We start from the raw sequence: 132,848 nt of genomic DNA, 5'->3' as shown, positions 1-132,848 counted from the left end.
CAAATTTTGCTCAAGTATATGGAGAATCATTATTTGAAGCACGAGACAGATTCAAGAGTCTATAAAGACAGTGCCCTCATCATGGTTTGGAAAAATGACTGACCCTGCACATATTTTATAGGGGAATTTCTTTCTCAGATAAGTGTTTGTCAAATTCATCAGCTGGAGGTTCTTTTATGGACAAGAGTGTAGATGAAGCATATACATTAATTGATCAAGTAATATTGAACCTCCATGAATGGTCGAACAAAAGTTGGATGGAATACCTCTAAAAAATTCGAGAAGTGCAAGCCATAAATACAAGAGAGCCTGCCAAACAAAATGCAGTTCGACCATCCAAAAATGTTGAAATTCACAAGTCACAGAATGAGGAGTTCAAACATTTGGGGGAAAAGATTAATAGCATAGTTTCAAAATGGTTCAAAGAAGACCTTCCTCCTACACCGACAAGATCTAGTGTAAATGATAATGATACTAAGTTGAGAAGTGGCAAGAATTATGAAGAACTTCTGAAAAAGGACTTGTACAGAATTGAGGAGATGAATAGTAGAAGACCACAAGAACTCAGTTTCATTACTCTGGGAAGTTCCCAAAGGCCACAAGTACCTTTCCCTCAACGGTTGATCACATCAACACTAGATAAGCAAGTTGGACCTCCTCCGTAAGCTAAAAGGGAATATGGAAAAAAGGAAGTACCTTTCCCAAGACCTTCACTAATGGTTCCTTTTCCACAAAGGCTAGTGAGGGTCAATGAAAACGAATACTTTGGCAAATTCTATGACAGTAATATGATTGAGTGTAGATTTCTGGATGTGTATGAAGATGAGGACTCTTCATATGAGGATTGTGATGATAATGCAGTGGATAATAAGTTTTCAGATTTACCTTCTGGGTTTACAGGGTGTTATGATGAAATTAAATTTTCAGATGATGAATGTGATGTTGGTTGGTCCTAGGAAGATCGTACCGGTTCGACTGTACAAAAATTTTGTACAAGTCCTGAACCTTTCCTAACAACCTATTGTGTTCTTTAGAATTAAATTTAGAATCGTAAACGGAACTTAACATTATTGATTCCAAATTTAACTTATCTATTCTTAATGGTTTAGACTTGGATCGCAAACGATGCTTAACATTATTGATCCAAATCCACCTATGTTATAAATTCAATTAAATATTAATTTCTAAAATTGGCTTCCAGGACTGCATGGCGAGGTACTAGGCCTTCTTGGGTATGAGATCATCCACCACCGTTTAGACAAAGCCTTTTAAAGAAATATAATATTTAATTTCTTTATATAACTCTAGGTTTAACCAAAAGGAACAATCGAATCACAAATTTAAAAAAACAAAACAAAAGAAACACAACTTCGAATATCTAATCCGAAAATCTAGAATCACTAGCCTCTTGTGTTTGGAATTCATACAAAGAAAACTAGTATGATGCGGAAAATAATTACTAGTTATACCTTTCTTTGTAAACAATAACCTTTTAATCTTCTACGTATTCCTCTTCTTATCTCGGACGTTGTGTGTGTTAGAATGTATACTAAAACCCTAGCTTTTGGTATAAAATATTTATCTAGAAATAAGAATCACATTGGTCAAATGTCTACATTTGTGATAAATGTAGTTGTTTAATTAATTTATACTGTAGATAACATAGTATGTGGTGCCACATGCAGAAGATGATATTATCAGTACCTTATAAATTATAAACAGTAGCTCACGACCAAAATGGAAAGGAACAAACCATTAGAAGGTCGTAGTGTAATTAGGTATCAGTTTATCTTGACTGTATAATTACACTAGTACACTTAAAGTGTATTGAGTAGGACCATTTGAGGTCATTTCTTTTATACTGACTTTATAAAGAAACAAAGACCTCGGTTATTATGGAAGTGTGTGCTCTTAATCCTAATATAATAACAAGCACATATATTTGATATTTATTTCTTTAATTTATCAATGGGTGAGATTTAGTTCGATGAATCAATAAGCTCGATAAGTTGGGAAATGACATCACTTATAGTGTGTGTTGTTGATTATAGAAGGAAACTGTGTCCTAGAGATACTAGGTTGATAATGTCCTCAAGAGGAGCTCATAAGGATTGTCATGTTAAACCCTGCAGGTGGACTTAGTCCGACATGATGATAAGGTTGAGTGGTACTACTCTTGGACTAAGATATTAATTAAATGAGTTGTCAGTAACTCACTTAATTAGTGGACATTCGATATCTTAAACACAGGGAGACTAACACACTCATAATAAGAAGGAGCCCAAAAATGTAATTTGGGATTGGTGCGGTAGTTCAATAATAGTTCTCTAGTGAAATGAATTATTATTGATAAAATTAAGTTGTGTGTTCGGGGCGAACACGGGATGCTTAATTTTATCGGGAGACCAAAACCAATTCCTCCTCTCGGTCCCTATCGTAGCCTCTTATTTATAGAGTACTATACCCACCTATACCCACCTTCTATACCCACCTAAAGGGGGTCGGCCAAGCTAGCTTGGGAACCAAGCTAGGGCCGGCCTAGGTATAAATTGGGGTGGTCGGCCCTAGCTTGAACCCAAGCTAGAGGGGCCGGCCAAATTAAATTAAAAAAGGATTTTAATTTTAATTTTTATTATGTGGAAGATATAATTTATTAAAGAGAATTAAAATTAAAATATCTCTCTTGTAAAAGATCTACAAAAGATTAAAGAAAGAGATCTCTTTCCTTATTTGTAAATTGGTGAGATATTTTATTTTCTCTTTAAAAATTATTCACATGTTGTAAAATTAAAATTATGGAAATTTCTTTTTATCAACCATAAAGATATTTTGAAGAGAAATTTTAATTTTAAAATTTCCGGAAACAAATTAGGAAGTTTTAATTGTTGATTGAAACTTATCTAATTTGATTTCATGATGTGGCCGGCCATTAGAATTTAATTGGGGAAATTTTATTTTATTTTTCTCAATTAAATCATGTCAAGGAAATTTTATTGTAATTAAATTTCCTAATTTGCTTAGGCCAAGGAATATAAAAGAAGGGGTGAGGGTGCCTTCATGAGAGATAACCTCTATTATTTCTCTCCCTCTTTTGTTCCTTGGTGTGGCCGGCCATCATCCTCTCCCTCTTTTCCTCTTGTGGTGGCCGGATACTACTTGGAGAAGAAGAAGAAGGAGGAGAGAAAGCTAGCATCTCTTGGAGCTTGGTTGGTGTTTTGATCTTCTTCCTTGGTGAAGCTTCCTTATTGTTGGCCGAACCTAGCTAGGAGGAGAAGAAGGTGGTTGGTGGTTTCTCATCTCGGAAGATCGTTGCCCACACAACGTCCGAGGTTAGAAGAGGAATACGGTAGAAGATCAAGAGGTCTTTCTAGAAGGTATAACTAGTAATTTTTCTTTTCCGCATCATGCTAGTTATTTATGGAAATAATATCAAATACAAGAGGCTTACGTTCTAGTATTTCGAATATGTTTTTCGAAGTTGTGTTCTTTTATTTTTTTTTCCCTTGTGATTTGATTGTTCTTTTTGGTTAACCTAAAGTTATTTTAAGAAATTAAATATTAGATTTCTATAAAAGGTTTTGTCTAGTCGGTGGTGGTTGCTTCCATATCCAAGAAGGTCATGTGTCTCGCCACGTCAGTACTGGGAACCAATTATGGACATTAATATTTAATGGAATTAATAACTTAAGGTGACTTGGGTCGAACGTGTTAAGTTCCGCAGGAGATCCAAGTCAAAACCTAAAAGAACAAATAGATTAAGTTTTGGATCAAACGTGTTAAGTTCCGCAGACGATCCAAAATTTAATTTAAAAGAACACATGGTAGCTAGGAAAAGGTTCAGACCTTTGTACAAAATTTTTGTACAGTGGAACGTCTAGGTTTTCCGAGTAGCAACCAACAGTGTGGACAACAATCTACCGAGATGAGAACCACCAACACCTTCCTTCTTGCAAGATTCGGCCACCAACCTTCAAGCTCCAAGGGATGCAAGAGCAAAGCCTCTTTTCTCTCCTTCTTCTCCTAGCTAGAACCGGCCACCAAGGACTCCTCTTATGCTGATGCCGCCCGCCACCAAGGAGGAAGAGAAAAGGAGAAGAGCAAGGACTAGTGTCGGCCACCACCAAGGAAGAGAGGGAGGAAAATAGAATAGAGTTGTCTCTCATGAAGGCACATCCTCCTTCTCTTTTATAATCCTTGGTCTTGGAAAATAAGAAAAATTTAAATAAAAAACTTCCTTATTTTCTTTGCCATGAAAAGGAAAATTTAATTAATTAAAACCAATTTCCTTTTCTTAAATCATCATGGTCGACCACCTCATAGCTCCAAGCAAGGAAAGTTTTAATAACACAAGAATTAAAACTTCCTAATTTGCTTCCGAAGTTTCTAATAAAAATTTCTCTAATAATTTTTCCTTTTATGGTTTCTTATAAAAGAAAATTTTATAAATTAAAATCTCTCTATTAAAATATGTGGATGATTTCCAAAAAGGAAAGTTTCCTTTAAAATGAAAATCTTCCTTTCGATCTACAAATAAGGAAAGATATCAAATCTTTTCTTAATCTTTTGTAGAAACTTATAAAAGAAAATATTTAATTTTAAAACTCTCTTTTAAATCATGAACATGGTTACAAAGAAGGAAAGTTTTATAAAAAATTAAAATCTTCCTTTTAACTATAATTAAGGAAAGATATCAAATCTTTCACTTAATCTTTTGTAGAAAGCTATAAAAGGAAATATTTAAATTTTAAACTCTCTCTTTTAATACCATGATATCCACATAAGAAAAAATTTTAAAATAAAATCCTTTTAATTTTATTAGGGCTAGCCACAACAAGCTTGGGCTCCAAGCTATGGCCGACCCCCTCAACTTGACTCAACCCTTGGCTTGGCCAGCCCAAGCTTGGACTCTAAGCTTGCTTGGTCGGCCACTTAAGGGTGGGTAGGAAATGGGTATGCGGTGGGTATAATTCTCTATATACAAGAGGCTACGATAGGGGCCGAGAGGAGGAATTGGTTTTGGTCTCCCAATGAAATTAAGCTTCCCGTGTTCGCCCCGAACACCCAACTTAATTTCATCAATAATAATTCATACCACTAAAGAATTATTATTGAACTACCGCACCAATCCCAAATTATATTTTGGGCTCCTTCTTATTATGAGTGTGTTATGTTGGACCCCGTTGGTGTTTTGATGTGATCAACCAAGTTGGTTAGGTTCTGCGTTTTGTCTGATCCCTGTGTCTGAGTATGCAGCAGTTTAGGAGCACAGGAAGTCGAGCGGAAGACGCAGCTAGCGAGAAGGACGACACGGGAAGGGAGCCGACGGGCTCAGTGTATCCGAAGGACGAGAGAGCTGCGGAAGAGTACTCCGGTGGAGCGAGAAGAACGTGCGCGGCGTTCGAGGGATGAGAAGCCAGACGGAAGCCTGCTCGAGGAAGGCCAGAAATTGGGTTCGGGTGAGCCCTATTTCGGTTGGCCGGAATCACCCAAAAGACCGGAACTACGGAAGACGACGGAAGACGAAGCAAAGAAGCAAAGGAGCTGAAAAGGCAGCTCAAGGCATCTTCATCATGCTTGAAGGCGCCTTCAAGGCTTGTTTAAGGCATCTTGAGTCTGGTCAAATCGACCGTTTGACTTCGGATAGAGTTCTATCCGAACACTTGCTTGGTGGCGCCTTGGACCATTGTTGGAGGTGCCTTGGAGCTTCGGGATAGACTTTCCATGGGCTATAAAAGGACCCCTAGACCTAGGAATTCATTCATTGATTCAAGCTTTCAATTCCTAGCAACTTGTGAGTTCATTAAGTGTGTAAAAAGGCTTCTCCGCCTACAGTGAAGGAGACTCTGCTAGTGCGATTTTCGATTGTCCTGGATTAACAACCTCCTTGGTTGTAACCAGGTTAAACCTCGGTCTCTCGTTTTATTTCTGTCTTTAATTTTATATGGTTGCTAGTTATTTTTACTGCTGATTTTATTTTTGAGTTGGAATCCGAGGATGGTATAGTTTATTTCTTGATTTGAGCAATTCACCCCCTCTTGCCGGCCTCCGCTGCACCTACAAGTGGTATCAGAGCTTGATCGCCTCAGAAGGACTAACCGCCAACTGAAGCACTACGATCAAGACGATGGCCGGAGTGAACATCCATCCCCTGAAGTTCGACAGAGACTTCGTCACATGGAAGCGCAAAATGGAGGTATTTTTTAAAATGGATTTGATATTCTTATTACAATGAAATATGGTTTTGCAGCGCCGAAAAACAAAGAAGAAAACACATGAAGCAAGAAGGAGCAAGCCGATTTCGTCGCCAACGGAAAGACAGAGTTCCACCTTCTCAGTGTGCTGCCACCACAAGAGGTAAGTCGAATCGGAAGCTACGACTCCGCAAAAGATCTCTGGGAGAAATTCCTGGAGCTTCACGAATGTACCTCCGAAGCAAAGCTGGCGCGACGCGATATCCTCCGGACCCAGTTGACGAACCTCCGGATGAACCAAAGCGAGAAGGTAGCGCAACTCCAAGCGAGGATCAAAGAGATGCTCACTCAACTCACCAACCTTGGAGAAGAAGTAACGAACCGGGACTCAATTCGATACGCGCTCAACGCCTTCCCGAGAACTCCCGAGTGGGCCTCCTTAGTAGATGCTTACTACATCTCTAAGGATCTCGAGGTAAGTACATTGGAACAATTGTTTTCAACCTTCGAACTGCATGAATCTCGACTTGCATAAAATCTAGTAGAGAAGTCGAACCTCAACATTGCCCTACGAGCCGAAAAGGACGATCCTGACTCCGAAGCGACAATCGACGAAAGCGAAGCTGCATTAATGGTAAGACGTTTTAATAAGTTTTTTAAATCTAACAAATTTAGATCGCAGTCAAAGTAAACATCGTCAAAAGAGAAGGACAGTCCGTTGCTACAACCACAACGAAGAAGGGCACATTAAGGAGGATTGCCCAAAATTGAAGAGCAAACAGAAGGATAAGGAAAGGAGCAAGAAGCCAGCTCGAACCAAACACAACCTAAAGGCCACGTGGGATGATTCATCATCCTCCGAATCGGAAGTCGAAGAATTCTCGAGACTAGCACTGATGGCCAATCATCAGCTAGAAGAAACGTCCAGCTCAGAAATGAGCATCGACGAAGGGGGAGGAACGTCAGAAGAGAAAAGCTGCAGTGAAGGGGGAGCATCACCGAGTCAGGTAAGTAAGGTACGTAATCTAACCCCGATTCAGTCCTTTAAATTTATAAAAGCACTTGCTAAAGAGTTAGATAAATTTGAAAAGGAAAATGAAAATTTGAAATTAGAAAATACAAAATTAAAAAATGATATTGAAAATTTGAAAAATGATGCATGCTTAAAGAAGTTTCCAAATTCGAAAATTAGAATTTATGGTAAATTAAATTGGTACATTAGAAATCATCAGGGTCAACTTAGAAAAGTACCAAGAAATTATGTACCCCCTAAATTTTTGAATAACCCTGTAGGAAGGAACCTCTATTGGGTTCCAAAATCTGTGCTAAATTAATATTTTTTTTAAGGCTTTAAGAAAGAAAATTAAACATTGAAATTCTTTATGGAAGCTTTGTCTAAAGAAGTGGTTGTTGCTCCAATAACTAAGAAGGCCTAGTGCCTCGCCACGACCTAGAAGCTAAAATATTGAAAGAAAATGTTTAATTAACTTTCTGAAAAAGCATTAAAAACAAGAATTAAATAATGTTTTGAAAGTTTATCAAATATTTTTTTTTAAAAAAAACTATTCTTGAAAATTCTAACTTAGAAATTTTTTTTAGTTCGAATTTTTTTTTGAGAAATTCTAAATAACTTCATTTGACTTAAACATTTTTTTTTGGGAAACATTCAAACAGTTTACTTAGGTTTTTTTTTACTTAGAATTTTTTTAAAAAAAATTCAGTTTAAACTTAGATTTTTTTTTGTAAAATTCTAAAAATTCATTTTTGCTTATAATTTTTTTTTTAAAATTAATTTAACTTAGAAATTTTTTTAAAAAAATTCACTTTTGCTCAGAATTTGTTCTACCTTAATAATTTGTTTAATATTCTCTTATTAGTACCCCATTTTTTTTGTGATCAAAGGGGGAGAGAAAGGTACAAGTTTAAGGGGAGTATGAAAATTAAAAATTTTAATATTTTTTCTAAACTGTGTTGCAATTTTATTTATTTGCAAATTTATGCTTAAATATGTTAGTTTAGTAATTTCCTTTAAAATTACTATTTATGTCTATTTATCCTAACTTGAACTTGGGTTGATGCACATCAAAAAGGGGGAGATTGTTGGACCCCGTGGGTGTTTTGATGTGATCAACCAAGTTGGTTAGGTCCTGCGTTTTGTCTGATCCCTGTGTTTGAGTATGCAGGAGCTTAGGAGCATAGGAAGTCGAGCAGAAGACGTAGCTAGCGAGAAGGATGGCACGGGAAGGGAACCGACGGGCTCGGTGCGTCCGAAGGACGAGAGAGCTGCGGAAGAGTACTCCGGTGGAGCGAGAAGAACGTGCGCGGCGTTCGAGGGACGAGAAGCTGGACGAAAGCTTGCTCGAGGAAGGCTGGAAATTGGGTTCGGGTGAGCCTTATTTCGGTTGGCCGGAATCACCCAAAAGATCGGAACTACAGAAGACGAAGCAAAGAAGCAAAAGAGCTGAAAAGGCAGCTTAAGGCGCCTTCATCATGCTTGAAGGCGCCTTCAAGGCTTGTTTAAGGCGCCTTGAGTATGGTCAAATCGACCGTTTGGCTTCGGATAGAGTTCTATCCGAACACTTGCTTGGAGGCGCCTTGGACCATTGTTGTAGGCACCTTGGAGCTTCGGGATAGACTTTCCAGGGGCTATAAAAGGACCCCTGGACCTAGGAATTCATTCATTGATTCAAGCTTTCAATTCCTAGTAACTTGTGAGTTTATTAAGTGTGTAAAAAGGCTTCTCCGCCTACAGTGAAGGAGACTTTGCTAGTGCGATCTTCGATTGTCTTGGATTAACAACCTCCTTGGTTGTAACCAGGTTAAACCTCGGTCTCCCGTTTTATTTCTGTCTTTAATTTTATATAGTTGCTAGTTATTTTTACTACTGATTGTATTTATGAGTTGGAATCCGAGGAGGGTATAGTTTATTTCTTGATTTGAGCAATTCACCCTCCTCTTGCCGGCCTCCGCTGCACCTACAAGTTAGTCTCCCTTTGTTTAAGATTTTGAATGTCCACTAATTAAATGAGTTACTGACAACTCTCTTTAATTAATATCTTAGTCCAAGAGTAGTACCACTCAACCTTATTGTCATGTCGGACTAAGTCCACCTGCAGGGTTTTGTTAGAGTGTATACTAAAAGCCTAACTTTTGTAAACATATATTTTTGAAATAAAATAATTATATTGGTCAAATGTCTATATTTTATTTGTTAAGCGTAGTTGTTCAATTAATTTATATTATAGATAACATGGTGTATGATGTCATACACAGAAGATCATGTTATCAGTTCTTTATAAATTATAAATAGTTGCTCATGACTATGATGGAAAGGAACAAACCATTGGAATAGTTGTAGTGTAATTAAATATTAGTTTATCTTGACTAATAAATTACACTAGTACACTCTAAGTGTATTGAGTAGGACCATTTTAGATAAGTTCTTTTTATACTGACTTAATAAAAAAACTAGACCTTAGTTATTATGGAAGTGTATGCTCTTAATCCTAATATAATAACAAGCATATATATTTAGTATTTATTTCTTTAACTTATCAAAGGGTGAGATTTAGCTTGATAAATTAATAGGTCCGATAAGTTGGGAAATGAAAATGCGTCCTAGTAATCTAGGTTGAGAATGTCCCTAAGAGGAGCTCATAAGGATTGTCATGTTAAACCCTGCAGGTGGACTTAATCCGACATGACGATGAGGTTGAGTGGTACTACTCTTGGACTTAGATATTAATTAAGTGAGTTGTCAGTAACTTACTTAATTAGTGGACATTCGTTATCTTAAACACAGGGAGACTAATACACTCATGATAAGAAGGAGCCCATAATGTAATTTGGAATTGGTGCAATAGTCAATAATAACTCTCTAGTGGAATGAGCTATTATTGATGAACTTGAGTTGTGTGTTCGGGGTGAACACGGGATACTCAAGCTCATCGGAAGACCAAAACCAATTTCTCCTCTAGGTCCTTGTCGTAGCCTCATTAAAGCCTCAAGTATATCCAAATAAAAGTCCTTCTTGGTGTCCAAGAGAGGGCCGGCCCAAGGCTTGGTGACCAAGCCAAGGGCCGACCACCATCTTCTCTTAAGGGGTCGACCCCTTGCTTGGTGTCCAAGCAAGAAGGGGCCAACCATATTAATTAAAAAATGAAGGGGTATTTTGAATTTTTAAAATTTTATCTTTGTAAAAAAACTATAAGTTTTAAAAGAGAAATTTTTAAAATGAAAAACTTTCCTTATTTGAATTATGTCACGTGGTTTAATAGAGAGTTTTAAAAATTTTAAAACTTTTATTTTTTAACCATCCTCATGATTTTAGAAAAAAGGAAGAGAAGTTTTAAAATTTAATTTTTTTATTTTTGTAAACATGTTATAAAAGAAAATTTTTAAAAGAGAAGTTTTAAATTTTAAAACATGATTTTAATTTTAAATAAAAGCAATAAATATGGAAAATAATTATATATATATATATATATATATATATATATATATATATATATATATATATATATATATATATATATATATATATATATATATATAAAACAAAAAATATATATATATAATGATTTAAATTAATCAATTAAAATTTTAATCAAATTCTAATGTTCTAAACTCATGTCGATTCTGTCGATTTTATAAGATTCCATTGATTTTATTCCGACTCGACTACAAAATTAATTCTCAACCGACCCAGGTCAATTTTCTACCTTTGGATCATGATTTTACAAGCGTGAATCTACATAAGAAGTGGAGCAACTACATTGAGTTGGTACCCGAATGGAGACCGTTTGATACTTACGTCGACCTTGGTGTTGGTGTTCCACGTCAACTCGGCTATACTATAGGACGACCTTCCATGAAACTTGAGACATCTAGTATAGGGCTTGGTTGATTTTGATTAACTATTTGCATCACAGAACAATTACATATTTGATCATTTCTTGCCTCAATTATGATTTTACCTCTGGGACTATGGTGTAATGGTAAAGCATTCAAGACATCATTTATGATAAACTTATAAAAAATTTTTCTCGACGAGTATTTTTTAATTTATCTTTAGTGATTAGTGAAAAAAAATCATGACTTGTTGGATTTATTTACTTTTTTTTAATTTTTCGCCTGTGCCGAACTCACATATTCCATCAGTCTACCCCCATTCTCGTCTTGGGCAAGGGTTCCCGCTCCCTTCGTGGTACCTTCTCAAGTTTGCTTCCCGTCCAGGACGCTAAATCCCGTCCAGGTCGAATTCCTTTTTAAACCCGTCCTGGACGCTAAATCCCAACATTTCTGTAATTTCCCGTTCCTTGCTTCGCTTGACGCTACTGCCGCCGCGAGGAGAAGGACAAGCGGCTAGAACCGCCGGCGAGGAGGGATCTCAACTACTCTTTCTGCCTTCGCCTACAACCGGTAGAGTCGCCTTCCTTCCTTCCTACGACACCTTATCCTCCTCCATACAGCAGATCTGTGAAACTGCTAACGTATAGTCTTTAAGAGAATTTGGCCCTTTTTATTCTATAAAAGAGGATCTTCACCCCTCGTGACATCTTATTGGCTTTATTAAAGTTTTTCGCCTTATCAGATTTTTTGTTGTAGAATTTTTTTCCTCTGTTATATCATCACGTTATTATTATTATTATTTTTTGTTGTCTCTGATTAGGATTTACCTACAGGTTGAAGAAATTCAGAATGAGGCTGTTGAAGGTAGCAACATGTAATCTAAACCAATGGGCCATGGATTTTGATACCAATCTGCGGAATATCAAAGAATCAATCTCCAGGGCTAAAGAAGCAGGAGCTGTTATCAGGATTGGCCCAGAGCTCGAAATTACTGGTTATGGTTGTGAAGATCATTTTCTAGAACAGGACACAGTGACCCATGCGTGAGTCCTCTATATTTGTAGGATCGTAGTTCTTGGTTACAATTTAATTGCATTTGGGCAGCGTTATTTTTAATAATAACCATTTGATAAAACAATTCTGTTCTCGACATCCTAGGAAATTCCCTCTCAAAATTGAGAAGAGTTTTTTGTTTGGCTACATTATGATGGCTGAACTGATATTTTATTATAGGTACAATAAATCCAAGTACTAATATCATTGATTAGGACCTCGTGATTACTTTGACCAATTGAGTTTATTACTTTGATATGTGTAAAAAGGATTTTGACTCACTTTTGTAATATACATATAGTCTTTTTCATCTTCAAGAATGAACCGTTTCTTAGTATAAAATAGAGTGAAACTTATGAAAATGTCAGAAAATTTTTAAATAAAAATTGATAATAACCTATGCTAATGTTTGATTTCAGTTATCAAGTTTGGAATAAATAGATCTTTCAATGTCATACAGTTGTATGAATAACTAAAAGAATAGAACATGTGAATTTTAATGAGACATTGATTTGTAATATTGAACTAAGTGAAATGGTGGATAGCATTGTAGAGCCTTTACAATTTCATAAAACATGATACCTAATTGAATGTTGAGAACATGTTAGTAATAATGACTAAAGATGATTAAAATTAAAACGGTCTCTCACTCTCTCTACTTTCTACGAAGAATTGTTGTTGGGAAACTTATATGGTGAATGGTAATTTAAGCTTTCTGCCTTCTTTAGATGGAACCTAATTCCAAATTAATTGGGCTTTTCTTCTTGTAGGAGTTTCCAAAGTGGTACACCCAACTAGTAGGTCAATCGTTCTAGTGACTATTCAAGTTAGCTTGATAAAAAATTTTGAATTACTATATACCAGTCAGCTAACCAAGTATTTTTGAAGTCGTGCTAACATAAAATGACTTAATCAACACTGTTTGTGACTATGAAAAGCTATTCAAGTTCCCACGGGCCCAGTTGGCTAGAGGGTAGCATATTTGCTACAATGTGGCAGGGATCTTGGCGGTTGCATGCCTTCGGGGAAAAACTCCTCCTATCCCCTAGCCACTTGGTGGTCGGTTATAAGCCGACCCTGCGATTTACCTCCTTCACGTAACTTAGGGAATGACTGTGAGGGGCGTCTAGGGTGAGTGTAATCACCTTTGCTACAATGAAAAGCTATTCAAGAATTTTTGTACCTCACTGCATGAGTGAAACATTAAGTAGTTTACATAGTTATTTAGTTAACATAAAATGACTTAATCAACACTGTTTGTGACTATGAAAAGCTATTCAAGATTTTTTTGTACCTCACTACATGAGTGAATGTTAAGTAGCTTACATATTTATTTAGTTAATAATTGATAAAATAAATGATCAGAAATTGTTTTAGAGACGATTGGTTTTACTGGGCATAATTGCATAGTGGATGTACCGTGCTTATAAATCTTCTTTTTAACTAATCAAATTTATACAATTGTCTGCAGATGGGAATGCTTAAAAGATATTCTTCTGGGGGATTGGACTGAAAACATATTGTGTAGCATAGGTATGCCAATTATTCACGGTGGTGTTAGATACAATTGCCAAGTTTTCTGCTTGAACCGAAGAATACTAATGATCCGACCAAAGATGTGCCTTGCAAATGATGGAAATTACAGGGAATTTCGTTGGTTCTCAGCTTGGACTCCTAAGGACAAGCTAATTGAGTTCCAAATCCCCATAGATATTTCTGAGTCCCTATCACAACAGTCGGTGCCATTTGGCTATGGCTATATTCAACTTTTAGATGTGTAAGTAGCTTGTGGATGATTCTTAATCAAGTAGCATGATGTTTATCTTTTTACTGTGTTTTCCTTTTTACTGCATTTTCCTTGATTATACGTGTAGTTGTTATTTTATAATGTAACATCTACTTGCTAAATGATAGGTTATAGTAAAACATATTTTATTTCTGCAATTTTTCTGTGTTATTTCTAACACCCTCTCCTGGTTTTATACACTTTAAAAGTTGTATTTTTTATGCTGTCACTCCTTTGTAAATACTTGGCTTATCTATGATCAATACTTAACTGGAACTATTGGGTATTTATTATAATTCTACATGTCTAGCCATTGCTTGGTTCAATTTGGGGATTGTTTGTCCAAAAGATGTTTTTCTTTATATCATTACAGTTTGACATTCCTTGATGGGAGAAGTATATATTTTAATGGTAGAAAGCTGAGTTTCCTGATTAAAACCATAGAAATGATGCTAAAATATGCTTCAACTGTCATGAATCGATGATGACAATATAAATGAGCATAGGAATGATCTAAATATAATCTGATATAATCTGATAATAAAATAATATATAGGTAGAAGGGACTAGCTGAGGGGTAGCCCTAAGAATTAATCCCTAATCAATGTTGTCTAGGAGCAGCCAATTCCTAGGATCTCCCATGCATCATCTTCCCCATTGCAGTTTGTACTGTGCGCTGTGCTCGAGCCATGGTTTCTTTCTGTTGGTCTTCAGATCTGGGCCATCTGGCCACCACCTATTCCTGTTATTGATTTAACTGCAGTGAGGCTTCTTAATTGCAGCAACTACTAGCAATGTACTAGATCCAGTGTTGTAGATTGCATGGTAACTTGTGGCTTTGGCCAATCCAGCTTGGTCTAGAGCTGTCCTCACATCTGATTTCTACTGTGGCTAATTTCTATTGTTGATTGATCAAGTAGAACTGAAAGGGAGGTCATGATGATATGGCAGTTCTACTTTTTTGAGAAGTACTTCAAGAAGCCTTAACAGCAGCTATATGGGGCTGTCTCTACCCCACTTTTTAATATAGGAAATTATAATGCCGTTGGCACAATAATCTACTCTCATCTTTTCCATTCTGAGCAGCAGTCCGACTCATGGAAAGAAAGCCTAGGCGTGTTGCATCTTCTTTTGCATCAGCTGTCAAGATCACATGTAGATTTTTTAAGAATATTGCTTCCTTCCATTCAAAAAATGGATTTGACTACTTCAGCTTTCTTATCCAAAACTCCTATGACTTTTTTAATAGTAAGCCTTTTAGTAGTAAATGCATTGTTTCTATAATGCTTACTTCAATCCTAAGCTTCTCAAAATTACTTGTCTCAATCCATGACACCCTTAGTAGCAAAGAGATTTTAGCACCTGTGTGACGATTGACTCTGAGTTAAATACCACCAATATTTTGTCTTATCAATATCTCTTTTGCATATATCACTAATCGGTAAAGGGAATTGATCAGGTCACTCCTTTTTGTGTCTACTACACCTTAGCAAACTAAGGAATTGTTTCCATTTAGGGTGGCAGCCAATCAAGTTGACTTTATTTCCATTTAGGGACAACAACGGGTCAAGTACCAACATATTGTCATATTTAGATTTTACCCAAACCTGTATCTGTTTAAACATTCACTATCTGTTCCGGCTAGCATGTGTTTCATATGATAAAGGGGTACCAAACCTGTTGGTACCCAACATAAGTGGCTTGAAGATAAGGGCACTTATGTGTACCTGACTTAAATGAGAAAAATATGTGGGTGCCTATGGATACCGGGTGCCTACAATTTTAAGTGTACCTGAAGATCTGAATCCAATTACAAGTATAATCGGATACCTAAATTGACATAAATAAGTTGGGTGCTGGATATATGATTATTGGCGATTACTGGGTGTTCATTGCCATCCTTATTTCCAGTTAAGAGTTACTAAACATGCTTTTTTGCATTGTTTTCTTTGGTCCAATATGTTATTTTAGGTTACTAGTCATATGATACCAGATTTTGACCGCCAGATTTTGGTTTGGTGTGTATTTGTTGTAGAAAATACCATTATTTAATTAAATTTTATGTTGTCGAGCTTGTTAGTGGGAATTAATTCTTTTCTCAGACTACAATCTGGATTGACTTTTTTGACTTTAAATATTCTCTGTCAAACTGATCGTTTGAGCCTATATCTCATTATGGTCTCATATGCTAGTGTTTTTTAGATGAAATCAGTAGTAATGAAACCATTTTGGTCATACCAAATATAATGTCAGACAACTGCTTATTGCTAAACTGTTTAGTTTCTGTCATGGCTTTTTATCAGATCTATTGCTGCTGAAACATGCGAAGAGCTTTTTACAGCTAATGGTCCTCGAATTGCATTAGCATTGAATGGTGTTGAAATTTTTACTAATGCTAGTGGAAGCCACCATCAACTAAGAAAGCTTAATCTCCGAATGGATGCAATTAGAAATGCAACACGTTTTTGTGGAGGTGTTTACGTGTACAGTAATCACCAAGGATGTGATGGTGGTCGCCTTTATTATGGTGTGTGATCTATCTTCTTGAACATTAATCTCTAATTTCTCTATTCCTGTTTTTCATGGTGATGTTGTTTGTTAAAATTACTTAATAAAAATATTTTGGCATCTGCTTTTACTATTTCCTAAACTGGATCTATGTAAAGTTTGACATCCTTCAGCATTTTTCTGATGGATGCAGAATGCTAACGTTCTAGTGGTTGACAAAGGAGAAAAAAAGGAAGGTAAGAACAACAAAGTAAACTAAAATATTAACCAGGAATGGTCAAGGAAATGAAGAACAACAATGTAATCTAAAATATTGACTAGAAATGGTCTTATCTCCTATTCTCATCGATAACAGTTAATCAATGTCAATGTCATTAACTTAGGAATACTTGAACTACTAACTGCAAAGAAAATCTCTATATGATGAAGATTTGAAACTTGGTAAGGTTGTATTCATAGATTTATTTATCAGCTTGGACATGATAGGTGGGGCTAGAGTTGGTTACTAATTTTGACCATGCTATCTATTGACCTACTATAAGTTGACTACTTAACTACAAGATACTTTGATTTTCTATCTATGGCCTCTCTTCCGTCAGATCACATGGATGACTATCTGTTTATTTCACGAAGGCAGAAACAATGGTGGTTGAAGACACTGATTGTGTTGATTTTCTTCTAATTGAGTACCATATTTGTCATAACTTTTTCCAGTGTCAAGCTTGTAAGGAACTCTCCTGCTTGTAAGGGAAGGCGTGGTTCTCCAAATAATTGCACTATGATATATGGACCAATTTGCTTGCGGATTGCTATGTATCTTATAGTTCCTTAAACATTATTTTTCTACTTGCTGCTATATTAAATGACCTTATCAAGCAATAACTGAGAAAAAGATTAGATGGTTTTACCAGAGGTTTGTGCTTACCTTTTTCCCATTTAGCTTATTAGTTTATTTATATTTCAGGGAGGAATGCCACTCTCTAAAGCAGTATATATTTTTCTTATACTTAGATAAAATAGTTTGCCTACTCACTCACACAATTTCTCCATCTTTTAATATTTCATGTTCTGTCTACACATCGTTGCAGATTGTAGTTTGATTTGATCAATTTTTTCTTGCAATTTGATTGTTGTTGTTGCTTTTTTTTGTACAGAACTTTTTGCTCTACAACAGTGAATTACACTCGATCCTTTTTTTTATTTAGCATCTTCTTCTAACAGATGGATGTTCTTGCATTGCTATAAATGGTGACATTGTTGCACAAGGGTCTCAATTTTCCTTGAAAGATGTTGAGGTTTCAACTGCCATTGTTGATCTAGATGCCGTAAGTTGTTCTTTCCAGTAAATATTATTGTCTTTCTTTCTAGCAGATTAGCTATTGGAACATTGTTGTCAATCTTTGTTGTAGACTTGTAGGAGAAAAAACTGTCAAGATAATCAACAACATAGATTCCCTTTGGTTACCAACTTTGATTTTAACTAATTTGAAATACCTTCAGTGGTGTCAAGAAAGACATTGTTGACGCCCCCGAGGCTATGGTGTAGCGGCAGGACATCCAAGTTGTCACCCAGGCACCTGTGGTTTGATCCCTAACTATGACGCATTTGCAGAAATTTTTCCTCAAATAGGGCACGCAACCAAGAGATGTTAGGCTTTTGGGCTGTCTGCAGCGAGCGCTTCCCGATTTACCTGGGTGGCCGGTGGGAAAATTCCGTGGGGTCGGGCCGGTCACCTCAGGGCTACTTGGGTTTAACATTTTTTCAAGAAAGACATTGTTGATACTTCAAGTATTGTTAGAATGCAAGGCTGTCATGTCATCTTAGTCTAGTCCCACCTTGGATCAGATGAACTTCTCAAGTTGTCTAGGACATCATAATAGAATTGAAATTAGAAATAAAAAAAGAATGCTATGTAGAAAAGTATGAGAGATGTAATGAGAAAGAGGATATGAGGTGCTACATTTATCAGTTAACTTTCTTTGGAAATAGGGAGGTCATGGTCTGGGGAAGAATCTAGGACCATGAAAGATATTGGAAGAGAAACCGAGCCCTGAGGGATGATTGTGACTTCGCTCTTTTGTCCTACTATTGGTCTTAGTGGTTGTGACTCTGGTCTTGTTGCATATGTAGTAGGAGATGGACAATGTGGAATAGTTAAGAATGGTGGTGTGGCTGAAAAGAAAAGGAGTTGATTCAAAAGAAGTCACATTTGCAGAGATGAGGACATATTGCAATTCAAGAGAGTAACATTGACACTCCTTCATGTGGTAACTAAGAAAATTATATTTGATAAACCTAACATGCCAAAGAGATGAATAAAGTTGGATACTCAGGCATATATGGTGCCAGTATAGTGCATCACAAGGAAAAGAAGGGTGAACATGATTTGACAATATAGAAGTAAAGATAACATACAATTTATAAGATAACATGCATACAGTGCAATGAGTATGACATTTTTTCAAAACTTGTGAGCAACTCTCATTTAACCAATAGTGTCTGAATTGTCTCAACTAAATGTTAACTTTCAGCAACATTATCCTTTTAGTGTGCAAGAAGATAAATGAAGGATGCCCTACCCTAATAGAAACGAGCAAAATGTATGTGAAAATGCTCCTTGACATTGCCACTTCTTAGAGTCTTAATTGACACACCAAATAAATATCTTATCTAAATACGAAAGGAATAGAAAATGGAAAATATTTTGGAAAATTCTCTAAATAAGAAAATTTATGTCATTTGCAAAGCATCTAAAATTAAGTTGTAATCATATTTGACTTGGACTCAAGTATCAGAGTGCACCAAGCAAACAAAATCAGAAACATGTTTGTGGATACTGTTTTTTACCTAATTAGCAACATCATGCCCCAGTGGGTTGCTGCGACAATAGGCATGGTATGATACCCAGGACAACCATGCTACAATTTGTCTCAACACTTGCTAAGTCAACCAACCACGCAAAAACGACATGGTTTTTCAGAAAGATTACTTCTAAAATTCTTTATTGTATGAAACTATAACAAAGAAAATCAACTTACTAACTACCAAATGAAAGTCTTTATACTGCTAGTGATAAGTAAATGTAACACAAACAATAAAATATATACAGGTAACGAGAAATAAATGATACTAAAAAAAATGTTTGAAATCCTCAAAAAAAGATCGTGAAATATCCTGAGAGCTTCCACATAGATGTTGTTACATCTTACCTACCTGAACCTAAGTTTCTGCTTGTGACTGTAGAGTAGCAAGGATAAAACAGTCAGTAGAGAAAATTGAGCAAGTCAAGCATCATGATGGATGACAATAATGTAAACAACAAAGTGAATATCGTGCAATGAACTGCAAGTTAAATAACTACTTCATGCAGAAAAGAAAATAACTACACAAAAAATGCAAGCTACAAAGTACCAATCGATGTGTGTATTTTGGTGTGAACCCTTGCATTTTCTTTCTGTGATAATGAGTGGTGCCTCCAACACATACATTACTACCGAATTAGCCTGAGCGTGCTGCATCCAACATCATTCTCACCAGCAAGCCAAGCACAGTTGAGGTGGAAAGAAGCCAGTACAAATTGCTAATGTTTCACCATCATCTTAGTGGGACAAAGCACCCATCTACATATAATTCAGCAGCCACTAAAACAATTTGCATTTGCAAGAAAGTTGTCCAATTGTAATTTTTTGCCTTTGGCTTACCATGTTCTAACCTAAATTGCATCACTTAACAACAACAAAAATAAGCATGCATTATACATCTAAGATACAACAGTAATATAACAATCAGAACATGTGTTGCATATAAATAATCAACATTAATAACAAGTTATGAATTTGTCTAACATGATGCTTATGTTCAACAACAGTAAATTGAGTTCAACAAGAATTATACAAGCGATTCATGCAGCCAAATAATAAGGTAACATCGGGACTTCCTGTAAGGATAGATATATAGTATGACACCACTCTTTTATGAGTTCTCTTGATTTGACGAATGAGGAAAAAGGGAATCTATCTTTAATATACCTTGATTTACATAGTATGATGCCACTCTTTTATGAGTCCTCTTGATTCGATGAATGAGGAAAAATGGAATCTATCTTTAATACACCTTGATTTACCATGGATAACTAGAAGTAAGCTACTATGGTTGGATGAGTGCACTCTTCTGTTGTTGAACACTCAATAAATTCTAGATGGAAAATAACAAATAATAAAACTTCCAATCATTATAATGCATACAGACCCAAAATCACATCAAGGGCTAGTTTATGTTGCTCTCTCAAGGAAAACGAAAAGGGATGAAGAGGCCACTACTTTGAGGAGAGGAGGGTCTATCGACATTTGCTAAAAGGTCAGCCAGCTAGAGGTCAAATGGTGGCACATGATGGAGCAACAACTACTCAAACATTGGGCGACTACCAACCAACTTCAAGCGACGACAACGTCGTCAAGGTTGGCCAAACAAGATCAGACAAAGGGAGCGGGAGAGCTTGAAGGTGCTATTGATGGTTGGTGGGGTATCCTGTATGAATGATGACAGACACAATACAATGAGTAAACAATAACAGTCAGAACATTGACAGTGACTATGTGTGGTGGTGTGCAGTGATGACAACAAGCGGGCGCTTTGGGGTCTTGTACTAAGCAAGAGAAGAGGGACTTGCACTAAGTTTAGCAGGAGAGGAAGAAGGGGTGGTTTTACCCGCCAACTTAACCAGTCCTTGAGTAGAGGGGGGCATGGAGTGGCGCCAAATAGGGGAAGAGGGAGGAGTTACGTGCAACTTGTGGATAAGGGAGAGTGGATGGCTATTAAATAACACAAGACCCTAATTCAAAAGCTCAATTAGTGGAACCTATTAAACTTGGTTCACCACCGGCTCAACCATAAATTTTCGATTTGAAATCCATCTGACCCTAAGTTCAAACTGAGATTAAGTCAATTCTCACCCAACCACGATATACATCCAATCCCTAAAACTAAAATAATACCAACAAAACAACTCTTAGAATATTTGGTTCAGCAGGAAAATTCTTATTTAATCTGAATAAAAAAATCTGATCCTCCCCAATTAGATTGATTTAAATCTTATTTAATGTTCTAGAATACAGGTAAGACTCTCACTCTAGGCTCTGAAGACTAGAAAAACTGTAGAACATCTTTTGTATATTTTGTAGGCTAACTTAATTGATTGTAAATCAGGAGCGAAGAATCTACTAGTAGATAGACTAATTGTATTGCCATGCTAATTGATATAAGTGAATTGTAGTAATATCTCTCATGCTGATTGAAATCAAGAAGGTATCAAGTGATACCGACCTTATCTCATCTAGTATGAACTAAACAAAGAGGAGAGCACCAAAGAGGAAGATATTTATATTTTGGCAAGCAACAAAGAGGAACAACAAGAAGTTGAGGAAATGAAGGTGGTGACACAGGTAGGTAGTCCTTTTATTTTTCCCAACCACACGGGATTGGTAGTTGTGACTTTTCCAGAGTTGTGAGAGGACAAGGGATCGTGTATAACATGGATGGCACAATGAAGGGGAGCTATGTATGGTAAGGTTGGTCTAGGTTAGTTTTTTAACTTATTATCAATATTAGTAAGTTCATGTTAGCTTATCTTATACCATTATGACTTATAATATAGATTTTAGGTAATAAGTTTTATTAATTAACACTGACTTATTAAGTAGTAATGGATAATTTTATAATTTATTTATAAACTTATGGTAATTAAGGTATCAGTTATAAGTTATGCCTATAAGTTTATATAAGTATAATTATATTAATTAAGTTATAAATTATAACTAAATTATATATATAATTATATTAATTTTAAGTGGATTAGTATCAATATATTGATTTATTAAGTATGCTTTTAATATTAAATAAAATTAATATTAGAAACATCTTTACCTGTTCGACTTCTATAATATCTAGATATTGTAATCATCATATCTATAAGTATTAGCAAGTTATATTGTTGCAATTTATAAATTTATATCAATTAAATGGATTAAATATTTATAATATTATAAATTTTATATCAATTAGATGAATTAGTATTGATAATAAACTATATATTGAGATAACAAATGAAGTATCACGGGTTATAGTTAGTTCTGGATACGGAGATTGTTTGACAATATGTTAGAATTAAATATTTGGTTTTAATGACATGTTGCTACAAATGGTTTATAAGTATAACACAAATTCTTGATTGGCAACGTGCAACATGATCGGGACTATCTTAGTGCTAGGATCATATTTTTGAAGAAAAGAAACAAATAGGAAGGGTATAAAGGCACAAAGTCATCATAATTCATCTCGGATGTTTTGATGAAATCACATCATTTTGTCTAGTAAGTGAAATTCCAGAGTACTCTCACCCTGGACAAAGGCAGGGAAGGAGCCATAGCTGTCGTCCATCATTGGGAAGTCAAAGCTAGAAACTGTGAAAGTAACAGGGCTCGTAATGGTTTTTGACTTAGCAATTGACAACTTGACATGGATAACTTAGATGACTTTCCATAATGACAAGTCCTGAACCTTTCCTAACAACCTATTGTGTTCTTTAGAAATTAAATTTGGAATCGCAAACAGAACTAAACATTATTGATTCCAAATTCAATTTTTCTGTTCTTAAAGGTTTAGATTTGGATCGTAAACGATGCTTAACATTATTGATCCAAATCCACCCATGTTACAAATTCGATTAAATATTTATTTTAGAGATCGACTTCCAGGTTAAACATGACGAGGCACTAGGCCTTCTTGGGTATGAGATCATCCACCACTTCTAGATAAAGCCTTTCAACGAAATTCAATATTCAATCTCCTTATAGTAACCCTAGGTTTCACCAAAAAGAACAATCGAATCACAAGATCGAAAAACAAAAGAAACACAAATCGAATCACAAATCCGAAAACCTAGAATCACTAGCCTCTTGTGTTTGGTATTTCAAGACCTAAACAAAAGGATGAACTAGTTATGATGCGGAAACTAATAACTAGTTATACCTTTTATAGCTTATAGACCTCACGATCTTCTATCGTATTCCTCTTCTTATCTCGGACGTCGTGTGGGCGACGATCTACCGAGACGAGAATCCACCCAAGCTTCCTTCTTCTCCAAGCAAGTTTCGGCCACCAACAATCTTCAAGTGATGAAGAACTTTCGGCCACCAACCAAGCTCCAAGGGATGCTAAGAAACAAAGCCTCTTATCTCTCCTTCTTCCTCTAGCAAGATCCGGCCACCACCAAGCTCCTTGAGATGAAGACGTCGCCGACCACACAAGGAAGAAGAATAAGAGAAGAAGAGGAAGAGAGGGCCGGCCACCACCAAGGAAGAAAAGAGAGGAATACTAGATGATATGTTATGAGGTGAGGCACCTTTACCCTTTCTTTTATATTCCTTGGTCTTGGCAAATAAGGAAAGTTTTATAAATAAAATGTCCTTATATTCCTTGCCAATGTTTAAGGAGGAAAATTTAATTAAAAATTTCCTTATAAACCTTTCAATGGTCGACCACCTCATTGTCCTCTAAACAAGGAAAGTTTAAAACAAAAATTAAAACTTCCTAATTTGTTTCCGGAAATTTTTAAAATAAAAATTTCTCTTTTAAAATTCCCTTCATGGTTGGTTATAAAAGGAAAGTTTTATAAATTAAAATCTCTCTTTTAAAACATGTGGATGATTACAAAAAGGAAAGTTTTATCAAAAATTAAAATCCCTTTTAATTTTATTGTGGCCGGCCACCTAAGCTTGGGATCCAAGCTAGGCCGGCCACACCTTGGTCCATCCAAACCTTATCTTGGCCGACCCTTGATTGGGCTCCAAGCTTGGCTTGGCCGACCACCTAGGGATGGGTAAGAAGGTGGGTTTAGGTGAGTATAAAACTTTATAAATAAGAGGCTACGACAGAGACCGAGAGGAGGAATTGGTTTTGGTCTCCCGATGAACTTGAGCTTCCCGTGTTTGCCCCGAACACCCAACTCGAGTTCATCAATAATAACTCATACCACTAAAGAGTTATTATTGAACTACCGCACCAATCCCATATTACTATATGAGCTCCTTATCATGAGTGTGTTAATCTCCCTGTGTTTAAGATATCGAATGCCCACTAATTAAATGAGTTACTGACAACTCACTTAATTAATATCTAGCTCTAGGAGTAGTATCACTCAACCTTATTGTCATCTCGGACTAAGTCCATCTGCAGAGTTTACATGACAATCCTTATGAGCTCCTCTTGGGGACATCATCAACATAGATTCCTAGGACACAGTTTCCTTCTATAATCAACAACACACACTATAAATAATATTATTTCCCAACTTATCGGGCCTATTGATTTATCGAACTAAATCACACCCTTAGATAAATTAAAGAAATAAATATTAAGTATATGTGTTTGATTAAGAGCACACACTTCCATAATAACTAAGGTCTTATTCTTTTATTTAGTCAGTATAAAAAGAAACTACCTCAAATGGTCCTGCTTAATACATTCAGAGTGTACTTGTAATTTTATAGTCAAGATAAACTAATACCAAATTACACTACGACTATTCCAATGGTTTGTTCCTATCCATCTTAGTCGTGAGCTACTGTTTATAATTTATAAGGAACTGATAATATGATCTTCTGTGTGTGACACCACACATCATGTTATCTACAATATAAATTAATTGAACAACTACACTTAGCACATAAATGTAGACATTTGACCAATGTGATTCTTTATTTCAAAAATAAATGTTTAAAAAAAGCTAGGCTTTTAGTATACACTCTAACAATATTGTTGTAATTTATAAATTTATATCAATTAAATGGATTAAATATTTATAATATTATAAATTTTATATCAATTAGATGAATTAGTATTAGTAATAAACTATATATTGAGATAACAAATGAAGTATCACGGGTTATAGTTAGTTCTGGATATGGAGATTGTTTGACAATATGTTAGAATTAAATATTTGGTTTTAATGACATGTTGCTACAAATGGTTTATAAGTATAACACAAATTCTTGATTGGCAACGGGCAACATGATCGGGACTATCTTAGTGCTAGGATAATATTTTTGAAGTAAAGAAACAAATAGGAAGGGTATAAAGGCACAAAGTCATCATAATTCATCTCGGATGCTTTGATGAAATCACATCATTTTGTCTAGTAAGTGAAATTCCAGAGTACTCTCACCCTGAACAAAGGCAGGGAAGGAGCCATAGCTGTCGTCCATCATTGGGAAGTCAAAGCTAGAAACTGTCAAAGTAACAGGGCTCGTAATGGGTTTTGACTTGGCAATTGACAACTTGACATGGATAACTTAGATGACTTTCCATAATGACATGGCATAGTTAACAGTTGATGAATGAAAAATTAATAGATGATGAACTTCTTATTAATTTTGAAAGTATATGATAGTTTTGATAAAATTAAAATTACATGATAAATTTGTTAAAATGTGAATAGCATGTGATATATTTAATAATTAACCTTATTTTTAGTATGAAGTAGGTAAAAGGTAAGATGAAATGATGAATGTAGTTCCTATCCAATGTGAAAGTTACATAAGTTCTGGTCCCACTAACAAATTATTATGATAATTCTTCAAATTATCAATGCTATCTATTTTCAAATAATTTCTAAACAAATAAGATTACAGAGTATTTCAAGAATCAGTCAAGATATGGATATCGTAAGTTGCACTCCACATTGTTAATTTTTTAGTGTGTAGGTAAAAGTTAAGATGAAATGATGAATGCAGTTGGTATCAGATGCGAAAATTACATAATTTCTGGTCCCACTAACAAATTATTATGATAATCCATCAGATTATCAATGCTAATTATTGCAAATAATTTATAAACAAATAGGATTACAAAGTATTGCAAGAATTAGGTGAATATACTGTCATAGCTAGTTGCACTCCACATTGTTTATACATGTTAAATAAACCACCCTTTGCACTTATAAGCGCTTATCATTATATAATAGTATGAATGAATACCTAATGCGAATATGTATTACTTGTGTCACATGGTCTCGTTTATATGTTTCTCTTTCTCGATGTTAATGTGAATCTGGATAACATTTTTCTTCTCAGTTTTTCTGTTTCTGTTATCTTGAAAGAGTAACTATATCCACCGGGTTTGATACTACACAAGAGATACACTTGTCATCATCCATTCATTAGTACTTCAAATTCATTGACATTTTGCCATAAGCAGGTATCTAGTTACCGGGGATCAATAAGTAGCTTCAGGGAGCAAGCAAGTCATCAAGAAGAGGTTCCTTCAATTAAGGCACAATATAGACTTTGTCATTCATTTAATCTAGGATTTGTTCCTAGTATGCCAATAGAGGTCAGCTCTTGACTTAAATCACTTGCAAATCAATGCAATTTTCTTTCTTTCTTTCTTTCTTTCTTTTTTCTTAGTATTTTAACTTCCTCCATTGAATACTGGTTTGGTGAAAATAGTGTATGACTGCTAGTTGTCTTTTGTTACCTATTTTTAATTTTTTACACTATAATTTGTTTGTTAATGGTATGTATTGAGTACTTCAATTGTAGTTTTACATTAGAAAATTTTTTGATAAACATATTTTAAGCACCTTCACGTTTTATTTTCTTTTAATGACATCAGGCTTTCTTCTGATATCCTTTAATCAGATCATTTGCTATAGAATAGTCTAGCATAATGATGAAACTTTTATTTGTTGTCCTCATGATAAGATCCTCTTGCATACTTCTGATCAGTAAACTTTGACATGGTAAGATTGCTCCTCTGAGTTGCGGGTGGAAAAGGGAGTCACTTTGTAACGGTTGCAGCAATGCAAAATTTCAATTAACCACTAGGTGGCCACCTGATCAAAATACTCTTGATGATTACTAACATCACGTTAATCATTTGGGCACAGGTGTATACTTATCAATTTTTGACTGCAGACTTGAGTACTAGTTGGGATTTTTTATAGTTTTTTTAATAACCATCAGCACTTTTATGCGGTTGAACCAAAAATTCTAATGTAGTATGTCTGTTCTACTTATGAACCAGCTTGAATTAGTTGGATGATAACGTATACAGGTGTTATTAGTCAACTCACTGCATAGCACATATGCAGTGTGAGAGGGCATATGTGGGACTATATAATCAGAATTTAGATATTATATTTATATTAATATGTGATCAACCCAGTGCAGAACACATGTAGTGTGAGAGCATATGCTGGGCTTTATGATTGTCTGAATTAAATATTAAATATTTATATTGATATCTATAATATTTCTCACTTGCAAGACAAGTGTATAACTTAACACTTACAAGTTACAATAATAACAACAACAACCGAGACTTATCTCATTAGGTGGGATCACTTATATGGATCATCTTAAGCCATTACACTTCTACTATATTATAATCATCTATATTTAAATAACTTTTATCTTGTATTATCATTGCTAACCAAGTTTTCTTTAGTCTTCCTTTTCTTTGTTTAACGTGTATATTTATCATAGTTTCAAATTACCTAATTACAATATTTATCGATTGTCTAAGTACATATTTATATCATCTTAAATGCGTCCATCAGAGTTTTCCCTTAATAGGTGCAATCCGAGTTTCTCTAATATTTTCATTTCTTATTTTGTTCTTCGAATGTTTGTACATTCAACTTAACATCCTCATCTCTCCGACTCTCAACTCCATATAATATAGTAGGTCTGTTCGCTATTTTATAAAACTTCTCTTTAAGTTTTAGAGGTACTTAATGATGATAAAAAACATTTGCCGCTTTCCTCCACAACCATCATTCTATATAAAACATCTCTCAACCCCTCCTCCCTTCTGCAAAAACGAACCTAAATACTTAAAGCTCTCTCCGGTACAGGTGACTTGTCATCTTTTATATTAACAATTACCTTACTATGTCTAATATTGTCAAACTTAAATTTCATATATTGTCTTTACTCTACTAAGTCTTCTTTCACTTTTAGTGTTTCCCACCAAGATTCGAGTTTGACATTTACTTTTTCACATATCTCATCTACCAAACAATTTGATCCGCAAACAATATGCACTATAGTAACGTGTCTTGGATGTGTCTACTGAGTTCATCCATTAATATAAAAAGATAGGGATTTAGAGTTGATCTGCAATGTAACCCCATCTTTATAGAAAATGTTTTAGTTAATCTACCCAGAGTCTTCACTTTTGTCATTATATTCTCATATATATCTTTAATTATTTCAATATACGTTACATTAATACTGTTTAATATAATTCTCCATATAATTGTCCTCGGACTCTGTCATAAGTCTGTTCTAGGTCGACAAATGCCACATATAAGTCTTGCTTCTGTTCCCAATACTTTTTAATTAGTTACTTAAGAAGATGCATAACTTCTATTCTAGGCATGAATCCAAATTGATTTTGGGTCACTGTGGTTTCTTTTCTGTCTTTTTTTATTATTTTTCAAAGTTTCATGGTATGACTTATTAGCTTAATACTCTAATTCTATCATTTATCATTTCTCACCTAAGGCACCTGTTTGTTCTCCATAACAACTCTTGCAACCTGTTGTGTACGCTTTTGGAAGGTAGCTGTTTTGAAGTATGAACTATCTCATTGAGGTGTATTCATACAAAATTTTGTTATCAATATGTATGTACATTTTACTGCAGGTATTTTTTTTTCGAATAAGTTATATGACTCCTGTTGGTTTAGTAATTTCCTTATTTTAATATATAAATTTCAAATGTTTGTCTTGACAGGTGAGGTATCATTGTCCAGAGGAGGAGATTGCTTTAGGTCCTAGTTGCTGGTTATGGGATTACTTACGAAGAAGTGGAGCATCCGGTTTCTTACTTCCTCTTTCTGGTGGAGCAGATAGTTCAAGTGTTGCTGCCATTGTTGGTTGTATGTCCCAGCTTGTAATAAAAGGTGTGTTCTATGTTCATGTTAATGCTATTTCAGGATTTTTCATGTTGGTGTTTTTACTGGAAGATGCTGTTTATGAAAACAATTGCAATTTACTACATAGTTGAATTGTCTGCTTGATAGGGGCACAAGTTGACCTGTGAGTTCAATCAGCTTGGTCAGCCTCTCGATCAAGTACTGACCTATTCTTGCCCTCCATTTCCCCACTCCACAAGTGGGGTATTGCCATTTTGTAACATTCTTACGACCTCTCCACCCTCAAGAGGGAAGATGCCCTCAGGGACATGGTCACCTCTAGGAACAAGTTTGTGCTCCATGCATTGAGCATCTCATAGAACCACCAGTTTGATATGTTTTTCAATATCTCCCTTGAAAGAAACTGATCCACCTGGCCATCAATGAGCATCACTGTCACTACCAGACATATAATTTCACTTAGTAATTTCCCATCCGTCAATCTGTCTACAATTTACCAAAGAGTTGGTCTGAAGCATCTTATTAGGAGCTGATTAACAGTTCTTTAAATGTTGTAATTTGCTGAACTTTTAGTCAAACTCATTAGCAACATATAACAACACCTTTGCTAGATCATGATTTTACATTTTCCCAGGTTGTTTGAATTATATCGTGCTTATAATATTCTAATAGTCTTTATTATGACAATAGGACAAGCAGGTTGTTGACACAGCTGTTAGCTTTGGAGTGTTTCAACATGTATAACATGTTTACACTATAGGGAAAATGGAAATATGAAAACTAGTTAAAGTTTTTTTCCTCTGTTCAATTGGAAGTATGACGGAAATTATAGCGAAGGGATATATGGTGTCTTCTTTTCCTCCAAAAGTACTTAAAAATGGAGAGAAAATAAAAGAGAAGAAAAAATTGTCAAACTCTATGTAGTAAACAATAGGAAAAAAAAACAAATTTAAGTACTTCATCTTTATGAGTATATGATGTGAATTATTTAGTGGTCTTCTGTATATGGGCCTTGTCAAAAGCTTTTTTTCCTCTCTCTTGCCCATCCTTTCAAATGAACAGAGTCATTGAAGCTTAATGTTCTTAGATATTACTGATGCCATTCATGCCAACCAATATTAGAATATGACTTATTCCAGCATGTTGAGCTTTGTCAAAGATTGGATTGGCTTGCTCTGTGGAGTATCAGATAGGAAAAGTAAGATTGGCAAAACTCTGGGGTTTAAAGTGTCAGTTCTCGAATTGATATTGCTTGTGGCTTCTAGGTTGCATCAACCAATCAGGAGATTGATTTGATAGTCCATTCCAGGATAGTGAGATTGTCTATCCACCTTCTGTTTCATGAGCAAGACAATGTTGAATTGTTGTTGTAACTTCTCTCCCAAACATGTGTTGGTGCAGCGGAGGCCGGCAAGAGGGGGGTGAATTGCCTGCACAAATTAAAACTATCCTCCTCAGATTTTTCAACTCGAAAGTACAAGCAATAGCAATAATAATAAAAGAATTAAAATAATAAAGCAAAACAGAAAGACAGAGAAGACAAGGAGTTAACCTGGTTACAACCAAGAAGGTTGTTAATCCAGGACGATAAAAAGCGCGCACTAGAAAAATCTCCTTCTCTGAAGGCGGAGAAGCCTTTTACACTCTAACAGCTCAGAACTATTGCTAGGAATTGATTACAGAGTTGATGGAACAGTTGATTCTGACTTCCTAGCTCCAGGGGGCTTTAAATAGCCTCTGGAAATCTGATCTCGAGGGTCCAAGGCGCCTCCATCGAGTGGGCGGATAAAACTTTATCCGCAGCGCAAACGGTCACTTTTGACCAGTTGAAGGCGCCTTCATCAAATCTGAAGGTGCCTTCAAGCTTGAGGCGCCTCCAAGGCAGATTGAGGCGCCTCCAAGGTGGAGGCGCCTCCAATACTGGCTTGAGGCGCCTTAAGTTCTATTTCCAACATCCTTTCGCCTTGCTTTGACTTCCGTAGCTCCATGCGATTGGGTGATTTCGGCCAACCGAAATAGAGCTCACCCAAATCCAATTTTCGGCCTTCCTCGAGCAGCCTTCCTCCTTGACTTAACGTCCCTCGAACGCCGCGCATGTTCTTCTTGCTCACTGGTGTACTCTTCCGCAGCTCTCTCGTCCTTCGGACGCACCGAGCCTGTCGACTCCCTTCCCATGCCGTCCTTCTCGCTGTCTGCGTCTTCCGCTCAACTTCCTGTGCTCCTAAGCTCCTGCACACTCAGACACAGGGGTCAAACACAAAGCAGGACCTAACCAACTTGGTTGATCACATCAAAACACCCGCGGGGTCCAACAATCTCCCTCTTTTTGATGTGCATCAACCCAAGTTCAAGTTAGGGTAAAAAATAGACAAATAGTAATTTTAAAGAGAATTACTAAACTAACATTTTAAGCATAAATTTGCAATAAGTAAAATTGCAACTAAATAAAAGTTTAAGAACAAAAATTTTGAAAAAAATTATCTCCCAAGAGAGAAAAAAAATTTTGAAAAAATTATCTCCCTCTAGACTTGTACTAATCTCTCCCCCTTTGATCACAGCAAAATGAGGTAAGAGTATGATATTTAAAAATATTTAGCAGATTTTTAAGTTAGAAGAATTTTGAGTAAGATGAATTTTCCAAAATTTTCTAAACAGAATGGAATAATTTCTAAGTCAAAATTAATTTTTAGAATTTTAAAAAAATTTCTAAGTAAACTGAATTTTTTAGAATTTTTCAAAAATGTTAAAAAAACTTTAAAAGCATTATTTAATTCTAGTTTAATGTTTTTTTAGAAAGTTAATTAAACATTTTATTTCAATATTTCAGCTTCCAGGTCGTGGCGAGGCACTAGGTCTTCTTGGTTATTGGAGCAACAACCACTTCCTTAGACAAAGCTTCATAAACAAATTATTTGTTTAATTTTCTCTCTTGAAAGCCTTAATTAAATAAATTAATTTAGCACATATTTCGGAACCCAATAGAGGTTCCTTCCTACAGGATTATTAAAAAATTTAGGGGGTACATATTTCTTGGGCACTCTTCTAAGTTGACCCTGATGGTTTCTAATGTACCAATTCAGTTTTCCATAAATTCTAATTTTTGATTTTGAAAATTTATTTAAACATGTATTATTTTTTAATTTTTCAACTTCAATTTTTAATTTTTAATTTTCTGATTTTATATTATCGTACATCTCAAGTGGACATGCTTTTGCTAATTTCATTTTTAATTCAGTATTTTCTTTTTTTAATTTAAACAAATCTTTAGAAAGAGATTTGATAAATTTAAACGACTGAGTAGGGGTTAGGGCGCGTACCTTACTTACCTGACTTGGTGATGCTCTCCCTTCACTGCAGCTTTCCTCTTCTGATGTTCCTTCCCCTTCATCTATGCTCATTTCTGAGGTTGACTCTTCTTCTGATGGGTTGCCATTAGTGCTAACCTCGAGAATTCTTCGAGGTCTGATTCGGAGGATGACGAATCTGAAAAAGTGACCTTCAGGTTCTTGTGCTTGGATGATTCTGGTTTCTTGTACTTTGTCTTTACCTTCTCTTTCTCCTTTTTCTTTAACTTTGGGCAGTCATCCTTGATGTGCCCTTCTTCGTTGCAATTGTAGCAACGGACTGTCCTTGTCTTTTGATGACGTTTACTTGACTGCGATATAAATTTGTTAGATTTAAAAAACTTATTAAAACGTCTTACCATTAACGCAGCTTCGTTTTCGTCAATCGATGCGTCAGAGTTAGAAGCGTTTGTTTTTGCCTTTAAGGCGATGTTTTGACTAGTCTTCTCTACTCCATTGGGCTCTGCAACTCGAGATTCGTGAAGTTCAAAAGTAGAAAACAAATTTTCTAAAGTACTTACCTTGAAGTCCTTAGAAATGTAGTACGCATCTACTAAGGAGGCCCACTCTGGAGTTCTGGGGAAGGCGTTGAGCGCGTACCGGATTGAGTCCTGGTTCGTTACTTCTTCTCCAAGGTTGGTTAGTTGAGTTATTAACTCCTTGATTCTTGCTTGGAGTTGCGCTACCTTCTCGTCGTTGTTCATCCGAAGGTTCGTTAACTGGGTCCGGAGGATGTTGCGCCTCGCTAGCTTAGCTTTCGAGGTACCTTCATTAAGCTCCAGGAATTTTTCCCAAAGGTCTTTCGCGGAGTCATAGCTTCCGGTTCGACTTACCTCTTGTGGTGGCAGCACGCTCAGCAGGTGGAATTCTGCCTTTCCGTTGGCGACAAACTCAGCCTGCTCCTTGCTCCACTGATGCTCTTCTTTGTCTTTCAGAACTTCAAAATCATATTTCATAGTTAGTAAAATATCGAAGTCGGTTTTAAAAAATACCTCCGTTCGGCGTTTCCACGTCGCGAAGTCTCCGTCGAGCTTGGGGGGATGAATATTCGCTCCGGCCATCGTCTTGATCGTTGTGCTTCAGTCGGCGGTTAGTCCTTCTGAGGCGGTCTTGCTCTAATACCACTTGTTGGTGCAGCGGAGGCCGGCAAGAGGGGGGTGAATTGCCTGCACAAATTAAAACTACCCTCCTTGGATTTTTCAACTCGAAAGTACAAGCAATAGCAATAATAATAAAAGAATTAAAATAATAAAGCAAAACAGAAAGACAGAGAAGACAGAGAGTTAACCTGGTTACAACCAAAAAGGTTGTTAATCCAGGACGATGAAAAGCGCGCACTAGAAAAATCTCCTTATCTGAAGGCGGAAAAGCCTTTTACACTCTAACAGCTCAGAACTATTGCTAGGAATTGATTACAGAGTTGATGGAACAGTTGATTCTGACTTCCTAACTCCAGGGGCCTTTAAATAGCCTCTGGAAATCTGATCTCAAGGGTCCAAGGCGCCTCCATCGAGTGGGCGGATAAAACTTTATCCGCAGCGCAAACGGTCACTTTTGACCAGTTGAAGGCGCCTTCATCAAGTCTGAAGGCGCCTTCAAGCTTGAGGCGCCTCCAAGGCAGATTGAGGCGCCTCCAAGGTGGAGGTGCCTCCAGTACTGGCTTGAGGCGCCTTAAGTTCTATTTCCAGCATCCTTTCGCCTTGCTTTGACTTCCGTAGCTCCATGCGATTGGGTGATTTCGGCCAACCGAAATAGGGCTCACCCGAATTCAATTTCCGGCCTTCCTCGAGCAGCCTTCCTCCTTGGCTCAACGTCCCTCGAACGCCGCGTACGTTCTTCTCGCCCACTGGTGTACTCTTCCGTAGCTCTCTCGTCCTTCGGACGCACCGAGCCCGTCGGCTCCCTTCCCGTGCCGTCCTTCTCGCTAGCTGCGTCTTCCGCTCGACTTCCTGTGCTCCTAAGCTTCTGCACACTTAGACACAGGGGTCAAACACAAAGCAGGACCTAACCAACTTGGTTGATCATATCAAAACACCCGCGGGATCCAACAACATGTGTTTTCTCAAAATATCTAATTTTCTGAAATGCAAGCATATTAGCAAGTTTGAGAAGCTTACCTGCAACCTTGATCAATACTATTCAGAATTTTGGTTACTGGATAACCCAATTTTGCAGATATTCAAGAGGATGGAGATGAACAGGTAAAAGCTGATGCATTAAGGATTGGCCTTTATAAGAATGGTGAGATTCCAACGGACAGCAAAGAGTTTGCAAAGAGGATATTTTACACTGTTTATATGGGTTCTGAAAACAGGTACTCTTGCAAAAATCACAAACCCTCTTATTAGTATAAAGAATTCTGAATTCTTTGTTGATACATAATTGTACTATTAGTTCTTAGTCTTGCCTTTAATTTCTCAAGTTGGATAACTGTCAACATGAATTTCGACTTTCAGTTTTAATTTTCTGAGGATGAGTTTATCTTTTGATTTTGTGACTTATTGTAGCTGCTGGAATTTTGTTTTGAACTACTTTGCAGTTCTGAAGTAACCAGGTCTCGTGCTAAGATACTGGCAGATGAGATTGGCTCTTGGCATCTAAATGTAGATATCGATGGTGTTATTTCTGCATTACTCTCTTTGTTCCAAACTCTGACAGGGAAGTGTCTGCGTTACAAGGTAATTGTTATCAAGTTAGTTCTCCAATCATTCACTTATTTACATTATCATTTTGTTTACCATTGTCAAATTGGAGTAACCTTCATGTGGCTGACTCTTATGATGTACTATTTACTTAAGAGAACTTGGAATTCTCAATGACTACAAACTTTGTACTTTTTGGTGTGTAGGTTGATGGAGGATCTAATACAGAGAACCTAGCACTGCAAAATATTCAAGCTCGAGTTAGAATGGTGCTTGCATTTATGCTAGCTTCTCTTATGCCATGGGTTCATAGTAAACCTGGGTTTTTTCTTGTATTAGGCAGCTCAAATGTGGATGAAGGATTACGTGGCTATTTGACCAAGGTAAAAAAACTTTTCTTGTTAAAGGCCAACTTGTTCTTGTCTCAGTAAACTTGGTGGAAGATAACTTAAGTATTAAGAACCATGAGAGGCCATACTAAAAGTTGAATAAGTTCAAAAATCTGGAGGACCCTTTGTTGTAAATTTTATGAAGATTTAATGCAACATGATCAACATTCAACAAATTTTCCTGATGTGAAAAGGAGTCGTATACTCTAGCTATTTGGGTTTGTTCACATGTCAGGAGATTGAGATGTCACGAATTTCCTGTGGGACTTATTTGCCTCTCCTTTAATTTTCTAATTAGGCTCGTTGAACTCATGATTTTTTATTGGAGAATGGTATGATTAATACTAGCAATATTTTTGTAGTATGATTGCAGTTCTGCAGACATAAATCCCATTGGGAGTGTAAGCAAGCAGGATCTCCGGTCTTTTCTACGTTGGGCTTCCATACATCTTCACTATACTTCTTTGGCAGAGGTTGAAGCAGCACCTCCAACTGCAGAGCTTGAGCCAATTAGGTCTGACTACAACCAGGTATAAATTTATATCCATTGACTGATCTATTAGTTTATTTCTATTTGCCATTCAGTCTGTATAAGTACCTGTTTTTTCTAAAAGAACTTTGCTCCTTATTCTTGTTCTTTGTTAGTTTTGACTTTGCAGTATTTTTTTTTTCTATTAGTGTCAAATGATTGAAGTGCCTGCGTAGTAGATATTAACATATATTTTAGTATTAGCCAAGCCACAACTGTCAGGTTCTTTTTTTCTGATGGAAAAATTAGCATGCATATAGACATTTCTAATCCCATATTATTTTATGTGATTCTTCGGATATCCTATTTAGTCTGTGGAAAGTTGCCAACCATTAAGGGTTTGGCTGGCAAGGTGCTATGAAGGCCAAAGAGCCTTGAGTTCAAATCCATAATTTCTGGTCCTCTCCTGGTTCCTTGTGCAATTTGCATGTCGGATCGTAGCCGGAATCCAGCCAAAATGGGCTACGATCCCCCTTGGGTTCACCTTCCCACCCAGGTTGTAGTTTGGATCGAGGCAGGCGGCCAGAGGCTGTCGGCGGTGGACGGATTGTATGACATTGAGCAGGGGGCGGCCCGCCCACCACCGGCAACCTTCGACCGCCTGCCTCGGCCCAAATTACAACTTAGGTGAGAAGGTGAACCCATAGGAGATCGCATCCAATTTTGGCCGGATTTCGGCCGCGATCCGACTGCAAATTGTGGAAATGACCAGGAGGGGACCAGAGATTGCGGACCAGGAGGACAAACATATTATTTTATGAAATGCTTTCTTCCAAGAAGCACATGCCCAAACATATCATTTGACTCTAGCACTTTAATAATTAGCAAAGTAGCTCTTAAATAAATTTTAAAAATTAATTCCAACTAATACAAAAAATCATGAATATTAACTAAATAATTATTAATATTAAATATTACAGTGACAAATATATAATTTGTACTATCTTATGAAATATAATAATTTTTTTAAAATTTTGTATGAAATCAGTATTCATTAAAAAAACAAATTACAGCTTATAAACTACTATTTATGCATCGATAATTGATCAATTATATTCTATGAACAATTTTTTTTTTAGATATATTATAAAATGTGTTTTTGTTCATTAAAATCAAGTTATACAATATAACATATCATTTATTGCTAAAAATATGTAAAGGATACTAATTAAATAAAAATATTTTAAATAGATTAATAATCTAATCAAAATATTATGTATTTATTAGTACAATATAATTATCAAAATATTATTTTAAATAATTAAATTACTTCAATCATTCAATTAGACTAAATAATGGAGTAAAATTAAACCTAGGTTTCTTCATTTAATTTAATATTTAATAACAAAATTACTAATTATAGTAACATAAAATTATTTATATATTGATTAAAATTAAATTGATTAAATTATTAAAATATTATAAAATGATTATTTCATTCAACAATCAATGTTATTTTGATGTAATGAAATTATTCATGTATTTATATAAATAATTATACTAGAATCATTATAATTTTTTAAATTATATTATCACTATCCAATAAGTTATTTGTTGCATTTAGGTATTATATAGGTCATTATATGGATTTATAAATAACATAGAAATAATAAAATATCACTATGGGTATTTATATCCTAAAATATTTATGACACAAAAATTATATCATATTTCATACTCATAAAAGTACTATTTGAACTGTAATTATATAATTTTATTTGTACAATAATTGTAATATTTACTGAAATGAAATCATAATGCATTGTATTTCAATTATACTTTCATCGAACACTATAAGGTAGAAAATTAATTTGCAAAGCAATTTCAAAATGTAGGTTGCCAAAAACTAAGAACTTATATAGAATGCACTTTGGAACAGTGCATTTTCTAAATGCACATTTCAAATACAAATCCAATTCCAAACCCAACTTTTACAAGTTTAGTTGGAACAGTTAATTAGTGAATCAAACGAGTTAGATTAACAACTTAGCTAGATTTGGGAATTCACTCATTAACTCATCATAGGGTAGATAGGAAACTCATCCATTAACTTATTTGGTGTAACCACTAGCCCCAAATAGTCGATTCTAGTCAATAATAAGTTCAGTTATCTAACTTTATAAATGCCCTTAATATTGTTATCTCCAATTAAACTAGAGCTTTAAATTTCTAATGTATACATTGGAGAATGAATTTATTTAGGTAGTTTTAAGGCTTTTTTATTTGTCATAACATATTTGCTGAGATGAGTATTGTCCAATTCTACCATGACTTCCGTTTATCTTCTATTTTACATATTTTGCTATTAATGCATTAATATTCTATCTAGGCCTTTTTCTGAAGATTTTTTGTAAAAAATATTATACTCGCTAAGATTTTGTATCTATGTGACTAGCTGGATGAAGTTGATATGGGAATGACCTATGAAGAATTATCAATTTATGGGAGACTAAGGAAAATTTTCCGTTGTGGTCCTGTGTCAATGTTTCAGGTGATTTTATAAAAAGCTTCTTTAATTGCTATTTAACTTGAACACCATCATCTGCAATATATATAAAATGTTCTGCGATGAAGATGATGCTGGTCATTTTGAAATCAATCTTTATTCAAATGTGTTACTATGCTTTGAAATAGATTATTCAAGTTGCTAGAGTCAAATGATTATAACTGCAAAGGCTTTGTGGTTGACTTATTCCTTCCAGTTTTAGCTGTGGGTGAGTGCAAGAGGAATACAAAGGAAGCTTCAGATCAGTAGCTGTAGATAATAGCAGTAGAGCTGAACAGGCAAGCTATAGTGAATTGGCCTGCCATCACTTTTCCTAGGTAGATACGACTTATTGCACCACCTCTCATGATCATAGGAGACAAAGATATGGTGACAAAGATATTATGCCTAACCCACCAAACCCTGATGAAACATTCACTATTTGCATTCTACCAATGGTCACATAGAATCATAATTTTACATCATATAAAGCTCGAAAATGAAGATCAGGGCAATGAATACAATGTTAACCCTTTAGATGACTAAGAGAGATGGAAATGAGGAAAAGTTACGATGATATTATGCAATGAATTTCAATTCTCCCACACTAATCAGTAAATGATTGTAAGGTTATTATAGATGGTAAATGCTACACAATTGTAATCTCGATCAAACTCGCCATTTACATTTCACTCTTGAGCCACAATCAAATAACTACAAAGTTGCTCAGATGCATTGGATCTCTTTATCAATCATAATGTAAGTGGTGCATATCTCAATGATGCCTAATGAGAGCAAACAATGTATATTGAAAAAGAAAACATAAGTTGGCATAAGGCCAACCTAACAGATCAGACTGACTCCTTAAGTTTGACTTGCAATGAACATTTGTATTAACACAGTTGACTCTTAGTCAAGGGTCATCTTGATCAAAGTTATAGAAACTGAACCAACCCAAACTCGAAAATACTGGAACCAAGTTTCTTTTTGAATTGGTTTGGCTAAAAAATTGGATAAGTAAAGGTGGCCTTAAAAACAGGCCAGTCATGTTTTGTTTTTTGAAAATCAGAAAAACTAGGCTAATTTTTTGAAATCATTCCAGGCTTGTGAGTCCAAAATGCACCCCCAGTATAAAAACAATGATATCAGGGGTATGTCAGTTCAACTAGAATTAATGGATTAATATGACAACCCTTTCTTTTTTCTTATATCAAAAACATCCTTCTCCTTTTCTTCAAATCTTTCATAATGGTCACCAATCGTGTTAAAATCTAGTACTCAAAATTTTCATCTGCTTGCCATTCAACTCTACCATGCCCTTTCAAATTTTTTTTTTCAAATATTTTGTAATGACCACCCTTTGTGTTAAAATGTAACACTCATTTATGTTTCATACATTCATCGTCTTACGTGACATCCAGTGACATTACATTTTTTTCTTTTTAAAATCTATCGTAATGACCATTATTTGTGCTAACATCTAACACAAAATTTTCATCCAACCGTCATTCAGATCTACTTCATTATTTTGTTTTTTTTCCAAATCTTTCATAACGGCCACCATTCATATTAAAATTTAGTAGTCATTAATTTTTCATCCATTTGTCATCAAAACGCTTACATGAAATCCATGTGACTTTATGTAAAAATTTAGTACTTGTTCAATCATTGTGGAAGAAGATGGCTGCGTTGCTGCGTGTCTATGATCGGTCATCTGCAAATGACAATGTGATTGCTGCAATTGAATTATTTGATCTATGCTAACATATTACCATGTGGATACTACACCAATCTTTTAACGACGGATGAGTGAAACATTAATGGATGCTAGAGTTTAACATGAGCTATGGACATTATGCTAAATTTGAAAAAAAAAATGTGCCAGATATGAGAAATTATGTCAAGATTGTGCTATGTTAATCTAATAACTCTAAATTAGTTTTTTTTAATATTTTATTTTGATGGAATGAAACCGTAAAAATATCATATTGCGTCACATCTTAAATTTATGTTATTATTTCTTCATACTTGGATCCTTCAATTATGCCACTGATTGTTGTTGCCCTTTGTAACCTAGCCTTAATGCTTCAAATCAAGTTGCTTTGATCAATTAAATTATTTAAATGTATAATTTATGAGTAGAATTAATACGTTTGCAGCTTATCCAATTAACTTGCTTTACCATTGGACTTGACCAAGTTACTGCCAAATTATAAAGTTTAATCCTTCCAATTCTAATCAAACCAAAATAAATCCCCTAGAAACAAATATCTATACTGTCATGAAGACAAACCCCTCATAGAGATAGCAGTTGGGACTTGGGAGCCTGTATTTCCTTTGAGTAACCCTTCTTTATTAAAGAACCTTTAAATGAGTTTTGAGACTTCAAATCCAGGAGAGCTACCCAAGCCCTTTCTCCTTTGAGAGGCATTGGACGTGCTACTGATCTCAGCCTAGGCCTATACCTATCAAATCCTTCCTACTACCTTGTGGACTCGGAAGAATAAAATATATTCAGATACATAGCACAAACACATCAGGTAAAATGCATAGCTACAACTCTGGTTTATAATTAGTGTTAGGAAAAAGCTTTTTTTAGTTTTGAACAGCTCGGACATTTTATGTTAATGAACACTTGTGGCCTCATGTTGTACAGTTGTTCATTCATCAAAAATGGCTTGGGAAAATTCAGATATCAGTATCTAGATATACCTTCAACTGAATAACTAGTCAAAGCAGAAGATTAGAATGTGTGGGGGAAGTATTTGGAGAAGCTGGCTAGATGGGTAGCGGAGATTATTTACAAAGTAAAGACGAATGAAGATGATGATATAACCTTTTTGTACTTTGCTATATAATATGAGCTTAAAGTTGATACATATCTGGATATCTGTGTTGTTAAACAGAAAGGTGGACAGAAGCGTGTGTGAAGTATTTGAATCAATATTTATATGATCTATCTCATTTCTGTATAATTTTCTCATGTTGCAGAATCTGTGTCACAAGTGGTGTGGTAGATTAACTCCATCCGAGGTGGCAGAGAAAGTGAAACACTTTTTCAAGTATTACTCAATTAATCGCCATAAGATGACTGTGTTGACACCTTCTTACCATGCCGAGGTGATTTTACTCTGGGAGTTTTTATTTTTCAATCTCACCTCAGCTATCATAGATTTTAATCATAAGTCAATGTTGTAGAGCTACTCTCCTGAAGACAATAGGTTTGATCTTCGCCAATTCTTGTACAACTCAAGATGGCCTTATCAATTTCGGAAGATTGATGAACTTGTACAAGAAGTGTCTGATCAAAGAACAGCTAGATTCCCTGAAGGACTAGAAGATTTGGATACTGACTCAGCTAGTGGTAGTGGTACAGGAGTAGTGGCAGCGGGGTCTAGCAATCCAAATGCTGGCATTTAGGAAAAGAAATATGATCAATAATAGTAATAAGCTTTTATGCTGATCATTTGTGTTTAAGGTTTACATTTGCTTTTTATAGATCACAGGGATTTGAAAAAAAAAGAAGTATTTTGGTCCCTTAATAATCTTATAGTGAAGTTGTAAGTGTATCAATTGCTACCTGAACATTCAACATTTGGTTGTGTTCCTGGAAATCAATAAATAAATGGCTAGGTGCTGATTCTGCTTTCTGAAGAAAGCCGGAATACATATTCTTCAATAGTCCATGTTAAATTTAAAGTGGTTCTCATCCTCGCCAGAGTCGATAAGTGGTATGGTAATTGGCCGTCATGTGAAGGTCATAACTGTTGGTGATCTTTGTTGGTTTCTAGTTTCTTCATTGTGATGATCTTGACTGCCTTTTGGTCTGTTAAGCAATTGTATGATGTGTGCAGAATTTTCATTATCATTGTTCATGTAAATAGATCATGACTCGATCTCAAGCAGACAAAGGGGTGACTACTATATATGGCTATGTTCATATAACTATCTACTTATATGTTAATAATTTAGTTTTATGTTCTATGTTTAGTAATTTAGCTAATTTTCTCCAAGTGAGTTTGTAGTCGTTAAAATAATACCAATAATTGTTTGGTCTATTGGTAAGCAAGCTACACTAAAAGTCTAAAATAATTTAATCTTGTTTCTTCTGTCCAAATGAGAAATAACCTCATCTTCTGACCAAGAACAAGAAAAAGAGCATCTCACATTCCAAGTATTATTGGTAAAATTTAATTATAATTATGATGAATATGATATACACATTTAGGAAATTAGGTGACACTAATAAAATAAATCTAAATTATAAAAATGATTTGGTAAAATTATAATGCATATTTTTCTCAACAATCTAATACATGTAAAATCTATATGATTTTTTAAAAGTTGAATAAGTTGCATCTAATATATTCTAATTTTTTATTTTACAATTTCTAATTCTAAATTTCATAATATTTAATTATAATATTACAAAAAATTATATTTAATTTAAAATAACAGTTATACATATAATTTTAAAATACTAGAATAATTTCTTAAACTTTTCTTCCACAACTTTTAATAACCTCATGGAATAAATATGAAGGTAATTTATAATAGCTTTTATTCTAAAACCTTGGTTATACAAATATGTTTATATATATATATATATATATATATATATATATAACTGAAATTCGTTTGTACAAGAATATATATATTTTTAAAGGTTACATGGGTTTTCAGCATTAATCTATCATTATTTTTCTAATTGATTAACAATAAACTTATCAACCAAAAAAATATTTAAGTAGTATGGCTGATTTAATTATAAGGTATATTAGTATATATATAATTTATTTATATTTCTTTAAAAAAATTAGGTAAAAACAAAAAGAATGTCTTTCTTTTTTTTTAAAAAAAATATTATTATTATTTTTCAATATTATTGTAGTAATCATAGTACAACGTATAATAGTTACATCATAATTATTATAATGTGTTAAAATAAATTATTATTTTCAACTTAGTAAAAAACATTATATATAGAATATTTTTGTATAAAAAGGTTATTTATTAAATTTAATCATCATCAATTAAAAAAATAATAAAATTAGCCACCATTTTTGTTGGCTCAGGAAGACAGTTATCCTGAGATAGCTCAGTTATTTTTTTTTTTTAGCAGAATCTGAAGCAACGAGGAAAGATATGCTGTCTTATCATTCTTTATCTGAAAAAAAATCATTTTTTCTACATGTTTAAGGAATTCTTTTCCCCTTAGAATTTTCGACTAATGGGATTCAGACAGTGCTTCTTACACTATATGATAAGTGGTTCCAGTAGAGGTTAGATTAGTTTCTTGAATTGCATTAATGATTGTATAACATATTTCTAATGTTATTACCCAGCTTTACCATGCATGCTACTTGATCATATAAATTTATTTTGACGTATTACTTAGTTGAGATTGATTCTTTTTTTACATTGCATAGACCTTTTTAACTTTTCATTAGAGGAGATGCACATTACGATCCATTTTCATATTACTCAGTGTTTCTTCATTTTCATATCAGTGTTAGCTCCATTGTTATCGGACCTTGTTTCCATTTGATCTTGCATATATAATTTCCAGAAATCTCAAGTGTGATAAAAAAAAAAATCCCTTGTGTCAAAATTTCTTATTTTTCTTTAACTATTTCTAATCAACAAATTGCAGCTTGTTGAAAATCTGAAAGAAGCTGTTGGTTTGCTATCAAAAGTTTCAAGTTAGCTTATCACATATTAAACCTTCTGTTGGTAATTAATGTCTCAGGGCAATGTTTTTTGCCCCATAATAGTTTGCAGGTTATCTATCGTATGTTAGGTTATCATAGTTTGCAATGTTTCTGTTGGTAATGTCTCAAGGCCATGGAGGGGTATCCCACAGTGTTATTATTTTTATTTTCATGTTTTATTTTTGCCACAGATTGTCTCATTTACCTTTCTCCATTCATGTTGGCATTATAAATGAATCTAACTAGTGCTTTTACTTAACAATGTGTATACTTTTGCTTCACAGAGCTGCACATGAAGCAGGTGCACCTTTTACTTATCAAAATTTTGGAAATGGTATCAAGGGAATAAGTCCAGTGCCCAAATGGCCAGTAACATCAAGCGAAATTCTAATGAGTCTTTTGGCTGAGGAACTTCTCAAGTGGAAATCAAATTGTTCCAGCAAATGCTCAAGGAGAGAGAGGGGGGTACCAACACCACCTCTCATCCAATCCTCCTACAATACAAGATCAAATTAGAGTGAGGAAAATGACTTTCGTATGACATTCATCAATCCAAGCTCGAGGAGTCGTCTGCCTTACAGATACTCCTTGAGGGATAAGCTTGCCATTGGTGGCTCTATGCCGCTACCCGATGACGAGCCATCTTTTATATGTTCCAAAGCAAGAGCAATATGAGATTGGATGTCGTTATTTCCAAATACCCCCTCATCGTCCAACCCCTCCGACTCTTTTGAATTTTGAACTTGTGATTTCGCCAATCGTAAAACCTCATCATCACCTTTCAGTAGTTTCAGCACCTACAATACAAGAAGAATAACATATCAGAAACTAAAATTTGAGCTATTACCAAATGCGAGAATGTTTGGGATATAATGATGATGAGTCTTACAAATGTTATATGAGGCCGAGATCGAGAGGCACGCTTAATACAGAGGGAGATGGCTAGGATGATACACTCCAGTTGGGCCTCATTGTAACTAGTTCTTAAACGTGGATCGAGAAGCTCCTTAACTTCTCCACCTTGGAGGATTGGCATTGCCTGTTATCAGGAACAAACTGTTGTTTACAAACAATAGAATCTTAATAAAGAAAATTCAACACAATACATCGCCGATTCTAAATAAAAATCTTACATGGATAAACAAAATTTTCAGATAAGGACATACCCACAAAACCAAACTCTCTTGGCCCTTGGGGCAACTTGTGCTGACAGGTTTCCTTCCTGAGAGAAGCTCCAGAAGTACCACACCAAATGCGTAGACGTCAATTTTTTCATTCACCTTTCCATACATGAAATATTCTGGAGCCAAATATCTACAATAGGAACAAGACTTGTCACATGTAAGCAAAATCAATACTTAACTAGTTCACTCAACATCTCAGGATGATTAACAAACAATGCGCTGCTCACCCGAAAGTTCCTGCTACATCACTACATATCAGTTGTGATGTTGAAAGTGATGCCCATTTAGCAAGTCCAAAATCAGCCAACTTAAGCATAACAAAATCAAAGTATAAGCAATTGGTGATACAAAATGGAGAAAAAAATTGTTTTTTTAAAAACTTTGTCATGTACCAGAGGTTCAAAATCTTCTGACAAAAGAATGTTGGAGGACTTTACGTCTCTATGGATAACAGGTTGAGCATTGCTGGCTCCATGCAGATAATTCAATGCCTCAGCGATGCCCACTGCCACCTTGTACCTCTCAGACCAGCCAAGATAATTTTTGCTCAATCTATCACCTGACACCAAAGAGAATTTACAAGCCTGATAATTGAGTTGAAGCACATGAAAAACGAGTATTTCCATAAATTCAGATGCACCCACCATGAAGGTTGTCCTCTAAACTACCTCTTGGTAAGAAATTATAGACTAACATGAGATTCCCCTCTTCAATGCAAAATCCAACCAAAGAAACAATGTTCTTATGATGCAAGGATGTCATGATCTCTATTTCTGTTACAAATTCATTCATCACATCCACGGAGGGTTTTAGGATTTTCACAGCCAATTCCTTGCCATCTGAAAGACACCCTTTATAAACATGACTGCTACCTCCTTTGCCAATCAGTTTATCTACATATTTTCACAGCACATAAGCATCAGGTATAGACCACAAATATCAAAATCAGAGTTTTTCTAATGTTGATTATCCAATCAAATCTACAGGGGCGATAAAAGATGGAAGAAAGTAGAGAACCTGGTGAGAAGCCAGAAGTCATATGAGCGAGTTCATTGTAGCTGAACAATCTACAAACTGATGAGCACCTGTCTCGGAGATGTTCCAATTCCTTGGGAAATTCCCTTTCTTCTTCTACAAAATGTGAGTGCATGGGCTTGGAGTCAGGATGAACTGTGGATGCTGCTGAGAATCGACTTGGCAGACGCATCGCCCATTGAAGCACCGAGTTCTTCGATCCATCAGCTGGAACAGCTCGGGTGTCAGGTGACACTAATTTTCTGAGGAGAGGCCAACCAGGACTGTCTTCCTCATGAACAAGCAATGAAATGGAGCTTGAAGAAGCAGATGCAGGCTCAGGTTTCCTCTCCAAAGACGGATCCTTGTCAGACATCACAAACCGCTGCTCCTTTGCCTCCACTGTGAGAATTCCTTGAGTTGCCGAGCCATCACATCTCTCTATGATCTCACAGAAAACAGAGCTGCTTTTGTTCAGATTAGAGGGTCTTGTTCTTGCATTCCGGAGCTTTGAGTAGCTCCCATACAAGGTTTGCCCACCTGCATATGCTGTTGTGATGATCTTAGCTTCGTTGTGGGTTTTCTTATCCTCTGTCATCAATTGAATCATAGTCAAATCAGAAGTGTATCAGTGGATGAACACCAAATCATCAACCAATCCAGAAAACAATAAACAGGCCAACAACCTACGAGCCGAGAAACCGCCGAGGCTTCTCTCTTGAACACGGTCTTGCCGTTGCTCACCGCGTAAACAGAGCAATCTTGAGGTAGCTTCCTCGCACAGTACTTGGCGACCGAGTTGAATGAACACCTAGACGAAATCAATAGGTTTTGAATCACCCAAAACAGCGATCAGGGGAAGAATTTGTAGAAAATTACATCAAATCGAATCAACTCACCCGATGCCACGATCGTTCTTGGAGACGCCTACGACAAGCTTGCCGGCTCGGTAGGAGATGGCTTCGCGGACCAAAACTTTACGGACGGAGAGCCCTCGGGCTATCTTCATCTTTAACTCAACCTATCAAGGGATCCTTATTTGTCAGAAATTCAATTAGCGTGGCAAAAGAGAGCAGTGGAGAAGCCTCAGAAGACCACCTTTTTTAGGTTGCAGAATCCCTCGTAGACTGCGAGCATAGCGTCGAACTCTTTGATGAGAGACAAGAGAGGTCGATAGGAGCAGCTGAGGCCGTCCTCCGACGCGTCTACCGGCGAGAAGAAGAGGAATTAGATGGCCAGAAAAAGAAAGAAATAAAAAGAAGAAGATGAACAATTAATCAACGGAGAAAAAGTACCGGGTGGGGTTAAGGGGAGGATGTGCAGGGCGACGACGCGATCGCCGGCGTCGGCGTGTTTGACGAGGGCCCAGGTGAGGAGTTCCCGGCTATCGGCTTCCATCTTGAATCCCACCACCAGGGTCTTCCCGCCGCCTCCGCCTGCATCGTTCGGCTGCGTCTTCTCCTGCGACTCTTTTAGGCCAGCCGGTTGCAGCTCCTGCGCCGGCATCTTCGATGAGCTGCTGCTTTTCTTCTTCTTCGTTGTCGTCGTCGTCGTCTCCTCCTCCTCCTCGAGCACTTGGATCTTCATCGATGTTGCATATCTGCTCTGCTTCTTCTAGTGGAAGAGAGGGATGGAGCTTGCAGAGTTGACGGAGAGCGGAGTGTTGAGCGTGCCTTAAGTTGGAGGGGATCCAGCCGCCCATCGGCTGCGGGTCAGAGTGAGGATGCCCTGCAATTGTTGTTTTAACTGGAATTGATGTTGTGCATCGTTTGCCGTTAGATTCATTCATTCTGAGTAATATTAGAATTTCATAAATTAATGATAATTCAATTTTTTAAAAACAAAGAAAAAAAACAAAACAAAATGAATAAAAGTAGAAATGGTATATTTTTTTTGTTTTGTTTTTTCCTTGTTTTTGGTAGGGTTGCACATGGACTTGTGGGAAACCGGCTTATGGTCTCCAACCACAAGTTCAAAAAGTTAGCGAGCCATCACTGTTTTGTGTGGGGATGGGTGAGGCATGACTCATGAGTATCTATTTTTAGGTTCGATTCGATTCTTTTTTTTTTAATCAATTTTGCTATGCTATAGTTTTTTTTTAATTCAACTTTAATTTATTACCTAAATTAATTTAATTGTATTAATAGAATACACAAAGGGAGTATTTAGTTGATAAGTTTGGGAATAAGGGAATGGAATGATAGTAAAAGATAGTATTTAGATTGTGGGTTTGAGAATAATATTTTGGAAATGATTACTAGATTTATGGAAATCAACCAAACTCATATAACTTGATGGGTTTCATTTCCATTCCTATTTCCATTCCATCATACTATCAAATCCATATCCATAGTCATTCCCATTATTTAACCAAACACCTCCTAAATATTTAACTAAACTATATAAGAATAAAAAAACATAAAAATAGAAAAGAAAAATACTTTATTAACTAAAAATTTGATATTTACATGGTTACAACATCACATCTTTATTTTTTTAATACCATATCAATGTTATCTGTTACATTTATTCATATGTTTGTACAAGAATATTAGGGTTAGAATTTGGAGGAGAATATTAGGGTTAGAATTTGGAGGGGAAAGAGGGGAGATACTTATATATGTATTTCAAATTTGACCTTTTTATTGTTACTTATTTATTTATTTATTTATTTAATCAATTGAAAGAATAAGAAAAGAACCGTTATGAGGTTTGGAAGGTTGGATTTACTTAGATCTGAAATGACAATCAATTGAGAGTAAGATCAATCGATTGAGAACCCTAATCCACGGGATATGATGACGTTCAAAAATTCAAATCAACACATCTTCTTCTCTACTCTTCATCGTCAGTCCTTGAAGCTTCTTGAAGACAAGTGCTACTACACTATCCAAGTATCAAGAGACAATCCACATCGACAAGAGATCAAGAGCATAGATCATTTATTGTTGTGTTTATTTCCTTGTTCTTGTTGCATTTCGTATTGTATTTCTCGTATTTGCTTATACGAGACTTTTCCGCCTCCTAAAAGGAGGTTTTCATAGTGGACCCTTAGATTAGTCACCTCAAGGAGATAGATATCAAGTAAAATCAAGTGTAGTATCATTGCTTCAAGTTTTCAGTTGCAAATCATCATGAACGAAACGATTAGAGCTAATCATCTCCCTTCTAGCTTTTAAAATGTCCTAACAATTATTATAGATATTTGTTTTTGAATTAAAGAATTCAATAACTTCCGCTACTTCAACTAACCTTTAAATTGGTCATCTTGTGAACTAATGTAATATTTTTTAGGTTGAATACGATTATTATTATTGTGTTAATAGAAATCTTATACTATTTTATTTTATGATATGAAAGTATAAATATTATTGAGTGCTACTGTACTATAATGATAATTTATTTAATAGTTAATTTAAATTTGTAGATGTAATATTATCATATGTTGTGTGAAGTGTGGAAGGTTGTATATATATATAAAATTATTAATCTATTTATATATAAATAATTTTCTTAGATATTTTTTTTAATTATTAATTATATACCATAAAATTTTAAGAATTTTAGATAGAATCATATGATTTTAAGATTTAATCCTGAATCTTAAGATTCAATCCCGGTCGATCCAAACTAAACCTAAATTGATCATGATTGTACAAACTATAATCTCTATAAAACATTTTAAAATCTTAGGCATTGAGAGTGATGAATAAACAAATCTAAGTACACTAAATTTCTTTTTATAAATTATTATAACTTCATCTTGTATATACAAAGTTACAAGGTGTTGTTAACGAAAACGTACGCAAAGCATGATACCATTATAATTTTGTTTTAAACTAACATTGTACAATCATTTTTATTTGTTGTATTTGCGGTGCAACGAAACAATACTAAGTTGTTAGCTAGGTACTTACAATTTAATCTCCAACTATGATATATTTATAAGGTTTTTTTTTTTAAATTAGATGCGCAGTCACAAGATGCTGAGATTCTTGATGAACATTTTCTGATTTATCTTAGTAATCAATGAAAAATTTTTATGAGGTCAAATTGATCATCATAAGTTTGATATTATCTGATTTAATATTTTTTTTAACTCTCGGAGGTATAATTCAGTAGTAAATACTTGGGATAAAGCTACAGTGTGGTCAAACCTGAGAGTCCTGGAAACTGCTAATGGGGAGCTTAAATAATTTTTTTTTATTATTTCAATCATTATTTGTTCATTATCAAATGCAAACGAAAATTTCTTTTTCACGTTCGCCATGCATGAAAAGATAAAATGAATAACCTGAAAAAAAAAGGGTGGGAATAGCATGGTAAAGATGAAAAAAAAAAAAAATTAAAATCTTTAAAATTAATTATTCATTTTTGGATATGTCAATCATTGTCTATATATCAATCTATTCAATATGCAGTGCAAAATATATATATATATATATATATATATATATATATATATATATATATATATATATATATATATATATATGACTTTAGTTAAGAAGTTAGAGTTATTCTATATTTATGAGGTGCAAAATCATTAGTTAAAATTTCTTTTGCCTCATTACATATTTTTGGAGTGAATTTATTATTGGAAAAAATAATCAGCCGAACATATTTAGAAATTTATCAAATTTAAATTACATAAAATTAAATTCAATTTATCTATAGATATGACCTGAGTTGATAATCTCAGGCTGTCAACAGGGGTTGGTTTATGCTAACTAATTGCTGAGTGCAGACTGAGCTTTGAGTTCAAGCAACAAAGTCTGAGCGGACTGATGGGTCGGGTGGGCAAGCAATAGATTGGTTGATCGGGAAGAGTGCAAAGCGTTTGACCGGCCAGTTAGGCCGAGCAGATGATCGACCAACCCTGCGCCCGAGTCGCATAGCAGAGAGGCCGACTGAGTAGTAAGGTTGAGCAAGTTTGATCAGACAGAGCAGCCGATCGAGCGAGAGGTTAGTCAGGCGAGCAAACAAGCCGAGTGAGTGGTCGATCCGGCGAAGCAACCGAGTGGCCGATCGGGCAGAGCAGCAGAGCGACCGAATGAGCAAAAGGGTGGTCGAACGAACGGGCGATAGGGCAAGTGTGTGACCAGTCGGGTAAAAGCCGAGCAACCGGGCGAACAAGCGACCGATCGAACTAGGTGAGCGGCCGAGTGAACTGAACGAGTGGCTGAGTGAGAAGCCAACCGGGCGAGCTTGAGGCCGACCGGGCAGAGAGGTCGAGCGAGCTTTTGTCGGACGAGCTGGGCAGAGAGGTCGAGTGAGCTTCTGCTAGACGAACGAAACAACCGGGCGGGAGAAGCAGAAAACTTGGCTGGGCGAGCACACTGAAAGAGCGGTCGCATGAGCACACTAAGCGAACTGAGGCCTACGATGAACGCAATTTCCTTGAAATAGATTTGCCCCACATCCGGCTGTGCTTCTAGGCTTTCTCGAGTCGTCTGTGTCCCATGATACAACGGTGAACCATGATTCCCACCAAACATTAATGTCACGGCGAACTGAGAGCTACCCGATTGCTATCACGGGTTCTCTGCCGAGCAAGAGAAGCACGACAAAGGAGAAGGGGAGCGTAGGTGGAGAGCTTTAGCTTTTTGAGTGTGTAACCTTTTGCCTGTGATCGCAACCTCCTTATATAGGAGCTCAAACCAATGGGGAGCGCTAATGATTATTACTCGCCGAGCTGTGAAATGCCAGCGTTCACTCGGCCATTTTGATTCTGCATTAATTTTACTTTAATGCATCTGTTACATAAGCAGCAAAAAGTTTACGTGACAAAATATTGGTTGTTTTACTTGGGCAAATTTTGCCCTGACTGGTTCGACATTCAGACGCACGCAGGTCGTGCTTGCACACGAGCCAACATGGTTCAGTGCAATCTGTGTCCTAGATTTGCACCCCCTGCGAACTCACGCGTAAGAAAGAATCTCTCCCTATGCATATGTTCATATCATCAATGCATGTAAATCAATATAAACTAACCAATATGCCTTTAAACTTCTAATGTGAGACTAAAATCTCATTCACAATGAAACTTCATGCTCCTTCTACCTCTTCTCTATTCATATATATTCAACAATTATTCCAATGAAGAATGGAGGATGAGATTATAGATACATTTATAGGGAAGTTTTAGAGTTTTTTTTAGGTTAATTTAGTATATTTAGACTTAATTTGACTAAAATATTCTTAGCTCATCCTAGAAGATGGATACTTGTCATCTAATCCAACTCGATCTTCTAGTCAAGCCTAACATGACACAAACTAGACTATGTCGGGCATGACCTAGCACAACTCATACTATGTTGTATGTATATATAATTTACATTAGGCTCGTGAATAAGAAAAGATATTAAGCAATACAAAGCTTAATTGTTATAGAACATGAATGATTAATAATGGTTAGTTTGATTATAGTTAAGATATGGAATTCAAAAGTTTATTATCTCCTCACGTCTAGAATAATTATGCTTGCCGTCTTGGGAACGCACCTAAAGTTACAAAAAAAAAAAAAAAAAATCACAGAGCACATCAGGCACTTAATTATATAATTAGCTAGGTGCGCATCTAAATAAGTGATCTTTCTTGGATACGTTAGTATTCAAACTGTCCCTCGATTCAAACAGTCACTCAATCGACGATTAAAAGTGATCTTAGTCGACTGAAAGTCCTCAATTGATGGTCATGATTTGACAAAACTTCTATAGTCATCAAATACTTTATCATCGTAGAATCAAATCGAATTTAATTATGTTCAAACTTATTTATTTACGTATTGAGTTGTTCGAACTTACGCATGTTTGAGAACATTGTTCAAAATTTTAATTGAGCTTAACTATCAAGAACATTATTATTAAAAAAAATATGTTAAATATTTATCTACTCATGAAATTTATACTATTTCTTTGTTTTTTTAATATTATGATTAGTAGATTTAGAAAAAAAATATATCTACAAAATTATTAACGAACATTTTTCATATATACTATTTTTGGCAATTAGATTTTATATAAGTTAATAAATAAGTTTATTTGTAAATTATTCATAAATGTTGGAAATTGTTGGTGCAATCATCTTCGGAGCAAGGTTGATTAGTTTAACTAAACTTGAGTGGGTTCGAGTTTGAGTTTCTATATTTGGACAATATGTGGGACAATACGTGAGAAGAGGTCAAATAGGTCAAGGTTGACCGGATATTTGAGATATGTGAGACAGGAGTCAAGTAGATCATGAAGAACTTGATACTTATTGGAAAGTCTTAACTCGAGAGTTAGGTAAGAGCAAAGTATAACGGGAGGTTAGACAATGCAAAGTCCTAACTGCGGTTAGATAAAGAAAAGTCCAAGTGGGTCAAGGAGGATCGCACGTTGGCAAAGGAAAATCCAAGTGAGACAAGGAGGACTGCACGACGGCAAAGGAAAGTCCAAGTGGGTCAAGAAGGACTACATGTTGGCAAAGAAAAATCCTAACTGTAGTTAGACTAAGAAAAATCCAAGTGTGTCAAGGAGGGCCTCACACTGACAAAGAGAAGTCCTAACTGTGGTTAGACAAAAAGAAAATCCAAGTAGGTCAAGGAGGACTATACTTGATGATCGAAAGTCCAACGAGAAGTTGACACAAGATATAAAGTCCAAGTGAGTCAAAGGTTGACCGGACACTTTGTGATGAAGTCCCAACAGGTCACGATTGACCAGATGTTGAGCAAAGGAACCCTAGACTTGGATCAAGCAAGTTAGGTTTAGGCAATCAATTAAGATAATCAATTGGACCGAGCCTAATCGATTAGGATGGATTGATAATCGATTAGGAGTTTCGCGAAGAGAAATCGTAAAAATAATGGCGAAATTGATTGGCCTAATCCATTTAGCCATTGCTAATCGATTGAATCAATCAATTAGGCAGTGTTTATTGGTGTGGTTAGCATTGACGGTCTAACTCAGGTTTTGATGAATGACAAAATAGGTTAAGTTAGTTTTGTTGTGATCTAACATGCAGCCTGATTGGAGTTTATACAATGATGAAGGTCGATCGAGAAGAAATTGACGCACACTAGTTCAGTCAATCGCACTGCAACCTCCTTCGACTAGACTTGAAAGGGAGGCTTGTGATGCGGTGATAAGGGAGGAAGGCCCCACCCCGTTGCCATGGTGGAGGTCAGTGTCATGTGGGGGCCAATCAAGGCGGTCAAACGCCCCTAGACCACTGGTCGATCAGGTAGCACGCTCGCCCGATCGGGATAAGGAAGACCCGATCCGAAATCATAACAGTTCGACGAGGTTTCGAGCTTCCGACGCTCAGAAAGACTGCTAGGTATCTGCAAGAGCACGCCGAGCGGCTTCCCCGCTCGGCCTTATATAGAGCTACAAGAACGTAGCGGATTTACGACTGAGCTATGCAGAAATAGAAGGACGGCCGAGTGGCTTTCTCAGGACAACAGAAGCGTCGGTCGAGCGGCCTCCCGGCTCGGCCAGATAACACACCCATCCGAGCCGAGCGTCTATCTCGTTCGGCTCAGTAAAAGACACTGCTAGCTGGATATTATCTTTTTGGGAGCATGTGCCACTGACAAGTGGCATGGTCGGCAGCTGGTTCAGACAGAAGATTGTATGGCAGAAGCTTCCACTGTCACTTCAGAGATATGCTCGGCTCGTTAAGGTATTGTGTCAGGGACATTTTACTGATACATCTTTTCAGGAGAAGCTTCGAGAAGCGTGTACGTCTTGGAAAGTGTGCGCGCCTTGGGAAGCGTGCACACGCGCTACAGGAGCTCTATATAAAGGAGGGGTCCAAGCTTCAACGGAGGTTGCGATAATCTACTGTTGTTGCTACTATTCGCTACTTTGCTCTATTCCACACATCGCCGATGACTGACTTGAGCGTCAGAAGGTCATCGTCGGGGATCCCTTCCCTAACTCGACACTGACGCAGCTATGGTTGCAGGGTCTCGAGGAGTCAACACATGATCAACCGGACCGCCACATCCTCAGCTTCCGTCACCTCGACTATCGGACAGTATCATCTATTATTATCATACAATAGTGAAAATAACAAAGATTCAAATTAAAAGCTCACTCTATCTTAACTTAGTTAGGCGTCTATAAAATTAAAGGAGTCATAATTTTTTTACGCTTCAATTCAAGATTTCAAAGAATATACACAAATTTCATTTCATCTATCCAGCAAGTCATGAATTTACTATTACTTTTGGGAAAAAAAATATTCTAAACTAATAATAAAAAAATAAGAGAAGAAGAAATCAAACCTTCCAACTATTAAAAAAATGATTCTATTATCAACGTATCTGAAAAGAGAAAGTAGAGAAAAAAGAATTCCATTTGCGAAAAGGATTAGAATGCGAGGAATTATATTGGGTCAATTTATATTATTATATAATAATTTTTTTTTTTCAAAATTATGGATCCCTAAGGAAAAATAAGACTGAGACGAATAACTCTTTGATCCTCTTAGTAGGCACGGAGGCTATAAATAGACCAACAATAGCCCTTAATGATTGGAAAAACAAAATTTAAGTATGATATTTCACTAAGTTTTTTTTTTTCTATTTCATACCCTAATGTGCCTTGTCCTGTTATATTATTATACAGACACATACTCGCCAGACCACGCTACGCGTCACACCGCACTGGCTTGGAATGAATAATGAATAATGAATAATGAATAATGAATAATTTCAGCGACGAGTTACGCAGACACGAAGCACGCAAAAGTGTTTGTTAAAATGCCAGACGCAGAGAAACATTAGGCATCTCCAACGCTTTGGGCAAGTAGGATTTTTGGTGGCCCCACTACAAAAGGAATAGAGATAATTAAGAAGCTGGGTTCAAAATCGAATTCAGCTTCTTAATTTTCGTTGACATGTAGGAAAGAGAAATATAAAATACCTCACAAAAAGTTCCGTCAAGGTGCAGAAAAGGTCACGTTCAAAATAATAAGGACAAACGAAAATATATATATATATATAAATCTTCAAAGGAAGATATTCTTAAGCACACAAGTATATCTTCAATGAAAAATATTCGAATGAGATATTTTTTTAAATATCCTCCCTTTTAAGTATCTCTCCTTGTGTGGGATATTTGAGGGATTAATAGAAATTATCGGGCACAGATGTGTGCCTGATGATTTCCTCATATGGGGCCTATAAAAAATGAATTGTCATTATTTTTTATTTTTTAATTGAATATGATGGATCCTATCATATTTGATTGGTGGGATATTTCATTGTGAAAGTTGAGATATTTAAATAGTGAAATATTTGAAAGATAATGTGAAAGTGGGGTTCACAAATACTTGAGAGAAATATCCCAAGTTATTATGGATGCTCTAATACATATGGTAGAGTGAATGCATGGCAAGGTTGTTTCCGATCGGAATGTTCCCAAAGATGGTGTATAAGCATGGCGGGAATGTTCCGATCGAGGATACTCCTGGAGGTAGCATATGAACATAGTGAGGATGTTCTCAATCAACAATGTTCTCATAGAGAGTGTATAGATGATACTAGAGATATTCCTTGTCAGGATGTTCTCAGAGGTCGTTTGAGTCATAATAGGAATATTAACTAGATGATGTAACTGCCGCATCAAATCCAGTTGGCTCTTCTGCTGAGTTGGTTGGGACGTCCGTGTTTCACAATTCACAAACAATAAAGAGGAATGTTGTTGACAAAAGATGCACATTGGCACTAAGAATGATCAGTTGTCTTAGATTTTTAATGCTAAGTGTGACTAGAACCATGAAGCTCGCTTGTGGTGTTATTCCCGTGAAAGGGAAGTCGCAAAAGGACCATGTATCATCTAGATGCATCCCCAAAAAACAGGTAAGATCTAGGACCTCATAATCAAGAAGCAATTAGTTTGTCATAAATGAGGAGGAGAGATCTCATGCCCTTTGTTCTTTCCGTCACTGCCATCGCGTGATCCATGCATGCGTCAGTCACTGCACGAGCAGCTGTCCTTACACAACACAATTTTCAGAATTTCTATAACCACCAATTGAATTGCATATCTGAGGTAGTTTGTGGTATAACAAGCGGGGTAGCAATTACAGCAAGGTGATAACCTTCGCCCCAAGGACCTTCCAAGACCGTCTCATGCGATCTGGAAGAGAGGTATATTAAGAAAAACTTTACCTGCAGGGATCAGATGCCCGATGCATTTCACTGAAGTCAAGAGACAATATATGGTTGGTACCATATAGTTGTAGACTCAATCACATGTGGTGGCCTTATTTTTATTTTTCAAATTTTTAATAATAAATTTTTCTCATTGAAAATAATTGTTATTAAGATTAAGAACATTTTTCTTTTTTATTTTAAATTATTTTTATATAGTAAAAAATAACAATTAAGTACCTCCACAAGCTTTTTTTTCTTCTTCTAGGTGGAATAAAAAAATTAGACTTGATATCTCATTTGAAGAAAAAATCCCTATAAATACACCGTAGATAGAAATCGAATCTCAAATATCTGGATGACAACTTGACGCTCTTCTGCTACACTATAGCCACGGGGGCTATAATGTTATTTTGATGATTAAATGGATAATGAAGATGAAACTATAATTTCAAGTAATGATTCGTTCGATTTCATTGATTTCAAATGGCACGATACATTTTATCTTTTTTATTATAGTATTATTTGCCATTTAAAATCTAACAATACTAGGAAGGGCTAGATGTTAGAGAGCTAGGAAGGCCAAGCAATATAGATGGGCCCAACGTTCAAGCATCTTTGGCAAACCAATTGATTTTAGTGAGCCAAATTGTCTTGGTGCATTAGGTCGATAGAATGTGTGATCATATTCACCCAGGTTGCCCTAGAATATAGTTGAATTGATACCCAAATAGTAGACTTCCATCAATGAGCCATAAATCATATTCACCCAGGTTGCCCTAGAATATAGTTGAATTGATACCCAAATAGTAGACTTCCATCAATGGGCTATGGCTCAAATCACGGTTGTGATGAATAACCCTCCCACTTAGAAAGCCGCTCAATACTTAATTTGCACACCTTTATCTCATCGTGGCACCAGCGATGAGGGACGCTTTTCGTGAGCGTTATCAATATTCACCCAAGCTACTTAGTTTCATTTGTCCAATCTACTCGACCCACTTGGCATACATAACTCACGTGGTTTGCCAAAGTAGGACCGATTGGGTCATGTAGATTGAACTGGTTAGATAACCCACATGAGTTGAGCGAGGTGACGAACAAGACCAGGCAATGACCAAAGTTATGGATCAAATGAACTGGGTGGATCAAGCAAATCAAGATGATTGAGTAGATCACACCATATGGGTTGGATGGGCAAGATGAATTAATGGATACAACAAATCAAACAAGTGAAACCAGTTGAGTGGATCTGAGTGTTCTACTTGTCATAACACCTTGTAGCATATGGGGTTTTAATAGAATATGGATTAGTTGAATACCAAACTCACCAAAGTGTTAACATATTTCCCCATAGCTGGAATTTGTAGCTCTCTTGAACATACCCTAATTTCAGCTGCTAAACAAATATCAATCCTGTACACTTCCATGTTTCTTTGTCTCGTCCCTAACCAGTAAACAATTATGTGTTAGAATCTTTGTTGAACAAACTCAGTACTGATGCTGAAACAATGCTTTTCAGACTGTAACGACAGAATCTTATTTTCGATTGAACCAGCCCAACATCTAATTTAACCAAAATGTCTGCACTTTGAGTTGAGAGTTCACCATCGAATTTCGTACCTGAGAAAGCAGACGACAGGCAACAACCGAGCTGTGGATTCTTGATGTCAGAGTTCTGGAAGCCGGCCATTTTGAGTAGTTGCACTGCAATAATTCACTGTTAGAATGTACTGAACCTGCAGACATGAACATGTTTGAGTTATAATCGACATTCCTCGTCACTCAGAAAATTTTACCTGTTCTGTTAATGAACACAATATTGTTGAAGTAGACGCCTGCTTGCCTGCTGAGATGCGACGAGAAGTAGAAAAAAAAAATTATTAGTTTCTGTCAGGAGAGCTATTAGCCAGAGGACCTAGGCATGGCTGATAGCTTCCTGTTCCACCTTCAAAGCACCACTTAAGGAATTATGTGACTTGCACCCATGGTCCTACCAATAATACAGTTGACTATTACTATACCTCCGTTATCCATCTCGATCATGGTAGGCAATTATTGAGAATATAAATATATAAAATTGGGCTATTCTGTCAAATGACTAGTCAATCAACTTTAACAATTATCTTACTAACAAAAGTTGATAGGGCAAAATTTTAAATGATCAATCGCCAAGTAAGGGCTGGTGCAATATAATATTGTTCCTAAATTTGATCAAAAGTTAAGTATTCCTAAACAATGGTTGTTCAACCCAATAACATTTTCTCTTTTACTTTCGCCACACAAAAAGCAAATCCTAAGAATAAGTGGAACATTGCAAGTGATATAAATTTTGAGCAATGGTGATCCACAAGACTTGAATGTGAAAAATTGTTGAGGAAATGAAATTAATGACATCAAACAGATAATACCATAATGAAGTATCGTCACAAGTTTGCTGTAGTGCGAAATTATATAATCCTTTCACACTTCAAGTATGTACACAGAGAGATAATATTACAAAATAGCCAAATAAAATATAAAAAACTTATGGAGATGAAGCTTTAAGGAAAACTCATCACTGCACAGTGATATTGGTTATAAGGATAAAAAACAAAGTAGAGAAAATATATATATATATATAATCTAACTACTTAAAAATTGTTGAGGAAATGAAATTGATGGCATCAAACAGATAATACCACAATGAAATATTATCACAAGTTTGTCATAGTGCGAAATTATATAATCCTTTCACACTTCAAGTATGTACACAGAGAGATAATATTACAAAATAGCCAAAGAAGCTTAATATAAAAAACTTATGGAGATGGAGCTTTAAGGAGAACTCATCACTGCACAGTGATATTGGTTATAAGTCTAAAAAACAAAGTAGAGAAAAAAATATATATATACAATCTAACAACTCTATACAATCTATCATTTTCCTTATGAAAACTCTATATAAGTTCTTTTAGAAGATTCTGTAAGAAAATATAACCTTGCACCATTATTGAAGCCCTAAAATCGCTTCCATTTATTCCACATTATGCATATTATTGTAGCATGCACAATTTATCTGATCCATTTGACCTTTAATAGTGTTGGTTCCCTAGTACCTTCTGAACAAGTCTCTTATGTGAAGAAAGCACCATGTTCTGAGAAGTGTTTTGTACTTCCTCCAACCTTGGAAGTACTTCCCAATTACCTTTTTGAAGCTTGGCCTCCGCTTAACCATGTTATAATAAGCTGATACATTGGGCCTGCAAGTGATGTATTCCTCTTTAAGATCCAGTAGAACTATTCGTGCCAAAACAGGAATAAACATGGAGTCAGCCATGGTATAATCTTCTCCAGCAAGATACTTTGTAATGCCCAACTGTATTTCTGCATCATCAAGAAGATGACAGAGTTTTTCCTCACTTTGTTTCAGATTTTCAGCGTTCTTCAACTTCTCATCTGTATCATAGGCTTCTCGAAGTTTTAAGTGGTAAACACTAGCTAGATCTGGAGCTTGGACCATCCGAGCAATCACTACACGGCGAACAAATTTGGAAACAAATAGTCGATACTTTTCTGGGACATGAGCCAGAGTGAATATTTTGGGACTCCATAGATCAATTCTCTCCACCCATTCTGTGACCTTTGTGTTAATGGGATTGTCCTCACCATTCAGAGACACAGAGAGCTTCTCTATGTACCTTATGTCAATCAGGTGTTGCTATATGAGAATTTATTTCCATTAATAATGATATAAAGTAAATAAAACATCTTTAAGTATCAAGACATGAAACTTACTGGATAATATCAATGGCTTGGAAAATGATATGGGAACCATTTTGGAAGACAGGAAGTTTTGCAGATTGATTCATGCGAAAGAACAAGACATCCATGTTCTTCCCAGTTAAAGGATTAACATGATAAGATGTGTAATCAATCCCTTTCTCTTCCAGTGCTAACCTCACTTTCTGACTGTCCATTGAGTAAGGATGATGATAGAGCTGCATGAATAGACCTAAACAAATCCAATCAATTTTACTGAGTAGTTTAATTGATGTGTCACACAAAACAAGCTAGCTATTGTATCACTACTCAATGACAAATCTAAAATCTATTAGATTCAAAAATTATGATCAGCTTGTATACTGAAGTGAAATATAGACAGAAGAGATGGTGCAAAATACTGTCCCTTCAGTGATGTAAATGCTTTAGGACAAAGTTACAAAGTTTTGTGCAAATTCAATTATAAGCTACAACAGTTTAGGTCATATTACCTACCTCCGCCAGGAAACTAACGAGTAACACCTCTTTTTCAAGCCAATGAACTACTTAGAATACACAGTCCTATGTTTGAATCTCTAGTATAAGTATTTCAAATAAAGCATAGCCCTAGTTAAGTCAGTTCAAATATGGGATTGAGTCGGTCTGCTCCAATTTTCTTATTTCAATGCACAACAACAACAACAACCAAGTCTTATCCCACTAGGTGAGGTCGGCTATATGGATCCTTTTACGCCATTGAGCTCTATCTCCTACTATATCATCATCTATACTTAAATAAATTTTATCTTGTTTATTGTTGTTAATCAAGTCTTTTTTGGTTTTCCTCTTCCTCGTTTGATATGCGTGTTTAACATAGTTTCACATCGCCTAATTGGAACATTTATTGGTCGTCTAAGTACATGTCCATACCATTTTAAACATGTCTCTCGAAGTTTTTCGTCAATAGATGCAACTCCGATTTTCTTTCTAATACTCTCATTTCTTATCATGTCCGTCCTCGTATGTCCACACATCCATCTTAACAGTCTCATCTCTACAACTCTCATCTTCTGCTCATGTGCTCGAGTCATAGCCCAACATTCAGTTTCATATAACATAGCAGGTCAAATTGCAGTTTTGTAGAATTTTCCTTTAAGTTTTAGAGATACTTTACGGTCACATAAAACACTCGACACTCTCCTCCATTTCAACCATCCTACTTGTATTCTATGTAAGACATCTCTCTCAATCCCTCCATCGTTTTGCAAAAATGATCCTAAATATTTAAAACTCTCGGTTCTGGGCAATTCGTCATCTCTTATTTGAACAATTGTCTCATTACGTCTAATATTGCTAAAACTTAAATTCCATATATTTTGTCTTTATTCTACTAAGCCTAAAGCATTTCTCTTCTAGTGTTTCCCACCGAGATTCTAGTTTAGCATTTCAATGGTTGATGCAGAATATCAAAAAATAGATTAACTTCTTCCATGGCAGATCATGCTTGTCGGGATTAGTCATTTAATCATATTTAACAATCATAAGTGGTAAGCTGTCTTAGTTTCAGAAAGGAGGAACATGATGGATAAGATTCATGCATACAACCTCAAATAGTTGGGACAAATCAACTTCTTAAAGAGGATGGAATGATTATATGCATTAAACTCTAAGTGTGTTTAACAAAGACGGGAAAAATTAGGGTTCTGAAATTCCATTGAACAAGGCCACCTCACAGTGCCTAGGTGTTAAGGGATATATATGGAAGGCTATTTGTATCTATGTGCTAATGTATGCCACTAAGTCTTTTTCCCATTATACATTTGTTGAGGTTGAATTTATGATATTGTTTGCCATGTAGAGAATAATTTGGTGATAACACCAAATAAACAATAAATGTTATTTAGAAGTCTAATTGTTTTCAATATAACAAGAACTTCCTCAACCAGCCAACTTGCCCTAGGGCCTCATCATAAGAGATAAAGGACCTCCCCAAGTCCTCCCCTTTAGTTCATTAGCCATTGCTTCCCCAAATGACATTCAAAAATAAACCACCTGAGAACTATAACTTCGAAGAATAAACCAACACCCTAATAATTTAGTTTAATGGTTTATTAGTTTGGTTTCTACAAATTAGGTAAAATTATCGGTTTCGATTTGGTTTCAGTTTGAGATTATACAAATTGTTATCCATTAAGGTTTTTATAATATATATGTATGTATCATTAGATAAATTAGTATGTTAATTAGTATCTGTTTTTATTTTTATTTACTTGTTCCCTTCAGTAATCAATATAATTCATAAATAAGAATAAGTTTTATTGCTATTCCAATAGAAATCTAGCTTGAAAACTAGTTGTTGATTAATAAATATTTATTTATCAATTTACAATTTGAAACCAAACTGAAATCAAATTAAACATGTCAATTCAGTTTGAAACAGAATCAAAACCCTTTTAAGTTCAGGCTTGAATTAGATTTTTTGAACTTTGTTTTCACTTTCACAAAACCGATAAAATAAATCATGCCCATCCCTACAAACCACTAGTGCCACTTGGCCTCCCTTCTTCAGACAGCATTCATGAAGTGCCCAATTTACCAATTTTATGCATATATATTTGCAGTTGGCTGTAAAATAAAAATAGATAATACTGATACTGATGCAGACTAGATGTTCAGAAGGGAATCTACCTATAACTATCAAACTCCATGCGACTAACCTCCTCCCAAACAATACTCACCAGTTTTGCTTCCCCCAAGTATGGAGAGGTGCAATCTTTTGAGAAAAAAAATAGCTCTCTCTCAACATTCTTCCATCCTGGAACTTATTCAGGAAAAGCATCCAACCATTATGCAGTTTGGTGATACCAGGAAAGAGCGCGCAGGTCAGAAGGTGAAGAAAAGTGAAACGAAAAGCACTTGATTTATTAGAACAAGGAGTACAAAGAAGTTAAAGCTTAGAAACCTAGAAACCCTCAAGTAAAGCTCAAGTGGATGCTTGATGCCTTGCAAGAGGAGATCACCTTCTTTCTTATAGCAAACGTCGGGTGCTCTTTGGGGCCCCATCGTCACGTTTGGTGATAAGAAGATAAGAAGGAATCTTGTTTTACATCACATCTATGCTACTTTACAACACACTTGATAGCACACCTATGCTACTTTACAGCACACTTGATTCTGCAAAGTTGCCGGAATCTTCTTTATTAAAGCTGAGTAGTCGTTTCATGGGTCCATTATGCTCGCTGCTTTAGACCTTAAAATTCTTCATCCTGGATACGCAATCTTGAAGGAGATATGCTGCCTGTGATAATTGTTCGTCGTTTTGTTTGACAGCAGATACTAGTCATTCCACCAGTTGTCCTTTCCTCTTCTTTTATTGCACTCTTGTTTCTTTAATGAGTGGATGATTCGAAGTTGCTGTAGTGCGTAGACGGTTTGGATTGCGGCTTTCTATTCAAGCATGTGTAATTCTTCTAAGAATTGATTGTACTTGTCTAGTGGGATTGGGTAGGAGTTATGTATTTCACTAAGCTTCCGTTGGTACTGCTCAGCGACGTTGAGAGTATCTGCAGCATCCTGTTCAGCGTTGCTTGTGCTTCTGGGTTGGGCTGATTCTCTACCTCCTTGAGTGCTGGAACCACCAAGGCTAGTTGGCCTAGCTCTGGTTCCGGCCATTCTGCCAAAATTAAACTGATGGGCCTGCTCCAGTGATATAATCAATAAAAGAAATCCACCGTTCTCTAGAGGGCTTGTGATTAGCGGTTTTGTCGAAAAAATTGATGATGGCCTGACAATCGGTTCTAATGAGTAGTTCCGATTTATCAAGGAAATAGATTTTGAGAGCTTCCATTGTATTCATCACCGCATAAATTTCAGCATCAATTGTTAATTTCGGAGGATTAAACTTTCCGCTAGAATAAGCACATATTTGAGGAAACTGGGTCAAATTTCCTTTTCTTCCACTTGCACACGCCTCCCCATCCATCCATACACCCATCAACCTCTAGAATTATATAGCAATTTGGAGGGGGTATTTCTAGGTCTGGGAGCTGCTTCACCTTCTCTTTAACTTGATGAATTAAATCCCAGTCTTGCTGATTTAGTCTCTTTTCTCCGTTAGGAGATGTTTTTGCATAAAGGGGTCCTAGGAGCTTTCCCAGGTTTGGGATGTAATTTCTTGCATAATTTAATAATCCTAGCCATGATCGCATACCTTTGGTAGTCTTGAGCTCATTATCTTTGAAGTCTGAGATCTTGGATATAACATGAGGCTGTAGTTTGATTCTGCAATTTCCTATAATGGCCCTAAGAAATTCAATTTCTGGTACACCAATTTTCATTTTAGTTGGGCTTAGAACTAGCTCATTTGCTTGACAGATTTGGAGCATTCTCTGAAGGTGTTGTTCATGGCTCTTTTCATCTGGTGAAAATACCAGTATATCATCGATGTATACAGCTATGAAGTCTTCTGTTCCCTTGAAGCATAAGTCCATTTTTCTCTGAAATACCGCAGGTGTATTTTTTAACCGAAATGGCATTACCAGCCATTCATATAATCCGTCAGGAACCAGAAGGTCGTCCGCTCAATAGAGACAGGTGCATTGCAACTTGATGAAACCCACTCTTTAGATCAAATTTTGAAAAAATGCAGCTATTACTGACCTTTTTAAGAATAGTGTTGATGCCAGACAGGCTATATTGATCTTTGTGAGTTATATCATTAAGGCGTTTGTAATTGAATACCAGCATTTCTTTGCCTTTCTTTTCTTTCTTGGTAATTGGATCAACTATCGTCCCGGAATTTACGATGATTGAAGTTGTCCGGTGCCTGCTCTTGCTGGGTCTAATAATTCCTAAATCCAGTAATGCTTTCACATGCTTTGTAAAGGCCTCCTTTTGGGTTGGAGTAAGATGCTTTAGAGGTCTATCCTCAATGGTGAATTCTGGATTTTTGATGTCTAGCTGACAAACAATTTTATTCTTCTGCAAGTGCTGCAAGGGATTCTCTCCAATAATTCCTTGTTCCTTGAGTTTTTATAAGAGTGGTTTGAATTTTTGTTCAAAAGTCTGACTTATCCTTCCTACAGAAATGTGAACCATCTCCTTAATCTGGATATACTCTTCTTCATCTAATTCCAATTCTTCTATTGCTGCATGGACAGATGGTAACGTATTAATAGTAGTCAGATTTTTATAGAATGTTATCGTATTTCCCTCGATTCTGAGTCCTCCATGCATAGCTCTTATAAAATTACATCCAATAATAAATTAGATGTTGTCGCCTAATACCATCGGAAAACTGTAAGTGTAGGGAATCCGGAAAATATTATCTACGATCATCATTCTTCCATTCCTTAGCTTCATATTAGCAGTTTGTTGTGAATTTATACCGCTGAAATTCACCACAAAGCTGTTCTGTTCTAATGCTTCTTTCGGGATTGATCTTTGGTCCACACAACAAGTAGTTGCTCCTGTATCAAGAATCGCCTTTAGTTTAAATATTGGGATTCCTGGAATTTCTTGGGCTCTGTGCAGCAGCTACTGTCTCTTCAATAAGCATGTGAGCTGCTTCTTCATCTTCTAAATCTTCAAAGTCTTTTTGCAAATCTCTTTCTAATTGCAGAGCTTCATAGTGAGATTTGTAATAATCGACTTCCTCTTTTAACCTCTTGATTTCTTCTTCGCACCATATAATATAATTTCTTTGCTCCTGTATAAGATTCATTGGATAAAATGGTGTTGATGGAGCAGGAGTAACAGGTACCTCTTTGTTGAAATAATATGGTCCGCATAAGTTGCAGACAGTCAGGAAGCAGTCAGGGCAGTGTATTCTTGCTCGTTGTATGGTTGCCCTTTTACAACAGATGCAGATATGTGATTGGGGGGCAAAAATACGTTCATTATGCTTCCATTTATGAAGACAGCTGGATTGGGCTTCAGTTAATCTTACTTGCTGTCTGTAACCTCCATCTTCTAATCCAAGCATATATATTGTATTTAACCATTTATGAAGACAGCTGGATTGGGCTTCAGTTAATCTTACTTGCTGTCTGTAACCTCCATCTTCTAATCCAAGCATATATATTGTATTTAACTGTAATGTTTGGATAGATTTTTGTACCTCATATATATCTTCCTCTCCTTCTGATATGCTAAAGATAGCGTCACTTTGGGCTTCTCCTTCTTGGACGAAGAAAATGTCACAATCTTCTGGTAGCTCTAGTTGCTCAAAAATAGCAACTCTTTTTATATTTCTTCTTTCGTTGGGGCAATCTTTGGCAAAATGTCCTTCTTGACCACAGAGATAACATTTGCATTTTTTGTTACGAAGTAAATGTTTTCTTTTCTCGATTCGAGCATGTGAATCGTGAGGTTTACCTTTGTAAGTCTTTGATTGTCTTACCCTAATTTTCCTTGGTCCAAATTTTTGATAATACCCTGGTATGGGAATTTGGCTACAGAAAGACAAATCCTTTAAAGATCGTTTAAAGGCTGCATCATTGCATTCTTGCTCAAGAAATTTATGGGCAAAGATAATTCTTGGAAATACTCCCACTGTCAATCCTGGGTGTCTTGCTTCAAATGCTGCTTTTATCCGGTTTCCAAGATCTCCGGGCATTTTAAGCCAAAAATTTTCGAATAATTATGGTCTTGCATAGAGTCATCCTGTTTTTGCTGCTAGCCTCATATAATCAGATTATATGATATACTGGATAATATTCTTCACATTATCACATGATAACTTCTCCAGATCTCTATATGCAGCATTTTGTATTTCTGTAGAGCCTTGAGTAGGATCTTCTGCAGAGAAAACCCGCCTCATTTGAGATAAAATGATTTGGGTTCCCTCCCTTCCTTCACTGATAGATATAAGGACATCATATTCAGTGGCATAGGTCATCCTTCATTGGACCCATGTTATTTTTTCAATTTCCCCCAATAGATTTTCTTTGAACTCAATTTTTTCTTTAGAATTTGTAAATGCTTGTGATGTCACAAAATTCTTGGTTATGGATTCCCACTGAGAAAAGGCGTCATCAAAGAGATTTAATTGTTCTGGTATCACAAATAATGCCCCACTTTGCTGTTGTGCAGAGGGTAGAGTTCATAGTTTATTATTCATTCCTCCCTTAAACTTTGCCCTTGGAGGTTGTTGCTCATAGATTGGTTGGAAGGCTGGAGGATTTGCCATATTATTTGCATGCGGATACCCTGGCGGTCCCACTGTAGTGTCTGTAGGGGGTCGGTATGGAGATATCATCGTACTTGTGGAATAAATTTGTTCTGATGCTGGTATTATTTCATCAACTAGGCGTCTTAAGCTTGGGTATTCCATTTCACAATTTGCTGCGATAAGCTCACTTTCCCCATGGAATACCCAAGCTTAAGACGGCTAGTTGACGAAATAATACCAGCATCAGAACAAATTTATTCCACAAGTACGGTGATATCTCCATACCGACCCCCTACAGACACTGCAATGGGACCGCCAGGGTATCCGCCAGCAAATAATACGGCAAATCCTCCAGCCTTCCAACCAATCTATGAGCAACAACCTCCAAGGGCAAAGTTTAAGGGAGGAATGAATAATGAACTATGGACTCTACCCTCTGCACAACAGCAAAGTGGGGCATTATTTGTGATACAAGAACAATTAAATCTCTTTGATGACGCCTTTTCTTGGTGGGAATCCATAACCAAGAATTTTGTGGCATCACAAGCATTTACAGATTCCAAAGAAAAAATTGAGTTCATAGAAAATCTATTGGGGGAAATTGAAAAAATAACATGGAGGATGACCTATCCCACTGAATATGATGCCCTTATATCTATCAGTGAAGGAAGGGAGGGAACCCAAAACATTTTATCTCGAATGAGGCGGGTTTTCTCTGCAGAAGATCCTACTCAAGGCTCTACAGAAATACAAAATGTTGCATATAGAGATCTGGAGAAGTTATCCTGTGATAATGTGAAGAATATTATCCCGTATATCAATGATTATATGAGGCTAGCAGCAAAAACAGGACGACTCTATGCAGGACCAGAATTATCCGAAAAATTTTGGCTTAAAATGCTTGGAGATCTTGGAAACCGGATAAAAGCAGCATTTGAAGCAAGACACCCAGGATTGACAGTGGGAGTATTTCCAAGAATCATCTTTGCCCATAAATTCCTTGTGCAAGAATGCAAAGATGCAACCTTTAAGCGATCTCTAAAGGATTTGTCTTTCTGTAGCCAAATTCCCATACCAGGGTATTATCAAAAATCTAGACCAAGGAAAATTGGGGTAAGACAATCAAAGACTTACAAAGGTAAACCTCATGATTCACATGCTCGAATCGAGAAAAGAAAACATTTACTTCGTAACAAAAAATGCAAATGTTATCTCTGTGGTCAAGGACATTTTGCCAAAGATTGCCCCAATGAAAGAAGAAATATAAAAAGAGTTACTATTTTTGATCAACTAGAGCTACTAAAAGACTGTGACATTCTCTCCGTCCAAGAAGGAGAAGCCTAAAGTGACGCTATCTTTAGCATATCAAAAGGAGAGGAAGATATATATGAGGTACAAAAATCTATCCAAACATTACAGTTAAATACAATATATATGCTTGGATTAGAAGATGGAGGTTACAGACAGCAAGTAAGATTAACTGAAGCCCAATCCAGCTGTCTTCATAAATGGAAGCATAATGAATGTATTTTTGCCCCCCAATCACATATCTGCATCTGTTGTAAAAGGGCAACCATACAACGAGCAAGAATACACTACCCTGGCTGCTTCCTGACTGTCTGCAACTTATGCGGACCATATTATTTCAACAAAGAGGTACATGTTACTCCTGCTCCATCAACACCATTTTATCCAATGAATCTTATACAGGAGCAAAGAAATTATATTATATGGTGCGAAGAAGAAATCAAGAGGTTAAAAGAGGAAGTCGATTATTACAAATCTCACTATGAAGCTCTGCCATTAGAAAGAGATTTGCAAAAAGACTTTGAAGATTTAGAAGATGAAGAAGCAGCTCACATGCTTATTGAAGAGACAGAGCCCAAGGTTAGTAAAAACTATGTTGTATAACTTACCAGTGGAAATTGAAATTCCAGGAATCCCAAGATTTAAACTAAAGGTGATTCTTGATACGGGAGCAACTACTTGTTGTGTGGACCAAAGATCAATCCCGAAAGAAGCATTAGAACAGAATAGCTTTGTGGTGAATTTCAGCGGTATAAATTCACAACAAACCGCTAATATGAAGCTAAGGAATGGAAGAATGATGATCGGAGATAATATTTTCTGGATTCCCTACACTTACAGTTTTCCGATGGTATTAGGCGACAACACCAATTTATTATTGGATGTAATTTTATAAGAGCTATGCATGGACTCAGAATCAAGGGAAATACGGTAACATTCTATAAAAATCTGACTACTATTAATACGTTACCATCTGTCCATGCAGCAATAGAAGAATTGGAATTAGATGAAGAAGAGTATATCCAGATTAAGGAGATGGTCCACATTTCTGTAGGAAGGATAAGTCAGACTTGAACAAAAATTCAAACCACTCTTACAAAAACTCAAGGAACAAGGAATTATTGGAGAGAATCCCTTGCAGCACTGGCAGAAGAATAAAATTGTTTGTCAGCTAGACATCAAAAATCCAGAATTCACCATTGAGGATAGGCCTCTAAAGCATCTTACTCCAGCCCAAAAGGAGGCCTTTACAAAGCATGTGAAAGCATTATTGGATTTAGGAATTATTAGACCCAGCAAGAGCAGGCACCGGACAACTTCAATCATCGTAAATTCTGGGACGATAGTTAATCCAATTACCAAGAAAGAAAAGAAAGGCAAAGAAAGGCTGGTATTCAATTACAAACGCCTTAATGATATAACTCACAAAGATCAATATAACATGTCTGGCATCAACACTATTCTTAAAAAGGTCAGTAATAGCTGCATTTTTTCAAAATTTGATTTAAAGAGTGGGTTTCATCAGGTTGCAATGCACCTGACTCTATTGAGCGGACGGCCTTCTGGGTTCCTGACGGATTATATGAATGGCTGGTAATGTCATTTGGGTTAAAAAATGCACCTGCGGTATTTCAGAGAAAAATGGACTTATGCTTCAAGGGAACAGAAGACTTCATAGTTGTATACATCGATGATATACTAGTATTTTCACCAGATGAAAAGAGCCATGAACAACACCTTCAGAGAATGCTCCAAATCTGTCAAGCAAATGGGCTAGTTCTAAGCCCAACTAAAATGAAAATTGTTGTACCAAAAATTGAATTTCTTGGGGCCATTATAGGAAATTGCAGAATCAAACTACAGCTTCATGTTATATCCAAGATCGCAGACTTCAAAGATAATGACCTCAAGACTACCAAAGGTATGCGATATGGTTGGGATTATTGAATTATGCAAGAAATTACATCCCAAACTTGGGAAAGCTCCTAGGACCCCTTTATGCAAAAACATCTCCTAACGGAGAAAAGAGACTAAATCAGCAAGACTGGGATTTAATTCATAAAGTTAAAGAGAAGGTGAAGCAGCTCCCAGATCTAGAAATACCCCCTCCAAATTGCTATATAATTCTAGAGGTTGATGGGTGTATGGATGGATGGGGAGGCGTGTGCTAGTGGAAGAAAAGGAAATTTAACCCAGTTTCCTCTGAAAAAATATGCGCTTATTCTAGCGGAAAGTTTAATCCTCCGAAATCAACAATTGATGCTGAAATTTATGCGGTGATGAATACAATGGAAGCTCTCAAAATCTATTTCCTTGATAAATCGGAACTACTCATTAGAACCGATTGTCAAGCCATCATCAGTTTTTTCGGCAAAACCGCTAATCACAAGTCCTCTAGAGTACGGTGGATTTCTTTTACTGATTATATCACTGGAGCCGGCCATCAGTTCAATTTGAATATATTGATGGAAAAAATAATCAGGTAGCGGATTCTTTATCTCGATTAATATCTGTGTTAATTTTGGCAGAATGGTCGGAACCGGAGCTAGGCCAACTAGCCTTGGTGGTACCAGCACTCAAGGAGGTAGAGAATCAGCCCAACCCAGAAGCACAAGCAACGCTGAACAGGATGCTGCAGATACTCTCAACCTCGCTGAGCAGTACCAACCGAAGCTTAGTGAAATACATAACTCCTACCCAATCCCACTAGACAAGTACAATCAATTCTCAGAAGAATTACACATGCTTGAATAGAAAGCCGCAATCCAAACCGTCTACGCACTACGGCAACTTCGAATCATCCACTCATTAAAGAAACAAGAGTGCAATAAAAGAAGAGGAAAGGACAACTGGTGGAATGACTAGTATCTGCTGTCAAACAAAACGACGAGCAATTATCACAGGCAGCATATCTCCTTCAAGATTGTGTATCCAGGATGAAGAATTTTAAGGTCTAAAGCAGCGAGCATAATGGACCCATGAAACGACTACTCAACTTTAATAAAGAAGATTCTGGCAACTATGCAGAATCAAGTGTGCTGTAAAGTAACATAGGTGTGCTATCAAGTGTGCTGTAAAGTAGCATAGATGTGCTGTAAAACAAGATTCCTTCTTATCTTCTTATCACCAAACGTGACGATGGGCCCCAAAGAGCACCCGACGTTTGCTATAAGAAAGAAGGTGATCTCCTCTTGCAAGGCATCAAGCATCCACTTGAGCTTTACTTGAGGGTTTCTAGGTTTCTAAGCTTTAACTTCTTTATACTCCTTGTTCTAATAAATCAAGTGCTTTTCGTTTCACTTTGCTTCACCTTCAGACCTGCGCACGCTTTCCTGGTATCAGAGCTTGTTCTTGTTTCGGCTTGTTGGTATTATGCAACTCGAAGAAGCAAAAGGATAGATCCTAACTTGGCGAGAAAGGCAGGAGGCCTAAGAAAGTCCAAGGGCACATCTATATGAGATTCTCCAGGAAGGAACTGCCCTCGTCCGGACTCCAGGAGTCCCTGTAAATCCTGATAAATTTTATGAGCACTTTATATTACAAGAAATACTACCTCATACAGAGAAGCAATTTCTTCAACTGATCCTATAGAAACCCCTTCTATTGGCTTTGCTAAACCAAGCGACTACCAAGGTATTACACCTGGAATCGCTGCAATCATCAAACCAAATAACACCCAAATCCAATTACTAGTCCAAATAGCTGAAACCTTAAAGGAAATCCAATCTGATCTTCGAAAACAGCATTCGCCTCCTTTCCCACAAGACCTTATTTCCAAATTACAAAATCTATCTCTTGGTCCCCCTAAACCAAAGGAAAAAGTAGGAGAACTCCGAGTATTCAAAGACCCTTACAAAATTCTGAAGGAGGAACAAGAAAAGCTAAAGGGAGTATGGCCACCACCAGAACAGAACAGCAAGCAGCCACAACTCCATTATTTGAAGATCAAATAAGAAGCTACCGAAGAACTCAACGAAGGCTCCACAACGCTCAACAAGTAGCACGAAGAATTGGGCGGCAACTCACTGGAGGAGCAGCTACAGGATATACGCTGGAACAACAAATTGAACCCGAAGCTCAATTACAATTATCAATGCAAGAACTTGCTTCCATAGTACCAGCTGAGGTACTTTATCATTCAAGATGAGGTGATGCACATCACAGAGTCTATGTGCACAGATCTGAAGAGGCTATGCTAGTTACTGACAACCATCAAGTTGATAGAAGCTTTATTCAAGAAGAAAGTTTTAATCAATTAAGAAGAAGCCGAATGCAATACATTCACCTGGGCGTTCTCCAGGTACGTGTCCAAATATTACATCGATAACGTGAAGGGACGATGGCTTTTATTGTATTCAGGGACCACCGATGGCAAGGAGACCAAGCAATATTGGCAACCATGGAAGTAGATTTAACATCTGGAAGCCAAATGATTTATGTCATCCCATAAATAATGATGACTATCGGAGACTTCTACCGAAACATTCAAATCTCTATTCTTACAAGAGGATATAAAGTCTGGCAAAACAGTGAAGCCAACCTCTTAATCACAAGAGAACTTGTAGGTAGACTTTCTAACACTCCTAATGTAGGCTTTGCTTATGAAATACAGGGGGTGGTAGACTATTTAACCTCCCATGGAGTTAATGCCTTACCTGGACGAAGTTTCTCAACAAGAAGCCTACAAGGTCTTAATTGGGTAATTAATCCTACCCAAATATCAATCCCAGTACAACCATCAGAAGTCAACAGTCAAACAATGATGGATGGACGAATCTCACTCAGCTTTAGCAATTATGCTACTGCATAGCCATCAGAACAACCAGTATACAATAACAAAGACGAAGAAATCCAAGAAATTCTGGCAGTTCTTATAGAAATAAAGCCAAGAGTCTTTACAAATTTTGAAGGAACAGCTGACGAGTATTATGAGGAATATGGAGATATTGATGACTATATTGAAAAAGGAAAGCAGATTATCGATCAAGATGAAAGGTACTCTTCAACACCTGAACCCCATATTCTTGTTAATAAAATTTCTCAGCATGCAACTTTACCACAAAGACAAACGGAGGGATCAGCAGGACTTGATGTTTCTGCAAGTCATGCTGCTGTAATTGAACCATATGATCGGGATTTAGTTCATACAGGGCTACGAATTGAAATTCTCTATGGCTATTATGGGCGATTAGCCTCACGATCAAGTTTCGCATGGAAAATGGAGTAGAAGTCGGAGCTGGAGTTATCGACTCCGATTATCGAGGTGAAGTCAAAGTACTTCTATTTAATAGAACTAATATTCTAGTTTATATTTCTCCGCAGCAAAAAAATTGCACAATTAATACCGGAGAAAATAGCTTTCCTAGAAGTTTATGAAGTACCTCACCTCAGTTACTCTGAACGAGGTGAAAAAGGATTTGGTTCTACAGATAAACCAAACACTATTCCTGAACCAGCTCAAAATAACGCCTCCACCTCACAACGACCTCGTCATTTTACAACCAACGACATTTTCTCTCTCCTAATGCCTCGAGAGACAGCTGCAGTCCTAGTACAAGATGATTCAATCCAAAATAATTCCGAGCAAGACCAGGCAGCGACTACAAGCCCATGGGCCTCTGTACCGCGGTCCCTGGACCCTACTCCTAATTATGAGGATATCGATGATTCTTATCTGGACTATATTGCATATTTGGCATCCCTTTCAACTTCTACACAACCAATTTGGGATGATTATCCTGAATTAGACACTGAATGGATAAACCCGTTCACTAGCAAAGGTGGTGGGGAAAGTGAGCTTATCGCAGCAAATTGTGAAATGGAATACCCAAACTTAAGACGGCTAGTTGATGAAATAATACCAGCATCAGAACAAATTTATTCCACAAGTACGGTGATATCTCCATACCGACCTGCGCGCTCTTTGAACTGAGGGCTACATTTAAGTAGTCCTGCCACTAAGTGTGGGAATCACTCGCACACCCAAGACACACATAATTCAGGAAAAGAACAAAATTTCTATTGCCAAGGAATTGTCTTTCTTAGGTTACAGTTTCTATAGAGGAAAAGAAGATAGTCTAAGGTTCATAAAACAAAGAAATGAACTTGGATTAAACTAGGTAGTTGAAACAAAATACTTGCTTCTAAGAGGAAAAATGCCTTTTGACTTGTGAGTGGCCAACCACCTCTCCCTATGTGTCCTCGATTTTGCTTCTTTCACCCACTTTATCTCTCAATTAAGGTTTCATCATGGAATGTGGGCTTTTCGGGTGATCCAAGCAAAATCAGTCTAACTTGAGTTGGCATTAATTTGCCTATTTAGTTCCTACCCTCCAAGAGAACAAGCAGATGGAAAATATTTCCCTTTTTCTATGAGTTTTTTCTATGGTAGATTTTCCTCATGTTCTCCTACCAGGCATGGCTCCAATTTTTATTTGGAAATAATTCACCGGTAATAAATAATAATGAATTATCACCTTCAACCGTTTCTCAGACATAAGAAATATACTAAATAGCATTAGTAAAGTTGATTTTAAGACTAAATATACTAAATATTCTAAGGGCCTATGACACTATGCCCCTCAAATATGATTTGACCATTTGAATCAAAAGGAAATCTGAAAAATCCTAAAGAAATTACTTATGGTATAGGTATAACTAAAAGACACAGGCTTGAGGGAGATTTGAGTGGAAGTGTAGGAATAACTTATCAGTAATATAAAGGGGAACATTGGGATTTGGCAACATAATTAAGTTGCCTTTGTGTTTCTATGTATATTTGTAGTTATATGATGACATTTTAATGAAATGAGATGGCATATTTTATGGTTGAAAGGCTTGAAGAATCTAAGAATAAAATAAAATTTTCTGTGATTTATGATTTTGTTTCCTTCTCTCTTCTCATTATTCTATATCATTTTTTTTCATTAACCAATATAATTCAGGAATGTTCAATGTGAAAGTTAATTGAGTAAATCCTAGAAGTGAGGATAGTTTGTTTGGAACAAAATCCATAGTAGTTTTAGCTGATTCATTTGATAATATATATTTCCTAAAATATGAGATATTGAATGCACAACGACCAAAGTCAAAAAAAATATAAATCATGTAGTAACAATATCTACAAGGTCATCTAGAAGATTTTGGCAGTGAGGATGGAAGGAGTTATAGGCAACATACTAGACCCAGCCAAGACAACATTTGTTGAGGGGAGGTCTATTACAAATAACATTCATCTCGCTGCTAAGGAAGTATGCCAGAGAGCGAATCTAAACGCGGTGTGTTCTCAAGGTAAATCTCCAAAAGGCTTTTGACATAATGGACTAGCACTTTCACAAGGCAGAACTGTATTGGAGAATTTTAGCTTCCTTAAACTCAGCATAGATTGGATCATTGAGTATGTCACCACTACCTCATGTTCAATGGCCATTAATGGAGAGATACATGAATATTTCCATGGAGTGAGTCTTAAGACAGGGTGATCCACTATCGTCGTTCCTTTTTGGTATCTATCTTGAGATATTGTCCGAGCTATTGTAACAAGTATCCATGCAGGCAAGAGTTCACCTACATCATATGTGCGCAGGGACTAGAGTCACACATCTAGCATATGTTGATGATCTACTAGTTTTTGGACACAAAGATGAGTCCACTGTCGCCCACATAAAAAAACTGCCTATGAATATTTGGGAATTCAACAGGCCTGAAAAGTTGCAGAAGTCCAGCATCTATATGGCAAGGGTTAATGAACTCACCAAAGACAAATTATTAGAGATGTCATGCTTCCAACTTGGGGCATTCCCCTTTAGATACTTAGGCATACCTCTGGCGGCAGAGCGGTTGCATACAATGGACTATGCGATGGTTGGACGTCTCACTTCTCGGCCGAGACACAGCTTGTCCTATGTTGGAAAGCTAGGCCGGTAAGGCGTTGAGTGTTTTTGGCTTTCCATCATGTTGATCCCCAATGGCATATTGGTCAAGGTATATTCTATCTGCATATCCTTTGTTTGGACATTGAAACATCATCCTATCTCACAGGTTGCTATGTGCCTTCCAAAGAAGGAAGGGGATATGGCTTGAGGGATCTTCGGGCATAGAACTCAGCACTGCTTTCACATGTCTTGTGGAACATCCAACAAAAGAAAGACATCCTTTGGGTACAATGGTGTGCGGCAAGAGATGGACACGGCAAGAAGAATGTTATGAGTTTTCAAGAGAGAGTTTAGGGGCAATATATGGTCACTAAGGCAAGGGTGTTAGCTATGTCTTGTATGGTGTATCTCATATGGTTCACTAGAAATCCATGTAATTTTGAGGGTGGTTGTCAAAATCTTACTCGGATGCTCATTAAGATCCGAACGCGTGTATTTAGATTTATGGTATCCTAACTAGTAGTACATTTCTTCTAATGCATTAATACATTTTACTTATAAAAAATATATATCTTTATATTGAATGACAAGTTTAGGGTTTAGGGTTTAGGGCTTAGTTGTTATTGTTGTTGTATTGAATGACGGATTGTTCTACAAAAACAAGATTGAAGCTCTAAATGGGAATCACAGTAATGAATGATCTTCCCTTATGTTTGTTGACAGTATTAAAAAAAAATAGAATTTCCCAGGATCATTCATCAGTAGCATAGTTCTTTCCTCCAATTTTGATAGAGTTCAGTTTTCACTTAAGTTATCTCAGCGTATATCCTGTTGATAAATGTTGTTTTAGCCTCCAAGGTTTATTTTATTTGCCTTTTCAAAATGTCTCCTAAGGTTTTAAAATTGTTAAAATGCCTGTCTTGTTATTTCAATCCCGCCTACTAACACCGTTAAGTGACTTAATAGAATGATGGCATAGAAGCTAGTGAAATGAATCCACATGTTCATCACACCGTCATTTCGATAAGTAACTTCACGGAGTCAGTGATTGAGATATAAATCATAAGTTTTCAACCTCGAAGGGTGTTTTGATAATATAAAAACTTTTGGAGGGGGTGACGGGGCATTTTGAAAAAGCAAAGTAAAACCCTGAAGATAATGAAATTGCCCCTCAGATTTTTGAGGAGATTCCTAAATCAGTATTGATGATAAAGTCTATAGCTTTAATATATATCAAATGAGAAAACCGAAGAACCGATGAAACCCATGCAACAAGCGTTTTGTTCTTCCTTAAACCACACTAAATTAAATTAAATCAGAGAAACAGAGGCGCACAGTAACCTCTTCTCTTCTCAAAAACCCCCGCAACTTGACAACTTTCACTCCATAAAGCGAGAAAACGGATATGTAACAAACAGATAAAATTTCTATCCAGCAGAAGAACGCCTTAATAAACTACAAGATGATAACAAACAAACAAACAAACAAAAAATCAAGGGGTTAGGAGAAACAAAATCCTAAATCTACTAAGCATTAGAAACAGAAACAGCAGTTAGAACAGAAAAAACGTGAAAAAGGGAGAACAGGATAGAGAAGGAGCGGACCTTGAAGGCGAGGAGGATCGGAAGAAGAGAAAGTAGCGTGCGAACTAATGAAGAAGAATCGGCCGGCGGAATCGCCTTTTGAGTGTTGAACTGAGAATAAATTTATTTATAGTTGGAAGGTTTTTCTTTATCTTCTTCTTCTTCTTCCGATCGCTTTCGGTTACCCTTTCTCGCCACTTTCCGGTCTGCGGGCGTGGCAGCGATTTGACCTCGTGATTTTACTTAAATGACCCTAAAATTTGAAAGATTCACGGAAAACATACTCACCGAAATTAATAAAATTGCAGATATGCATATTGCCCTGAAAAAAATATCAAATTTCCTTATGGTTTCATTTGAACAAAAATAAGGCTAGAAATAAAATAAAAATAAAGCATTCTTTATTTTCAACATGGTCTAATATTGGAGGAAAAAACAAAATGGAGCTGTCATCCCTTCTCATGATTAACCCAATTTTATAAAAAAGTTTCATCGAAAATAAATTGAGAAGTACTCACTTAGTTAGTTGTGAATCTTATTTAAAGAAAAATCTCTGTAAATATATCATAATTAGGAATCGAATAATACATATCTGAATGATAACTGATCACTTTTCCAGTGCATCATAACCTGAGGCAACTGTCATCCCCTGATCACATTATCGGAGAGAAGATAAATTATCTATTCCAAGTCCAGATAAAAAAAAAGGATTATATTAAGTTATCAGTTATCATTAAAAGTAGGATAAATATTCAATGAATGAATTCATTAAACTATGTGTTAATATTAGATTGTTCCCCGAAAAGAACATTTTATAGGGTGCTACTATAGCATTTCGGCAAGAATCGCTATATCTCCAGAACTCAAGTGTAGTGCTAAATATGCAAGAGTTCGTGCTACAGGGTCCGACTATAACATATTAGCAAGAACCACTACATCTCCATGAAAACTTGAGTGTAGTGTTAAATAGGCAAGAGTTCTCACACTATAGGTTGGATAAGATTAAATATGATAGGAAAACTAATAGTTTAAGATATTGTTGGGATTTTCGGGCCGCGAAAATCGCTTTTCGCGTCGCGGAAACCCCGAATCACCCATGTCACTGGATCTCATGCGAAGGATAGATTTCAAAAATACGAGTACGAGTTTCAAACTATGATCTACAGTAGATCTACAAAGGAAAAATATTTTATACCTTTGAAGCGTGTCCTCGCAAATCCCGCTCGTCCAACGGTACGCCGGATCTCGAAGTTGTCAACGTAGACAACTCTCTAGTGATATCCACACGAACACGAAGTGTTCTCTAACACTCAAGGATGGAGAAGAGAGCACCACAAGTGTGCTAGCACTCTCTAGGGCTCTCGGGTAGGATTGGAAGAAGAAGAAAGGAAAAGAAGAGAACACACTCCTCTAAAATCTCTATGTGACTTTCACTAACCTTTCTTCTTGGATTAGATTCACTCTCCTTTCTTCTCCCTTGCTTGAAACCCACGACCAAAAGAAGAGAAGGAGCAAGAAGAGAGCTTAGGAGGAGGAAGATCACTTGAATGAGAGTTACACTTGCAAAATGAAACTCTTTTCATCTAATTAAGTGGTTTGTAACCTCCATGGGATACCAAGAGTCACAACTCTTGGTAATTAACTCCCATGAGGTGGCACTTCACTTAAGTAACCATGATGATGTGGAGCATCATCATTGGTCCACTTAATGCCAACTCACCAATGAGGTGACATAAAGTCAAGTCAAACTTGACTCTTCATCTTCCTCTCAAGTCAAGTCAAACTTGACTTAATCTCTCTCATGGTTGATCTAATCCAACCATTTAATTCAAGCCAATTTAATATAATGAATCTGATTCATTTAATTAAATTAATTCAATGAGTCATAATCTAAATTAGACTCATTGAACACATGAATCAACTTAAGTCCAACTCAATTAGCCCAATTAGGATTACTCTTAATCTAATTTAATTCATCAAATAAATCTAATCCTCTTGGTTCATCATATGAACCTAATCTCCATCCACTTGTTCTTTGTGTGTGACCCAATGGGCTCTTGTAACATTGGCAATGCCCCTAAACTCATTTAGAAACATAAGTAATGAGCGGTATCTAGCAATATATCATTACTACCCAAGTTACAAAATGTTGAGATCCAACATCACCTTGTGACTACTAATTGTGACTCCTCACAATATATGACAAGTGTCCTTCTATCCTAGACATCTAGATTGATCAAGGTGAGACATAGACCGTGTCATCCTCTAATCAATCTAAATCTTGAACTCCAAGTAGACTCACTCAATCAAATGAGCTCAATATCTTATATTGACTCATTTGGGCATGGCCATGCACTTCGTGGTCTCACTCTATCAAGAATATCGATGTCTCTCCCGTCATATAGGAGGGATAGATCACATCTACATCACTCATATCCCTCCGCATAATTTGTTACATACCCAGTAATCGCCTTTATGGTCCACCCAGTTACGGGTGACGTTTGACGAAACCAAAGTACATAACTCCTTATGTAGGAAACCATGGTGACTTCAGGTCTAAGGACTAGTAGTCATACTAATAGCCACATGAGAAAGTATATGACACTCATATAACGATCCATGATACTTTCTCATGGCGGGTCATTCAGTATACATTCTCTAATGCATACCCATGTGTCAACTTGATATCTCTATATCCATGACTTGTGAGATCAAGTCATCGAGTTGACCTACATGCTAGTCTTATTACATTAACATTGTCCCTGAATTTTAATACTCGACTAGGAATGATTAAGAGTAGTGTTCCCTATATCATCTCACTATCGGTTCAACTAACCGATTGATATAGGTGAGAATCGTCTACTCTAGGACGTTATTATACTTAGTTTATTTGGCACCAATACAAGTAAGTATAATAACCAAAAACTAAATGCCTTTATTTATATAGAATATGATACAATAAGTCCAAAATACAATCATCAAATGATTGGCTCTAGGGCTCTAGCTAACAATCTCCCACTAGCACTAGTGCCAATCAGTGTAGGCTCTAAGCCCAAATGACCTAGTGTGACCATCATGCTTCCTCTGTGCCAAAGCCTTGGTCAAGGGATCTGCGATATTAGCCTCTGTAGGTACTCTGCAAATCTTCACATCTCCTCTCTCGATGATCTCTCGAATGAGATGGAAGCGCCGTAGTATGTGTTTGGTCCGCTAGTGTGAGCGAGGTTCCTTCGCCTGTACTATAGCTCCATTGTTGTCACAATAGAGCTCAATAGGGTCAACACTGCTAGGAACCACCCCAAGTTCAGTGATGAACTTGCGAATCCAAACTGCCTCCTTTGTTGTCTCTGATGCAGGAATATACTCAGCCTCTGTCGTATAATCAGCTACTGTGTCCTGCTTCGAACTCTTCCAGCTCACAACACCACCATTAATGCAAAACACGAACCCCGACTGCGATCTATAGTCATCCTGGTCGGTCTGGAAGCTAGCATCACTGTAACCCTTTACAGCTAGCTCATCATTGCCTCCATATATCAAAAAATATTCTTTAGTCCTTCTTAAGTACTTAAGAATATTCTTGACCGCTATCTAGTGATTTTCACCTGGATCTGACTGGTATCTGCTTGTCATGCTCAAAGCATACGAGACATCAGGTCGAGTACATAGCATGGCGTACATGATCGATCCTATGGCTGAGGCATAAGGGATCTGATCCATGCAGTCTCTCTCCTCTCTAGAAGAGGGACCTTGAGTCTTCGAAAGACTCACACCATGTGACATCGGCAGAAATCCCTTCTTGGAGTTCTGCATGGCAAACCGAAGGAGTACCTTGTCAATGTATGTACTCTGACTTAGGCCAAGCAATCTCTTAGATCTATCTCTATAGATCTGTATCCCTAGAATGCGGGATGTCTCACCTAAGTCCTTCATTGAGAAGCAACTCCCTAGCCAAGTCTTGACAGACTGAAGCATAGGGATGTCCTTCCCAATAAGTAGTATGTCATCCACACAAAATATGAGGAAGACAACTATGTCCCCTACAACCTTCTTGTAGACACAAGGCTCATCTTCATTCTTGATGAAACCAAACTATTTGATTGCATCATCGAATCGAAGATTCCAGCTCCGAGAAGCTTGCTTTAGTCCATAAATGGACCTATGCAGCTTACATATGTTGTGGATCTACAAAACCCTCAGATTGTGTCATGTACACATCCTCGAGCAGGTTTCCATTCAGAAACGCAGTTTTGACATCCATCTGCCATATCTCATAGTCATAGTATGCTGCAATAGCAAGCATAATCCGAATGAACTTAAACATCGCTACTGGAGAAAAGGTTTCATCATAGTCAATACCATGAATCTGCTTGAAACCTTTAGCTACCAAGCGACCCTTATAGATAAGTCCATCCATGTCAGTATTTCTCTTAATGACCCACTTACACCCAATGGGTTTTACCCCTTCAGGTGGATCAACCAAAGTCCATACTTGGTTGGTGTACATGGATTCCATTTCGGATCTCATGGCTACTAGCCATTTCTCGGAATCTGGTCTCATCACAGCTTCCTGATAGGTGGTAGGCTCATCCTCTATGAGCATAACGTCATCATGGTCATACAAGAGAAATGAGTATCTCTCAGGCTGACGACGTACCCTATCAGACCTGCGAAGAGGTATGTCTACTTGAACTGGTTGTTGTTCCTCAACTTCTTGTGGAACAACATCATCCACAACACTTTTTGGTTCCAGTTCAATTTCCATCGAGGCATCAGTGCTATTGTTCGCATCTTGAACTTCTTCAAGATCGAACACGCTCCCACTAGTCATTCTAGAAATAAAGTCCCTTTCTAGAAAGACTCCAGTTTTTGCCATAACTACCTTGTGCTGACTGGGAATATAGAAGTAATATCCCTTAGTTTCCTTGGGATATCCAATGAAATAGCACTTGTCGGATTTGGGTCCTAATTTGTCTGAGACTTGACGTCGAACGTAAGCCTCGCAACCCCAAATCCTCATGAAAGATACTTGGGCATCTCTCCCAGTCCATATCTTATATGGTGTCTTTATCACGGCCTTGGATAGAACTCGGTTGAGTATAAAAGCTGCCATGTCTAAAGCATAACCCCAAAGGTATGTCGGAAGATCTGTGTGACTCATCATAGATCGCACCATATCTAATAGGGTACGATTCCTCCTTTCGGATACACCATTCCACTGTGGTGTTCCAGGAGGAGTGAGTTGGGATAGGATCCCACACTCGGCTAGGTAGTCACGGAACTCATGGCTAAGGTATTCTCCACCTCGATCGGATTGAAGTATCTTAATACTCTTACCAAGCTGGTTCTATACTTCATTCTTGAATTCTTTGAACTTTTCAAAGGATTCAGACTTATGTGTCATCAAGTACACAGAACCATATCTACTGAAGTCATCAGTAAATATGATGAAGTATCTATAACCGCCTCTTGCAGCAACATTGAAAGGGCCACATACATCACTATATATGAGTCCTAACAAATCAGTTGCTCTCTCGCTATGCCCACTAAAGGGAGTCTTGGTCATCTTGCCTCGTAGGCATGACTCGCATATCTCATATGATTCTAAATCAAATGAGTCCAACAAACCATCCTTATGGAGCTGGGATAAGCGCTTGTCATTTATATGACCTAAGTGACAGTGTCAGAGGTAGGTTTGGTTCATGTCATTTGACTTGAACCTCTTGGTATTTATGTTATAGATAAGGCTCTAAAGGTCTAGAATATAGAGTCCATTTATCAGAGGTGCACTACAATAGAACATATATCATTTAAATAGACGGAACAACATTTGTTCTTTATTGTAAACGAAAATCCTTTCTTGTCCAAACAAGAAACTGAAATTATGTTCTTAGTCAAGGCAGGCACATAACAACAATCATCTAATTGTAGTACAAGCCCAGAGGGCAGAGATAGATGGTAAGTTCCTACAGCAATAGCAGCAACCCGTGCTCCATTGCCTACTCGTAGGTCTATCTCACCCTTCGTCAATGCCCTGCTATTTCTCAGCGCTTGTACATTAGTACAAATGTGAGAAGCACATCCGATATCTAATACCCACGATGAAGAAATAGAGAGGTTGACTTCTATAACATGTATACCTGAAGTAGAAATCTTATTTCTCTTCTTCTTAAGATCTTCCAGGTATTCTTTGGAGTTCCTCTTCCAGTGCCTTGCTTGTCCTTGATATAGGTGACAAAGATGTTCAACCATATCGTAAGCGCCCATCAACTTATGTTTCTTCTGAAGCTCAGAGTTCATGGTTGCAAGCATAAGACAGGACACATCTAATGCGTCATCTTGATGCTTCTTGTAAGCATCTAGGTCTGCTCACGTGGCAATGGCAGGAGGAGCCTCCGGAATGGGCTACTCCAGAACGTACAGTTTATGTTCTTGGGTGAGAACTATTCTCAGGTTCCTGTACCAGTCCAGGAAATTTACTCCATTGAGCTTGTCCTTCTTAAGGACAGATCACAGAGAGAAAGTGTTCGTATTTGACGTCATGGCAATTCTACAACAGAAATAAATGCAGAAATAAGTATCATATTCTTAATCATTTAATTAAGCCTTTAACTAAATGATGCTCCCACTGAATTCTATAATTCATGTGGGACAAGATCCACATCATACTAACCTTTGAGTTAGCTTTGGCTAATACACCCAAGATTTAGTATGATCGGTAGGTAACGATTACCAATTACATCTCTATGCAACTCTTGTTTATAGGATCGAAACCCGCATTTATATTAAAACTCGAGTTAGCTTTGGCTAATACGCCCGAGAGTTAATATATATGTGATTTTGACCTATCTTGAAGAATGCCTATAGTTATACTCGGTCCAACCGAGTTAACTAGGAATACTCAATCTAATTGAGTTGTACTCACCCATGCGTTGATAGGCGGGACCAAGATTGTCCCTCCGTACCCTACCAAGATAGTATGTGTTGCTCTGCTTTGGCAGATTCAACAACAACATGCGATCGAGGTAGTGGTAGGTATCACGGCATGGTAAGCATTACGAGTTGACATGATTTAGATCTAATCTAAACGATGATGTGTATCATATACTCGATAGATCTAATCTAATCGAAGGGTGCATCATGTGCACGATTTAGATCTAATCTAATCGCTAGGCACTAATTAACTACTTAATTAAACATGCATCACATACATATAAGCAATTAATTAAATTATTTTGTGATTGTGTCATGGCCCTACTACGATCTTCTCAAGCCAATGAGAAGATCGGATGGTCAACCTAAGGTCAACAGCTTCTCAAGTTTCTTCCTTTGACCACCTTGTGTTGCTCGTGCCCTCCTCGTAACTCCGTCTCGTGTGGACCTTCCACCGCTTCAAAATTACATTACAATTTTGAAACTCGAGTTACATTCGAGTCTAAATCTAATTTACAACTAGAATATAAGAGAAAAGCACGACGCGCAGACCGTGAAAATAAAATAAAAATAAAATAAATACAGCACGCACATCACATAACGACACGCAGGCCGTATTATGAATTACAACACATTTCCAAATCCAATTTGGGTCGTTTGGGCCATGACTATCACAAAATTAATATATAATTCAAAATTATATATTTCTATAATTTTCTGTAATTTTTTTATAATTTTACAGATTTTATGAGTAAATTTTTCCCGGCAGTCCCGATTAGCGATTTCGGGCGCAATCGCGGAGCAAATCCCCTTGTGGGGTTAGGGGCAGTACCCCTACCCGCGATCTAACCATCGCGAGTTGCTCCTAAACGATCCAAGAGCACCTTAGCCCGCTGTCCCAAAAATTTTTGGGGCGAAACGTTGCCGTTTTGAAAAATTCTTCTCGGTAGTCGAAGCCTACAAGTGCCGAAACACTTGTGCTTCGCTTCTACGAGAAAAATACCCATAAAAACTCTAAAAATCATAAAATTACAGAATATCACAGAACTGAATTTTTGTCATAAAAACAAAAACAAAACTCGTACAAGCTTCGCATGTGGCTCTGATACCACTCTTGGGATTTTCGGGCCGCGAAAACCGCTTTTCGCGTCGCGGAAACCCCGAATCACCCATGCTACTGGATCTCGTGCGAAGGATAGATTTCAAAAATATGAGTACGAGTTTCAAACTATGATCTACAGTAGATCTACAAAGGAAAAATATTTTATACCTTTGAAGCGTGCCCTCGCAAATCCCGCTCGTCCAACGGTACGCCGGATCTCGAAGTTGTCAACGTAGACAACTCTCTAGTGATATCCACACGAACACGAAGTGTTCTCTAACACTCAAGGATGGAGAAGAGAGCACCACAAGTGTGCTAGCACTCTCTAGGGCTCTCGGGTAGGATTGGAAGAAGAAGAAAGGAAAAGAAGAGAACACACTCCTCTAAAATCTCTATGTGACTTTCACTAACCTTTCTTCTTGGATTAGATTCACTCTCCTTTCTTCTCCCTTGCTTGAAACCCACGACCAAAAGAAGAGAAGGAGCAAGAAGAGAGCTTAGGAGGAGGAAGATCACTTGAATGAGAGTTACACTTGCAAAATGAAACTTTTTTCATCTAATTAAGTGGTTTGTAACCTCCATGGGATACCAAGAGTCACAACTCTTGGTAATTAACTCCCATGAGGTGGCACTTCACTTAAGTAACCATGATGATGTGGAGCATCATCATTGGTCCACTTAATGCCAACTCACCAATGAGGTGACATAAAGTCAAGTCAAACTTGACTCTTCATCTTCCTCTCAAGTCAAGTCAAACTTGACTTAATCTCTCTCATGGTTGATCTAATCCAACCATTTAATTCAAGCCAATTTAATATAATGAATCTGATTCATTTAATTAAATTGATTCAATGAGTCATAATCTAAATTAGACTCATTGAACACATGAATCAACTTGAGTCCAACTCAATTAGCCCAATTAGGATTACTCTTAATCTAATTTAATTCATCAAATGAATCTAATCCTCTTGGTTCATCATATGAACCTAATCTCCATCCACTTGTTCTTTGTGTGTGACCCAATGGGCTCTTGTAACATTGGCAATGCCCCTAAACTCATTTAGAAACATAAGTAATGAGCGGTATCTAGCAATACATCATTACTACCCAAGTTACAAAATGTTGAGATCCAACATCACCTTGTGACTACTAATTGTGACTCCTCACAATATATGACAAGTGTCCTTCTATCCTAGACATCTAGATTGATCAAGGTGAGGCATAGACCGTGTCATCCTCTAATCAATCTAAATCTTGAACTCCAAGTAGACTCACTCAATCAAATGAGCTCAATATCCTATATTGACTCATTTGGGCATGACCATGCACTTCGTGGTCTCACTCTATCAAGAATATCGATGTCTCTCCCGTCATATAGGAGGGATAGATCACATCTACATCACTCACATCCCTCCGCATAATTTGTTACATACCCAGTAATCACCTTTATGGTCCACCCAGTTACGGGTGACGTTTGACGAAACCAAAGTACATAACTCCTTATGTAGGAAACCATGGTGACTTCAGGTCTAAGGACTAGTAGTCATACTAATAGCCACATGAGAAAGTATATGACACTCATATAACGATCCATGATACTTTCTCATGGCGGGTCATTCAGTATACATTCTCTAATGCATACCCATGTGTCAACTTGATATCTCTATATCCATGACTTGTGAGATCAAGTCATCGAGTTGACCTACATGTTAGTCTTATTGCATTAACATTGTCCCTGAATGTTAATACTCGACTATGAATGATTAAGAGTAGTGTTCCCTATATCATCTCACTATCGGTTCAACTAACCGATTGATATAGGTGAGAACCGTCTACTCTAGGACGTTATTATACTTAGTTTATTTGGCACCAATACAAGTAAGTATAATAACCAAAAACCAAATGTCTTTATTTATATAGAATATGATACAATAAGTCCAAAATACAATCATCAAATGATTGGCTCTAGGGCTATAGCTAACAGATATGGAACATAGACGTAGGAACGTTCACTAGTAAATCAATGGAGGTAGTAGATACGATGATTAGAAGAAAAATTAATATTTTGTGTACAAGACAAAAGGGGTAGGCGAGAAGGCAAAGATGATAAAGAACTCAGCTTTTAAGTTATGATACACGGGAAGAGTAAAGCAATAAATGATGTGAGTATTGTTATAGATAGTTTGTTAAAGAATAAAATTGTAGGGGTAGTTAGAAAAATAGATCGAATTATAGCCCTTAAGATAATAGTAGCGAAAAAAAACTATGAACATAATTAGTGTATATGCACCGTAAGTAAGATTAGATGAAGCTACCAAATCAAGATTTTGGAACAACTTAGATGTAGTATTATAAAGTATTCCGTAAACTGAAATTATTTTAATAAGAAATAATCTAAATGGGCATGTCAGAGTAAAAAATGAAAAATATGAGAGGGTACATGGGGTTATGAGTTTGGAATGAAAAATGAAAAAAGAAAAACTATATTAGATTTTACAATAGCATATGACCTTATATTAGCCAATACATTTTTAAAGAAAAGAGAAGAACACTTAGTCACATTCAAAAGTGAGAATAATAAATCACAAATTGACTTTCTTATGGTTAGGAAGAAGGATAGAAAGATTTGTAAAAATTACAAGGTTATCCGATCCCTAGAGAACACTTAACTATCCAACATAGGTTAATAATGTTGGATATACGCCTCAATTATAATATCAATAGAAAGAAAATATATATGACTCCTAGAATTAAGTGGTGAAAATTAAATGATGGGAAACAAAATATATTTAAGGAGAATGTAGGAGTACAAGTATTAGGTGAAATATATGGTAACTCTAATACGACATGTGATAAGATAGTATCGAAGTTGAAAATGTAGCTAAGAGTGCACTCGGTGAGTCAGAGGAACATGCACCACTAAATAAGAAATCTTGGTGATAGAATAAGAAAGTACAAGAGAAAGTGAAAGGAAAAAAACGAACATCTTATAAGTAATTATATATTTGTAAGAACGAGAAAAATTTTAAAAATATATACAATAGCCAAGAAAGTAGTGAATGAAGAAAAAAATGAAACTTTTAAACGATTATATCAAAAATTTAATACAAAAGAAGAGAAAGAGACATTTATAGAATAATTAAAGTGAGAGAAAGGAAGACAATAAATCTTATCCTAATAAAATGTATTAAAGATGAATGTAATAGGGTACTAGTAAACTATGGAGAAATGATAGAGTGGTGGAAGAGGTATTTTTATCAACTTTTTAATAAAGGTTTAGGTGACCAACTTAACTTAGGTAATTTAAGTAGGTCAAATGAGTATAGAAATTTAAATTTTTCTCGTAGAATTCAAACTTAAGAAGTAGAATAAGATTTAAATGGTATGCACAATGGAAAAATCGTTGCACCAAATGATATTCCGATAAAGGTATAAAAGTGCCTAGGGAAACAAGGTATTGAATGTCTTACAAAATTATTTAACATGATATTGAAAATAAAAAAAAATGTCTGATCAATGGAGGGTGAGTATTCTAATTCCTTTATATAATAATTAGGGAGACGTGCAAACTATAGAAATATTAAACTAATGAGTTATACCATGAAACTTTGATACTACAGTGACTAAAAATCAATTTGGGTTCATGCATAGAAGGTCGACAATAGAAACTATACATCTTTTTAAACAACTAATTGAAAAATATCGAGAGTAAAAACAAGATCTACACATAGTATTCATTGACTTAAAAAAAATTTATGATAGAGTTCCAAGAGAAATTATATGGAGAATTCTAGAAAAGAGAGGTGTTAGCGTAACATATATTGAACTAATTAAGGATATGTACGAGGATGTAAACACTAGAGTAAAGACTTCAGATGGAGTACTAAAGCATTTCCAATAAAGATAGGATTACATCAAGGATCAGCTCTAAGTCCTTATCTTTTTACACTAATTATGGATAGACTCACTACATATTCAAGACACATTATAGTAATGCATGTTATTTGCAGATGATATTATTTTGATAGATCAAATACGTAAAAGAGTAAATGTTAACATAAAATTTTGGTAGGAAACACTAAAAGGAAAAGATTTTAGGCTTAGTAGAATAAAGATAGAATATGTAGAATTTAAATTTATCAATATTAGACGTAATGAGACAATTGTTAAGATAGGAGATGATAAGTTATCCGGAACTGAAAACTTTAAATATTTAGGATCATTTTTGCAAAACGATTGAGAGATTGAGAGAGATGTCTTACATAGAATACAAGTAGGATGAATGAAATAGAGGAAATCGTTAGGTGTTTTATATGACCGTAAAATACCTCTAAAATTTAAAGAAAAGTTCTATAAAATCGCTATTAAACATGTTATGTTATATAAAGCTGAATGTTGGGTTATGACTCGAGCACGTGAGCAGAATATGAGAGTTGCAAAGATGAGAATATTAAGGTGGATGTGAGGGCGTTAAGGTGGATATAAGGACATACGAGGATGAGCAGAATAAGAAATGAGAGCATTAGACAGAAAGTCGGAATTACATCTATTGAGGAAAAGCTCTGAGAGACACGTTTAAAATGATATAGACATATACTTAGATGACCAATAAATGCTTCAGTTAAGTGATGTGAAACTATGACAAATATACATATCAAACGAGGAAAAAAAAGACCAAAGAAGACTTAGTTAGCAACAAGAAAATAAGATAAAATTTATTTAAGTATAAATGATGATATAGTAGGTGATAGAGTTCAATGACGTAAAATATATATGTATATATATATATGAGTTTGGATATGTCACATCCCTTATATGTCGCATACTTTGTGAGCATCTAAATTTTTTTTTAGTTTAATATTATAACTGGACATCTAAATTCTAAATATAAAATTTAATTGAAATAATCCGTAAATAAAAATAAAATAAAATTTTGAGTTATGTTGGGTGCCCGAAGTGCAGATATGGTGTATCTACTCTGCACATCTATTGGATGTATATTTTTGGGTGACCCTTAAGGATCCCGATGTCCGTAGGTACGTGGAATACTGATTTCTTTTAGGGCGGATGTGAAAAAAAAATCTTTTTGGTAGCGTAGGTGCGTATGTGTAATTTCATATAACATTATTGGCAATTCAGTTGATCCACAGGACGCGTGTCCGGGTATCGTCAATGATTTAGGAACAGCTATTTCAAGCATAATTTATCTAAAATTATAATTTCAATATTTACTATGATATAAGGAATATCTTCTGGTTGAGAAAAAACGAAGGTTTTTTTATTTGGTGAAATAATTTATAATAATATTGACTCTCTCTTTTTTATTTAATTTAATTTAAATTTTTCTCCGAATCGATTTGAATTGATCAAGTATAAACATAAAAGTCAATTTGAAGTTCGACCAGTTTTCTTATAAACACGTTAGGGCAAAAATCAAAATCATCAAAAGATTATTTCTCCTTTTAAAAATATCAGAATAGCACTTTTATTTTTAAAGTAGCATAATTACTACAAAGTGGAAAATTAAATTATTATTTTATTTTGTTTATACAAAAAAATAATATATATAGTGCACTTTTATATTTTTAAAAAAAATACTAATTTGATCGTTATTAATTAATTTCAAGCAAAATCATTTTTTTAAAAAATAAAATCATGGTAAAAAATATAATCACTTTAAATAACTATTATAATTGTTTTAGCCGCTATGACTACAACAATTATAACAAACCACCTATTATAATAATTTTAACCATTTAAAACCAATTTTAATTAAATTTTGTAATTTTGACAAAATTTATAAAGAAGTTTTTGATATAAAAGTATATATTTTTCTAACGGAATTGAATAATCTAATTTTACACTGCTGCTGTAAAGAACCCTACGAGTATCAAAAAGACAAAAAAAAAAAAAAATTAAAAAAAATCAATAATTATCACTTGATAACTATTAAATTTTGTATACATATATAATATATTTTAAATTTTGTCATAACATTAATTAGCTTTAATTAAATAAAACATTAAATATTTAAAAACAAAAACAAAATGGTGTGGGTCAGCCCATGGCATGACTAATTTCTTATTATTTCGAGTCTATGATAATCCTATACCTCCACACTGAATGAAAAGAATAAATAATTACGAAAAAATTGAAAGAAGATTTAAGCGCCAAAGAATCAACAAGTGCTGGAAACAATAAGTACTCCTTTTGGCCTTAATGTGCAGAAAAATAATTTCAAATAGAAAGGAAAAAAAAAGGGACTAAATTGAAAGACTAGCCCTCCCCGAAAATTAGTAGAAAATTTACAACATACATGTCCCAAGGTCAGATTCTCCAAATCTTCCCATGCAAACTAAAAACAAAATGCTGGTCTGGTATGATGCAGTGGACTTGGCATCAGCACAGTCAAAAACTTCGCACTGAAATTCATCATGAAAAGCAGCATCCAGGATCATGCTGTGTACCCGCTCTCACCGATTGACAGTTTTCATCAATCCATGGCGAAGGTAGTATAAGCAGCTTCTTCGAAACTTGTCCTCTTTTTTCTGTCCATCCTCATGTAAGGCTCATCATCTTGCTGTGTCGGTGCGGATGTTCCTCTTCTCTTCTGCTCTGTGATGGAACAGTTTGGCCATTGATCGCCTCTCGCAGTCCTGACCATGGAGATTGTTCAGAATCAATTGATGGAACAGGGCAGAACAAATCTACTGGAGTACTCAGATATAATCAAGATGAACTCGGTGTACCTTGAACATATTTAAATGAAACAGTTTCCCAGGATTCATTCTTCTAAGTTTCAGATAAGTATATGCAAAGCTCAATTGGTCACGGGGTGTAAACCGGTCGACTTCATTAAACCACAGACAGGAAAACAAGTTGGACATTGGCGTATGTGCTCTTACAATGAAAGAGCCTTCTGGGACATCTGTTTGGAAAAACAAAGAAATATGTGAAATTGACAGAAGAAAATGTAAGTCTCGTGAGTGAGAGGAAGATAACGATTTCATACAGCTAGGAAGCAGCTTTTTCGGATCAGAAGGATCAAATCTCCTCAGTCCATCAGACTGGTAAAATTGAAATTGTTGATCAATGATAGTATGGTTGTATTTGTTCAGTTTCTTGTTTTGCATCACCTCTTCCCAAACACAGTGTCGATCATAATGATTGGAAATTGCATATTCAAAACCTCGTCGCCAGAGGAAATATTCTAAGATAAGGTAAGGATCATTCTGAAGCCTTAGCTTACTATCTAGCCAGATTGAATACCTGATTGGGCAAAAAAAACTAACATAGCAATGACTCCATGAAATGCAGAAATGCAAACGGTTCAAATTTGCATCAGATGGAAAGATTTAAAAAGACCACCGATTGGTTTTAAGCTTGTGCAATCTTGCATTCTCACCTGGCAGAAGGGAAGAGCCTGTGTGTCAAAAACTTTGGAATCTTTCCAACTCTTCTCATGTCTGTATAAGGTAAGTTCTTGACCACCACTATTTTCCACAATCCAATGGACCCATTTTCCATCTTCTGTCCTTCCGATAACAGAGTTTGCAGTGTGCTTTCATCCACGAACATGGCAAAGCAGACATTTTTCCTTGAGAGATGAGTGATCTGCAACGATTAAATAATGCCCCAGCTGATATCAGAAATAAAATTATACTGTTAACCATTTGACAAAGTCGCTATAATGACCTAGGTATTATTGCAGTCAATGTATGCTGGATGACTGATGAAATGGATATGGTATTCTTTGCTAAAATCATGTAACATCATTATGATCGTCAAAACACATGCATATGCACACACACATAATTGTAATTGTCAAAACAAGCACACATTGTTATAACCCTAAAATTTAATAAGGGCAAATTGTTGGAATAAACAGCAAAGGATAATTGTGATGTAATGGGTAATTTTGAGGCTATATTTAATTTATTTGAGGTAGATTAATTATAATTTTAATTATAAGTTAGCTCTGGGTTTGATCAAATTTGAGTTGGCTTGATTTTTATTAGAGTTGAATCAAGCACAATGGGTTTGATTAAATTGGATGCCAAATTATTTTAATGAGTCTGTTTTGTGGTTAGGAGTATGTAGTTTAAATTGGGTTCAATTTGAATTAATTTTGATTAGTTTAGGATTTAACTCAGTTTGCATTGGGAATAAACCAGTTGGGTCGCATTTTACTGGGTTTTAGTGGAGTGTTGGGTTACTTAGGATTATTTAATCCTGCGCCTCTTTTCTCCCCATGTAAATCTCTCTCAACTCTTCCTCTCCTTTCACCTCTCTTCACATAGCAAACTCACATGGACCCAGTGCTAGAAACCCTCAAAGCCTCCTCTCTCATGCAACTGCTGCTGAGAGCCCCTATAGAGTGAACCTTTCCCCCCTTGGCCACCGCAAGTTCTAGGCTACACTTTCCTCTATTGGGAAATAAGCATCCTATGTAGATATATGAGGTCACTTGTTCTTTAAGGCAGTGATTTAGGAAGTTGGACAAAGCTTTGATCGTCCCTATTCTTGGAGTTTGAGCATAAGGTAACCTTCTTACCATGATTTTTGTCTAGATAAAGTGGGGTCATAACTAATATTCATTCTCACTTACATCTCACTATAGTTGCTAATGGAGCCTTAAGGATTACACAGTTATTGCTCGTATGCCTTTCAAATGTGTTAAAAATGATGTTGGATTAATGCAATGGGTTCAAATGAATTAGATTATTAAGATTTAAATGTTAGCTGCTGTAAATAATAACTTTCTATGCTTTTCAACTTGTGGGCTCTCATGTGGGATCATATGTGAAAATGCTTTTAAATTATAACATGATTCTTTAGTTATTCATCTTTGACACCTATCTTTTATATTGTTTTGCCTTCCATGCTCAATATTAATTTTTATGTTCATGGTTGCAAGTTTCTTTTATGCTAAATCCTCTATTTGGAGACAATCTAAATATATATATATATATATAAAATGCAACTTTTAATAAGTGGTGATATAAGTTAATCCCTCAATCTAAATATACTCTAAAGTGAGACATTTACAATATAATGTGTAAATTTAAAGTGACATAATACTTGAACATGAAATCCATAAAGGGAATAAATTGTAGCAAAAGGTTATTACGCTTACCCCAGGCGTCCCTTACAGTTCGTTCCCAGGTTATGTGAAGAGAGGTAAATCACGGGGTCAATTATAAGTTGACAGTTAAGTAGCTAGAAGGTGGGAGGAGTTTTTTTCCGAGGACATTCACCTGTCGGAAATTGATCCTGCCCCATTATAGCAAATCTGTCATCCTTAAAAGGGAATAAAAATTATTATAAATGGTGAAATAAATATTAAAATGTGAAGAGTCTAACATTTTATCAGAGAGCTCATACTCTTTCCCGACCATAGAGACGTGAAAGGAAGAATCACTCGTGGATCAATATTTATTCTATTTTTGACAATTTATTATTGACCATATCCTTGTGAGGACTTTAGCCACTTGTGAAACCAAAACAAATTCCTCCTCTCGGTCCCTGATGTAGCCTCTATAAAGTGTTGTATCCACAAAGTCCACTTCTTACCCAAGTAATGGGTCGGACACATCCTTGCTTAGTGCAAGGGGGTCAGCCAAGCATTAGTTTGGAGCCCAAGAGGTGGTCGGCCAAGCTTGGTGCCCAAGCAAGGGGCTAGCCACATAGGATTAAAATGAGAGATTTTATTTTTTTGTTAAATTTTTTCCTTTTATAGTCATTCACATGGGTTTAAAAGAGAGTTTTAAATTTTAAAATCCTTCCTTTTATAGCTATCTACAAAGGTTTAAAAGACAGATTTTAATTTTGTTAAAATCTTTTCTTTGTTTGTAGTTATCTATTCACTTCTTAGTGGTTTATTTATTAAAAACAAATGTAAACAAAGATTACTTGCAGATATAATTATAGAATGATTATTAGAAATTGCCTACATATAAAACTATAAATAAATATTGTTTATCATCCTAAAAGGTAAATTGAAAGCATATGTAGAATGTAGATTCTTCAATGTGAATTTTAATTATTATTATTCCTTTAATTTCTTAATTTAAGATAATAATTCATGCATATCTTTCTACATTAGCCACTTAGTAATTTGTACTCACATTCTGAAATTTTTAGCCCCCAAGTTGATCATTAAAGTGTTCGTGTCAAGTTCAGTGTTGTTCCTTCTTATGTATGCATTTTAGTTAGTTTATTTTGTTGTTTTTGTTCTGACAATATTGTAAGCCACGCGCAACAAGCGAAGCTTGCCTTTTGGCAAGCTTATCTTGGACGCCATGTGTCATACATGCACAAACACGCTCACATACGTGCACACTTTTCATACATAGATTATTAGTTAGATACTTAAAACATAGGTTAGCAAGCCTATATTAGTGTCCCACAAGGTCAATGGATCAAATCTTACCTCCCTCGACCTCATGGGAAAAATAGTTCATTTATTCTAAAAAATATTTCAATTAACTGGTCAAATGGTTTGTGCATCAATTTATTGAAAAAACATATCTGTAATTGTTCAATAATAAATTCATTTCGCCCACGGACAAGGTGCAGCGGAAGATGCCTTCTCAATTCTCAAGCATCTAAGGATGGAATCCAATTTCAACGAATTAATGGATGAATTTCACTTAATGGGCGGTTGACCTAAGTTAATGGGTTGCCTATTGCGAGCGCTTCCCAATTTACCCTGATGGCCGGTGGAAAATTTTCATGGAGTCGGGTCAATCACCCACAAAATTAGTCAACGTAAGATGGATACCTAATGCCTACTTAAAATATATATATACATATACTTTGACTGAGCATCGTTAGAATTCACTTGTGATTTGTCTAAAGCACATAATGCCTAATGTTATTAGATATATTCCAAACTCTTAAATTTATGATGCACTGTGCCAATAGCCTCACATGGACAAGTGCACATATTGAAGGTAGAATGCTCCATGCCTATAGTTCCACATGAACAAGTAATATTCATTGCGCTTATATATTACAAGAATGTCCTCTCTCAAGTGACTCGTCATTTTGGAATCAAATAACACATCGAGACTTTATTTTTAACACATCAAAGTTAGCACCATCCTAGTACTACTAAGAATCATAAACTCTGATTAGCTTTTGCATATATCTACTTCCATCTGCATGTGCGTCCACATGTGAATACATATGCATGACTGGAATGTAATGCTAGAATTTAAATGACGAAAGCTCACAAGATGTATCCACAATTATAAACTTATTACTATAAAAAGTTGTGCTTTTTCCACTGTATGGAAAATAATGACTAATATAAAGTCCATTTGGTGATTTTCCATTATGAACTAACAACAAAACCATTGAAGGAAGAGAAGGGTAGGAGACAGAGTTGACAAAAAGGACTTGGCAATGGAAGAAAATGAAGGTAAACACAAAAAGACAAGAAATGCATAGGACCTAGCAACGTACTACCTAATGAAGTTAAAGCATCTTTTCACTAACCTTCCAACCAATTAGTGCTTCAAATTTACAAATACACCATATGGAGCGAAAGAAACACGCAATATAACTAAAAAAAATAAAGAAATAAGCACATTAAGGACAGACCATTTCCTGTTATGGTGTGATTAGCATGAAAAACCACAAAGGTGGCTCACTTTATCATATTGTTTGAAGACTTAGCATTGTCAGACAACAGTTCCAATAAAATTGAGTGTCATCAATGAACATTTTGCATAAGTGATCGTTCAGCTACTAGAAATGTGGTGGATATAATGCCTGTGGACAATAAACTACGCTGTCTTTGAGTAGTGTAACATTAGGGAGAGAAAAAAGTTCATTCTAAAATATCATGAATTCATAATCACATATGGAATAAAACTTGAAGAATGCATACAAAGTGAATAAGTGAGAAGTGCAGCCAGCATGAACACATAATACAATTACTTTCAATCAGGCCCTTTATCATTGCACAAAAAAGTATTTCTAATTAAAAAATACCTATCTCCAAGCAATTGTTAATGATAAAGCCATTGTGAATAGAACACAAAACATAAGTGTTTGAAGGAAAATTGAAATCAGTTTCAAGTCCAAGTATTAATGTTTAAGATTTAAGATAGTATCAATGACCATATTGTCCTGAATAGTATTATATGACAGCAATTCTAATGAATAGTTTGCTATCATGACCATTTTGGTCAAATTAATCATGACACTATTACAAGAATTGTTGGATAAACTGTCACTAGACAATAAACTACGCTGAATGTTTATTTGAGCGGTATGGCTTAAATAATCGTTCAGCAAATAACAGCTCCATAGTTCTAGAAGATATTATCAATTATGATATCAGACATGTAATCAGAATAGAACAGAACTTGAAGAATCAATACAAAATGGAGGCTGAACTAGCATTAGAACTGAAATGCTTATTTTCAATCAACCAAGTTCTAGGTCAGCACTGCCTGCACAAATTAGTGTCATATAAGTTTACGAAGTATTGTGTAGTGTGAATTTGGATAAAGAGCATTAGTTCAGAAGGAAAAAATTTTGGTCCTATCATACTGCCTAGTATGAGTCATATGTACTGATCGAACAAAGGGATCTTTTTTTTTCATTGTTTTATTCTCACTCATTTGTCACAACCTAGAGATCAACATCTCAAACTCCAAACTCACTCAAAGTTCTTTGTTAGTTTCCATTCTCAACCAAATTTAACCAAAATTCATCGTCACGTGTAAGCCACAGATTTGGTCATGCATGGTAACGTGGGTGACATTTGGAGCAAAACCATGGGCAAAAATTCACGACCAATATATTGCTCAAAGTGGAGGTGTTATATGTACTGAGCAACAAATTATTGGTGGTTGGCATGACAAATGCAAAAAAACACTTCTCCAAGAATCGAACTAGCTTTCAAGCAGAAGTTGGCTGAAAATATCTAAAAACTTAAAATATGAGAAAGGATAGGAGCATGATTGGAAGACAATTGGGCAATTTGCCGAGAACAAGTGCTAGGGGTATGGAGATTAAGTCAACCATCTCAAAATGGAAGTTACCTTAATGCTTCTATGGTTAAGCGTAAAAGCAAGAGAAAACTCATGCATACAATACAGCGGTCAATACAAGTAGAACATGTAAAGAAACTAAAATACTAGAATCTGAGCCACCAACCTACAAAGAGACCAAATAAGACCAATCCTACTTTGCAGTTGCACTCAAAGTGCCTTTAGCTCACTCAACCTAACATTTAATTCTTGTTGCAGATCCAAGTTTGAGGGCATTTCCTCCTAAGCTTGGGTGAGTTTAGTTTAAAATAATCCAACACAAAAGCAAATGAAGTAAACAGGATAACTGTTATCACATTACATTTATGTTTTATACTGACTTAAAAATTTTATTAACCGTTTCATTGTTGCACTAGTCAAACAAACACTTGGAATGAAGAGGTTAACAAGTAACCATCAGTTGACAATCCATATGATGCATACCAAGTGTCTATAAAAGGTATCGTACTGCAGTAGTCTGCCAAAGGACCAACATGGACAATAGATCAAGAGTCTACTAGCATTAGCTTTATTTATATGCATATATGAATGTTGATTTGAGGGATATAATATTAAACAAAATACAAACGTGCAATATGGACTAATATTAAAATAAAAAAGAAAATCATGGTATGATATCATACAACAACAACAATACCCAAAACTTTTATCCTACTAAGTGAAGTCAGCTATATGAATTCTCCGATACCATTGAGCTTAATTCCCTACTATATTATCTTCTATATTTAAATGAGTTTTATCCTAATTTATCTTTGCTAACCAAATCTTCTTTAGTCTCCTTCTTCCCTTATTAATGTGGGTATTTGTCATGCTCTCGCATAGCCTAACTAGGGCTTTTATTGGATGTCTAAGTACGTATCTATATCATCTTAAACAAACCTCTTAGAGTTTTCCTTGATAGGCATAACCCCTACTTTCATGCTTATGTTCTCATTTCTTATCTTGTCCATTGGATGTCCACATATTCAACTTAACATTCTCATCTCCATGACTCTCATCTTTTGTTTGTGTGTTCGCTTCATAACCCAAGATTCAATTTAATATAACATAGCAGGTTATCATTGTTTTATAAAACTTCCTTTTAAGCTTTAGAGGTGTCTTGCGATCATAAACTTCATTTCAATCATCCTAGTTGTATCTTATGTAAAACATCCCTATCAACTACTCCATTCTTTTGACATCATATAAGTTGTATGACCAAACTATTTATGGTTGACTACATGGATCTTATCTCGCCATGCACTCAATGTAAGGTCATGGCATTAGTAACTACATAAGAAAATTCTCAAATACCTTTAAATATGATAGCAATAAAAATACGAATAAATATTTCAAATTGTCCTAAAGAGAATTACACTTTAGCTATTCAAAATTTTAAAAAAAATATATAACTAATTTACAATTGTTGAACACATACATTGTTTTATTTTATACCTCATATAAAAAATTATAGAATATACTATTCACAAGTTACGAACCATTACAAGGCCCAAATAAGCTAGGGGTTTTTCAATAAGTAGAACTTGCTTTGTGAGTAGACTCTAAGTTCAAATTACTTTATCAACAAACTATAATGGAGATACAACGTATTGGTATGGAGCCAAAGAAATAGAGTGAGAGTAAGATAACTCCATCTCCAACAAATCTCAATTTGTTTTCATACTTAACTACATCTTTAACCTTCTTCGCCTTAACCTTGTCTTTCTTCACTACATCTCTTTTCCCCATATGCCAAGCCAGTGAACTTGAATAGGCTTACATGGAATTAAGTATTAGTCAAGTTCAGCAGATTCTGTCAACTCACAAGTTGTAACTTAAATGGCCCAGAGCCATAGAATAATGAACGTAGATGAACTAGATGGCGAATTTGATAGCTAATGGATCACTTTGATTCACTAAATCAGGAAGTTAATGTGTAGCAAGATCAGAAACTATCAATTTGATATGAAACGTAAGACCATAGTTAAAAAAGAGGCAGCTTGGTGCACGAAGCTCCTGCTAGTACGGGTCCTGGGGAAGGGTCTATTGTATGCAGTCTTACCCTACTTTTCAAGAGGTTGTTTCCGAGTCATAAGACCCTTGTTACAGAATATAATTTTCCTTGTTAGTAAATTGAGATTAAGAGCACTCAGCTAGAGTTCACTGGCCTTCTTGAATGATCAACGAGATGGGAAACAGTGACAAACCTCACAGTGTAGCCAGTTGCTCATGGCAAACACAAGTCAAAGAGTCAATGACACAACCGAAAGATTACTAGTCGATATCACAGTAGTTTTAAATTAATTGCCAGATGGCATAGCTGTGGTAACTTCTGGTGAATTTTAGGTCATCAGAAATGTCATCAAGTGTTTATCCTATTTATTTGGGGTGGGCTATATGAATTTTATACCTCCAATGTGTTTATACACAACTACATCACTAGTAATATTAAAATCAATTTCTTTCATTTACATTGACTTCTGTTACTTGAGTTTCTTTCTATCCCTTATATCTTTCCTTCTAATAGATTGAACTCTTTTAATTATAAAATCTATTGATCACATTCTAACATGTTCATACCATCTCAACCCTTTTTTCCATTTGGGTAATCCTTTGAGCTTTTAATAAAGCTAAGTTTATTGTTTCGCATAAAGTGATGTCTCCCTTTCTTCCCGTGTTTGATGGCCTACAACTCCCAGCTCCCAGTTTTCTGATTCATTTTTAGCTGCTTTTAAATATTACAATTTCATATTTCAAATAGTCAAAGAAGAATTGAACTTTGGCTATGCAAGATAAAAATAACTCTTTTACTAGTTTACAACCGCTTAAGAAATGCTGTCTTATTTTATAACTTGTATAAGCAAAATATATTAATACTAATGACAAAAATTAGGAGCAACCATAATACTTAATGGGCCAGAAATTTCTTCAGAAGTAGAACTTGCTTGGTATATAGGTTACCATCCCTTCATCAACAAAAAAATGGAGATACAACATACTAACACCTAGCCAAGAAATTACAGTGAGTAGGAAAACTCCAGCATCCAAAATTGCTTTTGCACTTGACTACATATCTGTCTACTGTAGGTTTCCATGACTTCATAAACAAAAGAGGGATATGCAACACACTAACAGTGAGCCAAGAAAGAAGAGTAAGATAATCCCAAAATCTCCTGCACATCTAAATTGCTTTTCTCCCTTGACTACACATTTATCCTTCTTCCCATCTTCAACCTTCACTGTCTTCACTGCTTTTCCTGTACCCATATACCATGAAAATGAACAGGCTGGCATGTTTCTAGTCAAGGTCAGCAAAGTCCATGTCGGCTCATAACTCGCAACTTAAATGGATTCCAAGCAATAGAATTGTGCAAAGTATATGAACCAGGTTGTGAATATGGCAAGCATAATACATCACTTCATATCTCTACATTTAGCTGTTAATACATGGCAAAACAAGAAAGTATTGACTTCATATGAAGCTTAAAGTCCTATCTACTGAATAGGATTCTTCTTCTCAGATTAATTGAACTTGAGAAAAGAAATTGTTGATGTCCATTGGACTTCTTAAATGACGAGTTGAGGAGAAGCAAAATGCTACATTGCCTAGCCAGTTGCTCATGGTAAACACAAGCCAAAAAGCCAGTGTCTCAGAGCCATAAGATTAGTGATAAATATCACAGTTGTTTAAAACTAAATTAGCCAGCGGAATCAAGATCCTAACAGCCACAAATTCAATTGTATAAGTCCAATGAGATTGAAGTAAACAGTTATCTTAAGGCATGAAATCGTTATTGATGTGTAAGATAAAGTTATTACCGTTTTGCTAAAAGGTGATCTCAAACGATCTGAATTTCCAAAGATGCAAGACGAAACAGCTATATGGCAACTGTTCAGGAATGTTCGGTCATCATCGGAAATATCAAAACCAGAACTTGGGGAATTGCCTGGCCCTTTGATAAACCCACAATTCATTGTTTGGTCACTGGCATAAAATGATCTCTCCCTTTCCTCCAGTGTCTGATGGCCAGCAAATTTTGGCTCCCAAGTTTCTGATCCATTTGGCTTCTTTTCTCCAAGTGTATACCGCAAAGAGAATCTTGCAAACTTCTTTCCACTTAAAGGCTCAACAATTGAAGTTGAATTCAATAATTTTATTGCACAGGATGAACCTGCTCAATGGATAACATACAGACCAATCAACACAAGAAAAATGACCTCAGTAATAACTAAATATTGTATGACAAGCACATACTATGGTCTTAGGCACATAAGGTTCATGATTCCTAGTGCAATATAAGTGAAACTACTGAAAACTTTCACTGGTACAATCTAATACAAAATGTATAAAAAGTGGAAGAGAAGTCAACTTAATATTTGACACGAATTTGCTTCCACCATAGTTTTTTAGAAAACTGATAAAACCTATCTCCATGAGTTTCACATTGTAGAGAATATTCAACATTCAATTGTCATGACTGTTTGTAAAATTGCATGTGTATCTTGCACTATTTCATTTTAGGCACAGATACTGTTAGAGAATATGATAACCACATACAGCATAGAACATGAGTAACAAAAATGTTAATAGCTTACTAGAAACTCTGTGGCGCTTTGATTTTCTTTTTGAGCCAGTCTTCTTTGTAGAACTAGAAAGCTTATGATCCTTCGTTGATTTTAAGTCACCAATAGAACCACCTTGTATCTCCCGAGAATCATTGTTGTGTATGTCGATAGATACATCTTTCTCTGGTTCATCTCCATCATCCTCATCCAACCTCCGGACTCCATCAGCATCATGAGTTTCATCATCATAATGCTGCATATCAATACCATCGTCGTACTCGTCATCGAAATTGTCCTCATCGCCCTGCTTCAGCTTGCTCTCATCCGTAGCAGAAGTTTCATAATCCTCATTGTAAGAATCCAGCTCCTCCCGCCCACCCTCATTGTATAATTCCCCATCAATCTTTGCACTTCTCTTCTCGTTCACTTTATCCTGGCGATCGTGCGCAGATATATGCCCACGCCGGAGCTTCCCACTCTCCAATAATCGACCTCGTTGGGCCGCTTGCTGCTCATCTGCTGGAAAATCCTTCTCGCCGAAACCCCCGCCCCTGTTTCTATCGTCCCCGTCCCAGTACCTCGAATCGCGGCCGATCTTGCCAGAGCCACGCCCGAACTTGAGCCGCTTCGACTGGTTGGATGCCACACGAAACTCCGTTTCGTTCGTCCCGTCATCATCCTGCCCCGAATCTCTTGCAAAACCTGCGAATATGGCAACTTTGAGGCAAAGGTCGCTGGACTAGAGTGGAGAGAGTAGGGTTGATGGGGGAAAGGCAGCAAGCACCTTTTCGAGGTGAAGAAAGGTGGCTGTAGGCAGCGAGGGCGACGAGGAGGACGAGGGTGAGAGCGACGACGAGGGCAACGAAGGAGAGGCGGCGGTGGGACTTGCCGGGGCGTCGGATCCGCGCTGGCCGGTGAGGGATCCGGTCGGCGGCGTCAGCATGGATCCGGACGCCGAATCGGTCCGCGCCCGATTGACGAAACTGAGCCATCACCTCATCATAATTTTTTGCCTTCTCATTATTTATACCCTTGTCCGGAGATCGATGAATCGGCACTGACCGGACCGACTGGAGGGAACCGACGGTTCAAACCGGGCTGAACCCGAGCTGGGTTAATCGATACTTTCTTTGCCAGAGTCTTTTTTCCAGAGTCACTCGTGCCGACACCCTCCTCCCCCGACGGTGCGTCGCCTTCGTCCCTTGATCGCGATGCTAATCAGATCCCCAAATACACTTATCCAAATAACTTTTTTAAAATATTATCTTTGGCAGTAGACGATTAATTTTATTATTATTATAATATATATATATATAATTTAATTTTTTTAAGACTATCGTCAATTTCATGATAAATCATAAAAATATTTTATTCGGTATAGTGATTTTACATGGATTCCCTCACCTAATAAAATATTTTATACCCAGGGGCATAACTATATAAGGCTTAAGGGGTAAGTCGTACTCTTGAAATTCAAGGAAAATATTAATACGGTAGGAAAAGAAATTAAAAAAATGTATAGTCATAAATTTTGAAACTTTCTCATTTTTTTTAGCAAAAAATTCCAATTAAAACCCTTTCAATCTAACTCATTTTCTTCTTTTCCCAAGTCAATTTTTCCTTTATTTGTTTTTCTTCTTCCTCCTCTAGTCCCGAACTTTTATTTTCCTCTTTTCATTTTTTTTCTTCCTATAATTTCTTTCATATTCTTTTTTCTAACTCTAATTTTATCCACAAAATCTTTCGCGACATATCGCTGCCGTTATAGCCCAAGTCGCTATCGTCGGACATCGATTGCTACCATCGAAATTGTCATTTGTTGCATGGTTGTTGTCTTCACTTGACTAACGTTGTCGCTTCGCTAATGCTCTATAAAAAAATACCTTTTAATTGAGATGAAAATTACTTAATTGATTTCTTTCGCTTAGCCGACACCATTATTTGTTGCCAGCATCACTGTCATCATTCGCCAACTCCGTCGCTTTGTCCCTCCTGAATGAAAATCCTAATTACGTTACTGTTTATACCTATGAAAAATTGATTCTAAAAATTTATTAAAATAAATACTTATATAAATATCAATTGTATCAACTTGTATTCTTTTATCTATTAAAGCATAAAGATGATAATACACATCCAAATGGTCAAGTATCACTGATTCCTATCTAAATACATATAGGTAAATCATAAAAATATTTTAATACCAATTATGCTAACTTGTGAAGGTATATATTCATTTATTTATTAGAGTACAATACCGTTCATCCCAACTAATCGAGTATCATCAGTCCACTAAATATAAACAGTAAGACCTTAGGAATCGGCCGGTTCTTTATGAGATAGAAGGGAGGTTATTTAATCTTGTCAGTTTATTATATTCGTCATCCATAATTCAATCATAAATCTTCCGATTACAATTGTATTTAAAAGGCTTTTTTTTTTTTATTTATTTCTATCATAACTTATTATTTATTTTTATTGGTAAAAAAATTATCGCGATGCTATATAACGAAATAAATATCACAGAAAGAATAATTTTAAAGAAAATAAATTAAAGATAAATTTTAAATTGCTTTATAAAAAGAAAAAATTAAAATTATCTGAGAATAAAAAATATTTAAAATTAACGAATCTATAATAAATCGAAATAAATTTAAAAATATTTAATATTTTTCTAATAAATTAAAGATTTAAATTTTATTATTTAGTATTAATATTTTTAATTTGATAATAAATAAGAAATAATTATAATCTCTATTAATATTAACTTATTTTTATTTAAAATATTTATTTCTATATAAAAGAAGTGTAAAGTTTGTATTTTAATAATTTTGAATTAATACAATTTTTAATTTGCATCAAGTTTTTTTTAATGTTTCCTTCTTAGTTTTGTTAACTTAGTTCTTAATTCGACATTTCAAATTTGATACTGCACCAATTGATATTAAAGGAGACATCCTTCACCTACTTACTTTTATCTTAAACGAGTTAAATCGAGTTAAATTTTATGATATTTAAACTTATTTAATAAGATAATTGATCCTGTTCGAATCAGGGGTCAACGAACGTTAGGGATGTGGCGCTTCCTGCTGGATCCTCGAGTGCTCCGGCGAACCTGCAACAAAACCGAACCGGGGGGGTGTCCCGGCGACGACCCTCCGACGCTCAAGTCAGGCGAGGAATGACAAAGAGGTGGCTTCAAGATGAAGACTCGCGTACCTCCGGTTGAAGAAGTGGAGGCCTTATATAGACTTCTGAGGAGGCTGATGCACATACACCGAGACACACACACGTGTCCTAAGCCCATACCCAGTATGGGCTTGTCAGAGGAGCTTGTCTGACTCCTTACTGCTACAGTACGAGCACGTCTTTGATGGGACAGTGAGCCCATGTCCTAAGATCCTGCATATCATCTGCTGTCAGAAGATGTTTCTATCCTTGTCTTTTCTTACTCCCCGTCGAGCGTCCGACCGGTCGGTCGTTTCCTCGCGTCCGGCCGGTCGGATGTGCTGATCCGCGCGGGAGCTTTCTGGTCATGTGCTATGGGCTGTTCGCAGTGTTGATGTTTTATTCCTTCGGCCGAGCAGGCCATCCGCTCGGCCTTACCTACTGTTCATCATGAGCGTCGGAACCCCGACTCTGGCGGGGTGTATTGCTTCTGCTCGGCCAAGCTTATGGTTGGCCTTTTGCCTTTGGACCTCCTCGCGGCGTTGACTCTGCTAAATGGGGTCCCCCATTCTTACTGCCGGATCACTTGCCTCCCCTTCAAGTCTAGTCGAAGGAGGCAGTGAGTCCGACTGACTGGACTATGTGTCCGAGCGGGCGATCGTCGCCTTACAGTCGCCTATGATATACCTAGAGCCGCTCGGCTCTTCGCTTTGGATGTCTTGGCGTTCAGCGTGGATGTTTGCTTGTCTAAATCTTCTCGAAAATCGCGCAAATCCTTTCCATTAAGTCGAAGCATGCGCGGTATGGGCGCATTAATTGCGCATAGTGACAGAGCGCCACGTGGCTCTTCTCGCGTGGCGGTGATGATCCGTACGATGGGACGCGATTACTTTGAAATGGACGGTTAGATGATGACCTCGTCTCTCGTGACCTGCATCCGACGGACGAGGTCGACCAGCCTCGTTCGCATAAAGCCTTCGTCTCCGCCCTTACGCTGCATTCTCTGTTTCATCGCGCATCCTCCATCACAGGTGCCCGCGGCTGCCTCCTTCTGGTTGTCCTTGTTCTCGCCTCTTGGTGGTTTTCGGCTTTCTGGTGATCTTCTCCGTTCATCTTCCCTCAGTAAGCTTCTCCCTTTCTTTCGTTCGGCCTTTCCCTTTCGCGTGGAACTCCTTTCGTTCCTTTGCTTGTGAACTCTTATCTGTTCTCCGTTTCCGAGTTTCTTTCGGCTTCCTTCTTTCTTTTTTTTGGTACTTCAGTCATGGCGAGCACTTCCGTACCCGCTGTTGATGTTCATGGTCCCTGGTATATGACCATGGAGAGTCAGTTTGATGAAGAGGGCGCTCGGCGTCTTGTTCGGACGTACGGGATCCCGGACAACCATGAAATAGTTGTAGCCGACCCGACCGACCGGCCCCATAACCCGCCGATCGGTACCATTTGCTTTTTTCTGGACCAATTCCAGGGCGGCCTTAGATTTCCTACCTATCCCTTTATCTTGGAGGTTTGTAATTATTTCCGCATCCCGCTCGGCCAACTTGTGCCGAACTCCTTTAGGCTGCTGAGCGGGGTGGTTGTCCTCTTTAAGCTGCACAGTATCCCACTTGACCCCAAAATATTCCACTTCTTCTTCTACCCCAAACAATCCGAGTTGGGCACTTTTATTTTCCAAAGTAGAATAGGCTTTAAATTTTTTGATAATATGCCGACCTCCAACAAGCACTGGAAGGAATTTTTCTTCTATATCCGACTTCCCGAGCGGCCAGCATTTCGAACCAAATGGCAGACCGCCGTGCCGACCCAGCCGGAGCTCGGTAAATTCAGAAGCAATCCGGCCTACCTTCATGCGGCGAACTGGTTGTCCGGTCAGCGGTACAAAATCGACCAGTTGCTTCTCAAGGGGGTGTTGTACATTTTCGGATTATCTCCCGTTCGGGCCAATCTCCCCTACCGCATGGGTAAAGACTCTTTACTCCCTTCGCCTTTTTTATCTAACTGATTTTAATTTCTTCCATTGCAGCTGAAGTCATGTGGCGTTCCAAAGCTACCGCTCATCTGAAGTTGAAGGCCGTGGAAATTGAAGCGGCTACCAAAAAAGAGCTCGCCGAGCGGGGTCTCATCCCCAGCCGCCTGGCAGATGCAGGAGAAGGGGGGGGGGGGGCGCAGTCCACCCCTGAAACAGAAGTTGCCCCATCCGCTTCAACGGAGGTTGAGGCGGATCCTGTTTCCTCTGCCCCAGCTGAGCTGGGAGTCCCCCATGTCAGGGATCCACCACTGGAAGTTCGGCGAAAACGTCGAAAAGACTCCAGTCTTTCGCCGACCCAAGAGGGGGAACCACAGGCGTCGATCGGGGTAGCTTCGCCAGACCGCACGCCGCCGCAGATCGAGACCCCAGTGGCTTCGCCCACCGCACAACCCTCTGGCTCTCCTCCACGAACTCGTCGTCGCTTACAACGGTTGGGCGAAACCTCTACCATAGGGGAGTCCTCGGGCCAAGCGACTGCGGCTGAGGAAGCGCCGGCCGGCCACCCGACCATCAAGACTACCCTTCGATTCCCATCGGAGGAATATTTACTGTCCGCCGATCGGCCATCAAGCCCCGTTCATGAAATAACCCTGACGGGTCCGCTCGCCAAGCTTTTCGAGGACGCGCAGATTCAGGTGGCCTTCATGACGCCCAAGCAGCTCGGCGATAACAACATGCAGCAGGCCACTCAGGTAAATTCATTTTTCTTCCTGTGCCATGCTACTGTTGGGTTGCTGATTTTATTATTTCCCTTACAGCGTTGGGCTGAGCAAATCGCCACTAGCCATCGGCTAGCCGAGCTGGAGGATCTCCTGGAAAAACTCCAAGTGTCGGGGGGTCCATCGGCCAAGCAGGAGAAACAAACCCTCGAGGCCGAATAGAAGAAGGTCGCCGATCTGGCTACAGAGGTGGCTCGGCTAGAGGGCCAAGTCAAGAAGTGCGAAGCGGATGCCAAACGCGCTACTGCCCGGAAGAAGCGAGCGATAGCTGATCTGGACAAGATGAAAGTAGATGTCCGTGCGCTAGATCAGCGATCCAAGGATCTGGAGGCCCAGCTGAACGCCGAGCGGGAGGACCGTTCGGCAGAACGCACAAAGGCTGAAATGGACTTGAAGGCAGTCCAAGATTCCTTAATCGCTTCCCGGGCGGTACTCAAAAAATATAAGGAGGGAGAGCCGAGCCGCCTAGCAACAGCGCGCCAAGAATACCACCGCTCGGAACGGTTCGGCGCAAAATTCGGCGGCAACGTCTCATCAACTTTCGCCGAGGCGGTCAAGGTCACCATGGCGTACTTGAAGAAGGGTGGCCACCTTCCTGCGGGAATGCACATTCCCGCCTCCAACCTGGCGGCCATGATTGACGATATCCCGGACGCCTTTTTTAATTTTGAGGATCCGGAGTGAGGCGAGTTCTTCCAAGTACTTCCTGTATTTCATCCGCTCGGCGGATGTAAAATTTTTGTACGTGCCGTTCGGCATAATTGTATTCCTTTGCTTCTACTTTTGTTTGTCCTTCATTGCCCTCCTCTGTCTGTTTGGTGCTCATTTGTAGAGTCAGTTAAGCTATACGTGTTTCCCACTAGACAGCCGATCAGGTTAATCAATTAACTCGTTTTCCTCGAAATCGTTTAGCGCTTGGCTATACTGTTTGCATTCAGTGAACGCGAAGTATTGACAAACCGACGACCGATCGGACTTAAACAATTTAGTATTTGCGAAAGCTCGTCGGCACGGATATTTATAGCCGGTCGGCGCGGCTCTCGATTTTTAACGACGGAGCTCGTCGGCACGGATATTTATAGCCGGTCGGCGCGGCTCTCGATTTTTAACGACGGAGCTCGTCACGGATATTTATAGCGGTCGGCGCGACTCTCGATTTGTCGGCACGGACATTTATAGCCGCTCGATTTTTAACGACGGAGCTCGTCGGCTTTCGCTCGGATATTTATAGCCGTCGGCTCGTCGCTCGATTTTTAACGACGGAGCTCGTCGGCACGGATATTTATAGCCGGTCGGCGCGGCTCTCGATTTTTAACGACGGAGCTCGTCGGCACGGATATTTATAGCCGGTCGGCGCGGCTCTCGATTTTTAACGACGGAGCTCGTCGGCACGGATATTTATAACCGGTCGGCGCGGCTCTCGATTTTTAACGACGGAGCTCGTCGGCACGGATATTTATAACCGGTCGGCACGACTCTCGATTTTTAATGACGGAACTCGTCGGTCTTCCGCTCGGTTTTTATAGCCGGTCGGCGCGGCTCTACGGTTTAACGTCTGGGCTAGACGGGCGTCAAGGCTAATTTTAACGCTTCCGTTCGGCGCAGCTTAAAATATACAGAATTAGCGCCATATTACACCACTTTGCTTCCCGCACGTGGCCTTCAGTTTTTGTGTCTATGCTTGGGTATCGTACGCCCGGCCGAACGGCACGGGGTCTTCAGCATTGAGCATTTTGGCTCGGACAATTTACCTCCGTCCGAACGGTACGGGGCCTTCGATTCTCAAGCTCCTGACTCAACCAATTTACCTCCGGCCGAACGGCGCGGGGCCTTCGTTCCTTCTTGACGGTGCCTTATATTTGTTCTCTAGATTTTTCGTTTCTGCATTTCAAGCATTCAGTCGAAAAAAGTATACAGGATGATTTACATTGGCACACCTTTCACCCCGCCCGGTAAGGTTGGAGGTGGTTCGCGCTCCACGGCCTATCTAGCTGCCGACCGTCCTCGTCCTCCAAATAATACGCGCCTGAGCGGAGCTTTTCGATGATTTTGAAGGGACCTGCCCACGGAGCTTCAAGCTTGCCAACGTCGCCGACCGACTTGATTTTCTTCCAGACAAGGTCGCCGACCTGGAAGGATCGGGGAATGACGCGCCGGTTGTAGTTTTGCTTCATCCGTTGACGGTACGCCATCAGCCGAACGGCTGCCTTGGCTCGCTCTTCGTCAATCAAATCCAGCTCCATGTTCCTCCGCTCGGCGTTGCCTTCATCGTAACATTGGACCCGGACGGACTCGACGCCGACTTCAACCGGAATGACCGCTTCGCCGCCGTACACCAGATGAAAAGGTGTGACACCCGTTCCTTCCTTAGGAGTCGTTCGGATGGCCCATAAAACGCCCGGTACTTCATCCGGCCAACTTCCTCCCAAGTGAATTTCCCGATTGGCTACTTCAGCTTGACCGTTGCTTTGGGGGTAAGCCACGGATGTGAAGTGTTGCTCGATGCCGTAGCTTTTGCACCAATCTTCTAGCACTTTCCCTGTGAATTGCCGCCCATTGTCGGAAACCAATCGGCGAGGGATACCGAACCTACAGATGATGTGTTGCCATATGAATTTTTTGACCATCTGTTCGGTGATCCTGGCTAGTGGCTCGGCCTCCACCCACTTGGAAAAATAATCGACCGCCACCAGCAAAAATTTCCTCTGCCCAGTCGCCATCGGAAATGGACCCACAATATCCATCCCCCATTGATCGAACGGACACGAAACGGTTGATGCCTTCATCTCCTCTGTCGGTCGGTGGGAGAAGTTGTGATACTTCTGGCACGAAAGGCACGTAGATACTGTCCGAGCGGCGTCTATTTGCAAGGTCGGCCAAAAGTATCCAGCTAGCAGGATCTTCTTAGCTAGTGATCGTCCGCCCGGATGTCCCCCGCACGATCCTTGATGTACCTCTTGGAGGATGTAAGCCGAGTCTTCCGAGCTCACGCATTTTAACAACGGGTGAGAGAAAGTCTTCTTGTAGAGCTGATCGCCGATGAGTGTGAACCGACCGGCCCTCCTCCTGAGCAGCTGGGCTTCATCACGATCGGCCGGTGAGGCTCCCGAGCGGAGGAATTCTATGATGGGTGCCCTCCAGTCGCTTGGAAATGTGAGGCCTTCCATCCGGTCAACGTGCGCCACCAGCAGTACTTTTTCAATTGGTTGCTGAATGGCGACTGGCGTTATAGAACTTGCTAGTTTGGCCAACTCATCGGCTGCCTGGTTCTCCGTTCGGGGAATCTTCTGAATAAGAACCTCTCGGAAAGTAGCTTTAAGTTTTTCAAATGCCTCAACGTAGAGTTTAAGCCGAACGCTGTTGATTTCAAAGGTGCCAGAAAGTTGCTGAGCGGCCAACTGTGAATCCGAATAGAGAGTCACCCGACCGGCTCCCACATGCCGTGCTGCCTGCAATCCGGCTATGAGGGCCTCATACTCTGCTTCATTGTTGGTGGCTTTGTAGTCCAGCCGGACGGATAGGTGCATCTTTTCTTCTTGAGGTGAGAGCAGCAATATTCCAATCCCACTTCCGAGTCGAGTGGCGGACCCATCCACATATATTCTCCACATAGCTTCCGGCTCTGGCCTTTGCACTTCGGTCACAAAATCAGCCAAGGACTGCGCTTTGATCGCCGAGCGGGGATGGTATTGGATGTCGAATTCACTTAGTTCTGTCGTCCACTTGATGAGCCGTCCGGACGCTTCTGGATTCAACAGTACTCTTCCTAGTGGACTATTCGTCCGGACAATGATGGTGTGAGCCAAGAAATATGGTCGGAGGCGCCGAGCGGCTAGAACCAAAGCAAAGGCTAACTTCTCGAGCCCAGTGTAACGAGATTCGGCATCTTTTAAAATGTGGCTCAGAAAATACACCGGCTGTTCATCGCCGCTGGACCTTACAAGTGCCGAGCCTACAACATGCTCGGTTGAAGACAGGTAAATATAAAGTGGCTCACCCCCGATCGGCTTGGCTAGTATAGGCAGAGAATTAAGATATGTCTTCAATTCTTCAAATGCTCGGTCGCATTCCTCGTCCCAGTGAAATTTAGTGGCCTTGCGCAAAATTTTGAAGAATGGCAGGCTCCGGTCGGCGGTTTTGGAGATGAATCTGGACAAAGCAGTTATCCGACCGGTCAACCGCTGCACTTTCCTTGTATTTCTTGGAGGCGGCATGTCTTGCAGAACTTTCACCTTGCTGGGATTGGCTTCGATTCCCCGCTCGGTCACTATGTACCCCAAGAAACGCCCTCCTTTTGCTCCGAACAGGCACTTTTGGGGATTTAGCTTGACTCCATATTTGCGCAGCGTTCGGAAGGTTTCTTCCATGTCCTTGAAGAGATCGGCCGCTTGGGCGGACTTGATAAGGATGTCGTCCACATAAACTTCCAGATTCCGCCCGATCTGCTCCCTGAACACTTTGTTCATCAAGCGTTGATAAGTGGCCCCGACATTCTTCAATCCGAACGGCATCACATTATAGCAATATGTGTCGTCGGCCGTTACGAAGCTTACTTTTTCTTGATCTTCCCGGGCGAGCGGCACTTGATGATAGCCTTGGTAGGCGTCGAGCATACAAATTAATTCGCAGCCGGCCGTAGAGTCCACCAGCTGATCTATCCGGGGGGCATACTTTGTTTAAGTCTCGAAAGTCGATGCAGACTCTCCACTTGCCGCCCGGCTTGGAGACTAATACTACATTAGCCAACCAGCTCGGGAACTGCACTTCGCGTATATGGCCGGCCTCCAGAAGTTTCTCTACTTCCGCCCGGATGATAGAGTTCTGCTCGGCACTAAAGTCTCTTTTTTTTCTGCTTTATCGGCCGAGCGTCCGGTCGAACATGCAACTCATGCTGCGCTATGCTTGGCGAAATTTCGGGCAACTCATGTGTCGACCAGACGAATACATCATGATGTCGTCGGAGGCATTGGATCAGCTCCTCCTTCTGCTTCTCCTCCAGATCAGAGGCAATAAAACTTGTAGCCTCCGCTCGGGTCGGGTGAATCTGCACTTCCTCCTTTTCTTCATAAATTAGAGAGGGTGGCTTTTCAGTGATGGCATTTACCTCGATTCGAAGCGCCTTCCGAGCGGAGTTGGATTCTGCTCGGATCATCTCGATGTAGCATCGCCGAGCTGCTAACTAGTCTCCCCGTACTTCTCCCACCTTGTCTTCGACGGGGAACTTCATCTTCTGGTGGAAGGTTCGCCGAGCGCCGGTCGTCCCAAAATGACGTTGTAGGATGAGGGAGAGTCGACCACCACAAAGTTTATTGTCATGGTCCTCTGAGTGCTCCTCTCCCAGTGAGGTAGCCAGCCGGATCTCGTTGCCCATAAACCCGTAGAGCGGGGTTGTCATGGACAGCAGCTCGGCTCGATCAATTTGCAACTGATCGAACGCCTTCTTGAATATGATGTTGACCGAGCTCCCTGTGTCAACAAATACGCGGCGAATAGTGTAATTTGCTATTACCTCTTTAATGAGCAGAGCATCGTCGTGGGGCACTTCAACTCCTTCTAAGTCCCCGGGCCCGAAAGTGATTTCCGGTCCACTTGCCCGCTCTTGGCTGCAACCGACTGCGTGGATCTGGAGCTGTCGGACGCTCGCCTTTCTGGCTCGGTTGGAGTCTCCTCCGGTCGGCCCGCCAGCAATAACATTGATCTCGCCGCGGGAAGTATTGCTCCTATTTTCCTCTTCCCGAGTGGACGGTCGGGACCGTTCTCTGGATGCTCAGCGATTCTCCTGTCTTGGAGATCGGTGCCGATCGGTCGTCTATTGATGTCGCCTCTCGGTGCGGGTCCGGTCGGCTTCATGGGTCCTTTGTCTCCTGTCGATGGAAGGAGACCGTCGTTCGGCATTTCTGGGAACGGGATTAGCCACGAAGGGAAGACTTCGACAATCCCTCGTGTTGTGCGTATCCGTCCGGTGGAAGGAGCAGAACATAGGGGTCCATCTCTTCTTTGTCTTGGGCCAAGCGGCAGCTACCTCTTGTACTTGGGACCTCACACGAGGGGAGCGGATTGCTTCGGCCCTTGGTCCTCTCGGCGGTTGATGAGCGGCCAAGGGTCTCCGCTCGGCATGAGGAGCCCGTTCGGTTGGTGTTTCTTTTTTCCTGGCTGCCTGCGCTTCCTCCACGTTGATATATTCATTGGCCCGGTGCAGCATATGATCATAATCTTGGGGCGGCTTTCGGATGAGCGACCGGAAGAAGTCCCCATCCACAAGGCCTTGCGTAAAGGCATTCATCATCGTCTCCGATGTGGCCGTTGGAATATCCATCGCCACTTGGTTGAATCGCTGGATGTAAGCTCGAAGCGATTCTCTCGGCTCTTGCTTGATGGCGAACAAGCTGACACTTGTCTTCTGATAACGCCGACTGCTGGCGAAGTGGTGGAGGAAGGCCGTTCGGAAGTCCTTGAAGCTAGTGATGGATCCGTCCGGCAACCTCCGAAACCACCGTTGAGCTGATCCCGAGAGAGTGGTAAGGAAGACTCGGCACTTTACGCCATCTGTATATTGATGGAGCGTAGCTGTGTTATCGAACTTACCCAGATGATCATCGGGGTCTGTTGTTCCATTGTACTCACCGATCGTCGGAGGCACGTAGTGCTTGGGCAGAGGGTCTCGTAGAATAGCCTCCGAAAATTGGCGATTGATCCGCTCGGGAGATGAGTCCGCTCGGGGAGCTTTCCCCTTTCTGTCGTCTCGCCTAGGCATTTCGTCGGAAGAAGATCCTCTATCTCTCCGAGCTGGTACGGCTTCAGGGGTGCGGAATAAGGCCCGATGGAATGCGACGGTGGCTTGAGGTGCTTCCGCTCGGCCACCAGACGCAGATGTTGCTTGTTGCTCCAGCCGCTCGGCTGATGCTTTTTGTTTTTGCTCCACAAGTTTGGCGGCCCTCATCTCGACCAGAGCGTCGAGTTCCTCTGTTGAAAGCGCCACCGTGTGTTGTCGTCCAGCCTCGTCCATTGTTCCTGCTCGGATGCAGGTGCGTTCCCACAGACGGCGCCAAATTGATCCTGTCCGAACCAGGGGTCAACGAACGCTAGGGATGTGGCGCTCCCTGCTGGATCCTCGAGTGCTCCGGCGAACCTGCAACAAAACCGAACCGGGGGGGTGTCCCGGCGACGGCCCTCCGACGCTCAAGTCAGGCGAGGAATGACAAAGAGGTGGCTTCAAGATGAAGACTCGCGTACCTCCGATTGAAGAAGTGGAGGCCTTATATAGACTTCTGAGGAGGCTGATGCACATACACCGAGGCACACACACGTGTCCTAAGCCCATACCCAGTATGGGCTTGTCAGAGGAGCTTGCCTGACTCCTTACTGCTACAGTACGAGCACGTCTTTGATGGGACAGTGAGCCCATGTCCTAAGATCCTGCATATCATCTGCTGTCAGAAGATGTTTCTATCCTTGCCTTTTCTTACTCCCCGTCGAGCGTCCGACCGATCGGCGGTTTCCTCGCGTCCGGCCGGTCGGATGTGCTGATCCGCGCGGGAGCTTTCTGGTCATGTGCTATGGACTGTTCGCAGTGTTGATGTTTTATTCCTTCGGCCGAGCAGGCCATCCGCTCGACCTTACCTACTGTTCATCATGAGCGTCGGAACCCCGACTCTGGCGAGGTGTATTGCTTCTGCTCGGAAGCTTCAGCAGGTCGTCGCCCTCATTATCCGCTCGGCCAAGCTTATGGTTGGCCTTTTGCCTTTGGACCTCCTCGCGGCGTTGACTCTGCTAAATGGGGTCCCCCATTCTTACTGCCGGATCAATAACAAAGTCAAACTGTACGTAAAATGAATTAAGTCATTGAAATATTTCTTTAAGTTTAGTTTGATTTTTTTTTTTTTAAGCTTGAGTTTGATTCAAATTTAATTTGGGATTAGTTCATTTAGATGTAATTAGGTTCTCAATTTAAGTTTGTTTGATTGTTTGAAATTTTTAGATTTTAAACTTATTTGATTGATTATTGAACTTGATAATACAAATTTGTTTGTTTGTATTGAAACTTTTTTTATTCTTTTAACATATTGATAAGAGTTTTATTAATTAACATAATTTATAAATATAAATGAACAAATATGTGTTCAAGGTGGCAAAAGACGAATACGCTCACCCCCAGAGCCTCTACCAACCCGTCCTAGGACCAACACGGAGGAGGTAAATCACGGACGACTACTAGCTTTTGGAATAGTGACTAGCACATAAGGAAAGCATTTACCAAGGCTTTGCTGATATTTGAACCCCAGATCTCACGGTGGTAACACCTTATGTGCTAGCCACTAGACCGTCCCGAGGGGACAACAAATATGTGTTCAAGCTTGTTCGTTTAATTGATCTTGTATATATTAAACTAATATTAACAAGCATTTATCAAGCCAAACACCAAGCTTATTCACGAACATTTGATTCATTTACAACTTTAGATGACGTTTGGTTAAATGATGGAAATAACTATGGGTATGAGTTTGATAGTAAAGTGGAATGGGAATGAAAATGAAAATGAAACACACCTAGTTATATGGATTTAGTTGATTCCCATAAATCTAAAAATCATTTCTAAATTATCATTCCCAAACACATAATCTGAACACTATCTTTTACTATTATTTCATTCTCTCATTCTCAAAGCCATCAACCAAACACCCCCTTAATCTTATCTTTCACATTTTTATTTCACCATCATTATTACTATTCTATTTTCTATTCTCATATAATTATCGTCATGCATGATTCATCCCCTCCCTTAACAAAAATTTTTTATTGTCATAGTGCATGGGTTGATTCAGAGATTTTAGGTTTAGGGTTAATGTGTGTCTCTCAGTTGGGCGATGACTTGCTCCATGAAGGCGTCGTCATAAGGTAGTGTGATCGATCTGTCGAAGACTGACAAGCCTAACTCTTCCTCGATAGCGAAATCCCCCCCCCCTCCCCGCGTCATATATAGTAAATCTGCCCTATATAGCAATAATAACAACAACAACAAAAAGCAAAAGAGAGGAGGAAAACAAAAAGAAAAAAAAACAACTAGAGGGTGGAGAATAAAACAAGGAGGAAATTTTAAAAAACATATCATTGTAAAAGAAAAAAAAATAATCTATTACATTTGTATTGTCCTCGTTGCATTGTCACACCCACTTATTAGAGGAAAGATGAAATCATCACCTTAGTTGCCCCTCCAGAATGACCCCACACTCTCTGAAAGGGAGTAAATCATTGAGGGGCATTTGCCCTACCGTAATGTCCCTTTGCATGAGGGAGGTCAGGTACCCAATGAGGCATTTTGCACCCATTGAAAAATTAACCTCAAAATTTATTATAGTAACCACTAATACAGGTACCAACTGATCATGTCACATCATCATTCAACTTTCATAAAATTGTTTCTTTCTTCGAATGATACGTCTTTCTCAAAATTTAGGTTTAATCCTCATTTCACTTGCTATTTGTATAGCATTATTCATGGCACTAGCAAACCCCTCTTCTCTAAACTCATCGAGAAATTGATCAAGTCCTTGTAAGAGGTTTATCACAAAATCAATATCCATATGTTCAAATTGAATGAACTTACTCACAGTATTTATTGCTCGTAACAAGTTATACCAGATTATCATTCCAAGCAAGAACTCAAAACTTTCAAGATCATAATCACTCTTTGTTTTAGAATTTTCAACAACTTCTGTCTGTTGGTGCGATCGACCTCCAAGATTTTAATGTCAGACAAATATATTTAAGTATGGAACTTGATCAAGGGAAGTCCTAGTTGTAGGCTAGGCAAGGGGGAAAATCTTGGTATTGTTAGAATGTATACTAAAAGCCTAGTTTTTGGTATAAAACATTTATCTAGAAATAAGAATCACATTGGTCAAATGTCTACATTTGTGATAAATGTAGTTGTTCAATTAATTTATACTATAGATAACATAGTATGTGGTGCCACATGCAGAAGATGATGTTATCAGTACCTTATAAATTATAAACAGTAGCTCACGACCAAAATAGAAAGGAACAAACCATTAGAAGGTCGTAGTGTAATTAGGTATCAGTTTATCTTGACTGTATAATTACACTAGTACACTTAGAGTGTATTGAGTAGGACCATTTGAGGTCGTTTCTTTTATACTGACTTTATAAAGAAACAAAGACCTCGGTTATTATGGAAGTGTGTGCTCTTAATCCTAATATAATAACAAGCACATATATTTGATATTTATTTCTTTAATTTATCAATGGGTGAGATTTAGTTCGATGAATCAATAAACCCGATAAGTTGGGAAATGATATCACTTATAGTGTGTGTTGTTGATTATAGAAGGAAACTGTGTCCTAGAGATACTAGGTTGATAATGTCCTCAAGAGGAGCTCATAAGGATTGTCATGTTAAACCCTGCAGGTGGACCTAGTCCGACATGATGATAAGGTTGAGTGGTACTACTCTTGGACTAAGATATTAATTAAATGAGTTGTCAGTAACTCACTTAATTAGTGGACATTCGATATCTTAAACACAGGGAGACTAACACACTCATAATAAGAAGGAGCCCAAAATGTAATTTGGGATTGGTGCGGTAGTTCAATAATAGTTCTCTAGTGGAATGAATTATTATTGATAAAATTAAGTTGTGTGTTCGGGGCGAACACGGGATGCTTAATTTTATCGGGAGACCAAAACCAATTCCTCCTCTCGGTCCCTATCGTAGCCTCTTATTTATAGAGTACTATACCCACCTATACCCACCTAAAGAGGGCCGGCCAAGCTAGCTTGGAACCAAGCTAGGGCCGACCTAGTATAGTTTATGGGTGGCCGGCCCTAGCTTGAACCCAAGCTAGAGGGGCCGGCCAAATTAAATTAAAAAAGAATTTTAATTTTAATTTTTATTATGTGGAAGATATAATTTATTAAAGAGAATTAAAATTAAATTATCTCTCTTGTAAAAGATCTACAAAAGATTAAAGAAAGATATTAGATCTCTTTCCTTATTTGTAAATTGGTGAGATATTTTATTTTCTCTTTAAAAATTATTCACATGTTGAAAAATTAAAATTATGAAAATTTCTTTTTATCAACTATGAAGAGATTTTGAAGAGAAATTTTAATTTTAAAAAATTTACGGAAACAAATTAGGAAGTTTTAATTGTTGATTGAAACTTGTCTAATTTGATTTCATGATGTGGTCGGCCATTAGAATTTAATTGGGGAAATTTTATTTTATTTTTCTCAATTAAATCATGTCAAGGAAATTAAGGAAATTTTATTGTAATTAAATTTCCTAATTTGCTTAGGCCAAGGAATATAAAAGAAGGGATGAGAGTGCCTTCATGAGATACAACCTCTATTATTTCTCTCCCTCTTTTGTTCCTTGGTGTGGCCGCCCATCATCCTCTCCCTCTCTTCCTCTTGTGGTGGCCGAACCTCTCTCTCCCCTTGGAGCTCTTGTGGTGACCGGATACTACTTGGAGAAGAAGAAGAAGAAGGAGAGAAAGCTAGCATCTCTTGGAGCTTGGTTGGTGTTTTGATCTTCTTCCTTGGTGAAGCTTCCTTATTGTTGGCCGAACCTAGCTAGGAGGAGAAGAAGGTGGTTGGTGGTTTCTCATCTCGGAAGATCGTTGCCCACACAACGTCCGAGGTTAGAAGAGGAATACGGTAGAAGATCAAGAGGTCTTTATAGAAGGTATAACTAGTAATTTTTCCTTTCCGCATCATGCTAGTTATTTATGGAAATAATACCAAATACAAGAGGCTTACGTTCTAGTATTTCGAATATGTTTTTCGAAGTTGTGTTCTTTTGTTTTTTTTCCCTTGTGATTTGATTGTTCTTTTTGGTTAACCTAAAGTTATTTTAGGAAATTAAATATTAGATTTCTATAAAAGGTTTTGTCTAGTCGGTGGTGGTTGCTCCCATATCCAAGAAGGTCATGTGCCTCGCCACGTCAGTACTGGGAACCAATTATGGAAATTAATATTTAATGGAATTAATAACTTAAGGTGACTTGGGTCGAATGTGTTAAGTTTCGCAGGAGATCCAAGTCAAAACCTAAAAGAACAAATAGATTAAGCTTTGGATCAAACGTGTTAAGTTCCGCAGGAGATCCAAAATTTAATTTAAAAGAACACATGGTAGCTAGGAAAAGGTTCAGACCTTTGTACAAAATTTTTGTACAGTGGAACCTCTAGGTTTTCCGAGTAGCAACCAACAATTGGTATCAGAGCTAGGGTTTTTGCCTCTGTGTATTTGGTATTAGTTTAATTATGCACATGTCATACATAATTTAGGCAGGTTAATAGTAGGATGTGCTAACTTTGTGGATGCAGGATCCAACTATTATGACTTATAGTTATTATGTGTGTGATTGGACCCTTGGACATGTCAAGGGCATTTTATTGTGTGTGCATGATTGTATTATAAAATACAGTAGGAGCTGTATTTAGTTTTATTAGGATTTTATTTTTGATCTAGTTATATGTACATTCCTTTTATGCAATATAGGATCGATGGATGTAAATTTTATTTTATGTTCGATCTAGTTTACATGTACATTCCTTCGAGGAATATAGGATCAAAATGTAAAATTCTATTTATGTCGCGGATCGAATCTTGCAAAGCGTGGAACCTTCTAAGGACCAGAGGCGCAGCGGAACTAGGAGCAAGATGGATGCGACAGCTAGACCCGGTGGCAATGGCCAAATATGGCAGCAGCTTGGGATGACAACACATGGAGGACAACAAGAGATAAAAGCCATAATAGTTGAAAATTAGATTTTCTATTTATTGCTTTTATATTGTGCTGTGTGTATATGTTAGTTTACATATTTAGTAGGCTAGCATAGTTAAAATTCATCATTTATAAATAACTAAGTGGGAGAGGGATTTTTAAGTAAATCTCATGGTCTCCATTACTGGTTTGTAAGTGATGCAAACAAACTCGCGCGTTGGCTCTGAGTGCCTTCCTCCATAACGGATGAGCTTGTTTGTGGATCACTAGAACAGACTTCCATTTTTGGATGACTATAGGAAGTTAATTAAGAGCGTGTGATCTTCCCCAACGGAAGGGGCATAATCTTATTAATGGACTTAGTGTCAAGTAATGGTATACACTTAGACACATCTAATAGTATCCTCCCCATCGGAGTCACTGCTATTATTTGTGTGACCAAATGATACCAACTATTAATTTTATTTGTCAAAAAGTTAGGTTGACAAGATAATAAAATTAATGGGTTAAAACCCTCTGATCCGGTTGTAAGAACAGGGGGCCCCTGTCCGGTGGATTCAACGCCACGTGGAAGTCAAAGTGACAGGTGGCCGGCCGGAGAGGGGTGGGTTCGACCGGTCGGGCGGCCGGTCGGTGTCTAGTGGATGGTTAAAGGCGCCCTGTCGAAAGTCAGGGTTCCGGCGCTCAGCGGACAAGATCGCAGGGCCGATCGGACTGAACGCTCGGCCAAAGCCATCAAGTAGCATACTGCTAATAGTCTCCACAAAGCACGTGATTGAGAATCTCAAGTAAACCACCGTATACGTCCGGCCGGATGTCACGGAAGCTGGCCGGCCGGACGCCCTCCAGGGAGTAAGGGCAAAAGGACAAGTGACATCTTTTTCTGACAGTGGGTATGCTCCACATGTAGGTCATACTCCAAATCTTATGACAGGGGGTTCCGCTGTCCCATCGAGGACATGCTTGGACTGTAGCAGTATGGGTCAGGTAAGCTCACTGACAAGCCCTTACTGGGGTATGGGCCACGGACTCGTGTACACCTCGGTATGTGTACACTCGCTTCTTCGCTGCCCTATATAAAGGCCCTCATCCTTCGCCGGAGGTACGCGTTCTAATATTTTTGGAGAGCCACTTTTTCATTGCTTGCTTGCCTGACTTGAGCGTCGGAGGGTCGTCGCCGGGAACCCCTTCCCGGCCCGACTTTTGTGCAGGCTCGCCGGAGATTCGTGCGACCAGACGGAGGCCTACGTCATCGACTAGGAGAGCGGCACGTGCCCAGCGTCCGTTGGTTCAGCGATTTGGACAGGATCAATTTGGCGCCGTCTGTGGGAACGCTCCTGCATCCGAGCGGAAGCAATGGACGAAACTGGACGACAACACACAGTGACGCTTTCCACGGAGGAACTCGACGCTCTGATCGAGTTGAGGGCCGCCAAGCTTGTGGAGCAAAAACAGAAAGCACCAGCCGAGCGGCCGGAGCAGCAAGCAACGTCAGCATCTGGTGGCTGAGCGGAAGTACCATAGGCCACCGTTCTATTCCATCGGGCCTTATTCCGCACCCCTGAAGCCATAGCAACTAATCGAGATCGGGGATCTTCTTCGGATGAAATACCTCGACGAGACGACAGAAAATGGAAAGCCCCCCGAGCGGACTCATCGCCCGAGCAGATTAATCGCCAATTTTCAGAGGCTATTCTACGAGACCCTCTGCCCAAGCACTATGTGCCTCCGACAATCGACGAGTACAATGGAACCAGCGACCCGGATGATCATTTAGGTAAATTCGATAACACTGCAACTCTGCATCAATACACAGATGGGGTGAAGTGTCGAGTTTTCCTCACCACCCTTTCCGGATCGGCTCAACGATGGTTTCGGAGGCTGCCGGACGGATCCATCACAAGCTTCAAGGACTTCCGAACGGCCTTCCTCCATCATTTTGCAAGCAGTCGGCTCTATTAAAAAACCAGCGTTAGCCTGTTTGCCATTAAACAGGAAGCCCGCGAATCGCTCCGAGCTTACATCCAGCGGTTCAACAGAGTGGCCATGGACATTCCAACGGCCACCTCGGAGACCATGATGAATGCCTTCACACAAGGCCTCGTGGATGCGGATTTCTTCCGATCACTCATTCGGAAGCCGCCTCGAGACTACGACCACATGCTACACCGGGCCAACGAATACATCAACGTGGAGGAAGCCCAAGCAGCCCGGAAAAAAGAAACTCCAACCGAGTGGGCTCCTCCTGCCGAGCGGAAGCCGCACGCTCAACCACCCAGAGGACCGAGGGTCGAAGCAATCCGCTCCCCCCATGCTAGGTCCCACGTGCAAGAGGTAGCTGCCGCTCGGCCCAAGTCAAAGAAGAAATGGACCCCAATGTTCTGCTCCTTCCACCGGACGGATACACACAACACAAGGGATTGTCGAAGTCTTCCCTTGATTGCTCATCCCGTTTCCCGAAGTGGTGGTCGACGATCGCCCTCATCCGATAGACGACAGAGAACTCATGAAGCCGATCAGACTCAAGATGACAGGAGAAAACAACAGACTCCCGATCGGCATCGCTCTCCGAGGAGGGAGAATCGCCGAATGTCTAGAGAACGGTCCCGACCGTCCGCTCAGGAAGAAGAAAATAGGAGCAATACTTCCCGAGGCGAGATCAACATCATAGCTGGTGGGCCGACCGGAGGAGATTCCAATCGAGCAAGAAAGGCGAGTGTCCGGCAGCTCCAGATCCATGCGGTCATTGCGGTAGGAAGCGCGTAGTGGACCCGAAATCGGTTTGGGCACAGGGGACTTAGAAGGAGTTGAAGTGCCCGACGGCTCTGCCATCAAAGCGGTAATAGTCAACTACACTATTCACCTTTACATGAAGCTCGGTCAACATCATATTCAAAATGGCGTTCGATCAACTGCAAATTGATCGAGCAACCCCCCTCTATGGGTTTACGGGCAATGAAGTCCTGCCGGTCGAACAGATCCGACTGGCTATCTCACTGGGAGAAGAGCCGCTCAGGAGGACACGTACAACAAACTTCGTGGTGGTTGACTCTCCCTCATCATACAACGTCATTTTGGGACGACCGGCGCTCAGCGAATTCCGAGCGGCCGTCTCCACCTTCCACCAGAAGATCAAATTCCCCATCGAGGACAAAGTGGGAGAAGTACGGGGAGACCAACTGGCAGCTCGGCGATGCTACGTTGAGATGGTCCGAGCAGAAGCCAATTCCGCTCGGAAGTCGCCACGGATCGAGGTAAACGCTATAACTGAGAGGCCTCCCTCTCTAGTTTATGAAGAAAAAGAGGAAGTGCAGATACACCCGACCCGATCGGAGGCCACGACATTCATCGCGTCCGATCTGGAAGCGAGTCAGAAGGAGGAAGTGATCCAATGCCTCCGAAGAAATCATAATGTCTTCGTCTGGTCGACCCATGAGCTGCCCGGAATTTCACCAAGTATAGCGCAGCACGAGCTCCACGTCCGCCCGGACGCTCGGCCAGTAAAGCAAAGAAAAAGGGACTTCAGCGCCGAGCAGAATGCCATCATCTGAGCGGAAGTTGAGAAACTCTTGGAGGCCGACCATATACGCGAAGTTCAGTTCCCGAGCTGGCTGGCGAATGTGGTGCTAGTTTCCAAGCCCGGCAACAAGTGGAGAGTGTGCATCGATTTCCGGAACCTTAACAAGGCGTGCCCAAAGGACTTTTACCCCTTGCCCCGAATCGATCAGGATCGGTGGATTTGTGAGTTGATATGCATGCTCGTATCAGGGATATCATCAAGTGCCGCTCGGGAAGATCAAGAAAAGTTAGCTTCGTGACGGACGGCACCTTCTGCTATAATGTGATGTCGTTCGGATTGAAGAGCGGGGCCACTTATCAACGCTTGATGAACAAAGTGTTCAAGGAGCGAATGGGCGGAATCTGGAAGTTTATGTGGACGACATTCTTATCAAGTCCGTCCGAGGGCCGATCTCTTCAAAGACATGGAGGAAACCTTCAGAACGCTGCGGAAATATGGAGTCAAGCTAAATCCCGGAAGTGCTTTGGAGCAAAAGGAGGGTGTTTCTTAGGTTACATAGTGACCGAGCGGGATCAAAACCCAGCAAGGTGAAAGCCCTACAAGACATGCCGCCTCAAGAAATATGAGGAAGTGCGCTGTTGGCCGGTCGGATAATCGCTGCCTGTCGGGTTCATCTCAAAGCCTGACCGAGGACCTTCCTTTTTCAAGATCTAGGGCCGCTAAGTTTCATCGACGAAGAATGCGAGGCGTTCGAAGATTTGAAGGCATATCTGAACTCTCTCCCGGTATAGCTGCCGGTGAGCCACTTTGTATCTACTTATCTTCAACGAGCAAGCCGTCGGCTCGGTACTAGTAAGTGACGGAGAAGAGCACATATTTTGAGCCATATTTTAAAGATCTGAAGCTACACTGGGCTCGAGAAACTAGCTTTCGCTTTGGTCCTCGCCGCTCGGCGCCTCCGTCCTTATTTCTTGGCTCATACTATCATCGTCCGGACGAATAGCCCATTGGGAAGAGTGCTGTTGAATCCCGAAGCGTCTGGACGGCTCATTAAATAGACGACGGAGTTAAGTGAATTTGACATCCAATACCAGCCCCGCTCGGCAATCAAAGCGTAGTCCTTGGCAAACTTTGTAACTGAGGTGCAGAATTCAGAGCCGGAAGCTATGTGGAAAATATTTGTGGACGGATCATCCACTCGACTCGGAAGCGGGATTGAATATTGTTGCTCTCCCCTCAAGAAGAAAAGATGCACTTATCCGTTCGGCTAGATTATAAAGCTACAAACAACAAAACAGAGTATGAGGCCCTCATAGCCGGATTGCAGTCAGCACGCCATGTGGGAGTCGGTCGGGTAACGCTCCATTCGGATTCGCAGTTGGCCGCTCAGCAGCTCTCTGGCACCTTTGAAATCAACAGCGCTCGGCTCAAGCTCTACGCTGAAGCCTTTGAGAAGCTCAAAGCCAATTTCAGAGAGGTTATTATCCAGAAGATACCCCGAGCAGAGAATCAAGCGGCCGATGAGTTAGCCAAACTCGCAAGCTCAATAACGTCGGTCGCCATCCAGCAGCCAATTGAACAAGTTTCGTTGGTGGCTCACGTCGACCAGACGGAGGGCCTCTCGTTTCCGAGCGACTGGCGGACACCCATCATGGAGTTTCTCCGCTCGGGTTCTACGTCGTCCGATCGGGATGAGTCCCAGCTACTAAGGAGGAGAGCCGGTCGGTTCACGCTCATTGGAGATCAACTATACAAGAAGGCTTTCTCCCGCCCGCTTCTGAAATGCGTGAGTTCAGAAGATGCAGCATACATCCTCCAAGAAGTGCATCAAGGGTCGTGCGGGGGACATCCGGGCGGGCGGTCACTAGCTAAAAAGATACTGCTGGCCGGATACTTTTGGACAACTTTACAAGCAGACGCCGCTCGGACCGTCGCGACGTGCCTTTCTTGTCAAAAGTATCATAATTTCTCTCACCGACCGGCGGAAGAAATGAAGGCCGCTACTGTCTCTTGTCCGTTCGACCAATGGGGAATGAATATTGTGGGTCCGTTTCCTATGGCGACCGGACAGCGGAAATTTTTATTGGTGGCGGTTGATTATTTTTCCAAGTGGGTGGAGGCCAAGCCACTAGCCAAGATCACCGAGCAGATGGTCAAGAAATTTATTTGGCAGAACATCATATGTCGGTTCGGCATCCCCCGATGACTTATTTCCGATAACGGGCGGCAGTTCACAGGAAAATTGCTTGAAGATTGGTGCAAAAGCTATGGCATCGAGCAACACTTCACATCTGTAGCCTATCCCCAAAGCAACGGTAAAGCCGAAGTAGCCAATCGGGAAATTCTTCGCATTCTGCGCGCTCGGCTCGACCATTTGGGAGGAAGATGGGTGGATGAAGTGTCGGGCGTCCTATGGGCCATCCGAACGACTCCAAAGGAAGGAACGGGCGTCACACCTTTTCATCTGGTATACGGCGGCGAAGCGGTGATTCTCGTCGAAGTCGGTGTCGAATCCGTCCAGATCCAGAATTACGATGAGGGCAACGCCGAGTGGAGGAACATGGAGCTGGATTTGGTTGATGAAGAGCGAGCCAAGGCGTCAGTCCGGCTGATGGCGTACCGTCAACGGATGAAGCAAAACTACAACAGGCGCGTAATCCCCAGATCATTCCAGGTCGGTGACCTTGTCTGGAAGAAAGTGAAGCCGGTCAGCGACGTTGGCAAGCTAGAAGCTCCCTGGGCAGGCCCCTTCAAGGTTATCGAAAAGCTCCGCTCGGGCGCTTACTATTTGGAGGATGAAGACGGACGGCAGCTGGACCGGCCATGGAGCGCGAATCATCTCCAGCCTTATCGAGCCAGATGAGAGGTGCACTGATGTAACTCATTTTTGTGTATATCCTAGTCGCCCATGTCCTTGTAATGCAGGAAGCAGAAATGAATTAAAAGATTAGCCTGTAAGATCGTCGAGCTCCGACGTTAAATATCGCGAGACGAGCCGGCGTCTATAAACCCTCCGAGCGGAAGACCGTCGAGCTCCGACGTTAAATATCGAGAGACGAGCCGGCGTCTATAAACCTTCCGAGCGGAAGACCGTCGAGCTCCGACGTTAAAGAGACGAGCCGACGCCTATAAACCCTCCGGCGGAAGACCGCCGAGCTCGGACGTTAAATATCGAGATGAGCCGGCGTCTATAAACCCTCTGGGCGGAAGACCGCCGAGCTCCGGCGTTAAATATCGAGAGGCGAGCCGGTGTCTAAACCCTCCGGCGGAAGACCGTCGAGCTCCGCGTTAAATATCGAAGGCGAGCCGGCGTCTATAAACCCTCCGAGCGTCGAGCTCGGCGTTAAATATCGAGAGAGCGGCGTCTATAAACCCTCGGCGGAAGACCGTCGAGCTCGGCGTTAAATATCGAGGCGAGGCGTACATAAACTCTCGAGGCGGAAGACCGTCGAGCTCCGACGTTAAATATCGAGAGACGAGCCGGCGTTTATAAACGTCCGAGCGGAAAACCGTCGAGCTCCGACGTTAAATATCGAGAGACGAGCCGAAGTCTATAAACCCTCCGAGCGGAAGACCGTCGAGCTCCGACGTTAAATATCGAGAGACGAGCCGGCGTCTATAAACCCTCCGAGCGGAAGACCGTCGAGCTCCGACGTTAAATATCGAGAGACGAGTCAGCGTCTATAAATCATCCGAGCGGAAGAGGCCAATAAAAAGGATACAATTGTCCAAGAAACTCACCGTCAATATCGTTCGATCGTCTCTACGTTCCGCTCGGCCCAGTACCCAAAGGTACTTCATCGGTGTCTAGCGAGCGATCTCTGCTATCAAAGCGGAATGTTGCATATTGGAAATATTACATATTTAGTCGAGCGGAAGCGCAACGCCAAATACTTGCATCTCATAATAGGCGACCGGACAACACACATTAACTAGCAAAAGGACAAAGTACGCGAAAGGGAAATGTTGCATTAAAATTAAAACTTTAGGCCGAGTGGCGTAAGTACAAAAAAGGATCACTTTTTGGCCTAGCGGCCCAACTACATCCACCGACGTCTACTCAATGTAATCATAAAGGGTCTTGGGGATGTTATCCAGAAGCACCACTTGATCGCCGGCCGGAATAGTAGTGGACTCCGGAAGAAGGCCCTGAGACTTCAGATATGTCATGGTGGCGGTCATAGCCAAGTCGAAAGCTGTGTACATCCGCTCGCAGATTTTCTCCGAGAATTCGGGCGAGCGGATGTAGCCCTGTCTCAGAGCAGCAACCCGACTCGGCTCGGCCTCTTGGTACTCTTTGAAGGCCAATTGAGATGTAGCGAGGGATTCCTGCAAAGTGGTCAGCTCGTCCTTATGCTTGGTGGCGTCTGCCGAGCGGCCCACCTTCTCCCTGTCAAGCTGCTCCGTCAGCTCCTTTACCTTCAGCTCCAGGCTCCGAGCCTCCACGTTTTCTTCCGAGTGGTAGCCAGGGTAAATTTTTGGTCGAGCGACTTGACTTGCCGCTCGAGCTCGGCCAGATGGTGAGCCTGGTCGGCTGTTTTCTTCTGCTCGGCCGCCAGCATATCTTGAGCCTTCTTAAGCTCCTTCTGCAGCTCGGAGTAAGACGGGCCTTGAGAGCCGGACGGACCACACGCCACCCTCAATTGCCTTAACTCCTCATCCACCATGGCTAGGCGGTTGGAGACCGCAATCTCCTCCACCCATCTCTGATGCAAAAGGAAAAATTGTTAAGGGCCGATCGGAAAAAATGCATGAAATACTTCGGAGAAAGCGAACTTACCCCCGTGGCTTCCTGCATGTGGCTATTGGCCAAGTTTCGGAGGGGGATCAACGCGATGGCGCCCGAGCATCGGCCCACATCTCAGCTAGGGGCCCTTTCAAGGAATGGTGTGCTCTGGTGCGGTCGGTCGGTCGGCCTCTGGCAGCAGCTCTTCAGTCAGGAGATGAAGAGTGACCCGAATCGTGCGGCCATGACCGGGGGTCGTTCGACCGGCTGTCGGAAGGGGATCAGAAGCCGGCGCAGAAAACTGGGAATGAATGGTTGAGCGTTGGACTGAGTGACGAGCGGGCGGAAGGGTGCTGACCGGAGTAGCCTCAATTGGAGCAGCCGGCTCGTCCCATTCAGAAGGCGTCCGGTCGGACGAAATGGCTTCGACCTCTGGCGCCTTGCCCCGAGCAGTCGCAGTGACCCGCTCGGATGGTTGGACCGCGGAGGTAGCCGACCGAAGGGGAGTCTCCACTCGGCGCCTCTTTTGTAGAGGTTGTCCCTCTTCCCGAGCGGAACCTTCTTCAGGGGCAGTTTGTCCTCCGCTGGGAGTGGCTACGCTTGCCACGTTCTGTTGAGAAGCCGGAGCGGTTGACTCAGCCTGAGTCCCGCTTTCTCCTTCATAGGATCCGACCGGCTGGATACCCAGCGCTTCCATTTCTTTGACTGCCGCGACTTCGAGCGCCGCCGCCTTTCTCTTCAGAATGCCGGCCATCATTGGCTGCAAAGGAAAGGAGAAAAATCAGTTAGCAATCAAAGCAAACGCCCAAGTAAAATTCTTACCGAAGCCGGTCGGAAAAGGAGTCCGT

The 132,848-nt window shown here is 38.6% G+C and overlaps 4 protein-coding genes and 1 non-coding gene across 8 annotated transcripts in view; 1 reads left to right on the top strand and 4 right to left on the bottom strand.

The window, feature by feature from the left end:
• The window catches only part of LOC122003171, a 106-nt gene extending 18 nt beyond the window's left edge, over positions 1–88 (bottom strand). The window contains exon 1 of the small nucleolar RNA XR_006117836.1: positions 1–88. This exon is cut by the window's left edge and continues 18 nt beyond it. This is a non-coding gene — a small nucleolar RNA (small nucleolar RNA R71).
• An 11,244-nt stretch (positions 89–11,332) lies between these two features.
• On the top strand, positions 11,333–42,394 carry LOC122002663 (glutamine-dependent NAD(+) synthetase-like). Of its 2 annotated transcripts, none has more exons than XM_042557927.1 (14): positions 11,333–11,612; positions 11,876–12,085; positions 13,567–13,872; positions 16,185–16,408; positions 17,611–17,714; positions 26,642–26,776; positions 29,185–29,353; positions 34,846–34,984; positions 35,210–35,348; positions 35,519–35,695; positions 36,064–36,231; positions 38,626–38,721; positions 41,707–41,835; positions 41,914–42,394. In XM_042557927.1, the coding sequence occupies exons 2-14, from the start codon at positions 11,892–11,894 to the stop codon at positions 42,133–42,135; spliced, it is 2,202 nt and encodes a 733-aa protein (XP_042413861.1). In that variant the 5' UTR covers positions 11,333–11,612; positions 11,876–11,891; the 3' UTR covers positions 42,136–42,394. The 2 variants fall into 2 exon arrangements, with proteins under 2 accessions (XP_042413861.1, XP_042413862.1); XM_042557928.1 differs by having other exon boundaries at positions 11,863–12,085.
• A 2,319-nt stretch (positions 42,395–44,713) lies between these two features.
• On the bottom strand, positions 44,714–48,288 carry LOC122002662 (probable receptor-like serine/threonine-protein kinase At5g57670). The gene is made up of 12 exons (XM_042557926.1): positions 47,920–48,288; positions 47,723–47,829; positions 47,524–47,645; positions 47,311–47,435; positions 46,628–47,215; positions 46,255–46,503; positions 46,003–46,169; positions 45,838–45,917; positions 45,593–45,740; positions 45,316–45,465; positions 45,006–45,223; positions 44,714–44,920 (listed from the first exon to the last, which is right to left on the bottom strand). The coding sequence occupies exons 1-12, from the start codon at positions 48,209–48,211 to the stop codon at positions 44,908–44,910; spliced, it is 2,259 nt and encodes a 752-aa protein (XP_042413860.1). The 5' UTR covers positions 48,212–48,288; the 3' UTR covers positions 44,714–44,907.
• Positions 48,289–60,210: 11,922 nt separating this feature from the next.
• LOC122002661 (glutathione S-transferase TCHQD-like) lies at positions 60,211–79,633 on the bottom strand. Of its 3 annotated transcripts, none has more exons than XM_042557923.1 (3): positions 79,469–79,633; positions 61,548–61,764; positions 60,211–61,450 (listed from the first exon to the last, which is right to left on the bottom strand). In XM_042557923.1, the coding sequence occupies exons 2-3, from the start codon at positions 61,754–61,756 to the stop codon at positions 60,862–60,864; spliced, it is 798 nt and encodes a 265-aa protein (XP_042413857.1). In that variant the 5' UTR covers positions 61,757–61,764; positions 79,469–79,633; the 3' UTR covers positions 60,211–60,861. The 3 variants fall into 3 exon arrangements, with proteins under 3 accessions (XP_042413857.1, XP_042413859.1, XP_042413858.1); XM_042557925.1 differs by lacking the exon at positions 79,469–79,633 and adding an exon at positions 64,200–64,495; XM_042557924.1 differs by lacking the exon at positions 79,469–79,633 and adding an exon at positions 64,250–64,495.
• A 14,035-nt stretch (positions 79,634–93,668) lies between these two features.
• Positions 93,669–106,116, bottom strand: LOC122002660. Its single transcript, XM_042557922.1, has 7 exons — positions 105,879–106,116; positions 105,125–105,796; positions 104,348–104,700; positions 94,888–95,096; positions 94,495–94,751; positions 94,232–94,410; positions 93,669–94,138 (listed from the first exon to the last, which is right to left on the bottom strand). Exons 1-7 carry the CDS (start codon positions 106,084–106,086, stop codon positions 94,055–94,057), a joined length of 1,962 nt encoding a protein of 653 aa, XP_042413856.1. The 5' UTR covers positions 106,087–106,116; the 3' UTR covers positions 93,669–94,054.
• Positions 106,117–132,848: the final 26,732 nt, after the last annotated feature.

The sequence above is a fragment of the Zingiber officinale genome, chromosome 7A, assembly GCF_018446385.1.
Source record: "Zingiber officinale cultivar Zhangliang chromosome 7A, Zo_v1.1, whole genome shotgun sequence".
NCBI lineage: Eukaryota > Viridiplantae > Streptophyta > Magnoliopsida > Zingiberales > Zingiberaceae > Zingiber > Zingiber officinale.
Note: the sequence above shows the minus strand (reverse complement) of the source record. Positions and strands in the feature narration are given on the sequence as shown.

Excerpts from the sequence above, each read along its gene's own strand:
- LOC122002663 (XM_042557927.1), top strand. The coding sequence starts at position 11,892 with ATGAGGCTGTTGAAGGTAGCAACATGTAATCTAAACCAATGGGCCATG. Across the intron at positions 13,873-16,184 it reads TATATTCAACTTTTAGATGT|ATCTATTGCTGCTGAAACAT; the intron begins GTAAGTAGCTTG and ends GCTTTTTATCAG. Across the intron at positions 26,777-29,184 it reads TTCCTAGTATGCCAATAGAG|GTGAGGTATCATTGTCCAGA; the intron begins GTCAGCTCTTGA and ends TTGTCTTGACAG.
- LOC122002662 (XM_042557926.1), bottom strand. The coding sequence starts at position 48,211 with ATGAAGATCCAAGTGCTCGAGGAGGAGGAGGAGACGACGACGACGACA. Across the intron at positions 47,830-47,919 it reads CCTCCCCTTAACCCCACCCG|ACGCGTCGGAGGACGGCCTC; the intron begins GTACTTTTTCTC and ends TCTCGCCGGTAG. Across the intron at positions 47,216-47,310 it reads GGCGGTTTCTCGGCTCGTAG|AGGATAAGAAAACCCACAAC; the intron begins GTTGTTGGCCTG and ends AATTGATGACAG.
- LOC122002661 (XM_042557923.1), bottom strand. The coding sequence starts at position 61,756 with ATGCAGCTCTATCATCATCCTTACTCAATGGACAGTCAGAAAGTGAGG. Across the intron at positions 61,451-61,547 it reads CAAGCCATTGATATTATCCA|GTACATAGAGAAGCTCTCTG; the intron begins GTAAGTTTCATG and ends GATTGACATAAG.
- LOC122002660 (XM_042557922.1), bottom strand. The coding sequence starts at position 106,086 with ATGGCTCAGTTTCGTCAATCGGGCGCGGACCGATTCGGCGTCCGGATC. Across the intron at positions 105,797-105,878 it reads CCTTTCTTCACCTCGAAAAG|GTTTTGCAAGAGATTCGGGG; the intron begins GTGCTTGCTGCC and ends CCATATTCGCAG. Across the intron at positions 104,701-105,124 it reads AAAGCGCCACAGAGTTTCTA|GTTCATCCTGTGCAATAAAA; the intron begins GTAAGCTATTAA and ends TCCATTGAGCAG.